Genomic DNA, 142814 nt, shown 5'->3' on the forward strand with positions numbered 1-142814 from the left:
ATCCCCTCTTGTTTGCGTGCACGCCAACATGAACGCCGACACAAACACGCTCCATTGACGCTCGCCTGGGACGAGCTGCGGTCCGTGTACAAACTGCTAAAGTATCCCAAAAAAAAGAGGTTCCCGCGTGTCCCGAGTTGTTTCGGTGCCAACGCTGACGACGTTAGGGGGCCGCTTGTTTCTCTGCTCGGTCTTCCATCCAGCTCGCTGCTAAAGCCAACCTATATAAACAGGGCTGGAGAGCAAATGGCAGAGCAGGAGGAGCAGCAGCAGATAACCGCGCTGGACACACCGGTGCCTGGCCCGTCGCAGACGGAGAGAGCGGTGGCTCTCGCCCGGCTACTGCATCACGAGTGTGCTCGTCTGCTCCAGTTATACGTGAGTTCTCTGTTTTAACACACTCGTTCTGCTTGCCTCACACCCACACACACACACACACACACACACACACACACACACACACACACACACACACACACACACACACACACACACACACACACACACACACACACGCCAGGCGGTGTGACCCAATCCCGCTAACGGTCCGTGTGGCTTCTTCTAATGCGAGCATGTTGTTGTACTGAGACAGCTGCCAGCTAAGCTACCTGTCGCATTTGAGTGATGTTTTACTTTTCCTGCGTGTATACAACAACATTCACCAGTACACTTTTGTGTATTCTTGAAAAGGGATGCAGTGTAATCATACTAAAAGCCCCCCCCTCCTCCATTTCCCCTGGGGTACCTAATGGATAGAGTGTATTGGATTTTTTTTGGTTTCCCATCTGTCATGCTTCTGTGCCTCATCCTCCCTTTCAGAACACCTTTTAATTGATCAATATGGCTGTCATTCAGTGCTAGATGTGTAATCGAGCTAAAATAAAATGTGAGGCACAAGTGCAAGGCCAAGAAGCACCTTGCATCCGTCTGCTTTGTACTCCGCATCAAGTTGAAGCAAACATATTGTTCCCGTCCTTTCAGAAAGAGAAGGAGACCTTCTTGTCGGACCACACCCCTGACGCAGGACGCATTGTGTCCCTTTCCCCAGACACCGAGGAGCCTAGCACGGAGCGGCAGGTGCAGTTGCTGCATTCAGCTCTGCGGCAGTGCCTGGGGCTGATCCACTGTGTCATCCTGAAGGAAGAGGAGGAATGGGGTGAGCTGGAGGGCGACTATGAGACCATGAGGAAGAACGTCCGACTGCGGCTGGAGCACTTGCTCAGCAGCACCAAAGTTCTGGTGGAGACTGAGAACGTGACCCTGGAAGTCACCCCAGACCACCAGTGTAATGAGGTACAGTATTTGCTAGCATTAAGTTTGGATTTCTATAGACGCGCACACACAAAACCACCATGTATGTTGATATATTTTGAAGTACCATATTTTCAAATAAGGTCTACAACGAATAGCAGAAGAAAGAAAAAAACAAATAAACTTTCTCCTGACGAAGAGCATTTTTCGTCATCTCCCAAGCTTTCTCAAAATAACTGGGTAATTTAATTTGTGAATAACCAACTCCGACGTGCATTACACACGTTTTAAAAGATTCATATTTTTAAATATTTTTAAAAATATTACTAAACTATTGCATAGTTTTCACAGTTTTTTACTGGAACAACAGGAGCAAAAATGCCCCAATTATGTCATACAGGTGTCTGAGGAACCCTGCACTGTGAAATTCAGCATTGTCTCCCACATGAGTTGCATATATGCTTTTATTATGATATAATGACAATAATTTTCTCATCTACATCAAATCTGTTTGGCAATATTCAACTCTAAAGGGCCCCCACAGTAGGGTATTTCCAAGCTACCAGCCCTAAGCCCTGTCCTAGTAACACAACAGTTAAATGTAAAACCTAAATCTACAGCAAGGGTGTGACTAAACCCTGTATTATATATTGTGTTGGGAGCAAAAACTTAAATCCTGGACTTAATCGCTTAGATATCCATGATAATCTTTAGATTGAGTTTAAAGCTGCAACAATCAATATTTTTATATTAACGATGGATTAAATGTTTAATTTGAAAGGTATCCCTCAAAGTGACAAATCCGAAAAGAATGATCACCCAACCCTGCAGGTCTCTGCTGATCATTGTAGCATCTTTCAGCTCATTGTTTTTGATTTGCAACCTTTGCAACCTTTGCAACTATTCTCAGCACCAAACAGCAGGCAGACAAAGGTAGCAACTGGCTGGCGAACAAAGTGGAGAATTTAGCAGCTAAAAGTTAATATAAGACTTGCATTTGTCAGGTAAACATAAACAGAACTGCAAATGAATGATGATGTTGCTCAAAAATCAGTTGGAACAGAGTTAGATTTATTCAGTTTTGTAAAACTTTGACTTTTTTGGAAGCAAATAGGAACATATTCATGAATGTCTTCGATATTCTCTTAATTTGTTGTTATCCTGCATATTTTCTTCCTCCATCCCTCAGACTTTCAACGTAGTACATTGAAACTGGACATTTACTCTGAAAGTTGAAGCGTGAAAAAAACGTAAACAGTGTTTTACTTCAGCCTACCAATCCACTAAACACCTTTTCTTATCTGTTTTTACGGTATCTTTGTTATGATAAAAGGCAGTGGATGTGAACTTGCTTTCTTCTGTGTAGGAAACCGATGGTGCTGGGGGAGTTTTCGGGCTCAAAATGTGGACCTATCGAGTGCTGCTGGAGCTGGTCCACTGGGCTGACCATGCTGCGCAGACCCTCCATGTCTTGCACACAGAGAGGGCAGGATCAGAAGACGTCTGATTGTCTTGGTTTCAATCCAACAACATCTATGAATGAATTAACTCAACACTAACAGCCAGCTTCCCCTTTTATCTATTCCAAATTGAATATTAAGCTCTGTTGAATATACTCTGTGCAAACTAGAGGTTAAAAAATTGTGCTGCTTAACTAAAATCACAACTAAGCTCCTTTTAACAAAGCCCTGTAGACAGCTTTTCCCAGACGTTGGTATTTCCACAGCAAGTGCTAAAATTACCTCTAGTTTGCCACAGTTGCTATTTTCCGTTGACAAAGAAGTGAGTGCAGACTTTTACTGGTATAAAGTTTGGTTTGGTTTGTGAAGTGGCCGAGTTAGACTCTCCAAAAATTAATTTTTTTGTATACAGTGTGTTATTTATTTTATTTAAGTGGATTTACTATCTGCTGTTCCTAACACTAGAAAATCTACTAACTGCTAGAATGTAGCCAAAAGTACATGACTGATGAACTGTGACTGATGTGCAACTGAATCTGTAGCCATTTGCTATTTTAATAGGTCACTTAGCTTTATTAACATATCTAGTCTAGATAATTCCATATCACATTTTAAATGCGTGTATTGATTTTGGTTTGGAACAATCTGTGATGATCATCAAGTGTCATGTTTGCTGCTCTGGTCACCAAGTTCTCCTGATGTTGTACTTGAATATGCTGCTACACTGTTCACAAGTTTTAACTATAAGACCAGTGCTTCTCAAATCTTTTCTGTCATGTCCTTCTTTGGAAGGTAAAAAAAAATACCTACTTTAAGACATACTGTATTAGACTAATAGTTAATGGTAGGATTGTACTTTCTGTAGCCAAATGTATCAAACACTCCGTAACACAACAACTTTACTGTAGTGTTTAATGCCTGACGCGGCATAATCTCGCTGAGTGAATGATCTGGGACTTCCAGACTTGATATTATGGTGGATTTCTTATTGCCATGCTTTTCTTTTATCTCTGTGATGATTAACTGGATGTGCATTGACGATTAAAACCCACTCTTAACACTTCTTCTTTGTTGCCTTAACTCTACTTTCGACATATTTTTTATAACCTTCTGCTGTGTGTGTGTGTAATGATATCAAAATTAATAATAGTTGCAAAATCCACCAATTTGTTTTCTTTTAAAGTATTTGGTAACACTGAATTTTAGATGTCCCTAATTTCCTGATAATTTTGCTATATAATTCAACATATTTATATAATATAGGACAATTAGAGACGGAGTTGAGCTGATAAGCTCCTAATTAGTTAATTATACATAATGGCTAGCATAGCCTAGAGAGTCTTCTAGTGGAAGCATGCAAATATTAGAAAATATATGAAGGATAGTTTCCTATAATATATTCAATTCATATTTTCTTGGGTTTAAATTGAACGGCTATTTCAAAGAAATGTCTATGTTCCCTACAATTAGAGGTAAATGTGTATTTCCAAGAAAATTCTTTGGACATTTTTAGAAAATTATGGACATAAATAAAGCTTTACGAAATATGTATTTCTTTACTTCTCTTATTGAAACCCTAAAAATATTGAAGTTGCGCAAAAGCTACTGTCAACACCAATCACAGATATGAGTATAGGGATATCCATTGTATTTAGTCCTGTTTTACACAGTGTTGAAAAGTAACTGTGTTGGAATTTACTTATAACACTTTTGAGGCACTATTACTGTAGTCGCGTATTTACATTTCATGCTATTCTATGTTTGTACTCTACCAAATATCAGAGGGAATTTGTTTTCTTCGTTTTAACTCTCCCATATTTATTTCACAGCTTCAATAACTAGTTGCTTTTCAGATGAAGACTTTGCAAAAACATAAGGTTGTAGACACCGACACCCGGACCCATATAGATTGGGGAGGCACTGGCCTAAAACTACCTAGCTGTTTATAGGGTAGGTAAAAATAGCTCCACCCAAACCAGCTACAAAAGTTAAATGCTATAGCACACATTGATGAATTAGTATTAAGTTGCAGGGTTTTTTTTCTGCAGAATATGTATTGGTAGTAAATTCAAGTACATCTTGTTGATAATTCTTATGTACTTTTACTCAAGTAGGATTTAGAATACAGGACTTTTATTTATGATGAAGACATTATTTTTGTGGTGCACTTCTGAAATATGCCATCATTTTAAAATCACGTTTATAAGCAATTATCGTGAAATTAAGAAAAGTAATTTAGTGACAAGCTGGTTAAACAGTGTTAAGTGTACAGATCACAACCAATGTGCCAATGTAGGCTTCACTTCAGTCTGTAACAGGTCTAATTAATTACAAGGCATTGATTTGACTGCACTTCCATGTGAATGCATGGAAGTTAAGTTAACACACCGTATTGAATAGCCGCAATACTGTATCTTCAATCAATTTGAATCTTGAGGTTGAAGGTCTTTATCTTCCTCAAGAGGTAGGTGCACCCCATTTTACCATTAGAACCCCAAAGGATGTTGTGCACATGCGCGTTGGGCAATCTACCGGAGCGCGAGAGGTAGGGGAAGGGAGTCCTAATGGCGGAGAATGTACGGTCGCCTTTTGACTACCGGGAGCCACCGACCCTCGACAGCGACGGGGATGGAAGCAAACCGCCGCCGCCAAGGGGGTGAGTGAGCACAGAAAGCCCCCGGTTTGTTCCCGCGCGCGGTGTTTTTCACCGGGGTTTTGTGAGCAAAATGCAAGAGCCTGAGACGCACGCGCTGCGACCGTGCACGTCTGTTTAGTTAACATTAGAAGCCCTTTTTTCGCGTGCATGAGTCCAGCGTTATAATGGAGAAAACGCAGCGGGGGAAGTGATTTTTCTTTGTTTTCTCGTTGCAGCTGTTGTGTCATGCGAGGATGCGTCTTCCCCTGGCCGCCTCGGCTCGCATGTAATCCCCAGCCTTTTATTTTTGATGTTTTGACGGGACCTAAGTCTCAACGTTAGCTGCTGGAAGCTAACAGGCTAGCTGTGGTTTAGCACTAATGTTAGCATGCACCCAGCAGGAATCGTCCGCTGTGTATGTTGCTGGCCGATGGTGTGCTGTCTTGTCGATAACCCCTGTCATGTCAGATTGTGTAGACTGCAGATCCCAGAACATAATATCCATCAAATCACCTCGTCCATTCAGTGTTATTGTGCTCTGAACACTGCTTGACTGCTCAGCTGGTGCAGATCATGACTCGTGGCTTGCTTGGCTTTGAGTAAACAAAGTTGCTGACCATGGCTAAAATGCACCTGAAAACAGTTGACTCTCACCCGGCTCAGTGCATTTGGGACGCTATGTTGTGCTAATCGGGTCTCTGTTAATGCATGTATACAGTCTGACGTGATTTGGTAAAGGGGTGGGGCCATTTCAATATACAGATACAAATAAATCTGTGATAACCAAGATAGCTGAAATCAGTTTACACACTAGCTGCCTGTTTATAGTAGATCTGTGTCCTCACATCAAAATCAACACCTGTGTTTACAGGTAAACCTAATGGAAACTAGCATTGATGTGGTACTAAAACATATTCTTCAATTATGGCGATTAAACCTAAGTATGATGGACAGGCTGTGATGAACTGTGTGGATTCTTTACTTGAACAAAAGACATATCTGATTAGTGCTGAAATATAAATAATTGATGAGGTTAGATAACAGGAAAATTATTGTCAACATTTTTTTATTTCGGTAACCTAAAGTCAGTTATTAAGGAAAATATATGTGCCGTTTCCAGCTATCAAATATGAGTATTTTCAGCTTTTCTTCTCTTTTTTTTTTTTGCATTATTGTAAATGGCATATTTTTGGATTCTAATGTGTTGATTGGGCAGTACAGGCAATTTAAAAATGTCTCTTTCAGCCCTTGGAAATTATGATGGGTATTTTCCACACTATCCTCTGACATTATGTGATATATGATGAATAGATTAATGGTAAAATTAATCAACATACTGATCAGGAATGTATGAAATTGATAAACTCTTAATAAAACCCTAAAAGGATAATGTAGTTGATGTGTCTCCTTATTTGTCTTTTATATATTTTTCAGGGACTTTTCCTCTACTGTACTTAATATACTAAAACCTGCAATATCTGTAGGATGTGCAGACATCTACATTGTTCAAATGTCTTTGTTTCGATTGCTTGCCCAATCAAAGACATCAACACTTTTCTAAAGTGGAAGAACAAAAATTACACTGTTTACACCACTGCTGCCACCATCACTAGTTAAGTAGTTTGTAGCCTTATTGTTGTTGTGGATGAGTCACCCGCCTAAGAGAAATGTTACGTGAGCAGATTCAATTACTGCTTTGCCACAGGTATCACATGCTCTGCTCATTTCAGCTGCCCGTCGTTCGAATATTTACCAGAGGAAAGTCTCGAGCACTGCTATGCCTGAACGTATCATCATGTTAAAGGAAGCACTGTTATTTCTTTTTTTTTACAGGCGAGTGTGTGGCAGAAAAAGGAAGGGGACACCTGTGAAGGTGTGTGATCGAGCGTATGTAACAGAAGATGAGGAGGAGGAAAGCATGTCAGAACACAGCTACAGCCCCGGTATATATATAAACACACACACACACACACACACACACACACACACACACACACACACACATTTAACCACCTGCTGTTTGCGTTTTTATCCACTCTGGTGCTTATGATAAACAAGTGTACCATGTTGTAATTAGCAGTGTATTGTAGTACAGAGAGCCACCTTTCAAATTTCAAACATAAGGCTGGTGGTTTGTGATAAAGCAGTTAAGATGTGCTAGATTTAAAGAGTCCACTCTGTCCCAGGTGACGGCCAGTACCCAGAGGGGGCAGAAGACCGCCTCCCTCCACCTGGCAGTCCCTACTACTTGCCCGATCCCACTCAGCTCTGGTATGGAGGACCCTCGCTATAGTAACTGTGCTTAGACATTTTTCTAGGTTGGGCATCCATATTGCTAATGTCACTTGTATGTTTTCCAGTGTGCCAGAGCTGGGGGACGAGGGAGCGAGTGGTGTTCGGGGACCTGTCCTCTTTCATCCACCACCCAACTGCCGGATCAGAGAAGTCCACTGTGGGACCCAGGTGCGGTTGGTTGTCATAGCAATCCGAGACATTGCCAAAGGGGAGGAGATCACAGTGGACTACAGCCTGACGGACTGGGGAGAGAATGCAATGGTGAGATACTAACTGGGGATGTTCAATATTTTTCAGATTGCTAAAAATCCCATGAAAAGACCAAATTGCCAAAGCCTGATGTAGCTCATCCCCTCTGTACCATAAAGCATATTTTTGGGACATATTATGCCTTTAACGATGCAAGATTGATCAAAGAATGTAAATCTTGTGGATAATAGCTACATGTTGAGCTAATTTGGTTTGTTTTCATTTGAAATGTGTCTAACCAGGAGGAAGAGGCTGGCCCCCACCCACTGTCCCTCTCTGTTTCTGATTACCTTACCCCTTCCTGGTCATTATCACCCTCATCCTCCCCACTCACCCACTCGGAGCCCAGTGACTCAGACCGTGAGGAGGACGAAGAGGAGGAAGATGATGATGATGACGACGATGACGAAGAAGAGGAAATTGAGGAAATAAGGGGGCGAATGCTTCGTCGACGCAAGAAGCGCAAGCTGCCCGCAACGGTCGATTCGGAGAAGAAAAGCGCGCCCACCTCCTCCAGAGGCCCTGGGCACCCCTGCTCATCCTTTTCCCACCCAGCACCTGTCGCAACCCCTGCCAGATCCCAGTCCCAGCCCCCAGTCAGCGCCCTGGCACCCCCGACCACCAACATCAACAACAATATTAACATAAACATTGGAAGCTCCAGCGGTGCCACAGTGAGCCGGCGGCAGCACTGCCCATACTGCGGCCGCCACTATCGCTCTCTGGCACGCCACCTGGAGAAGCACCACGCCAACCAGCCAGACGTTAGAACAGCCATGGAGCTGGCACACCTGCACACGCACAGCGCTTCAAATGGCAGCGCCTCACACCCTCACCCCTCATCGTCCTCCGCCTCCGCCACTCACAGTCATTCCTTTGCTGTCCCTCAGCCCTCGGTCCCCAGCCCCGCTCCCCCTCCCCTCTTCTCCAGGGAGAGGGAATCGCCAGCTACACGCTCGAGCACGGGCGGTGTCTCCTTCTCTCTGTCGCTTTCGCCGCCTTCCTCTACTCAGCCTGCGGCCACCAAGAAGGGGCCTAGCGTACCACTGCCCACCTCAAAACGCCACGCGCCCCCGCTGGTGTCACGAGTGAAGAGTCCATCACCACCTCCCCCGTCTGCACCCAGAAGGGGTCGGAGGATGAAGAGAGAAAAGCATGAAGAGCAGCAAAAGGTGGAGGTGGAGAGCTCGAGAAGTCAAGAGGAGCTGGTTCCACCTCCTACTCCAGAACCAGACATAGATCCAAACGAAGATCTGGAGCTGAGTGGAGAAGGAGAAGAAGACGCACCAGAGGAGAAGAATGGAGAGATTGTAAGGTATTGTTGGATTATTATTACCAATTAGATATTTATTGTTCAGGGTTTTGGGGTAGTGTTTTGTGGTTTCAACTGCTTTTTAAAAAGACATTTTTCCCCTCTGTCTTTTCCAGCACACAGAGACATCACATGTCTCCACTGCTCTCTTCCCTCTCCTGTTTGGTCCTCTACCTCCGCCACCAGCAGCACTCCTCTTTCCTTTCTCTAACCCGTTCTCCTCACTCTGCGGAGTCCTGGCGCCTGCTCTGCCATTCCAGCCTGTCCCTGCTCATCCTCTACAACCGCCACAGGGAATGTGAGGTGGCCAAGCTCACTGTCCAGGACTACCACAACCGTATCACTCCTCCGGCCAGCTCCGGCAACATCTCCAGCAACAGCTCCTCCTCTGGCATGGAAGCCCTCCTGTCCCCCTTCGAACGCCATGTCCTCTGTAACCTTCCGCGGGCTAGTGTTTTGGGCAAGCGTGGTCGCATCCAGCCGCTTATTCTCCCGCCACACTGTGAGTCCTGCCTGGACCTACTCCTTCAAACCAGCCCCAATGTGGGCGTGGACCCAGAGAGCCCATATGTCTTCTCCCGGCCCTACCACTCGCCTGCCACACCGCTCCGGGGCACGGACCTTCTGAGAAACCTGGCACGATCCAGCGGGGCCAAAAACCCCGGAGCACTGACAGCGACGCGTGTACGGCGGCAGGTAGCGATACTTACTCAACTGCTACTATTAGATGAGGGCGAGGGCCAGCATGGAGCCACCAAACAGCTGGAGGACTTCCTTGAACGAGAGTACCATGTGACCCAGAACTGCTCCACTATCATACGGGATCCAGCACTGATGGGTCGTGTGGGTCGTGTTGTCCTTTATGGAGAGAAGGAGGGCGTGCTTTTCCGAGGGATGAGCCTGCAGCACATCTGCCTCGAGTTGGATGGTAAAGAGATACATCATGTATTATCTGTCTTCAGGTAAAATGTTGAACTGACTTGGGCCCATCAGCAGGTATTTCAGGCATGCGATGTTTAATTTAATGCAGGTTCTGCTGCCAAGAAAGGATGAACTCCCACCGTGAATAATGGTGTAATAATAATGCAAAGTGTCAACATAACACTCTGTGTTCATTTTAACAGATTATTTTGAATGTGGAATTATTGATGGACTATGGATTGGACTCTGCGAGGAATGTCAGCTTTTTAAAATATAAATATATAAAAGTAGAATAGATATGATATACATCACACTAACACTTCCACACAAGTAATAGGTCCAATGCATCTTTTTTATATCCACTTCTGACGCTACAAAGTATGACGGCTAGTTTAGTGTTCACGGCGTGCAGAAGCACCACTTCAGATCTATTGACGTTTTTTTAATTATTATTTTTTTTAAATCCGGTGCTCAACCTTCGTCAAACTTTCGTAGTGCACACGGCCCTTCAGTCTCATGCCCTTTTATGGGTGCAGACTCCACGTACTTAGTCCAGGAAATAGTCTAACGGTAAGCTAACCGGTGGTTAGCTGTAGCTTCATATTTGGCATACAGGCAGGAGAGCACTACCAGTCTTCTCTCTCATCTAACCATCAGCAAGAACGCAAAAAGCCGTATTTCCCAAAATACAGAACCACGCCTTTTTGTTTCCCTAAGTTGAAAAAAAGAAATCTACACTGTAACATTCTGTATCATGCACCTACACCATTTAATGTCTGGACTATTACATTGTGGAAACATTGTAGATAGGGTTTGAGTTGTAGAAACTTTATCTCCACAAATGTGTTTACAAAGAATCTGCCAGAGGTTCTGTTGGGTTAAGAGGTAGATCTTGCTAGTATCCACCACTTCATTAACAAACATTTTTAACAAGTTACAGCACCGCAGTTGATCCCCTTTCTTCAAATATTAAACTGTATGTCAGTCATTTGATTTGAGTTAACTACCCACCATTTCATCTCTGTCCCACAGTCTTGTCTGGCAACTCAGCTGACTCCTTCTCAGAAGAGTCCGAGGCAGAGGAAGAAAAAGAGGAAGTTAAGGAGAAAGCTGAGGTGATGGTGAAGAAGAAAGGACCAGGGCGACCGCCACGGAAGAAGAGGGCACCCATTCCCGCTCCAGCCAGCCCATCAATAGCCAATGTTCACAAGAGAAGATGCATTCCACCCAAATCAGGTAACCAACCATCTGCCAATATCGGTCTATAACCTCCCGAACTTCAGTCACTTCCTTATAAACCTGATCCAATGCATTCTCCTCTATCTCACAGGGAAGCGTGGTGTACTTAAGCGCCCGTGGTCAGAGGCTGAGCGTGTAGCAGTGGAGACTCACCTAAAGAGGAACCTCATGGAGCTGCGAGTCCCTGCGAAGGCGGACTGTGAGCGCTGCCTCGAACTCTGCCCTCTGCTGGTGAGCAACCAGCGAGACTGGAGGTCGATCAAGTTTTACGTTCACAACCGCATCCAGCTGCTGAAGAAGCAGGGGAGGAGGGAAAGCGCCGCCTCGGTCTGCTAGGTCAAAACAAAGACACGGCACAGGACACATACCATAATGTATAAACCACCAGCAATCATAATGGAGACACAAGGTGGAGTGCAGCTTCTCTTTTTGGGTGGCGTACCTGAAGTTAGGTGCATGCAATGTCTCATCACCCCGGTCATAAGTGAGTTGTGTAGTAATGAGTTGCTCCAGTCAAGGATCATTCACACTCCGTGTGGGGGATGCCCAGTGTCTGTTCAAGATGTACTTTTAAGCTGTTGGACAAGATGTACGCAAAAATGTGAATATGAGTTAAAACACAGTGACTGCTTTTCTTTTTTCTTTTTCTTTTTTTTGTTAAACTTTTTTTTTTTCTGTCATCCTTACTTCATGAAATAGTTGATAGTTGAGTGGAGAACAGCAGGAAACATAGGAGAGAGAGAAGGTGACATGCAACAAATGTCCCTGCAGTGAAGTCAATCCACAGGGTTGCGGTAGGTGCCTTAGACCACCAGGACACTCTACAGCATGTAATCCTTGGTCTAGCGTTTGCTTCCACTGAAGGCTGATGACCAAACATGAATGTGTAAAGCTTTGGAAGAAGAAAACCAATGGTTGTGATCTTTTAAGATCACCACAGATAGACTAAGTATGTACGTATGAACTTGTATAGTTTGTGTTTGATATTGACTGACGTTGTGCCCCCAACCCATGGCGCCCAATTGACGAGCGTATTAAAAAGTATTCTTCATAGTCTCGGACCATTATGCACCTGTGAAGCGGTTCTTGCATACCTCTTCTACCATGGTCGTAGTCGGACTACTGTCTCAAGGCACACCTACTTGAATTTATTGTGTATCAGAATAATTTCAGAATCAATTTATGGTCTTATCCATAATGTAAATACTTCCTAATCTATGAAAAATATACAGTAGTGATGGCATAGTATTGTGTTATGGTGTATATACTGTAAATACTACCTGTACTTATTAAAGTGTATGACATTTTGCTGTGTTTTCTTAAACTGGATTGTAAAGTGAGTTTTACATGGTGGATGGTAGAGTGAAACACAGAAAATAGAAATAACAGATAAATACAAGAGCACACATTGATTGAATTTTATTCAAAAAGCTGAGAGTCACAAAGAGTACACGCACACATCATAAAATAATTTTACATTTTAACATCAATTATTACAGAATAAAAAGTATGTTCTCTATTTAGTAATAGTGCCAGAGTTGGGTTATTGTTAGCTTTTGTATGTCAGTTTGCGGCCAGGCTCACCACTGTGTTAACGCTACCTTCTTAGATCCTTCCCAGTTTCTCTGTCCACCTCTCTCTTTGCCCCCTCTCCCCTTTTTTATTTGAAGGAACCTATGGGGACAAAGAGGAGCAGCCAACATACAACGCCCCTTTCCAGTCTTACTCAAATCCAGGTTTTGAGGTCCAGTAGGATCGCTCCGTCCTGGTTCAACCAATCAACCTGACGTGCCACTGTGTCATCCCACAGGTAATTTAAATCAGTTAACCCATCGGACACTGTTGAGTTTTAATGAAGTCAAAAGACCAGCACCAGCTCGAAATCATCGAGTGTGTAAATATCTTGAAGTACCAGTCCACTAGGAACTTTCTACTGTGTACTGCACCAGGAGATGGATCTTGAGAATACATTTCTAAATTTCACATGGAGCTCTCAAAACAATTTAAGAAGAGAGGGTTTATGTAATTTCTTAGTCCTACTCGGAATGTAACCTGCTGTGTTCGAGAATATACAATATAGTTGTGAATCACGTAAATAACTCAGTCATAAAATGTACTTAAATTCAAAAAAGGAGTCACAGCACAAGCAATAATAACTTCATAAATGATTGTAATTAGTGGGTAAATGAAGTTAGATTAAATGTCAATGTATATTTACTAATAGGGTATAAATGCACAGTAGCATACGTTTTTTTAAATCACTTAAAAGAACCAAAACTTAACAGACAGTGAACATAAAAAATGTAAAAAAAATAAATCTGTATGGGACTACAGATGGAAAATAGCCTCTTGGCTAACTCTGGCGCATTTACAGAAATGTTTTTATTAATGTGCACTGTCCCTTATCAAATAAACCTATAGATAAAATAAATGCTGCTCAATCAGTTTGGATTTGTTGCGGAGCGTTAGATGAGGAGATTGACACCACCGTCATATCTGGAGAGTGGTATCAATCCTTTACTGACGGATCTTTCTGTTATTATTCTGTCTGCAATTGGTCCCGAGTTTGAGCTAATATGATTGTATACAATAAGAAATTTCAACTTTAACATGACTTGTTTAGAAATGTTGGATGGTCGCCCATTTCAGTCACTCAACAGTTTTCCCTGAACTAAAGTAAGTACATAAGGTAAAACAACACTTAAACTTGGTTCCATTATTTGTTTTGTATCTTCTTTTCCCCCTTAACACATGATCCAAATACAGTGCTAACACACAAACACAGATCCTATCAGATTTCATCTGCTTCCTTACAACAGTTGATATCTGATATTAAGATTCAATCTCTTGTGCCGTTGGTTCTACAGAGTTCCCCATGTCACTAGACTGACCCGGTTTTTCCCTCTGTAATATCTCCATAGCCCCTTTGTCATCTTTACCAGGATTGAAAAATGGAAAAATTAACCCTGTGAAGGTAGCTGTTAAACTGCAAATGAGACTCTTATCGTCCACATTATAAAAGGAAAGCTCTCCGCTGTCGTAATTCAGAAACACACCAACCGTCTGGGGTCTGGAGTAGATGGGCAGTAAAACGTTTGGCTCTTTGCTAAACTGAAAGCTATCGGTTTTGTCAGGGGAAGAGGACAGGAACCAGAAACCATTAGATGTACTGGGCGAAAAATCTACTTCCCTAGGGATGAAAGTTGCACTTGTAACTCCTACCCACCAGGACTTTTTGAGACCTACTTTTGGATCTGTTGTCCCCAAAGAAACCTCCCAGTAGTGTTGTCCAGAAGAGAAGCCAGATGTTCCTTTGATAGCTGTGATACAGGTAACCTTACATCCATTGGGAAAGTCACACTGGGCGTCTCTCAGTTTATTATCCTTGACTGTGAGATATCGATTTTCCACTGTATCAAGTTTGACATTCACTGAAAATGTAAAACATTAAACAAACCCAATGAGAAAAGGTCAGATTAGAGATACACTTAGCACACTACGCACATAATTGTTAATTAAAATAAATTCTTAAGTGGTTACCATAGCACTTGCTAGCTGCTGATAGACTTGTTGGCTGGATCACTTCTGATTCTGTAAAGGTACAATAAACATTACAGGATGCAATTTTTGTGTCACTGTTTTACTTTGACTTGAATAGTGACCATGTTACTTCTTACCTTTTGGTAAAAGGGTAAGATTCTCTAGGGAAGAAAATACAAAACAACAGTTCACCCAAAGGTTCTGTTATTTTATAGCCCTCCATGGATTTTTCACATGAAGTTACATTTTGTTGTCATGTGATGTACTACTCAGCATTTTGGGAAATGTATCCAATGTTTTTGGAGCTTGACTCATAGTAGAGTGACTCTGGTTGTTCTTACCTTCAGCTCGGTCGTTATTTGATTTGGCTTTTTTCTCTGAAACATAGAACATTTTCAGGATTTCTTATAAAATATGTATATTTATTACATCACAAACACGTCTCCAAAAAGTCAAAGAATTACCTCTCCGTTTGAAGTACAGCACTCCAAGTAACACTAACATGGCTATGAGGAGCAAAGCAAAAAGCACCCATCCAGCTGTTGAGGATCTCGATTCTAAATGAAAAGCAAGTTTTTATGTATTGTATCTGAGCGAAGAAAAAAAAATTCAATCATTGAACACATTTAAATAATAGTTACCCTGTTTAACAGTTTGAGGCGAGTTTTCCAGGCGCACTCTTGCCTCTTTTGGCTGCTCATCAGAGATGCCTACTGAGCAAGAAACCTCAGTGGGGCTGGAGACAAGAAGCCAACTCTGGACTGACTGAAGACCAGACGAGCTTTTGCAGTAGTTCAGACTTTTTGGTTTAAGAACCTGCTTTTGATCCGACCAGCGCAGATTAGGCTCTGGATACCAGCCTTCAGACTCACAGCTCATATTCACCATGTTATCTTCTTTCCACACTGCTGACAGGAGTGGGGGGGTTCCTATTTCTAGGAAGGAGGAGGACAATAGAAAAACATTTATTGTGAAGCTGAAGGGAAGATTTTAAGATTAAAATCATCCCTTGGTTTTGTGTGTTTTCTCCACTTTCAATATACTCACCTGTCACGATGAGACGGACACTTGCCCTGTCATAACCTTGTTCACTGCTGACGTAACAATTGTAATCTCCTGCATCCTCAATTGTGGCTTTTTCCAGCTTTAGACTCACATCACCTGCCGTCAGCCCAACAGACGCTGCATCCTTTAAGCCAAACGAGACTCGGCCCACATACGAAGCTTCCTGGGATGCATTCTCAAACTTCTTTGCCCGGTAGAACATGACCGGGGAGTCGTAGTGAACACGATACCAAGATACCTCCAAACCCTCTGCACTTTGTGGTGGATTGAGCCAGCATGGTAATGTGGTTGTTTGGCCGCGTTGCACTCTGACAGGGGTCCTGATTAAAACCTCAAGGCTACCTGAAACTTAAATGTTAGTTACTGTAAGTCACTCTGGGTTTTGTTAATATTTAAGATAAGTGCCATTTAAGATGCCCATCAATGTATTACTTGTAATCGTGTTATGAGTACATATAGCTCCTAATTGCTAAAAAAAAAAAAAAAAGACTTAATGGGGTTTAAAGGAAAGGTAACAATGGAGAGTCATGCATTGTAAAATACAAGGATAAGGAATATAACATGAATAAAAACAGATAGTAGAGAAGGGACTTACCGGGGGCTGCGCCACACAATGGTGCACCAAGAGCAGCCACAAAGCACATATGCATCATCAGTGCGCCTATAAAATGGAATGAATACAAATTATGACCGAAGGCTATTTGCATGAAAACAACAGCAACATCAGGAAGTCGAAAGGTATCCGCACCTCTCCGCAGTTCACAACATGGCTTAAATCAATACAGATTTAATAACGGCAATTTAACAAAAGCAGAGGAATATTTCGCGATTAATAAACCGCCCAACTCGCAGCTTACCCATTGTTGTAACGCCAGGGTGAAATATCCTTCACGCTACTCTTGGTAGAATATAGTCCTTAAATAGAAAATTAGGAAGGAATACAATTAGAGAGGATTTGAAGTCAGTTTCGTCTTTTTAAGAGTAATTTCTTCGTGAAGGTAGGTTAATGAGGGGGGAGAGAAACGTGCCCCAACACGATGTGTCCTTAGCCAGAGATTTACTTTCACTTACTACCGGAAACAGGCGAGAGGACTTTCATTTACAGTAAATGCTCTCCCGTGAAATCTAGAGGAACGTTTGTAGGGACTTAAATGCATGTGCAGTCTTCCACTTGTTCGTCAGAGGCTTAATTTACCTAAGTTTAACTTCTCCTGACAAAATCATTAATCGCATGAATGAGTATGGAACATAATCGAACAAATACGAAGAAAAACATTACAAAAAAAAAAAAAAAATTGTGAAGTAATTGAAACAAAAAGCGTAAAATTATAATAAAGGGTGTTTTTTTAGTTTAAAAAAAGAAAGATAAATTCGTTTCAAAATCGTATTTGAAATGGCATGTTCCCTTCAGGGTGCATTGTAACTTTGATGATCCTCTGACTTTTCCTCTAACGCCATGATCAGGTCAAATTTATAACATATCCAAATTGGTGTATGACTATAAAACCATGGAACTATGGATGTATAAAGATAACTATTGAAATTCCTATCAGCTAAAGCTTTACTCCCTGTTTGGTGCTGATAAGCAAATGTCAAATATATGGTGCAAAAGAATCAGCTGTTTTGTAGTCTACTGACGGAACGATACACTTTTATTAACTGCAATATCTTACCCATTTCCGCTGTTTTTCACGAGTTTCAAAGTCTGCAGTGTGAGGGAGTGGATCATCTGCCTGGTGTAGTCTATTGTCCAAACTGCAACAGGCTAAGGTTACTTAACGTTTCAGAATACATTCATACCTAAGACATAAGAACACTCAAATAAAGGAGCTTCACCAACAAAACAAATATGTGAATTGTAGGGCATTTTGTCCTTCATACGCAGTAAAATGTGTTATGCAGTTAATTTCTTTGTATTTGTTTTAATGGTTTACTTTTTTGCAAATCGTTTGACAAGCATGGACTAAATTTTGTTCGTCATGCTGCGCTATGACATACATTTTTATTATGGATGCAAAAGCCTAACCCAATCTAAGAACACACCGCGTGGGTTAAAAATAGCACAATAATATAAAATAATCTGTGCTATATATTTGTGCTGGCATAGAAGGTAGGCATTGTCAATCCCAGATGTGCAAACACAGGACAGGGGTTTGTGATTTGTGAATTATCACGTGAGAGCGCTGCCTCGAGATCAGCATTAGGTAAACAGAAGACACCGGATGTTTTGTGATGTTGGCTTCAAAATAAAGGCGTGTAGTTGGTCTCTGTCGAAAAATAGACGGGTAGGTCTTGAGACTGTTCTTTATTCACTTTGACAAACGTATTCGAATTATTTGGCTGAACAGCTCGTTATAAAAAGACAAAAAAAAAGTTAGATGTAATTGCAATTCACATTATTTTTCTACGTTTAACCGGAAGAAGTAGTTTTAATTCAGTTTGACTGTTTGTGTGGTCAAGATTAACGTTAGTTCCGGTTAAAAGGGCTTTGTTTACATTGTTGAATTGAACGGGTTTAGAACGGCTTTTTTATTTATTATTTCTAATAATAACAATATCATTGTGTTTAAATGACAAATGTCATAAAGTCATGCTCTTACACACTCCGGTACAGTAGGTGGCGGCATTCACCTCAAAAGTTAGTTTGTAGTCCGCCAATAAACTAGTTAATAAGAAGAAGCGTCTGTGTGGCGTACTGTCGTTTACACACTTCACCGGCGGTTGGAAACTACTCCACTTAATACTATGTTGTGGTAATAGTAGGTTAACGTAACGTTGTATGTAAGAATGTACAATTTTAGTTCGGAAGAGTTGTAGTTAGCGTTAGCAGTGTAGCTAGTTCACTGCTCCTCGGCTACATGTAGACTTAGCACAAGTTCTGCGTTGTTTACATTTTTAGCAAACATGGCTCAACTTGCTGACTCTGACGAGACAACTCCGTTGCTCAGGGATGATTCAAACAGGTGAGTGCAGAGTTCAATGGCTATTGACTAGACCCCTTAGCCAGTAACCACTGTTACCTGATCTTTAGTGCATTGTTTACAAAACAGACTGCGGAAGCACTAGTATTATCAACCCTACTCTAGATAGATGCATTATGTAAACCATTTCAGGAAAATTGTTTTGGTTTCTGTGTTGACACTAAATCACGTGTGCTGTCTTTTCCTCTTGTGTACAGTGATGACTCTCTGCCTCAGGATGAAGAGTACAAGAGTCGGTGGAGGTCTATCCGAGTTATGTACTTCACCATGTTTCTCAGCAGTGTAGGTGAGCATGCCCACGACTTTAAAAGTAGAAAGCCCATTGCAGAGACACTACACTCGGGGTTCAGCGTGATGTGATTCATAACACAACGTTTAGGATCTTTGACGGGGGGGAATCATCTAAGTTCCATGTGTTCTTTCAGGTTTCACTCTTGTCATCACATCACTGTGGCCCTATCTACAAAAGGTATGTACTGTATGGTTTGCCATGTTCTTTGTAAAAGACTGTTGACTGGTTCTGCTTATGTCATTAATACAAACAAAGACATTTTGTTTTTGTAAGTCTTGGCAGGGTAAAGAGGAAGTGAAAGAAGCTACAAAGAACATTTTGGGGACTTAGTTTTAGATTAGGCTGCACTTGACCTGTGCAGTAGTCAAACTTTGTAGAAAGCAAAGCTAAATACTAGGTCACATTCTAGTTATGAGTCAAATGTAACTGCATGCATCGATAATGGGACTCCCACTTTTAACTGTCTCATATATTTGCATTGTAGCACTGTCCTCAAACCGTCACGCTGCAGGGTATTGTGTAGAACGTGCTCATGATTCCACATGTTTTGTTTTGGGTTATGTTTCTTACAGATCGATGATAGTGCCAATGCCACCTTCTTGGGATGGGTCGTGGCAGCCTACAGTCTCGGTCAGATGATAGCCTCACCCATTTTTGGCCTTTGGTCCAACTACCGGCCCCACAGGGAGCCACTGGTGTGTTCCATCATCATCAACCTGTCAGCCAATATCTACTACGCCTACGCATACCTGCCCAGAACCAATAACAAGTTCCATGTGCTCATTTCCAGAGCCTTTGTGGGCTTTGGAGCAGGTAATTTGTGAAGGCCTGTTTGACATTATTTTGAAATGTCCACACACCTGCCTGTAAATAACTATCCCTCTCATTTAATGCCATGGATTTGCTCATAAACTGTACATATGGCTCCGCTCTACCACATGATAGTGTCACATAAGTAACTTGCTAACATTCGCTTTGGTCTTTTTTTATGTCAGGTAATGTTGCTGTGGTGAGGTCCTATGTTGCTGGAGCTACTTCACTGACGGAGAGGACCAGTGCCATGGCAAACATGAGTGCCTGTCAGGCTCTGGGTTTCATCCTGGGACCAGGTAAAGAAGGCTATATTTTGTTCATATTATGTAAACCATGCCAGGGTCGAGAGCAAATGATGCTGGCCTAGTGAATGATGTGGGGGGGACAACAACAAGCAAATCTTTGGTTTGTATGTTTTAACACTTGCATATCTTTGCATATGTCAGCTCTGCAGGCCTGCCTATCATTCATCGGTGAGCATGGTGTCACGGTAAAGGCTATAGACCTGCAGCTCAACATGTACACTGCTCCTGCTTTACTAGCCACCGTTTTCTGCTTCATCAACATCCTGCTGGTTGTTTTTGTGCTGAGGTGAGGCTTTCAATGCATATATATATATTTTGTTTCCTTGTTTTTCTGTAGACTTTGGAATTTGAGCACATCAAAGATCCACATACTCTTTAATCCATATAGCTATGCTTTTGTCAGTTTATTGTATAGTATTGAGTTTGTCAATGTTATTTTAGAGTGGCTAAGATGTCTGTTGGATATTTGTCAACAGAGCTCACCGTGTTGATGAGCGTGGACGTATTCAAGCCATCAACTACACATCGGAAGGTATTTATTGTCCTACTCCCTTTTTTTTTAATCCCAGATTTTGATTAATGTGGTGATATAGAGTACAGAAAAATAAGTTTGCAGCAGAGGCTTAAGAGATCTATAGAAGTGATAATAAGTTTAGTGTTTGACATCACCAGAAGAGAAAGCACGTCACAAGGCAGTCCTAGTCCAGCCTGTTCTATTAGTACTGCTGAGAAATATATATATATATATATATATATATATATATATATATATATATATATATATATATATATATATATACAGTTGTGGTCAAAAGTTTACATACACTTGTAAAGAACATAATGTCATGGCTCTCTTGAGTTTCCAGTTATTTCTACAACTCTGATTTTTCTCTGATAGAGTGATTGGAACAGATACTTCTTTGTCACAAAAAAAATTCATGAAGTTTGGTTCTTTCATGACTTTATTATGGGTTAACAGAAAAAGTGACAAAATCTGCTGGGTCAAAAATATACATACAGCAACATGAATTAGCAATTTTGGTGACTTAGAAAGTTGTGTCAATGAAATGAGCTTCATAGCATGGCCTCTTAACTTCTTGTGAGTGATTATGAGTGACTACAGCTGGTGTCTTCTCTGAGGCCATTTAAATAGGGCTCATTGGATACAAACGCTACAATGGGAAAGTCAAAGGAGCTCAGCATGGATCTGAAAAAGCGAATCATTGACTTCAACAAGTCAGGAAAGTCACTTGGAGCCATTTCAAAGCAGCTGCAGGTCCCAAGAGCAACAGTGCAAACAATTGTTTGTAAGTATAAAGTGCATGGCACTGTTTTGTCACTGCCACGATCAGGAAGAAAACGCAAGCTATCACCTGCTGCTGAGAGAAAATTGGTCAGGAGGGTGAAGAGTCAACCGAGAACCACCAAAAAGCAGATCTGCCAAGAATTAGAAGCTGCTGGAACACAGGTGTCAGTGTCCACAGTCAAGCGTGTTTTGCATCTCCATGGACTGAGAGGCTGCCGTGCAAGAAGGAAGCCCTTGCTCCAAAAGCGGCACCTTAAGGCTCGACTGAAGTTTGCTGCTGATCACGTGGACAAAGATAAGACCTTCTGGAGGAAAGTTCTGTGATCAGACGAAACAAAAATCGAGCTGTTTGGCCACAATGCCCAGCAATATGTTTGGAGGAGAAAAGGTGAGGCCTTTAACCCCAAGAACACCATGCCTACCGTCAAGCACGGTGGTGGTAGTATTATGCTGTGGGGCTGTTTTGCTGCCAATGGAACTGGTGCTTTACAGAGAGTAAATGGGATAATGAAGAAGGAGGATTACCTTCAAATTCTTCAAGATAACCTAAAATCATCAGCCCGAAGGTTGGGTCTTGGGCGCAGTTGGGTGTTCCAACAGGACAATGACCCCAAACACACATCAAAAGTGGTAATGGAATGGCTAAATCAGGCTAGAATTAGGGTTTTAGAATGGCCTTCCCAAAGTCCTGACTTAAAATCCCATTGAGAACATGTGGACAATGCTGAAGAAACAAGTCCATGTCAGAAAGCCATCAAATTTAACTGAACTGCACCAATTCTGTCAAGAGGAGTGGTCAAAGATTCAACGAGAAGCTTGCCAGAAGCTTGTGGATGGCTACCAAAAGCGCCTAATTGAAGTGAAAATGACCAAGGGACATGTAACCAAATATTAGCACTGCTGTATGTATGTATGTATATTTTTGACCCAGCAGATTTGATCACTTTTTCTGTTAACCCATAATAAAGTCATGAAAGAACCAAACTTCATGAATGTTTTTTGTGACAAAGAAGTATCTGTTCCAATCACTCTATCAGAGAAAAATCAGAGTTGTAGAAATAACTGGAAACTCAAGAGAGCCATGACATTATGTTCTTTACAAGTGTATGTAAACTTTTGACCACAACTGTATATATTATAAGATAATACATGTACTACTAAATGTGTAGTCATTGCTCTTTGGTTCATGCTTTTATTATCTTCTCCCTTTTCCTGTAGATGGAGATGACATTAGTGAAGAGACGGAGGAGACCATTGATAAGATAGCAGTCCTGACTTCCAACATTCTCTTCTTCATCGTCATGTTCATCTTTGCAGTCTATGAGACGTATGTATTTCATTGCTAGAATAATAGAATATAACAAAGACACTTATTGCTGCTTCACTGCCTCTTTATACTCTGTTGTATATAGTTTTCAAAATCTGACTGTAGATTCTAAATCATTTTTCAGAATTGCCACCCCTTTGTCCATGGACATGTTCGCTTGGACAAGGACAGAAGCTGTGTTGTACAATGGCATCATCATCTGCTGCATTGGATTACAATCCATATTGGTGTTTCTAGCTGTAAAAGTGGCATCTCAAAGGTACCCTTCTTCATACATGTATGGATTAAATCAAAAATATATTTCAGTGTCAAACATTCTCCTCGATTAACCAAATTCATTATTTTCTTTCAGGGTCGGGGATCGTCCTGTGTTTCTAGCTGGCTTGGCCATTATATTCTGTGGTTTCTTTATTCTGCTTCCATGGGGAAATCATTACCCTAAAATCCAGTGGGCAGGTATGCACTGTTCAGTTTCCTCTGTTGAGTAATTAATAGCTGCAGAATGATTTGCCTTTTGGCTCGGTTTGCTGTTTGTTTGTTTTTTTTATTAAAATGATGCTGTTTGGCCTCTGCGTTGAGCGTGGGGACATTAGTATATTGGTGTTTAGTGTTGCCAATTCTTGGGGCTGCAAGAATACAGCTGAGAGTTAAACTGGATGACTTGGAAATGCCCACCGGGCTGCACGGTGCTGTGTTGGCTTGCACTGTCGCCTCACAGCATGTGAGGGTTCGATTCCCGGGCTAGACGGGCCTTCTGTGTGGAGTTTGCACGTTCTCCCCGTGGGTTCTCAGGCTTCCTCCCACAGTCCAAAGACATGCAGCTTAGAACAGGATAAGCGGTTAAAGAAAGATAATGGACTCAGTCTGGCTGAGAATTCATGTTCTGTTTTTTTCTTTTCAAAATACAGACCTCAAAAACAACTCTTTGGTCAGTCGCATGTCTAAAGCCTCCAACAACTCTATAGAGCCAACAGGCTGCCCATATGAACAGACCTGGTGCCAGTACACTCCTGCCATCCATCTGGCCCAGTACATCTCATCTAACATCCTCATCGGGGTGGGATACCCAGCCTGCAACGTGATGTCATACACACTGTATTCCAAAATCCTAGGACCCAAACCTCAGGTAAGAGGACTGTGTTGCTTTAACAAGTTAAAATGATTAGGGTGCTTTTAAACCACTTTGAATGTGCCCATACTTTTCTCTATAGAGAACCCAGAGTGTGGATGTTTTCTATTGTCTGTTTGCAGGGTGTGTACATGGGCTGGTTGACAGCCTCGGGGAGTGGGGCGCGGACAGTGGCCCCAGTCTTTGTCTCCCAGGCCTATACCATCCTGGGACCCCGCTGGGCCTTCAGCTTCATCTGTGGCATGGTGGTAGGGGCCATCGTCCTCCTCAGCTCTGTTTACCACCGACTCGTCACCTTTTCTGTACGCCATGGAAGGACTATACCATAAAGTGAAGATTCACACTGGACAGCCTGATTCGCCTGATATCAGACAGAATTGTCGACTTGTTACGGTCTGTTTCCATCTCCAGACTGACATTGCCTCTAATCGATTTCCATGGGGGTTCGATTTTCTCCAACCAGTGACCAGAGACCAACTATTCAGAGATGTTGGGGGTATTTGTCTCATATAGACCGGCCATCTATTCTGGAAGGATTTGTGTTCAAGTTTTTAGATGACATGTAATAGCTAAAGATTCTATGTAAAGAGTTGGCAGTCGGAGCTTAACGTTGCAGTTGTGGACACAAATGAGGAAGGCTCAAGAAGAGTAGAGGATCGGGGCCGTCATACGCCAACAAAGACGCCACGGAAAATGAAGCTGTGCCAGAGTCTCAACCTCGTAGCAGTACATTGTACATCAGCGCAGAGTGCTGTTCAATACTTTTAACTGATTTAGAACAGCCTTGATAGACGCATCAATGTTGTCTGTAGCGCTCTCCATTGTTGCTTGTATTACTACCCGGTTGCGGTGCACAACGGACAATGCTTAACAATAACGTTCGGCCAATCAGTGCCAGGTGCAAGCCTATCGTTATTCTCCCCGCTGCACTTATTGGTCGATTACGTTTCAAATTGAGAAACCGCTTTCTGATGCCAGACGAATCAGTCGACTGGAACTTGGAGTCGGCGGATTCAAAGGTTTAGATCCAGGCAAGTCACTGATGGAGGTTTCCTTCTGTTATTCTCAACTTAAAACCAAAATTCAGGTTATAATGAAGGCTCTTTGTTGCTGTTACTTACATTAACATGTGGCAACTGAGAAGCCTTTGAGAGTTTGTGACTCAGGGTTGACCTTTAAACACTAAATAAACAAGATAAGGCCAGGTTACTTCTCACCACTCGACCAAAGATGGTTGCTTTGCAAGTTACAGTAAACGGGAGCTTGAACTGCAGCTGCCCTTTCACTGGTTGTGAGAGAAGAAGCCATGTGATGCCTTTTCATAATCTTTTATGGCATTGCCTTGTATGAGGTGGGTCCTTGATGTCAAAGCAATAGTAGTTATGCAATTGCATCGTTGGTCTCAAACATAAATTGGTTAACATTTTTAATACCAGGGCTACTTTAGCAAAAGGTTCTCAGAATGTCTTTGAATTCATTTTTAATATTAAAGTGGAAAATGTAAAGGCATGTGGGGCGTGCATAGGAGCAGCCACCATGATCTAATCAAGGGTACTTTAAAATTTATGCTATCGAATTGTTTGATATTTAGTTTTCATCAAAAGAAAATGTGCTCACTACTGAATTATTTTTGACTAATTGGATGTGACATTCCGTGTACTGTATGTAAAATTGTAATTTTGCTGTTTTGAGTGGAGAAAATGGGAGATGTCAGTTTTGAAGAAGAAATGTAGCGAGAAACAGATTATATGGGGGAATAAATGGAAAAACAGTTCTTCTAATCAAAAGAGATATTAACATGCTCTTATTTCTGTTAACGGTGTCACTGGTGGTTGTGGTTTTGCTAAAATTATTCCGCAAAGCGGCTTCGCTGGTCTGTGCTGTCACAGCGCGCATGCGTACAATATAAAACAAGTTCCGTCCGCCCACGTGATGAAGGCAGAAGCTGGTCGAGAGCGCGCAAACAACATGCACGCCGCAAAAGTTACAGGCTGCTCACATTAATGCAACTTTGTGTGCAATTAACTTGGATTTACGAGTATATGAGGCTTTGGGAAAAGCAGGTGTGACTAAACATGGATATATTTAGAGACGAGAGTGGTAAGAACATGCCTATTAGCCGCTATAAAAAGTGTGTGGCTAGTTTAGCTAACAAGCTAGCTTGATGTCACAGTAGGAAGTTAGCTACCGCTATATACTGATACATCACCGAATAACCCTGTTGGTTTTATTATACACTGCTTCTACATGGAATTACATTGTTTGCTTTGTCTTTTTCTTTTTCAGAGTTTACAGATGTCCGAATGGTAAGTATGTTTTAAACTTTCTTTAGCTTTTGGGCACACACATCAAAGACAACACGACGTTAGCTCCCGTATGTTGGCTCTGTATGTGTGGGTATGATATTACTTAAAGCCTGGGCAACGGTCCGAAACGTTGCAGTAACCGTCGTCCATCTTGTAATTTGAACCTAGTAATGAATTCCCCAGACCAAACTTTGACCAGTTTTACTGCACTCTACACTGCGCATATTCACTTCCTGTTTATTTAGTCTTCATCAAAAGTGCATAGCCAACGTTAACGTTAGTTCCCATACAAAACAATAAGCCAAACAAGATGTGAGTTAGCATTGATAAGTAACTAATATACCCGACACTCTTATTCGTTTGAATTGGTCTGATATATTTAAAACCTGACGTTATAATGCTCATAGCGTCCAGTTGTTTACAGTGAATTACGAAACTGGCGTTGATATTTTTTCCAGGCATTTTGTGAACTAGCAACTGTCATTGTTAAATTTAAGTAGCGTGTATATATATATATATATATATATATATATATATATATTATATATATATATATATATTATATATATATATATATGTGTGTGTACAATTAGCCAGTTCACAAGCTGATTTTAAACCTATACAAATCTTAATTAGTGGTGGTCCACACGTACTGTTTACATGCATTCAACCAAAGCTTGCTACAACGTGATTAGTGAATTCAACTCTGACTACAAATTAAAACCAGAAGGTCTTGTCATGTTGCCAAAATCTTGTCCTCATTACCTACAGATGCAGAATCTGTTTATAGAGATTTGTGATAAAGCATAACACATGTGCAGAACCTCCTTTCCTGTGTTGAATGCTACATTGTTTACATTAGTGTCATAATCTCTTTAATTGGAATATCACTACCTTTTACTGCTTACCTGTACAGTTTGCTTATGGCCTGCTGCACGTCTTTTAAGTGGATTGCATCGCCTCACGTATGATTAGATAAAGAAGTTCAAACATTTGTCTTTGTTTACATGCTTTTGTTTTACTTCCTTGAGGCTTTGTCTCATGCTGTAGCTGTGTTTTCCCCACACGTGCCCAATGCTACTGTTGGTGACGTGCACTGCTCAGTTAGCGGCTCTTCTACAGAATATTTCACCAAATTTAGATGCAGTCTCCAGAGTTGTTAGCTATACATGTGTTGACTGTACTTAGCTTGTTGGTGTTGATTCAGTGAGTCATCTTCCCATGGGTAAATGAAAGTGAAACTTTAGGAAGCAGTGCTTTTGCATTAACTCACTGTAACTCCAGTTCACATTCAGTACTGGCATTGGCACACAGCATTGGGCAGCCTTGAGAACACACCTACCTTTCTTTTGTTTGGAGTACAATGGGGCCTAAATTATGGACAATGTTTCAAGGCTGAAGGTACTGAGCTAATTGTATGTATCGCATTTCTCTTTCTCCTCTCTAGCAACGGGTCATGGATTTGTTTGAGTGTCGTCCTGGTTTTCAAAAGATAGTAAGACTTGGCCTTGTTGGTAAGAATATGTCCCATTACACATCTGCCGCACACACAAGTCTGTTTTCAGTGTTTTATTTGTGAAATTATCTTTTCTAGCGAGTATGAAATGCGATGATGAGGATGGAACTGACAGGAGTAGTGATAGAGGATTAAGTGGGTGCCACACTCGGTCATCCGGCTCTATTTACCCGCTTCCACTGCATTACTACGCTTCATCACGTGAAGTTCCTTGCCCGCACTCTGTAAAAGTTGAAGCAAAGGAGAGTGTAAGTTCACTTGTACTTTGCCTGTCTTGTCAAATAGATGGCCTTCTTATGATGTGAAGTGGTTGAAATCTATACAATGTTTTTTTGCATCTATTGTAGGACTCTGAAAGAAGAGCCAGATTATTAGAAGAAGTAAAAAAAGTGAAGGAAAAGGCTGAGAAGAAGCGACTTAAGAAACTGGTAAATTCCGCAATCTCTAATATGAGTTTCATAGTGATGAGTTAATGCCAGATTGTGTAGATTAAACTTTTTTTCATTATGCATATTCTTGTCCTACAGAAACGAAAGGAGCGAAAACGGCTTGAGAAGTTGAGGGAAAAACAGAACCCTATAACAAGTGAAGAGGTAACGATCAACAGTGTCTTTTATTACAAATGGGATCCTCCAACACATTTTCATCAAGCTGCAAGCTTTAACTTTTTTTTTTCTTCTTCTGATTCACAGCAATCTAAAGCAGAGGGGAGCGAACCAGTTAATGATGAACCCAAAATCAATAACATTTCTAGTGATAAACAGTGTTCCTCAGCAAAAGATACAGACAGCAGTGACAGCAGTGAAGGCGAATCCAGTGATGAAGATAGCGACACCAGGAATGACTCGGGCGGCTCTGAGGTACCAATTGCTAATCTTATTCTAATTCATAGTCCTGTCATTTAAGAAGTGAGTCAAAAAAATAATCTGGAATTGATGTGTTATTTACCCCAAACGTTTTGTGTGTGTGGTGTGTCTAGTTTTGTTTGGATTTAAATGATTTGCATATCCTTAGAAGTTTCCCCCATAGTCAAGAGGAAGCATTCGGCTGAATTTTTCTAGATACACAGAGCTACAATACTTTACTACTTACTTTACCGGCCGAAATCTTCTTTCACAATATATGTAATTTCAAATCTCTAATGATATACCTGGTAATTCAATAAATAAATAAATAGTCACTTTGCGTTTCCCACCCCTAAAACGCGCTCGGTCTGATCGTGTCTCTGTTTGTTTTTTCTTTTTAAGGAACTGGACATGACCAGCACTTTTGTGAGAAAAGCTGCTCTTATAGCCAGGCGTAAATTGGAGCAGAAGCCCAAGCCTGAGACGAGGGAGAAAAAAAGGTCCCCCGTCAAAGAAGAACCTAAAATCGTCTCTGACGAACCTAATGAAGACCCGGATGTTGAAAAGGTGAGGGTTAAGTCAGATTCATGATACATGACACATGATAAATAATATTCCTACGACAACCGATTTGACCGTATTATTTGGATTTTGCCCTTTGTTTAGTTTGATCATCTCATTTCTGTCTTTCTGTCCAAACAGGATTCTGCCACCTGCAGCAGCCCTACTTTTGAAGATAATGTAAAAATAAGTACTGATCTGGCAGGTAAGTTTTACCTCATTTACAAACTCTCAGCTATAATTTGTAGATAAATATTTTGTCAATGAGACTTTTTTTTTTTTTTTTTAACTGAAGTTTTTCTTTCTTTTTCTATAGTTATTGGAAATAGGTTTGCAAGTGCTGGAGACTTTAATATGGCTGTGAAATACTTCACAGATGCAATTAAGTACAACCCTACAGAGTTTAAGTAAGAGCATGTCCCTTTACTTCATTTAAAGTAAATTTACACCACCACTGGCTGTTATTAAAGGTCCTAACTGTTATTTCTGCCGCAGGTTGTTTGGCAATCGCTCCTTCTGTTTTGAAAAGATGCAAGAATATGAGAAGGCGCTGACTGATGCCGAGTTGTCTCTCAGCATGTGGCCGGGCTGGGTTAAAGGCCTGTTTAGGAGGGGCAGAGCTTTGGCAGGTCTAAAGGTAAATGGTTTCCCACATGTGCCCTGTTATAAATGTCATGTTGAGTCACTATGGAAAGATAAACTAAATGTGTCCAGCACACAGACTAGCTTATTTATAGAAAACGTGGGCTATAGGTGTTAGCTACCGTGTTTCTTCACATTTAAATAGTTTTGTAATCAAGGCAGGGTAATGTTGATATACTGCCTTTTTTGATTTTACACATTAACTATATACCACAGTATACTTTTGTGTTAATTATAGCCCACGAGCCACTGTTTAGTGTTGATTTCTCCCTTCTATATATAAATCATGGTGTATATATCCATGGGTTATATATCAAAATGTTGGGAGTCCCTTAATGTGATTCACTTCTTAGCAATTTGGCCTTGCTGCACCACCACTGATTTCATTCAAAATGTCATTGAGCTGTGCAGGGTCACATCATTATTTACTCAGACTTGTCTTGACTCGCTGTTGCCTAAACATTAACTGATGACTAATAACTGGGTGGATTTCTCCAGCAGGATGACATTCAATGAGTTTGAGCTTTGATTTAGTCCTGATCTTCTTCTTCTTCTTCTTCTTCTTCTTCTTCTTCTTCTTCTTCTTCTTCTTCTTCTTCCAGAGGTACGAGGAGGCTGGCCAGGCCTTCAGGGAGGTTCTCAAACTGGACAGTTCATATGCAGAAGCTGCCCAGGAACTGATGCGGGTGCAGATAACGCAACTAATGGTGTGTAGTCCCACATTATGTTTCCAGATATGATGTTTATTAATGTGTATTCAAGAAGTCACCACACTAAAAAGCAATGAGAGAGTTTAACTGGTTCTGGTCCTGTCTTAAATAGTATTGAAGGGAAATGGATAGATAATACTTCACTGAAGGGGTTTAAACTGGAATTCTGTGTTCTGTTTCAGGAGTATGGTTTCACTCGGGAGCAGAGCTCAAACGCTTTAATTATTCATGGGACGGTAAAAAAGGCACTAGAGGTGCTGTCCAAACTAAACCACCGGCCTGGTGAGTGTGATTTCACAATCAAGGATTTGATGTGTGTACTGCCATGCATCAGAGGAAATGAAAACATAGCTGTAGCTCACCTGTTTAGAGTTCATTTCCTAAACTCATATTGTAGCTTGAGAGTACACAAGCTACAGTATGAGTAGCTTACTTGCAAGTATGTTTGTACACTACCATTTTTTTATTGTGTCTTTGTCGGTAGGAGCTACTCATTCAAATGGCACTGTCCAACCGGCTCAAGTAGCAAATGTCACCGGAGTCTCTCCAGTCCTTTTGGCCAACACAATCCCTGCTCCTCAGTCCCATGATGCACCAAAACCAGCATTTCAGAACAAACCTTTAGGCCCAGTTCAGAACATGTCGAATGTCCGTAGTCAATCCATGAAGACCAACAATGAAGCCATACACCCACCGCAGTGAGTACAGATTCAGCCACACTGCAACGTTTTTATTATGAATTATTAAAATCAAAGGTTTACTAAATTGATTAACATCATCACTACAACTGCTATAATGTGGATATTCAGTGGCATTCTGTTTAATTCGTTGTTTTTTTAAAATATGGTCACATACACTTTGTGGGTTAGGGTCAACCCCTGTTTTAGTTAAGTTGCATGTTGTAAAATAAATTGGCACCGAGTCTGAATTTTTTTGCCCGGCCCAAGTGGCATCTTAACTGCCTTAATATTCACTATATAACTGAAGGTACTTGCTGGCAAATGAGCTTCATCAAGGCTTCTTCTATGTGACTGGAGGATGATTACTAATGATGTGGAGCTGTGTCCTCTGGCAACTCGTCTCCACTTCGAACAGCCAGAATTCTCCCTTAAATATTTGAACTTTGCCACGCAGATCAATTACATGTAAATTAAAACATAATGGATGCCAATATTGGCCAGTGTGAATGACTGTTAATTGGATGATCAGTTGTTGTATTAGACAAGCTTGTTACGTCCTCTACAGACTGTATACCTATCAGTATTGCTTCTCCTATAATTAGAAAATCATTGAATGCTTTCATGTGGTTTAGACTTTATGAAGATGGTGTTTTCCCTACAAAATGACTGTTGGGATCTCTGCATCCTGGGTTGTTTCACATGTTCTTATAGACTTACTTTTCTTTCAACAGGGAGTTGTTTCCAGTTTGGGTGGGAAACTTGGTTTACCCAGTAACCGAGTCTGTGATAGCCAACATGTTTAGCAGGTAAGAGCATTGGGTTCATTTCTGTGATGATTTTTTTTTTTTTTTTTTTTTTCCCCCCCCCAGTTATTTCTTCAGCTTAACCTTTGTAGTCGGATACATGAGTTGCATATTAAGTGTTTGTCTTCTCTTGCAGGGCTGGGGCTGTTAGTAGTGTGAAGGTTCTGACTTACAAACGATGTGCCTTCGTAAACTTTACAAAACAAGAGCATTGTGATGAAGCAATCAGACGCTTCCATGTAAGTACACTTGGAACTCTTAAATTACAATGAGACTATAGACTGCCTAATTTATTTGCACTTCATGGATATTGTTATTGGGTGACAGACACATTTTCATTGTAAATTGCTCATAGCTCTTCCTGCATACATTCTAATGAGGTCAATTATATGCACAAATGTGCGAGTATGTATTGTAATGAGTTTGTAATTACCCCTTGAAGCCCGTGTAAAACTGTAGATGAATTTCAATTAAACAGTTATTTTCTATCTTAATGATGAACCCCTAATAGATTGCCTTAGATTTTCCCCCGTCTCAAAAAAATGTAAATTATTAGGAAATAAACGATTGTACTTCAATGTGAAAAATGCTCTGGAGTTAAAATGCTGCAATCTATTCAGCTCTTTTGAATTTGGTTCCCGAGAAAAATGATTGCTCCCTGTCCTACATGTGCACAGAGAGGAGTAGGTTTCCACCAGGACATTCACTCTAAAACTGTTTTTCACTTCTTCAGGGGTTTGAGCTGAACGGCATGAAGATTGCAGTGAGGTATCCAGATAGGATTCCTCAAGGTTTGGGGATTTCCAGATCTGCCATCAAAGCTGAGGACCTGCAAGATGAGAATATGAGGTCAGTGCTTTTTTTTTTTTCTTCTTTTTTTTTTTAATCCCACATTTTAGGAAATGTGTGAATTTACTTTCTTCTCTGGTGTTAGATAAGAAAGTTGACACCGCTCTCTCATCTCTGCAAGAAGTAGAAGTAGAGAGCTGGAGTTCAGACACAGTTAGCTTCGGGGGAATAATGGAAACTGCCGGCCTTGCAGTCTCGAAGAATAACATGTTATCTGTTCAGTGTCCTTCTGCTGGTTGCCTTGCTACTGCTAATCAGAAATGTTTGTAATTGTTTCTACATGGATTAAACAAAAGGCTGTACAAGGGTTAGTAGTAAGCTTTAGGGGTGTAACGGTTCACAAAATTCTCGGTTCAGTTCAATACGATACAGTGGTGCCACGTTTCAGTACAGCAAAAAAGCAGAAATGCCAAATCCTCGCTGGGGAGACTCTCAATTAGTCTTTAATAATGAAAGGTCTCGTTTGATACTTAAGATCTTCTCTAAAATATTCCTCTATAAACTCAAACGGACACATTTCCACTCATAGCTCTGCTGGTGTCTAAAGTTTCTGTCCTGCTGGAGAGCAATCCATGTTTTGTTCCTTTATAGTTTGTGTGTTAACTTGTTGTACAGAACAAAATAAACAATAATAAGAACAGGAAAGTCCTCCGCTTTGTGTCCGTCCTCCCTGAAGCCGCTAACCGTTCCTTCAGACGGCCGCTCCGTAGGTCTGATTCCTCCGCTGGTCACGCCGCTCACTAATCGCTCCATTAACAGCTGCTTCCTCCGTAATAAAGCAGACTTTAACTGAACAACAGCTGCTAGTAAAGACAACACGGTCAACAACACCTGTCATCAGTTCTCATGTTGAATTAACCTGGTAGTCGATCGGTAATCAAGACTGTTGTTGTTGTTTGCAGTCTCGTGGCGAGTCAGGGAAGGACAGCGCGGTACGTCGGGTGGGTTGCCGTGTTTGAGTGCAGTGGCTCCACCAATTTCAGCTATATTTTTAATTTTTTTTCAAAAGCAATTTAATATTATTCAAAGGTATTGTTCGGTTCGTAATGCGTACCGAACACGTGTACCGTTACACCCCTAGCAAGCTTATATTTCTCTAAATGAACCTGTGCTAGTTTCCATCATAACAACGGTGTAATTAACTTTCTAGTTTCTGTGCTGCTGTTTTGTCCTACTGAACCCAGTTGATTAGATATAACCTAACTTTCATGAAGGTTAGTGTTCAATTGTTGTTGTACTGCTTTATACCGACATGCATTTCTATTATTGTATCCACCCCATTTATAGCAATGAGATTAGGCTCAATATGTATAAACAGCACCACACTACAGCCTGCAAAATTAAAAAGTGAACATATAACTCAAGAAGGTGGGATAGGACTAGCTTGGAGCAAATAACCGCTCCAAAAAGAGGATCTCGGTCCGCTTCTAAGTGGCTTGTTTATTAAACCGACCGATCACAGAATTAGAAATCATGAGCTCTTTGTTCACATCTAGGCAAAGCGAGTACGCTGAAGCGTGGAACGCAGTTGGAAGCAGAAGACCGTTTCGCTCTTACAGACCAGTCCCAGACTACAGAGGCAACTACTGAAAAGAAAGACGCCTATAAACAGGTCCGACCGGCCCGCTCAATAAAAGCATAACCACTTATACTGTCAAATACAGCATTATCACTAGTATCTACAGGGTTGTAAGGCTTTGCAAATAATTGAAGTATTATCAGTAGACAAGAGAAATTAATGTTTAATTGGTAGAAATTAGTTGTTTTTTAAAGAATAAATGTATTAGTCACTGAAAATGACCAACTTTAAAGAAATTATAGTTTTATATGTTCCGACTTAAAAAATATACTATTATGTGAGCTGATGATTCTAGGTTAATAAATGCTTCTTTATGCCAAAATTGTTGAAGCTTGACAGATATATTTTAAGTCTGTGTACAGTATATCACAGCTGGTGGTGAAGTGTTCAAAGTATTTGTCTGAGACTCTTAAATGATGGTATTAGGCTTTTAAAATGATTTAAAACTAAGCAAGACATTTGTTTTTTACAGTTGATGTACACATATGCAGGAATTATAGAAAAGCCTCACATTACGTTATCTAAGTGATCAATAATCAGAATCACTTGAATACATTTACTTTCATCTTACGTTGACTTACACGTTGGTTCTTCATTCAACAATTAAAGATTCTTTTATAATCGGTTGTCCTGTCTCTTTACTTCAATATGGTCTTTAACCCAGAGTATGAATTGTTATGCTGATATTATAGCCGATAGCTGCAAGTAAATTCTGGCAAACTAATTGACCTGGGGACATTTGCCCTCTGTCCAGCTGGTAATGGAGCTGATTGAACGTTCAAGCCATAGGTGGCAGTACAAGCTAAGTATTTGAGTGAAGATTGAACTTGGAGAGCTCTCCAAATCTGTATTACTTCCTAGATGAGGGAAACTTCCTGATGGAGTATTTAAACGAACCATTATCGCACATGGAGACTAAGTCCTGTGCTGCATGCCTTCTGTAGTACCTGAAACTATAGTTTGATGTACTGCCTTTCTTAAGCTTCAAGTGAAACTCAGCTAGTGAATAGTAATGATTAATACTGTACCCTATAGATTTCTGTGCTAATTACATTTCCTTGCAGCAAGGATAAACTGCATTCAAGTAAATGTCTGCAGATCTGTGGATTGAGTATCAAAGTTTTATAGAGTCACGCAAGACTGGCATCCCGACAACATGGCTACACCGTGAAAAGATAAGTCCTGTTTATAAACCAAATAAACATACAGAAATGTTAGACACAATGCATTTTAAGCAGAAAAGTGAATTTCTGACCCTATATACTGAACCTGTCACAAATTACTCATTTTAACCAGATGAGCCAAAACTGATGGCGTAACTCCTTCGGGTAAAATACAAATTTGAGTCATTCTGCAGCATTAATGTTCATTCAGGTAGCATCATATTCATAACTCTTGGTCAGAGGTTATTTAAGTCTTCACGAGTGTCTATTTGAGACTTTTTTCGGCACACTTCTAACTTTGACATACTATACTTTCACTTTTTTCAACAAGCTATACTATGTCTCTTCATTGCATCCCCGTTTTCCCTCACTTGCGTCTTTGTCCCTCATGGAGAGAAGCAAGGAAAGCATGCAAGAAGCGTCTCGTTAAGCTATGTGGGTTTCTGATGAAGGCGGATCAGCTGATCACAGCTGGAGTTTTTTGATAGTGTGTCGGTACACATGATCACTAACAATACAAATAAAACCAGTCATTGTCACTATACTTATAAAGACAGTAATCATCACTGTCAGAGTAGAGATGTGTTCTCTGTTACCGGTTTAAAAACTGCATTGAATGGTTTTTACTGTGTTCTGTGTACTGCTTAGCACAGGATCTGTATGTTTTGAAATTATGATTGTGATGTCATTGTTAAATAACCCAGAATATGATTGATTTTTTTTTCCAGCACTGGAATTCATTTATTAGCCATACGTGACTGAATGGAAATGACAAATGTAAAACGTGTTTGGTCTCTCCAGCTCTTTGACTTTAATTGTATCCATAATAAAAATGATTGAGAAATAACAGATCATGAAAAGACAAATCTTTCTAATAAATGAAGTTGTTTGTATGACCTTTTCCATACACTATGACTTCTCTCTGACTTTTTTGAAACTTTTAAGACATACAATTTGTATTGCATACCATGCTATGACATTTTACCGACATACTACATCAACTGTCTTTAAAATCAGCTGCTTATAATGTAGAGACTTGACAGTCACAGTAGTTCTAGCACATTGATTTAGTGTTTCGATGGCAGCTTTGACATAGAATCAGAAGACTTGTGATGTGTGCTTGTTTGTGACTGCGCAGCAGCAGCAGGCTACAATAATATACGTTCCTTAAACACTCGCCTTGTGCCACTTCTGTCAGAATTGCCTATGTCTAGGAAAACTCCTGCGATGATCCAGCCTTCACCAGGTTCCTGTATAAGATGTCTCCAGTCATTTTCTCTCCTTATTCAATGTTCTACTGAGTGCAGTACAGGCCGGTGCTGTCTCTTCAAAAGGCAACAATAAGGATATGCAAGACTTTAAAATGTTCATAAGACACAGTGAAATTCTAACACTTGAATTCAAAAGTTTCCCTTCTTTGTAAGTTCTCAAAACTAAATGAAGAAATATGTGTTGGATTAGTTTTGTGTAGTAATCTTGTTTACCTCTCACACTGACAATGAAGGTATGAGAGCTTGAAAAAAAGATAACTCCACATCAGTTCTTTAACCATATAACCAATTATTAACCTATAGAAGGTATGCTCATGACATCGCCATATGCAGAAGTCACCAAGTGCATTCATTTTTGAGTGGCAAACACTCTGCAGGAAAGCATGGCCAGAATGTAAAATGCTGTGGTACAAAAAAATGACATGTATTCAGAAGGACTTCAGAGCTGCATTCATGTTTTACTGTTGATAAAAGCAGAGAAGAAAAGCTAAGAAGTAGAATACCTTGACTGTCTTTGGTCTAGTCAGTGAGTCCATCATCATTTATTTTCCTTTGTGCTTCTCTGGTGTCAAAACAATGTCCAAGGAGCCATTTCAATGATAACAGGCCCTTGCCTTTAGTGCAATTGTCCTTTTAGTTTTTAAGGTATTTATTTGCTTTCTTCCTGGTACATGTATCACAGTCCTTCCCATTCACGGTAACCATAGCAGCTGTGTCGAGCCACTCAGTGACGGTCAGGCGATGTATCATATGAATGCATGATCTAAAGACATTGGAATACATTATTTAGAAGTTTAAATCAAATACAATTTGTCACTTAATCTGGCAGGAAGACACCAGTATAATGTGTGTCACTATGCAATTTGGGCAAATGAGGTGAATCTTGCAGCATCTTAACTCACGCTTTTCTGTTGTGGAGTGACATTACAGGTGCATTCTCACAAACAAAATCTTTCATAGTGCATCTTTGAAGCATAAAAAACATCTGGACAAGGCAGCTGAGCTATTGTTAGAATGCCATCATGGCTCTTACCAAACGAGCCCGTCTCTGCCGCAGGGCGATGATGGAGGATGAGGAAGTGGAGTGGAGCGAGGCTTTGCACCCCAGCAGGCCTGCTGACACATGCCTGCCTCCCTCGCTCTCAGCTGCAGTGCCAAGGTCAGCCAGCCTCTCGAGTCAAACGCCACACTGGAGCGCTGTCTCAGAGGGAAGCGAGAGTTACTAGCAGGTAATGAAATGAGCGCATTTTCTTTTAATTTCACAAGTGGACTTCAAAACGTAAAATTAAGAGAATTTACTGAATACATGTTAAAAAAAAACACTCACCATAAGGTCTATTGAGTAGCTGTTCCAGAAATGTATGTCATAACAAATGATCCTCATCAGCATTTTAATGGAAACACCTGTGTGGGTGTGCAGATCAATAACATCTCCAAAAAAAGTGATATTAAAGAGATGCACGCGTATGCTCGGTTTCATGATCTTTATTTTTGAAAGTACCGGAAGTACCACTGCTAACTCTGTCTGACTTGATGGTTGTTGAGTTCCGAAGGAGAGCGAATCGTCTCAGCTCCCTAAACGCAAAGAGAGCAGCGGACAGAAGCAACGTCCGTACCTGCGCGTGTTAATTAGTGGCTTCTTCGGTCAATAGTTACGGTCCATCAGAAATACCTACAAAGTACTGTTGGTGTGCAGATAAAAAACAATTCCGACTTGTTTAAACCTTTTGATTTTTTTAACTGAATGGGAGTGAGGAATTGCAGAAATCCCCCCCAAAAATTGGATTTCACGTCTAAGTGGAGCGACTATTGACAAGCAGCACCGGGGGCTGAATTTCTTGCGGTTAGCTTTGTTTCAACTTTGTGGAAATATGTAAGTGGGACAAATGAGACTGAAACATGGAGCAGTCGGCTACTCTCGACATAGAGACGCTTAAGGTAAGCGAACAATGGTTTAAAAAAAAAAAAAAAAAAGGTGCACGTTTGATATCATTCTGACAGTTTATCGGCGGAATGTCGACTAGTTCACGTGCAGCAGGGAAGTTAACGTTGTTTTATTCAGCGGTCCAAACTCAAGTTTCGACACGAGTCCTCTCTGCAACAGGTGCACCCACTCATGTAATTATTCCGTTGAAACCCCTGCTAATTAAAGAGGAGCGTAAACTGTCTTTCAGTGGTCTCTTCGCATATGTCTTGCTCCGTACAGCTGATATTCTGTGCATTATGAGCCTATGAATATTCTGCCTGCATGCTTTCCTCATTATCATTCCACTCTTAGCAGAGGAGGCAGTATAACATCTGGGTACAGTATGTGTGCGTCTCGTCTCCGTGCTGCAGTGCATGGAAGCTCGGCGTCGGAACCCCACACAGCAGAGCTACTGTTCGGCTGTGCACTCGAGTCCAGTCTATTGGCCCGCCACATGCACGCACGCGCGCGCACAGCGTCTGTGTCATACTTATCGGTTAAAAAATCGCACCACTGACTCTGAGCTGATCCAGCACTTCCCACTTTGTTGACAAGTATGCAAGTTTTGTCTCTCAGCTAATTTGTCATGTTTGTGCTTTTTTCTTCTTCTTCGAATCACTGGGAGGTGGTTATTAAAGGATCCACTATCTTCTGTAATTAGAATAGAGGGGGGCTTTTGTAAAGATGGCTTTGTGGTATTATTATTATTATTATTATTATTATTATTATTTTTGTTGAGGATGCGCTGCTCAGTTTGGCACTTCGACTGATGAATGCAAATGAAGCCAGTGGGGTTGATGTCCAAACTCGGCCCTGTTGCTCTCCCCAGGGATTTGCTAGGGATTAGCAAGGAAATCTAGTGCACTCTGGGAGAAGTGTCTGTCTGTTGACATCAGCAGTTTGCCGTCTTCTTCCTCTGCCATAGCCATCATCAACACTGAGGAAGGAGCTGCAAACATTTAGAGACTTAGCAAAACCAGCTGTCGTCGTTAATCAATGAGGCAAAGGCCGGAGGTGCCAGGGATGCTTTGTTGCACACTTCTGTGTTGCCAAACACTATATATATATATATATATATATATATATATATATATATATATATATATATATTTATTTATTTATTTATTTATTTTTTTTAATTTTTTTTTTTTGCGAAAGTGTCATCAAAAGCATGCAACGGCAAAAAGAAATTCTCTCTGAAAAGCCCTCTGCCAACCGTCTGTGATGTTCAGTCTTGTTGGCTGCATGTTCTGATTGAACAGCTGTGACCTTTCTTTGCGCGCCGGATTCATCGGAGATCTTTGATCCCCACCGGTCTGGTGCTTGCTTGTGGGCTTACCTTTTAGTTGCTTGCTGCCGAAGGAAGTGTTCCCGCCACCCATCCATAAAGGGCAGCCACACTGCAGAAGAAGAAGAAGAACCCATTGAAGGCTGCTATTGTAACTCCACCAGAGATGATGGAGCTGCAAAATTGGATTTCACATCTAAGCGACTATTGACAAGCAGCACCTTCACTCGCATGCTTGATTGTCTCATCAACAAAATGATGAAATGGTTACATCAGTGCTTTGAGCAGCACATTTAAGAAGTGTAATTGGTTTTCCAAGTTACAGTCGTGCATACGGGCCTTCTCCGCCTCTTTGATTGGGCTTTCTATCAAACTAAAAAAAGCCAGCAGAACCAGAATGAATAGGTGCTTTGATACTGTATGACAGACTTGTAGCGTTATTGCGTCCATCCCTTTTCTCTGCTGCAGCCTCAGCGTTCGGACAGTGATCATACGCAGGATGGATGAGCACGAGCTTTGCAGTCATTAGTGCATCTCAAATGTTTTCTTACCTCCAGCTGAGGCGGCCCTGTGGCACCGCTGAGTGAGAGCGCCAGCCGATTTGCTGATTAACACCATCGCGCATTAATAATGTCTCATTTTCTTTCATTAGGGGATTCTCAGCTGCGTTTTGCTGCCTCCGCAGCACGTCACTGTTTGATCAAAACAGCATGTAGAATATCACCCTCTACGCTAATTGGTGAAGATGAGGCTCGCTGGCAGTGGGTAGGGGACTGTTGGGTAATTGCCGGCTTTGGCTGGATCCAGCTGTAACGTCTGCAGTCAAAGCTCTGAGGACCCCCCCCCAGGTGGTAAACCATCCGTAGCTTTGAGAAGATTTCAGACACATCTGTATGTGATAATCTGTTGACATTTGTCTTGAGCATACTATACCACTACATAACTGTCTAGACTTTGCCTTTTTGGATGAGGACTGTGGACTCGGTAATTGTTGGACTGGAAACATTTTTCTCATCTTGGTTGCCTGAGTGCAGAGAAAAGACCTTTTTGTGATTGGACGTTTCAGCGTTGAACCATTCTTAGTTCCAGACTTCTAATTGTGCGCACATTCATGTGGTTGTTGGCAACAGTACAGCTTAATTTGTTGTTTTCAGCCACTGGGGCACAAAACACTATCATTTTGAATCACATTTCTTGGACAAAATTAACCAAGTACATAAACATGGTTTACTTAATAAGGAGCAGAATGCCCTTTTGCTTTCAAGCAGCTCCATGAAAAGTCCTAAATGATACAGTATGTAGCAAGATTCAGGACCGTGTTTTAAGAAGAAAGGCAATGTAAGATAAATCGGATTCATTATTTAGTTTGTGAAGACGTATCAAATTGTGTTAAACTCCACCTGATCTCACGAAACCACTTCTGAATTGTATTAGCAACATGTATGAGGACACACAATGGGGCATGTGCAGTTGGCAGCAGGCATCACGGATGCAGGAAACGGGGCGATGGACTCAACGGCCCCAGTGTTCACGAGTGCAGTTCCTTTTTTTTGCTCCATGAGTTGTGAGCAGTTCGGTCTCATTAGATGTAACGATCCTCAGTTTAACTACTTGGGATTCTGGTAGTTTGTTGATAATTGTTTCAAGAGTAAATGAAGGTGGGTAAGAGATTTATGCTTATTTATGCCAGACAGTTGCGTCATAGCTGCAAACTGAAAGTGTCCATCTGTCCCTGCATTGACCTTTAACTGACCACTGCTCCAATTTCCTAATTATTATTATTATTAGGACTGTTTCTGTAGTTACTACAGTAAAAGGGCAAAAATATGAATTATACAGTTTTGGAGTGGTCATACCCAGTAAACATTCTTCAGTTGCGTAACCATGCTTTTCATAAGTGTTGATTGTCAGACCTACTAAAGCTTACATGAACTGATGAATGGGAGTCATTTCAACATGGTGTGACGTGCCTGCACCGCTCACTTTGTAATCAATATTTTGTTTCTGAAAAGTCAAAGTTGTTTCTCACACCCGCTGCCGTTGGACATCTTGATAAGTCCAGTCCAGCTTGTTTGTGAGAGTCCGCTGTGACCGGCATGCCGAGATGACGGATTGACAAAATGCCAGCCGCTATGCACTCCTCCATTTGCTCTGTGAATAGCCAAGCTTTAGGAGGCATGACTCCACCGGGGTAATGTATGCATTAAAAGTCTCGCAAAGAAATCACAGGATCCACTAGTGTTGGGAACAGTGGGTTGCCATAGAAATTACAAGTGCTGATGTTTCCCCTAGCAACAGTGGATTGAAAATAGACTGAATCTGTCCAGCAGGGGCCATGGCTGTAGGCTAAACGATTTATTTTTTTAATTGTCCGTGTTATTTAAATGTGTCTTTACATTCTGGGTGTCTGTGAGGAGTTTAGAAGTGTGTCGATGATATTTAGTGTATGGTTTCACTGGAGATAAAGTTGTGGTTGTAAAACAAGAAGAAGTAATCTGACACACTGCATTGAGAGTTTGTATTCAGCCTTTGTGTAAGAGCTTCCCATCATGCTCTTGTCCCTCAGCTGTATCACTGGTTAGATTGGAATCATTGACATTTCTAGGCCGGCGACATGGGTCATTTGTATTTGCTGCAAAGTCACAACATCCATTTGTGAGACATCTGCCACCGCTGGCAGAAATGACCATGATTGGTCATCCAAGGAAATGTTCACTTAAAGAGTGCATTAAGTTGTAAGGGAGTGGAGGCTGCCATGTTTGAAGGCCTTTATCCTGTGTTGTTATTGTTCTGGTTTAGAGTTTGTCCAATCGTTCATGTCCTTCCAAGGAACAATTATGGGAAAGATCTGTAAATATAGGCTTCTGTCACAAGGAATGTAGTAATCATTATCAATTAATCTGCCAGTTATTTTCTTGACAAAATTAATAATAGTTTGTATATGCCAGAAAATTGTAGGACATGGCCAGTACAATTTCCCCAAATCCAAGGCCATATATTCAAATAGCGTGATTTGTCCAACCAACAATCCAAACCCAAATATATTCAGTTTCAGCTTCACATATGGCAGCAAATCATTGCATTGGACAAGCTGGATATGAATTTAAAAAAAAAATGTAATCAACTTGTTGTTTCAACTCTAGATAGATCCTGTAAAGTAGAGCTGCAACGATTGGTTGTGTGGTCAATAGTTAATAAACAGAATGTTAATTGGCATCTATTGTGATAATTGACTGATCGTTTAAGTCATTTTCAAGCAAAAATGGAAAAATACCATAATTTGCTACTCTTAACATTAAAGTAATTAATATTGTTTTAAGTTTTGTACTGTTGGTTGGACTAAACGATGAAGTCATCTGGACAGCCGGAGGGACATATGCCTATTTCTGGCCCCTGCTGTTTACCAGCTGATACACCACATGCAGCTTGATGCTCACTGTTTTTACAAAACCAAATCCAATGTCTGGGGATCTGTAATCACCAAAATGCATTACCTGCTCACCCTTGTAAGGGATATTGCTTTATTGCAACAATAATCTGTCCCGTCACAGGCTGAGATTCGTTGTGTCCTGGTCGTTCAAACACACTTTCTGCAGCGTTGCTCTTTCTGTAAGCAAGGGAAGTGCAGTTCAATCTGAACTGGTGGAGTGAACAGGAGCACAGGGTACAGTTTCTGCCTCCATTTAAACCTGGGTCAAGTCATTTAGTTCCTCTTGGAAAAGAGCATTTAGCTTGCCGAGCTAAATACTCTTAGCTTGTTCTGCCACAGTTAATGAGAGCTGTCGGAGACGCACTATCTGATGATACCTGCCATCAGAGCCCGATGCTAATGACATGCTGCGTGTGAATAAAGCACGCGGGGCCTGGATTCTGACTTGAGTAATGCATATATTACACTGCTGGGGTCTCACTGGGGATAACTGTGCGCAGGTGTGTCAAAATTGCAATGTGTTTCATGCAATTAACTTGTTTTATACTGACAAGTTGAATATATATAGTTGCTCTTTGGAAGTATGAGGAACTTTCCAAAAAAAATCTTTGACATAATTGGACATAATAAAACTGCTGCTGCGGGACATTTGAACTTGGTTTGTACCAGCAAGTGCTTTGCTCTTTTAATTATCTGTAAAGGGGGAGGTGTGTGATGGCAGGCAGTATGAATTCATCCCAACAGCCGCTGAACAGAACAGTTGAGAGCTCAACCAGCCTCGCAGCCTCTGATGGGGAGTTTCACACTGTCAGCCCGCGGTCACGATCGGCTGGAGAACAGCTCCCGCTCGCCCTCGCCTGGATGACCGCACTTGACAGACATCATCCTCTCTGATCTCAGATCAGAGCTCTCATGTAGCAGCTTCCCAGTGGCTGGCAGGCACTTAGTTACTCAGCCGGAGTGGAGAACATTTCTCTGGCACCAAATTGACCCTCTTTTCTCGTAATCCACCTCCTGTTTTCATTCCTACTGAGTGGCAGAGCAGCAGCCTGTGATTTGCTCGTAATGTCAAATTTCCTACATGAAGACTTGGACTTTAGAGATGTGTTTTTCTTAAGTCATGGAAATGTCAAGGGCTTTGCTTTTCAGGACTGTAAACTATATGAATTGCTACAATTAGTTCATTAGTTTCTAGGTTTGCCTGCATATTTATTTTATTGACTTAACAAAGAATTGCAAACAGATTCTCCACTTCTGGGCCAGTTATTCCCTAGCTAACCTGTAATCGATGAATCTTGACTGATGATTCCCCCTCTCCGGCAGAAATAAACACACCACCATGTTTTTTTTCCAGAGTAAGCACTCTCTGATTTGCTCTGTCTTTTAATAAAATAAAGTCACCCAAATGACACTTTCTTTTAGGCACAGAGTTTGATGAATTACCCTGCTCCTGGTTCAATTTCTAAAAGTGTGTATGGCCGGTGTTCGAGGGCATGTCATTACAGAAGTTGCAAACAAAATTAAGCTGCAACTCTCATTAGAAAATGTCATAAATCAGTTCCCAGTGCGTAACAGATCGAAATATCCTCTTATCACTCCATTTAATTGCCAAGCTTGGATGTTTCACCTTAGCTTGCGTATATGCGTTGCTCTCACTATTAATTCTTTATGCAGTAGCACCACTTTTCTAAAATAATTGTAGGATTACCCATCCATGCCTCAGCCCAGAGTCATTTTTAGTGGTGCTTGCAAGGTAATAATCACTAACAATAGTGAATATATTCCTGAAAGCCGCTAACGGGAAAGCTGCTCTCTGTTTGTTTTCCAGATTACCCAGGAGCAGTTCATCCTCGCGTCCCAATCCCTGCATCTCCAGCGACCGGGCTGTGACGCCGTGTACCCAGTGGGTCTGTACGGCTGGAGGAAAAGATGCCTCTACTTCTTTCTGCTGCTGCTCTTGGTCACCATGATAGTTAACGTGGCCCTCACCGTCTGGATCATAAAGGTCATGAACTTCTCAGTGGTGAGTACAGCGCGGCAAAATAGTCTGTTAGTTAGTTAACTTCCTAGAGCTGTCAATTATTTGCTCATTTAGTTTCATCAGTATTCTAAAATCCAAAGAAATAATATTTGCAATTTGATAAAACAAAGAAAAGCAGCAAATTCTTACATTTGACAAGCTGGAGGTTGTAACTGGCATTTTTGCTTGATAAATAAAAATGAAAAAGTAACTAGTCCCCTGGAACAAAAGAGATGTTTTGTTTCAGTGTAATTTTTGGGGAATTAATACAAGAGTTATTGGGTTGTAAGCATGAGTAGCAGTAGCTTGCGTAGCTAGACAAAGAAAAGGACACACACTGCAGAAGCCCAAACAGAAAACCCAGAGGAAATGTATCCTCTAATGTATTGATGTGAATTTAACGCATTTAAACACCAATGACGTTTCCATCATTGTAAAAAGATAGCAGTTCAAAGAAACTATATTTGTGAAATGTAAATATCAGTTTAGTAATTCCTTCAAAGTCTTAGACTTACAACAAAGAATGCTGAATAGCTAGACTTCTTCACTTTTATTACAATACAACCATATGCCTAGCAATTTGGAAATGTGTCTTGAGGCCCGAAAATTTAACAAAGTACTTTCTATATATATATAAAAAGCATTTAGTCTCAATACTGTGTGAAAATAATGACAATGTCAATCAACTACTTTGCATGGCTTATAGTCTCGAGGTTAATGAAAAGTCCATTCATTCATAATTTTACTGTATGTAGATCCGGTATAATTTTTTAAAATTTTTAATTTCTCTATTTTGACCTTATTCCAAAGCCTAATTTATTCATGTCGACCCATTTGAAAGTGTTACAGGCACCATATCTCACGATGTGTGCTTTGTCTCATGTTGATTTGATAAAGAATTAGAAAAGACTTGGCAGCAAAGACCGGCTCAAACGAAAACCAAACAGACAGATGCTGCGAGCTCCTGTGACATTTCCAGAGACAATGCAAAAACAATTTACCATTTTTTTCAAGATACTAGCGGTGGCAGCATCCTCCCTTTGTGACTGATGCGTCCCCTGACTATTGCCATCACTCCTCTACTCCTTCGCCTCCCATCAATCTGTGTCATGAGTAAAAGACCTTATCAGTGCTGTTGGTGTCGTTCCAGAAAATGTACTTCGCTGCTCCCCATCTCTCAGGACCCAGGCAGCTCAGTAAGAAAACAGGTGCCACTACAGCCCGTCCTGTTGGGATTATAGGTCATGCTTGTATGACCTGGAATCGGAGCATCGTTTCCTAGTAGAATGGCTACTAATGCACCACCGCTGGCATTTACCTCAAAATGAAATTCAATGTTAACACTAATGCCCAGTAGTCTCCAGGGTTGTTTTCTTCGACTTTAGAGAACCCACAAAAGACATTACACAACTGTTTTTGCAGACTCAGTAGTACCCCTCATATCTTGTGAACTGATCTTTTATGTTTAGAAGTGTTGTAAATCACTCTGTTACTTTCATGTTCTTTGGCTAAGAAATTTAAGATGGAGATCACAATAGAGTGGTGCAGGAATGAGTCCTAAAACCTGGAAATGATATTACATTTTTGCACTTCCGGTTAATGGGTCTTTGGAATGTTTTTTTTTTTTTTTTTTTTGTGAGATGCCTGAAATATGGTCTGTGGTTTCCATAAGCTTAAGAGACCTAAACATTTTTCTACAACATAAAACACGTCAGTAGATACCCCTCTTATGAATGAATGAAGTGACTTAAAACACTAACAAATGGCTAAATGAGACTATAAAACGTCATCATGCTGACTATTCCGCCTTTACAGCCTTGCTGTGTATACTCACGCGACCTTGGTGTAGTTCATTTATTGCCTAATATTATTTTATTACTTAAAAATCATAAAAAGGGGTTCACGTTATTTTCTGCAGTATTTCAAATTCAATGACAAAATCCCTTTGGCTTTTTGTTGAGGAAACTAATGTGGTGCAAACCTCCGGGGTTGGCCTACATAAATACGTCATCCCTGCACCACGCTGTACAAATTCCAAAATTTCTTATGTCCTCCAAAAGGTTCCGAGGACTTTGAGATGTCATGCAAAAGACAAAACAATTAACAGCAAGCACATTAATAAACATGGAATGCCTTTTTATGTGCTCAAAATGTTGACTTCGCTCGTAATTCCTGCTCAAAAACCAAACCTGTTCCATCCATTACCAGTTGTTGTTGTTGTTTGTGTGGACAGAAAACATTTCACAAGCGCCCCTGGATGTGTGACTCATTCGCTCTTGACTTCTCTCAGTCAAGTCACAAGGCCTGTTAAGTTTTTTTCTGGGTTAAGTGTAAAGTATTTGCACCGTCTTTGACATCTCACCTCCTCTGCACTGGATGAGAACGTAGCATACAGAAGCCTTGTAAAGCTCAGATGTGAAAAAGCAGATCCACGTCATTCACAAAACATCCTCTGTCTGCTTGTTGAGGACAGCAGGGTGTCCTTGCATGTCTTTTGACCTACACTTTCATTTGTTCATTTTCTTTCACTGATGCTGAGGAACTCATCCTCAGGCCTTTGGCACTTCCCGACCGGAGTGTTGTAACGTTTTCCTGTTTGTCCCGCCTCCCTCCTACTCGTCTGGCTGAACCCAGCACATCGCCTCCACTTCAGCACAGGAGGGACTTTAACGTCTGGCTGCTGAGTACAAATAAGTCCACTCTCCCCAGCCACCTCCTCTGCTCTTCTGACTTTGTCCTCCCGTCTGTTCCCAATCCTGGCTCTCTATCATGTATGATGGAGTTTCTCTTCACTCTACTCCGCCTCTATAATTTACGATCTCAATCCATTTGTGCAGCTAGCACTATGGACTCTTTCAACGCATCCCACAGGGCCCATCTGTTCACTCGGTCCTAACAAAGCTGCTGTCGAACTTTACTTTGCTCATTGTGGTGTGGCAGGGTACAACTTTGTTTACTACTATCTATCTACAATAGGGGAGGGGGGGGGGATGATTCCTGTAAGAATGAAGATTTTTATCTTCTAAGATTCTAAATCAATTCACAGCTTTCAGAAATGTATTTAAAAAAAAAAAAAAAGTTCTACAAAAGAACTTAGATATTGCTACTGAACTACTCTGGCTGATACTCAGTCAGCTTGATAAGCATCAGCCCTGTTATCTACCCATACATACATACATACATATTTATTCATTATTTTATTTCCTGAGCACTCTAAAAGCAGTGAGCGTACATACAAAGTGGCTAAATGAAAAATGCTACGATTTGGTCCAGCAGGTAGCTAATAGGGCCGATGCTAACCTTATCAAGCTGACTGGAGATCAGCCAGACATGATCAATCCATGTTAAATACAGTCTTCTCGCCAATGTCATTATAAAACTCTGTTTCCACAATAAAGTAAATCTGCATGAGCATGAATCGGATTCTTTTGTCATTACCATGAATATTCTCAACATTCCCTGCCACATTAGCCGGGTTCTTCTCACTCCGCCTCCCACTGCATGCAGCCTGTCACCCCGACACCACCGAGTGTCTGTGGCGGTGTCACCTCGATGTCATGTCCTACTTCTTGCCTGTCACTCAACGCTGCTGCCTGTCCACAAACCCGTTTGGCACGCTGCCGCTACTGCTCTTCCTAATGCAGTTCAGCAACGGCGGGATTCAATGCGTTTTGCATTTGAGAAGCTGTAACCCTTTAAATAAATTGAGAAAATCATCACAACACTGACGATCATGATCATGTTGCAGGATGGAATGGGAAACCTTCAGTTGAAGCAGGATGGGATCCGCCTGGAGGGAATCTCTGAGTTTCTCCTGCCTCTCTACGTGAACGAGATCCAGTCCAGAAGGGTAAGTTGCCTCCTTTGCGCCTCTCAACAGCTTAAACTTGCCTGTTGGTTAATGCTTTGCTGCACTGATAAACAAAGAATAACTACCATCGACTGAACGATCTCTCCAAAGCTGCAGACAAATGGGTATTGATCTCACAATGTTGAAGTTATGATCAATTAATTTGCAACAAAGGGAAGCTTCCCTCGGAGCTCTGACTTGACGATACTTTGATGTTGCCTTATATTTGTGCTTGGATAGGAGAGATTACACTCTTTCTCTCTCTGTCCTGTGCTCCTCTCCTCCTCCTCCTCATTTCCTGTCATCCTCCAACAGTGCACTATCAGGGCCTCCCATCAGCAGGAGATGGGTAATAGGCTGCCTCTCAGCTCCTCTCAGGCCACATACAAACCTACAGGAGATTACAGACGATTACAGAGGGACCAGAGTCCCCCCGCTGGATTTCCAATCAAACCCACACGATAAATTCCCCTCTTCCACTTCCCTTCCTCCCTCTCCTCCTCTTTGATGTTCAGTAGATTAACCAACACGGCTCCAGTGCAAAGTTGATCCAAATTTTCTTCTCCCACACGAATCACAGACGCTCAGTTGGATCATCCTCTTTTTCAGTGATTAGGCATGCTGCAGAAAGCAATTTCAAGCACTGGAAGCTGGTGTTCCGTGTAAATTAGATTTTTGAGGGACGTCAATGGTGGAAGTGACTCGATAGTTGGTACAATTTGCCACAGCAGATTGAGAAACAACTTGAAATTGCCCCCTCGTGCTCTTTGATCTTGTCGTTGGAGCTAAATGTTGATTTAAATATAACAGTCATGTGCTTAGCAATAGCAAACACCTCAAGGCCATAGCAGACGCCCAAGCCGAACATTGGACAAAGCTAATATTTCATTCTCCGGTGCAATACCACCCACAGACATTTTTACAGTCTTGTTTTACAGATGGGCTGTGCAGTGGCCCCCTTATCTACTGGCAGCAGAGATATTTGCGGGACAAAAATCTCTGTGGGTCACTCGATATTTCTTACCTGAGAAAATATGTCAAGCACTGCGAGAGCGGGGATTATGGTTATCCAATGAGTTTACACCGCAGTGCTGTTGTCCAGTCAGATAACCTCCTCTGATCAATAAGTCATTACCACAAACGGCAGTGAACTCCGTAGTACGCCCCAGAAGTTAAATATAGTACGATTATTATTTTTTTTATATATTCACGGAGTCCAAGCTGCTGTCAAGGCCGAACTCAAAGTAGCTTTAGTTTAACTTCTCCTGGATCAATCAGTGCTTTGAATCTTCAGCAGTCACTGAAGCCATAATCTGTGAATACCAAGTGGAAATAACTCCCTCAGTGTTTTTGGCAGGATCTTTGATAGCTGGCAGCAAATAACAGGCTAAGCAGCTCCTTGAATCAGCGCTCTCGGTAGCATTTTGTGAAATGAGTGCTGGTAACTTTGCACAAGCGCTTTACGTCGCTTGCAATCCCTGCCAAGTAAAAACAAAACAAAGAAATGCATTCAGTACAGCAAATGGGTTTTCGGGAGTTGTGCAAACACTTTTATAGGCCATTTGCAGTCACATTGTGTATTACAGATCATTTTTGCATTGATATTTTGCAAAAATAACTTTATATACGACTGCAATTATGCAGCAGTTCGCCACCCACGTTTACAAATACACACACACAGTGAGAATCCCAAAACAGTTTTGCTAAACCTTTTTCTACACCAGTGGCAATGAAATAGCCAAGTTTTGTTACTGGTAACAAAATGAGACTTGATGTTGATACTTCAATCTACCCTATAGAAAAAGTAATTATTTAATTAAATGACTACTGTAATGTGAAAGGGGTCGCTCGTTGTGACAAACCCACAGAGAATTAGCTCCTCAACTCTACTTTAGCATCATGCAGCTAATCGTTTTACAGCGCATTACTTGACTGCTTTGATTCACGGTCACCCCCTGTATGCTACACACCCAGCACTGAACAGCCGACAGACTAAGTCCGACTAGCCGGTGAACATAATTGAGCATTAAGCAGCTAAAGAGCCGTATCATTCCCCTGGGAGTCGGAGGAAACTGAAACAAACTTAAAATGAAAGTAAATATTAGTCTGCACCAAGTGGTTAAAAAGTCAGTTGGTACAGTTTTAACATTAATAATTAGTGTTTAATGTCATAACATAAGTTTACTGTACAAGAACTAAACTGAATGAAATACAATCTATAATGAGCTAAATTATGAATTAATTATCCTCATCAAACAAAGACTAAATAACACGACTACAAATCTGATCGAGAAAATCTGATCAACGGCAACAGTTTTTGCTACTCTATGCTATGGACCTAATTCAGTTGGCGTTCAGGAGTATTATGGATGAATTCTCAGACCTAATAATGATACACTGTATAATGATATTGTAAAATCACAACTTGATATCATAATAGCTTTTTTTTTTAGATAATGTCACCCAGCCACACTATTGTACAGACTGTATTCTGGGTTATATAATGTATCTCACTCTGTACCGTTCGCACTCCAGAACCGTATATTAGTGTTGATGCTTCACATTGTCTGCCTGCTGTGCTCTGCAGTGTATGAACCCAGGCGGTCACGACCGCCTCTCCAGACTTCTGACTTGGTATCAATGCGACTCTGGTAGGTGAAATTTCAAGTGCGGAGTTGATTTCAAAGACTTGAAAATTAGAGCGCCATTGTCGCTTTCACATCTGACATTGTGGACTTTGCGTGGCACTCCTGCTTGAAGGTTCAAGTGTAACATGGACTTCAGACACTCAAACATATGATTGTTTTAATGTGTGAATATGGCTAGGGTAGAACAGTCTGACCCGGGAGTAGGAAGTGGCAGCCATGATAAGATCTGTTTGAATTCTGTGAATGCTAAAGAAATGTGCTTCAATGGTTTCTTTCTTATCGTTTTTACCATAGGGAACACTGGATCATCCTTTACCAAAGGAAAAGAGATAATGACATCCCACAATTCCTTGCGGCAGCAACATTTAAATCGACTCACTATTCTGCCGTCAAACATCTGCCGTCGCTCTGTAATTGTACTCTGGATGCGTTGAAAACATCTTTCTTTGGAGATGTGATTCTGTTTTGGACAGGAATCCTTACTTTTTTCCTTTAGCCTTACACATTTTCTTTCACATTTTTCTTGACCTCGTGAAGTTTTCCTTTGAGGTCAAGGAAAAGAGGTTGGAAAAAGATACGGGTCGTAATTTTTTTGACTATTCGATCACAACCTATGTTGGCCTCTTTTTGCAGCCGCTTTCAGTCCGCTGAGTTGCCTGTCGAGTCTGACAGGCAGATGGATGAATGGAATATTTCGTAGATTATTTTTTTTCCTCCCCCTGGGGGCTTCCCCTATGCATGTCTGCTTATCTATCCATCCATCCATCCGTCAGCGTTTACAGACAGCACACAACACGCACACCTGAAAGGCTTTGGCAAGAAGAGGTCAATACGAGAACCATGAAAAAAGACAGGACGACCTTAATGTCAAATTTCAAGCATTTTATTGTACAATATTATTATTATTATTATTATTCATTGGCTCCGAATATGCGTGTGAAAGCCACAATACAACTATAATTCCAAGCAGATGAAATCAGTTAGACGCTTGAAATTTCACAACAAAGTGGCTGTAATTTCATACTTTTTCAAATCTGTCACACTCGACTCTTGTTTGTGTCCAACAGGATATGTTGCAACAAACTGGCTGCTGATACATTTACTGTTTCTCTTACTTTTGGAAGCTTTCCATTTTTTAAAGTTTAATGGAGGATAAATTATTCAGTATACAATATTTCTTTTTTTTTTTGCAAAATTCCCATTTTATCTTGTTGAGCTAATGCATTTTTGATTTCAGGTAGATTTTCCGCAAACACCTGAAGGGAATACACAAAGGAAAGAAGTCCTGGGATTTGACTTAGAATAGCTCCTGTTTTGCACACGCATCAGAATAATAATGTCTGCTGCTACTTGAGGACAACAGAGGTCACATTAGATTTGATGAGCAGATGCATTTTTTACCAAAGAGGCCAGTCCACTTAGATATGTTGTTTTGTAAATGAATGTATTCCAGTGAATTTCAATCGTGGTTGAAAGAACTGCAGGAGTGGATTTCAGTGAATAGTTCCTCCTCTCTCCTTGAATGTGTTTAGTTTAGAGAAACAAAACCGGCTGCCTGTTTGGCCTTTGATTTGATTGCACACGGTTAAAGGTCACTGATGCAGACAGCAGGTGGACACGAATGGAGGCAGAAGGCCAGCAAAGTACAGTAGATGTAACTTCTCCACATATGGGTCTCCAGAATTCTCCCAGAATTTCTGACCCTCTCCAGCTAGGGCTTCTTGTTGCGTTGCTGATTTTCACCTCATTAGTGATGGTTCTGTCGAGGTCAAATTTGACAACTGTCTAACATATGAGCAGTAACAATTTGTTGTTTTATTTAAAAAAAGGAGATGTATAAAGCCTTTAGAATTGCCTTGAATTAGACACTCAGCCTCAGTCTGAGAAACAATGTTGTTTGAGGCAACACAGTGCCCAGATAGAGTTAATCAAATCTCTGCTGTTCAGCCTGTTGGCTCTCCTTATTGTCTCCGGAGACCCTGACTGATCTATAAATAGCATCAGATGCAGGTATATCTTTCATTGGAGTGAAACTTCTCCCTCACCGAGTCTCCCCTGCTTGCATTGGCGATGCATGATTGTAAGCAGCAGTCTGCAGATGAGGGCTAAAGCCATCCACGTGTTTAACGGTCTCTGTATGAAATCAAAGCTTTTTTGCAGCAGTGCCCCAGAGACCTGCACATCCAAGCTTGCTACAGTATTACATTGAAATACAAGGGCCTTTTTAATATATAACAAAATTAAGTATCCCAGAAAACATGTTCCAAAACAGCCTGTGCCCTGCATATAAAAGAGCCTGCCTGCAATATTTGATATTTGGATGGGGAAAATGAAGACGTAATAAGCGTGCCTTTCAACTCGACAATTTTTAAAATTCATTATATGTATTGGTTCAGCTCAGTATGCAAATTAGCTTCTAGCACAATCAAAAATAATTAAAATTCAAATATATTTATGTAAATATTTGGTTAGGATTACATTTAAATTCTGAGCAGAGCTCTTTATCTGTGTTTTTAAAGTCTGCATTTTATTTTGCACTCGCTCGCTCCCAGGAAGGTAGTACCATCATATGAGGTTGCTTTTTAGACCAGTCCATCGAAGCAGTGTGCCATGCTGCTGCTATTCATTGTATGCAGGGAAGCATCCTTTGCCTTACAGCAGCCACGATAATCTTTCAGGCAGACGGGGCCCACTGCACCTACAACAACGGGCTCCATTTATGTGCATTCATTCTGATCTGCACTTGACCTTCCTCAACGGGCGCAGAGACTAAAAAGCCTTTTTTATGGGTTCTCAAAGACGTGTTCAGAGCACCAGCGTCCCAGTCACGGCCCTCAGGAAACCGTTTTTAAGACCGAAATCTTTAAAGGGATGCTTCGAATCAAGAACTCAAATTTCTTCATGAGGCTGTGCTTCCCGGAGAACTCCTTTTCATGATGCACATTTGTATTGGGAAGGAGCAAGGAGGGAATGAAAATACCCCGAATGACCTCTGCGAAGTTGCACACCACACAAGCTTGAGATAATGTGCTACAATTTATTAATTTGCTTATTTTGGGAGCGCATGAAGTTAATTAAACCTGGTAGACTGCATTGCGGCATAACTATTATCTCAATGCTAACATTTCACAGTTGCTTCTGTTCTTTTGGGAGACAGAAGTAATGTACACAAACACTGCTGTATACCTCCAGTGTGTGCATACACATGTGGACCCGTAGAGTATGGTATGTACAGTGAAGTTGCTAAGTGTGGAGATTTAATAAAGACGAGCAGAATTATTTTAACGCAACTGGAGTAGATAATCTGGTTGAACTATTGGCTTGTCTACAACCTGTTTGACTGCTTGTCCTTCTTGCTCTCTTGGACTTTGTTGTAGTGATTAGTAGATCTTAATTATTACTTGAATACAGTGTTATCCAAACCAAATAAAAATATCGAAAAGTACAAAAATAAGACCCAAGTTTAAGATAGTGGCATAATGAGAGGAAAACAAGTAAGAGGAGAATTCATTCAGCTAATATTTCCCCAACTGCTAAAGGTAGTTAAGATCCTATTATAACATATTTCTTCTCTCTTCTCTCTCTCCCCCTCTTTCGGTCTCTCTCTCCTTCCACATCCATGCTTCCCCTAGGATAGCTTGTTGGTCTTGGGGTCAGAAAAGAATGTAACGCTGAACGCCAGAAACGACCAAGGCCAGCTGACCGGTCAGCTCACAGTGGGTGAGTCTCCACTTATGACCACCGTACACTTGGTCCAGTTGGAAGCTGTTTTATTTGAGATCATAAGTGCCTAAGACAGCTGATGGGAAACACCTGCTGTGACATCACTGTCTGAGGTGTGGCCTGAAGGTAGTTTCTTTATTTCTTTATTTTGCCTTTGTTTCATTTAATGTAATTGTCTGGGTATTATTTTACACTTTGGTTCAGCCGTTATCTCTCTCTCTTTCTCTCTCTCTCTCTATGTACAACTTATTAAAAAGTGATCTTGGATTAATCCAGCCCTGACTGTAAATTGCCTGATCAGTCCTATTTTGTTAATGACTTTAATCAAGATCAGCGGAACAATTAATCTTTAAATGCTCTTTAATCGTCTCTGTGCCTTCAGAAAAGACTGTAGTGTCTTCCAGATGCTAACCTTTGAGGCTCTTATTAAAAGGGCAATGGATTCTTCTTATTATTATCTATTTCAACCATCAGTCAGTCCAAATTACCAAAGTCATTTACGTGATTAATGACCACTGGAAAGCATACGACCTGCTTATTAGCATTAATAGCTATTGATCTCAGCCAACGTAAGTTGAGACTGATTTGACAAGACTGGTGATATGACACTTTTTAGACACACTTGACCTTCCTCAGAAAATCAGTGCCTGCTTTTGTAGAAAGTGCATTTTGTCTGAAATTAGACGAAACTTGGCGAGAGTAATTAAATTCCCCAGCCGCCGCCGCCGCCGCAGCCCGTGGATTAATGGAAGAGAGAGGAGGAGAGCGCGACAAAGGCAGACGTTAAAAGATTCTGCATTCACATCTGGAAAAACACCAAAGTCTGGAGAACAAGAATTATTATTCCTCACCAGATTACTCATTTGTCTCCATCCATTGTACGTAAAGGCATGGCTGATCCAGCTTTGTTAGGCGCCTTTCATTTGCAGAGCAAGCACTCTACACAGTATTTCGGATTGCTAATAGTCTTACATGCCCAAACATAGTTTCCCAAAGCTGATTTGCAAAGCCATAAGGCAACCTTTATTTGACAGCCCCAGTTACAAAAAGAACATTATTGTTGACATTGCAGACTCTAAAACTTTTTAGGTGGAAGTCTGTTCTTTTAATGCTTTTTCATTACCTCACTTGGGTGTAATCAGTGTTTATAGTATTCTAGTAACCTGGATGTCTCCCGCTCTGCAGGACCCGAGGCCGTGGAGGCCCAGTGCCAGAGGCTGGAGGTACGAAGTAAAGACGGAAGCCAACTGCTGTTCACTGCAAATGAGGAGGAGGTCATCATGACAACACAGAAGTTCACTGTCACAGGTAAATGTGCTTATAATCGTCTGATGTCTGAGAAATCTGTCCGAAATGACCGAACAAAGACATTTCAAAGGAAACCAGAGCCGGCTTGAAAGAGGGAAAGGGTCTCAGTCTTGGTTAGTTGGTCCATACCAAGGTTTGATTGACAGCTTTTACACCAGATTAAACAAACCAGCACCCTTGGATAGTTTCTTATACGGCACTATAGATGCCGTTTTTAGAGGCTGCCAAGCATTGAGGTTGAATACCAAGCTGTAGTAAACACTAGCTTGGCTCTCATTTTATGAATTATAAAAGTATACATTCTTTTTAGGCTTGGAAGGTGCCGTGTTTGGGCATTCAGTTGAAACTCCCCTGATCCAGGCGAGGGCTTCTGAAGACCTGAAGTAAGTTCATATTCATTGACTTAACAGAACTTCATTAAAGCTTAATGTCACATGTTCATATCCTGTTCAATTAAAATGAAGATCTTTAAATAATGAAGATAAATGTTCCATGGCATTTCAAAGTCAATGCCTGTACTGAAAAAGGAAAAAAACGTGGCAGTAACCATTATTCATGAGTGTAATTATTTTCAAGCACCTTCTTGTAAACTCAAGCGTCTACTGGTCGGCTCGTTATCGCACAAATTTTAAAACTTGACCATCGTTTAATCCGAGGGGTGAGCTAATTTGTTAGTTATTCTCTATTGCAGTCAGGAATTGATTAAAGCATTGAGAGCGTGGATAAAGTTAGTAAGGTTGAGATGCGTATTAAACTTGCACATAACACTCCAAGCATGTGATACCCAGTGCACTCTGCCCGAGGCTCTGAGTCGGTCCATTAACGAGCTATAACGAGTGTGGTTTGTTGTCCACCTTACTGGTCCTGAAGGGAGGGCTGGGATCAAAGTTGGCAGAAAAAGCAGTGTTCTTGCATCTAATTCCTCCTGAGTGAGAGGAATACTGATGTGGTTCACTTTAAAGCAGGCACACACACACACACACACACACACACACACACACACACACACACACACACACACACACACACACACACACACACACACACACAGGATTCACACACACAGGCTCAGCTGAGGGGTGACCATCTGCAATGTGGCAAAAATCTTAACGAGAGGAAACCGAACAGGAGACAGTTGGGACTCAAAAGCTCCAACATGTTGTTTGCTTCATTGTCATTCCCATTTTCTTCGATTTAAATCCATATTCTGTCAAAGGTATTAAACGTATGCATTATTAAAGTTATATTCTGTTTGTGTGTTTGTTAATTTAGTACGTATTGCATTTTCATTTCTTCAGACTATTTCAAAATGGTTCCTTCACTAACAAATTACTGAAATATTTTCAAACAAGCAGATGTACAAACTGTACTGCCAGGGCTTTAAATGAATGTCCCTTTTATCTAAACCCAATTTATTTTCCAAAACCCATGTAAAAGAATTACAGCCATTAAAAAAGCCAAATGTAACAAACAGAATTGTGTGGGCTATTAATGACATGAATTCAAGCCAAACAATGTTTTTATGATGTTGGTTTTTCCTTTTTCTTAGCGTCTGTTTAGAGGAAGTGGGTTGTGAGCAAAGTCAACAAGCTGCCATTACTGCATATCAGTAAACCTGTTCAATGTTTTTCAATAATATTCAATAACTTGTGCCACATGTAGGCTATCCTGTAGAGCCTGCCACATGTTACAATCTAATCATCAAATGTTGTTAAAACAAAGCTTATAAGTAATAAAGATTGCCAATTCCATTCTAAGAATTTACTGATTTGATGTCATTAAAGCTAACTATATCTCTCTACGAGATGAAATATTCTTGACTAAATAAGCAATAATCAAAGTTAAATTTCAGAGACGAAAACAAAATGATTGTGACGACCCCGTCGTCGCTTGTTGTGAGAAGCTAACTGAGAAAACAATTGAACAATCTTGCTTTGACTGCAGTCAGTTAGGCCATTTGCAAAATGTATACTTGAGAGCACACAACAGTAGCTCTGCCTGCAGATTAATCTGTATCCCTATTTAATTTGGTTTGACATAAAGATTCAGTCGCCATCATGGAGCAGAAAATCATCACCATCTGTGACGACTCCCTCTCCCCGCCCTTGTTCCTTTTAATGTCACCAAAGCACTTTTTCATCATCAAGCCGGACAGTAAATTATGAACCGCAGTACCCTGGTGATTGATCACACACGTGTAAATCTAATTTATCTTCCAATATCATTACATTATACTGTAGAATTATAAGACTTACTAAAATAAAAATTATCAATTTAAAATATGTCTTTATGTCATTATTTTTCTCTTTTCCACTTTGCTATATTGCACACAGCACAGCTAATTTAAGACTTTGATTATGCTTTTTATAACGCAAACCTGGAGATTTCTTCTAAAACTTCAACATCTGTGTTCAAAGTGGAATGTGCATCTTTTTTTGCATCCTGGGCCATATTTTACCCATCTCACCACCAACCTGAAAGTGAGACAAGTGAAACTCTCTTTTCAAACCACTCGCCACCTGTTAGTGAACCTCTCTAGCTGATGGAGATACGGCTTGGCTCGCGTCCATCTTGCCCTTCTTTCCCTCTTTAGAGAAATGGCATTCTCTTTGTGCTGTGTTTTATTTCTCTGCAAGCCAACAGTAATCTGGGAGAAAAACAGAGCAGAGACTTAATCAAAGAAATCCACTTGAGATCTCACTTTGCTTTGAAGCACCTGTTCTTCTCCCTGAGCGCTTTTATCTGTGTACGCTAGCGCTCAGGTTTGTCATCATCATGCTGCTTCTGAATAATTGAATATACTGACTATAAGGATTCCATTGGCATTCATTTAAACTATCCTTGTGCAATTCATCGTCAATGAGTTTACAGGATTCTATCTATATTTGCTTCAATCGTTTCTTGTAATTGCAGCCTATTAGGGTGAGTTGAAGGAGATGTACAGGTTTGTATTGCCACTGGATTGGTGTGCACAAGAACTTAATGATGGTTAAGAACCACAGATAACTCACAGATGCAATGGGGAAAACCAACATTATAATTCAGTCAAATTCAGTCAGGTGCTGCCAAACAGGCATTATTTAAAAGATTTCAAAAAACGAGAGGGGGGTTTCTGTATGCCAAAACTGCTGAAATACGTGGGGAAAATATGAAAACGGTCTGAAATAAATAATTTGAGTTACATTTGCTTCTTGTATTTGTGTTCACATTTATTTCAGAATGGAGCAAGAGCACATTACATGGATTAAATGAGTCAACAAATACAAGTCATTTAGGAAATGTATGTAGATGTGAAAACACAAGGGCAAATGCATAGTATAGATTAATTAAACTAGAATAGGATATACAACATGACATTAATTATACACAAAATGATGCATGAATACAATTTAAAAAAGGTTCTATAATAAACACTACATACACTTAGAATGTACTATTAAATTAATATTTGTGTTTTGGTGTATATAGTATTTTATTAACTGCATTGAGGGGAAAAAAGCTCACAAATAACGTGGGGGAGAAAAAGTTGATGCCTTCCAAAATGGTTGTTTTTATGACGATCAAATAATCGACTAAACTTAAAAGATTCAGTGCGCGTCTTGTAGTACAGAGGCAGTAGTGCTGAAGCTTAACAGTTGAGTGGTTTGACTTATAGTTGTTTTGGTTCCCCTGCGTCTCATTTAGTTTTTTCTTTTACTCCTCAGTTCATCCACTTTGTCAACCGTACGCCCCAAAAAAGACATGTTTGTGTGTGGTGACTTATGAATAATTGCGCTTGTGCTGAGGAGCTATCAAGAATAGAGGCCTTGGTGTTGAGGTCTCTAAAACAAGGGCAGTGCCGTTATAAAGTGGATATAGTCCTGCAGGAGAGATGTCCGTTTGTCATGTCCTGCTCTCACCTGACAGTGATCTCTGTAATTTGGTTTCACTCTCAAAATACCCTCTGGTGCTGAGTTCAAGGACAGAAATCAAGACGGTCAATCGCAGGAAATTTGGCTCTGAGGATTCACATTTTGACTCCCGAGCTAACTGCTCACTCAGTCTGATAATGGTAGCGCCCCTCCAACCAGAAATTGTAGCCCTAAATATGAAAATAGTTCTGTCAATTACATAATCGGATCATTTTGTGTCTCATTCTGGAGGATGGTGCTCTGATTCCTGATGTCCCAAATGCATCTGAATAGGCAGGGAAACTGTGAGATAAATGCTGTGATATTTCTCTTGGTAAAGCTGTTTTTCTAGTATCACTGAACATTTCGCTGTGATACTTCTGTCGTCTATTTTGTTCACATTCAGATAGAGTTCGTCTATTCCCTTGACATGTATGGAAGACAGATGGTAGATGGACGTCTGATCAATGTGACAGAAACTCTCCAGGTCTCAGCCGTGTCGAGACAAAACTTTTTTTTTTGCAGTTTCTTTTTTTGATAGCTGCTGCTTAAAAAGCACATAGAATCTGTAGTGAGACAAGTCTGACACTAAGAAGCAAAGGCAGACCAGACAGGATTTGAAGGCTCCCTGCTTTCTCACAGTGCAGACATCACCTGGTACATGTCTAGGCCCAGCATCAGAGAGCAGGAAAACAGCTTTTCATTTGGTTTTCTCCACATCTCTCGGCTACTAGAGAACTCCTCTTCAGATTTAAAAGTCTGTTTGCAGTGCGGCCAGCCGCGTACCCCTCTATGGTTGATCCAAGCAGCTTTCAGGACAGTTTCTGCTTGTAGCTGTGTCCACACAAGAGTGACAGGTTCATTAAGAAGATAAAGGCAGAACAGAACAACTCTTCTTGGTCCCACTTACCTCTGGTCAGACTTTTCTACTGCCAATTTGTTGGGATTGAGATGCAGTGCAGCAGGAGTGTGTTCTTTTTTTTTTTTTTTTTTTTTTCTAGTTTCGACTGTCGCAAAGAAAAATGGTTGTTCTCTGTTGTTGTGATGGTCTTATTTGGCCATGAGAGAAATGTTTTGACTGCAGAGGAAAGAACATTACATACAGATACATTGGAAATAATAGGTTTACGGAGGGACTTTGGGAGGGACTCGTTTACTGTCATACTCACTCCTCCATTTGTCAGTATAAATAAACTACATGTATCATTGCCATACACGGTCCGGGGTCTGTCAAAACTCTACATATGTTTTTTGCATCACATAGCTAAAGTGGACCGTAAGATGATTGGTGGTAAACTCCTGATCTGTATCACAATTTCAAACGTTAGTCATTTCAGAGTGTCCTCTCCATTAGGGCTGCAACTGACAATTATATCGTAATCAGATTTGTTTTTACTCTCTAGTGTCAGCAGCCGTATCTACAATACCAATCTATTATTGGTTGGGCTACAGTATGGTTTTCACTGATAGCACCAAATGCCAAGCTAAGTCGAAAACAGGAGAACAGTGGAGCAAAACAGGCTGTTATTTTCAAATCTTATCAACAAACTACACTTAGTTGTAAAGTTAAACATATTGTATATTTTTGTCACTTATCCACAATAAATGATCAAAAGCATTCACAAAAACATTATTGTGAATTGAGTTAAAACTGAAACAAGAAAATAACAAAAGACATAATCAACATGTCGTAATTGTGTAAGTTGATCCACAGCATATCTGGGAGAGAAAAAAGAGCAGTAGAAGAAAACAGCAGAGCAGACGTCTACATTTCTACAGGTCTATGGCACTAATAGTCCCAGGTCAAAGACATTTCACAAATCCTCTCCAAACTGTGTCTACTGAAAGCTGATTTAAAGTCAAAGAAGCTTTTCAAATGCAGATGAAATTCATTTGCCTTGCTTTTTTCCTTCCTTATTCCAATAGCGCATAATCCGAAATGTGTGTCACTTTCAGAGGGTATGGAGATTTAAGCGATTTCAAGACGGCACCTTAAAGTCTTCCATTTAAAATTCATTGAAAACAGATTTGGGGAAGATGGGGGGGGGGGGGGAGAAAATCAATTTGAAACGGTTATGAGTTATGAAAACAAATTCCACATTGATTGGCTCTTGCACTTATCTTTCCCTGTGTACACAAATAGTCCACGGAAGGAAAATGAAAATTGCGTTAGCCTCTGTGTTGTTGAAAGGTCAAATCAGCTGATACAATGATGGGCTGTTTAGGAGCCATACTGGATTAGAATAATGAGAAGAGCTACTTAAACAGGAACAGCAGCTTTAATGCCACAGGTGGAGAAGTAGTTGGTATTACTAACACCCAAAATGTACTAATGTAGCAAGAGTCAAACAGAAACACATGTAGTAAATTGGCTGTACAGGTCTCTATACAGCCAATTTCCAAACTGACCTTTGTATCAAACATCCTACTATAAGCACTTAACATCTTTGAGAAGTTTCATTCTGGGTTCTGCAAGCTGCAAAGCACAGACACCGCCGTCCTTATACTGAAAACACACCAGGCAGCAGCAATAAGTACACGTTTGTGAGGCATGTTCATGTGTTTCAGGCCGGAAGAAAATCTTTATTAGGAATATAGGAATCACAGGACTGTGTTTATTGATTGACTACCGGTAGTCTCTGGCCGCACTTCGCTGCTAAAAGTTAAACTAGCAATCGTCTCTAATAAATTGATTATTTAAATTTAACCATATTGTTACGTAATAAATAATCAAATCGTGCCAATAAAATCTAAAGTCTAGGAAAACAAATATTACCAAGTGACACCCCTACAAACTAATTAAATATTTAGGATTATTATTATTATAGTTAACTTTCACCAAACTTCACTTTTTAGGAAATAGATAAAATATATATCCCTGAAGAAAAAAATGCTTTTTGTGAACTAGATTAAACGCATGTTATTGTGCATGCCCTGTATGTAGAATGGTACAATGGAACTTTTATTAGCACATGCTGTCATGTTGATATTTTGCCTGTTCCTGAGGAGATGCTGCACATATACTACGAACAACAGGAGCTCAGGGAAGCTGTGGCACTTCCATAATTACCCAATTTAAAGTGAAAATCTATTTTCATTGTAAACACCGTCCTTAAAACCATGACTTCCATTAATTGATTAAATCGGTTTATCGCCCAGCTTTTATATGCATGTATACATGCATGCATAGGTTTCATTATGTACATCCAGCAATTGTCCCTAATATTTCATATGTTTTGAATTTCCTTACCTTGGAAAGCGTTTTGTGCATATGGCTTGAAAAGTACTCTATATTTTAAAATGATCATTACTATTATGAAACAAATAATATGATTGAATTCCATTATCCTGCCCCAAACAAGTAATGACAGATTCCTAAACTATGAGCTGAATAACAATCAATATAACCATGAACTGATCTCGTAACCTCGGCTATTAAGTTGAGTTTTCAGTAATGCAAACATCTTGAAAGTATACACACAAATGGTTGATTTTATGCACTAAATCTCTTAGCTTGTGCTTTTTAATTTTTTTTTTAGGCTGGAGTCTCCAACACGGACCTTGACCATGGAGGCTCCCAGAGGGGTGGAAGTGAGTGCTGCCAAGGGGCCGCTGAAGGTCAGCGGTCGAAAGGATCTACAGCTGGAGTCCACGGAGGGAGAGGTGAGGAGGATTAGAGGTGACGCTCGAGGTGAAGACTTCGTGCCCTTATTTATTCGTATCCTGTTTAGTTTTTTAATTATAAATGTCAATTAATTTTGTATTTTATTTCCATAGCGTTGGTGTGTGTAATGGGACATAATGTTCTCTTCTGTGTGGAATAATTGTGGAATAATAGACAATTTACAAATTCTATGTTTAAAAAAAAATAATACTTAAAGACAAGATTTAGACTTTACAGCGCTAAACATGGTACAATTGAGGCTTATGAGTGAAGTATTTTACAAATTATACATTTTAACCTTATGATTAAAAAGCACCTTGAGCGATGTTATTTGAATGACTTCTAGCATGTCTCTGATGTTTTATCTCCCAGATACTTTTAGACGCCAAAACCATTCAGCTGGGTAGTCTCCCGCTTGGCGTCTACACAGAGTCGCCCAGTCAGGCCTCCCAGGAGCAGGCCGTATTCGAGGTGTGTGTCTGCCCCAGCGGCAAGATCTACCTGTCTCCTGCAGAGACCAGCTCCACCTGCCAGGCCATGAGCAACATCTGCCTCTGGAGCTGACCTGGGAGCAGTGTTGTCGATGGGGGACATCTCTAACATCTGCTCTGGAGCTGCTGAGATTGAGAATCCTCCGTTGGTACATTTTACAGAGAGTCGAACTCCCCGCAGCGGAGATGGAGCTTGAACTGTAAGCTGAGTTCAGATCCGTACAGAAGTATCCGAGTCGGCTGCCTGTGATGGTCTTTTGGATGTCAAGACAACTGACGGGGTTTGAGGACTGGCTCTCTGAAATCCAGGAATATCACATAAGAACAGGAACATTTCCCACTACCTTATATAGGAGTCAGACGACACACCCTTTATTTTTCTACTTCATTGTAGACATGCAGTGACTATTTTCAAGATTTAGAAAGAGAAAAAGTAAAACACAGGTGCCTTCAGCTTTGAAGGAACTATTGTGACTATTGTGTAATATTGAACCTGTCTTTGTAATCCGAGAGAGATGGTTAAAGTTTTTTAACGTTTTATGTGAGAAAGACAAGTAAGCACAATTCTGTCATGTTTTCTTCCCAAACAATCCAGATTTTTTTTTTTTTTTTTTTTCAAATAAGCTCAATAGATATTTTAGTTTTTCTCCTGTTTGCAGCTATTTAATTTGAAATTAAACATGTTTTTATGTGGCACACATTGTACTCTAAAATGAACCAGTTATAAACAAATGCACATGCTGTTTTGAATGCCCAGGTAAAGGTTCACAGGACTTCTTCACTTTAAGGTAAATATTCTACCTTTTCTTCATGATGTTGATGCTACAACAAGAGAGGATTAGGTGAAAAACAGTCTCACAAGAAGGTCCATTTAGAAGCTGTTCTTGGGCTTTCGAGCATATCAAATGATCTTCATCAGCAGATGGAGTTTGCCTAGTTGTCATGGAATTATCTGTTAAAATAACCATTTTATTTATTGTTTTCTAAAAAATGGACCACAAGGTCTATTTAGAAGCCATTCTGAAGCTGTTAATCTTATCATATGATCTTCAACATGGACAAGAAGAAAAACAAAGAACTACAACTCCATGACATCTGGGATAACTTAACCTCTCTAGCTCTTGAATGCTTCACTTTATCAAAGAACAAATTGTGCAGAGAGACTCTCAACCTATTGGGCTATGATCTGGGAGAGGTTTAAAGCTTTCAACTACAACATTAAAAAAAAGATCTTATCAAAATTGGATTATTTTATAATCGGAGATAAAAGATTTCAGTTTGTGCTGTGTTCCATCTTAATGTTTTCTTAACCAGTAACATATATACTGATATTTACAAATCTGAACAAATCTCACAAGTGTCAGCTTTCTAAAATACCAAAACTATTAAAATACACCTTATATTTAGACGAAATACACTCTCTTTACTATGGGTATGCAATTTTCGAGGAGAGGGCTACAAATAGGCTTAGGCCTTAAAAGGTTGATAGATTCATATTAGAGGTATTTTAATTTTGTGGTTTATTTTGAACTATTTTTGTATTGCTTCAAATCACTTCAAGTTAACCCTGATCAGTTAAAATGATATGGTTTTACACACAAAAAAGTACCTCAGGAATATGTTTCAGTTGTGAAGGAGTCCTGTGGGACTTGTTTTGTAATATACTGCGGTGTAGTTTAATCTGTGACAATGTATCATCATTTACAAACTGGGTTTTTTTGGTAGATAAAACCTTAATGTGAAAAGTATCTACAGCTGTCAGATAAATTCTTGAAACTGTTCTTAAGTGCAGCACTTGTTTAGATGTACTTGTTAACTTTCCACCACTGGTAATAAACCTTTTTCACATTCAGTTAAACAGAATGAATAAATACATTTAATACAAGACTATAACCAAAAATGTCAACTTGAAAAAGAACACATAGTTATGGTTGTATAATTGCTGGTAGGCTTTGTTGTGGTCATACATAGCAAAGTATGCATTTCATTCTGAAAACTGGGTATTGCTCAAGTTCCTGTTTCGTCATAGTGAACTCTCGCTGACTTGACACAATTTGAATCCCTTTCAGGTGAGAGTGCATTGGTTAAAGATTTAAAACGATATTATGCGGCCAGAATTCAGCTGCAACAGAGGTTTATCAGAGGGAAACTTTATCTGACTGATAATCGTTTACTTGGCTTTTGGAAGCCATGAACAGGTTATTTCAACCATCATTAGACGAAAATAAACTTCTTCCTTTTTGACTTAAGCTACCACCAAGTTACAATTCTAATGATTTTCTTCCAAAAGCTCATACAGTGAAATCGATGGTAAAAAAAGAAGCTTTTTTTCTGCGGCTCCATCTGTTCCCATTCATTGGCATTTAATGCACCCTGCAGGAGACATGGTGACACTGCAATAAGAGTAAATGATGTACTATATCAAAAACATCAACTGATGTAACAGCATGTCCAAGGCTTCATTGATTTATCTGTTGAGATAATAAGGTTGGTGTATGGCATGTAAATATTTATATTTTCTTACAGTGAAAACAATTATATAAATGGTAGAATAGAAAGTGGGGAAAAAAGACGGGGAAATTATTGTGATCATTTTAGTAGTTTATGAATAGGCTATAAATGATAATATATATAGGCCCTATAGCTAGATAAAATGTAATCTTTTCGCTTATGAATATCAAGGATATGTATATAAACCAGACAGTGTGGACAGGTTGGTTATCTTTTCAACGTTGTCCACACATGTTCATTGCAGTGTCGTTAAATATACAGTAGAGGGCAGCAGAGTTACAGGCTAGCTTTTTTTCAGACAAACGTAATCAACCCTGAGTGCCAACTCTGAACTAGGATTAATAATCAACTATCGACACATTTATTCATCATCGCAAGGATGTCAGACGCAAAGCAAATCATGGCACAGAAAAGGTAGAAAACTACATTTAATCGGAATTAAGCTTTTTTTTTATTATGCCTTAATTTGAGTTTTTAGTAAATAAAAATGCCCATTTATTTTTATAATAATCCGGCATAATCACCGATGGCGACACCCATATTTATATGTCGAGTAGGACAGTAACTAAATATCGAGATATTAATTGTTGATACAACAGCCTGATGATGATCAATAATATTTGTGATCGCAGATTGACAGGATTTGCATGATCCGCTATCTAGCTGTTTGTTCTGCCTGTGATGATGCAGATGTTATGATTGCATCATTGATTTTGATATTTCACATTTCATCTCTTGTGTGTGTGTTCTCGCAGTGCTAAAATTGCAGCCGGGGCTGTTGTGTGTGTTGAAAGCGAAATAAGAGGAGATGTAACCATAGGTGAGAGTTTGATTTTAACCTCACAATAAGCGCCATTTTTCTCATTTATGCTCCAATAAGACGAGACCTTTTTTATTTATTTTATTTTTATTTTACAGGTGCCAGAACAGTTGTCCACCCCAAAGCACGGATCATAGCAGAGGCGGGGCCTATTATCATTGGAGAGGGTAATCTGATAGAGGAGCAGGCACTTATTATTAACAGGTACATTGTGTATTACAACACACATCAACTATTTTAGTCCTCACAGTTTTAACTTATCTTATTTGATCTCATCTGTGCTTTGTCTATAGTTATCCGGAGAATATCATGCCAGACACAGAGGGAGTGGAGCCAAAAACCATGACAATTGGGACCAATAATGTGTTTGAAGTTGGATGTGGTATCCTTATGCATTGCAGGAAACAATGTAATTTGACTGCAGTAGAGTCAGATGACAAATTGGCAGATATTAGCGAATTGCATATGTAGACCCATTTGAGTTTATGTCGGTTGGGAAGTAAGAATAATTTATCTGAGAAAAACAGATTTACGGTCATTTAGAAGCAGTTTTGCCAAGTTTGTCCACCAGAGAGCACTGTCAAGTATAGTTTACTAGTAACTGTTTTAAAATACTAATTCATAGGTTTAAATCCTAAATGATTCTTCCACAGTCTCACAAGCTTTGAAAATTGGGGACAACAATGTGATCGAGTCTAAATGTAAGTACTGTAATCAATAACTATATTACTATGAGGAGTGTGCACCCTGAATACAATCTACTATCATGGTATATGTCATTTTTATATCTCTGTATTAATATAATTGTTATGATAAAGTAGGTTTTCTGGATACCATAACCAATAATGGTGAAATCACATCAAATATACAATATTGTCATAATGCAGATTTGTAACATTGCACACAATGAGCTAAATGACCCCAGAGATATTAATATCTCTGCTAATATTACATCCCAGCTGATCTTGGGAGGAACGTGATCCTGACCAGTGGCTGTATCATTGGTGCGTGCTGCCAGGTCAACACGTGTGAGGTCGTGCCGGAGAACACGGTTGTGTACGGTTCAAACTGCATCCGCCGTGTGCAGAGTGAAAAGCCACAGGTCAGTCTCCGTCAGTGCTCGCTTATGCCTGCGAGGCACAAAGTTTCTTTGGCTTGTGTGCAGATTCATACAACCAGGGATGTTTTATATATATATTTTTGTATATATCTTACAGTCTCAGACTCTGCAGCTCGACTTCCTCATGAAGATTCTGCCAAACTATCACCACCTGAAGAAGACGGTGAAAGGAAACAGCACACCTGTGAGAAACTAAGATGAAGCTGGATCCTGAGGGACTGTAGCCTATTTCCTCCAACCCAATCTGGCATCTGATGCCACACGCTGACTCAATTCCCTCAACTTACACGTGTCTTTCACTTTCCTGTTGTTTTTTAATGTCTAGCACAATACCTCTGCCACCGAAAAATGACCATCACACTTTCTACATTTCTTCCTGCATATGAGGAATGACATCATTCTCAACACGTAACTGTCTGGTTTTGCACTTGGTTTTAAGATCACTATTAAGACTATTTATGATATATTTAAAATTGCAAATCTCCTGTGCCATTTTTATGTTAATCAATTCTACTCGTATATATATTTATAATTGTTCGAATGACGATACAACAATATTGCAATAAAAACTAATAAAGATTGCAGTTATGCTTGTATTCCTCTGAGTGTTGGTTTTATTTTTCCTATATTTGTTTACCACAAGGAGGGACTATTGAGCAACTGTTTGTTTTCCCTCTGTACTGGCTGCTCTGAAGGCTTTGTTTCAGCAGCTGATACAAAATATCCAATTAAAATAGCATTTATTAGTCGTAAAACAAAACGAATATCTTTATTTATTACGTATTCCATGCTGAAAACAGTAATACATTGTAGTTCATGGGCTACATATAGTCATTAAAAACAATGTGCATTGGTGACTAAGATGATTCACCATATAAAAATTGCAATCAGCAAAAATGATGCGATAAAAGATGACTTTGGGCGTGGTAGTCACCATCTTGGATTCGGTGGTAGCCAGTCCTGTGCTCTCCCACCAGGGGTTGCCAAATTGGTGCCGTGGCTACAGTGGGAATTCCACACAGAGACTGGTTTACTATTGTGATTGACATGGGTGCGGTTGCAACTTGCATTTTCTCTTTGCAGCGTGGTGCTGAATAATGCCTGGTGCCCCCCTCCCCATCTCTGAGCCCCTCGGGTTGGTGCTCCCATCTGTGCCACAGCCTCACAGATTTGGGTGCAGATAGGTGTGTGTGTGTGTGTGTGGGGGATAGCCAGTAGCACATCACTACCTGAAACACCTGCCATAAAAAAAAAGTTCTGATCTCATATTTTACAGTTGTTTCTTTTAAACTCTTGCTGCTGTAAAACAAGTGTGAGGCTGCTGTGCTTGGTCTTCAGAGTTTAAGGGCTTTGTGTCGTGCTCAGTGGGCACAGTGCAGCAGCTCCCTGTAGGAGGCACACAGCTGGTGTCGCACACTGCCAATACTCATTTGAACATGTCACGGTGGAGTCCCACGAGGAGTCCACATCAACCAGGGGCTAATTATTTCAGCAGTGGAGTGCAGCCGGGGCCACGTCTAGGCTCCTTTCCGTTCTCACTGCTTCTGTTTTTTTTTTCCCCCTTACTACTATCGTTTTTTTTTTTTATTTTGGGGTGTTGCCAATGCGTCAGTTTACTTTAACATGACAAGGAAGACAGTTGCTGGGCACAGTTGCACGGATGTGCAGAGTGACAAGGGCCTCCTGGGTGGCAAGTGTGGCCTTTTAATCTGCCGTGGGTTTCTAAAGAGGCAAAATGGCTATGATGATAGCAACTCATGGCAGGAATTTGAGAGGAAGTTCATATGTTGTTCTATTTTTGGATGCGGTTATTTATACCGCTCCCTTACTGTACTGTTGTGAAACTGAATTATCCAGCTTCCACCCGTGTACTTTTGTACATCCCAGTGGTATTTGCTTTTCTTTTCATAGGATTATCTCAACTCAATATTTGGCCTTTGCTACAATATGCAGCATTCTCCGCTGAGTCAATAATATCTTATCGCGAACAAAGAGAGAAGCATGAGATTTCCCGTTTTTAACATAGCACTGGACACTGGGGAAGTGGCTGTAAAAATGTGAGTGAAACACAAGTAAACATTTCTCCAGCATGTAGAAACATATCAAACTATGACTATATATTAAAAAAAGGGGGAAAATAGAGCATCAGCTCTTACAGTACTCTTTGTTACACTGTTACGGCCTGTGTTTCAAGCAGCACATGCAGTTCCAGTCTGGGGGTAGTCCACCGCAGTCAGTCATGGTCAAACAGGCCACCGCTTGGTTTGAGAGGATAAAGGCTTTCTGACAGCTGACCTTTGCTTCCAGGTCCACTCCACCTTTAAAAAGTGATATGTGACCTATAGACCGCAGTGATTTCCATTGCAATCCTACAGAAATAATTAATTTCATCACAACAGGGACCCTGGATGCCATGCCTTTTAAGCCACGGTAGCGGCATGACTCCCTGGATGACAATGTTGGTCAGTTGGTGCACCACTTTGGTCCAGACTGAAATATCTCAGCAACTGTTGGATGAGTTGCTGTGGAAATTGATATAGATATCCACATTTTCCCAGAGTATGAATCCTAATGACTTTGGTGATGCCCTGACTTTTCCTCCAATACACCATTGAGTTCACATTTCTGTTTTTGAGGAGGGGCGGAAGTATTCAGATACTCTACTTAGGTAAAAGCAAAATCTGTAACTGTGTAGCAAAAAGAGAAAAGATACGATTTAGAATTGACACTAGAAGATTTCAATTCACTGTAAGTAAAGAGTTCTGCAGCTCAAAGCAAACTGCAGAAAGCAAATAAACTTAGTTTTTTTACATACACATGCCGTTCAATAAAGATTAAAGGTGGTGGGAAAGACAAAGACTTCAAGGTTTTAGTTTAACCTTTTATTGGTTGGTTCCACTGCACAACAAAAGAAGACGATAAAACTTTATGTACTTCCCTTAGACCTGCTTTAAGACGTTAAGACAGGACCACTCAACAGCATTCAAAGGGAGCATTACAGCCCATTACATAGACCTGTGTCAACATTTGGGAATTCAAGCCTAGGAGACATACTTAGCATGGTCTGCTCTCTACTCAACCCCTCCTCTGCCCGCTGAACCATGAAAGCTTATAGGACATTCTAATGACACAAACTTGGGCCTATTTCTTGTGTCTCTGCACTTTATCACAACCGCTGGTGTTTTCATATAGGAAGGAAGAAAGACGGTTGTCCTCAGACTCGAGCTCTTGTCAGGTTTCCTTCTCGCGGTTTGTCAGATTTAACACTCGGCTGCACCTGACGACTCCGGCCGCGCTCATGAGGATAAGCGCAGGTTCTACCTCACTGCTCAGTAATGCAACCTAGTTCATCACAAGAGCTCTTGCATTCTCTTTCTCTGAGCCAGTGCGGACAGAAGCTCACGATGAAGATGGTTTTGCTCAAACTAACATTTTTGTTTATTATTTAAATGCCTCGACAACTATTGGATGAATTGATATGAAATTTTGTAAAGACATTCATGTTACCCAGAGGATGAGTCCTTAAAGCTTTAATGATCCCCTGACCTTTCCTCTAGTGCCGCCAGCAGGTCAATGCTTTCAGTAAAATATATCAACATCTACTTGATAGATTTGCACAAAACTTGGTGATCCCCTGGCTACTCCTCACGCGCCACCGTGAGGTTGACATTTGGGGCGACTGTACGGACATCACTTGAAAGGATGGAAAGAAAAGAGAGGAACAACCCAGACAATTCAAAAAAACTTCAAAAAGCGCTTTTTATGCTACACAGAGGTTAAGTAAACAGAGCTTTAGTTGTGAAGAGGCTACTGAAAAAGACTGATTAAAGTAAAACAAAGCAGCAGGCCTCTCATGGCCAATTAGAGTGGGTCAATCTGACCACAAATTGCTCATTGGTGATCTTAGAGGAGGATCAAGGGGCCACTAAGCACAAGGGAGGAACGCTGTGTATCAGTAAGTCACAGGAATGGAATGGCCTGGCTCTAAGCCCAATGAGAGCCACTTACCCCACATCAGGGTGAAGTGTGTTGCTCTGCCTAAACCAGAGCTGCTGTCAGGTCTACAGGCAGGATAGATTGTAACATTGTTCTCCATCTCTCTTTTTTCTTTTGGAGGAAGTTGGTAACTGTGAAGAGCAGGGGTGAGGACTTTGCTTTGATACTGAGTTGCAGGAATGCAAAGAAACAGTGAGAGGGGGGATGAGGCGAGACATCTTCGAGTCATCTGACTGCGACGGAGCGGATTGCAAGGACCGCATGGGGTCCTCCCTCGGGGATTCACCGCTGGTCAATACATCGGCATTGTGTCATGATAGATTCTTGCTTTGGTGCTCATATCAAGCTGGCCTTTTAGCTATGAGTCAGTGATCCAGAAGACCATATTGGATAATCTGATTTGTGTCTCAATCTTCAATTCTGCCTTTGTGTCAGCAGAGGCTCTTGCAATATAGTGTAATGTTTGTCATCTGGGCAGCAAAAGATCTCTTGAAGCAACAGTTTGACATTTTTGGGAGATTTGCTTATTATCTTTCTTGCCGGGGGTTTGATGAGAAGATAGATTTTCCCCTTTCATATCTGTAGCATTATGCTAAATATGGAGCTTAGCTTAGCATAAAGACAGTGGGGAACAGCAAGCCTGTCTATGCAAGTAAAAAAACAACAACAAAATCCACCTACCAGTATCTGAACAATAATGTAGGTTTTTGTACAGATTAAACAAACAAGATACCATATTGACCCAAATATAAACTAATATTGGTTTGTTCTTATTATATTTGAGGACGAGACATTAATGAGAGAGAAAAGGCCTTAGGGATGGGGACTGTCTTTGGTATGAACTGATCAAATCTTCCCAGCAGGACCAGTCTTAAAGTGTTTACTAGACTACATGACTTCCCAAAAACAGCTGTTGGAAAAGGGTGAGGTCATCTAATAACCAGGGTCATCTTTTTGTTTCAATACGGTTACTTTTACTTCTGATGAGAGGCTAGCTTATCTTATGCTAAGCTAACCCTAACTGGCTGCTGGCTGTAGCTTCATATGTAGCCGCACAGACATGTGATACATATAGATCTTCTCATCGAACACTAATAAATCAAAGAGGATATTTACCAAAAAGCCTAATTATTCCTTTCTATTATGTGAAATGAACATGAACTTTGAAATTAAAATAACTTCCTCACCCAGTGTAGCCAACATTGTTGCATCTTCTTATAGCTGTGTCTTGATAACACAAAGCTATCTTCTTGTAAGGCTGGACCGTGTCAAAGCTTGCTGACATGTTACCCAGGACATTGTGACCAGACTGTCTCCTAGCTGCTGCCCCCCCCCCCTCTCTGTGTGTGTTTTTGTGGGAGGGGGGGCCACCCTCCCTCTCCGAGCATCAGACCACACAGCTCAGCCCTGAGACCTGTCAAACACAGCTGGGACATCTCCCCCCCTCTCTCTCCCCCCTCAACTCCTATCCTCTCCTCCTCCTTCCTACCTCTCCTCCCCCTCCTTGCTCCCCAGACTCCGGCAGGAAGCTTTGATACAGGGGTGTTGAGCAGCAAGGGGAGCATTTCCATTTTTATCTGCTTCGAAGACTCCAAGACCCTCCTCCCTCTCTCCGCATCCTGAACTGCTTCTCATCAGCATAAAAAGAATCTGCCATGTCCCTCCTTCATTGTGTATGCTTCAGATGCAGTGTAATTGATATAGACATGATCTGGGAGGGGAAAGAGCAGAAATCTCTACGACCGATCCGCGATGACTGTTTTTTTTCCCTTCTTTTTGTTGCTTTTTGAGGTGCGAGTTCAGCAAAAATGACTCTCTCTGTTTTCTGCACTGGCTGTCACAAAATGCGAGAGTCTGTCCTGTGCAATAAACGTCATGCAACATATAGTCAAAGTCCCCACTACCGGAGCTACTGTCAGCTCTTGAACTTTTCATCGCGAAACACAAAGCGAGGCAGTTGCTCAAAATAAATGTTTTGAAATGGAGGAGCGATCAAGGCGGCCTTGTCACCTGATCGTTGCTTTTAAGGCTGTTTTGCACCCGGCACCGTAGACAATAATAGGTGTGCCAGTAAAGTTTTGAGTGTTTGCTCATCTCCACTGTTGTTGAGACACCACTTCATGGCTCCAGGGTCTGGCTGTTTCCCCACTCACAGGTCATAAATCAAATAGTCTTGGGGTGAGCCCACAATGGAGTAGTGCAACTTGTTATCATATACAAAATCTTGAGCAATGTACATGTGTCGTCTCCAGTACCTCTTAAGTGCACAGCCATCTAGACAGAAATAAGACGTGTGAGTGATGTGTGGGGAGAAAATATTTGCCTGAAACCACAAAACTATTCAGGGGCCTTGAAATGATAAACCGAGAGTCACGTGGAATTTATTAAACAGTCAGGTTGATAATTGTCTACCGCTCTGGAAGTCTATAAAGATGATGTATTATGCTGAGGGCTACATTTGATGGGATTGAGACAGGGAACGAGAGAGAAAATAGTCCTGAGTGTGCAGGGTAACAGCGCATCTCGTGATGCCAGATTTATGAGCTAAACTGATAGCATGTCATGCAGCTTGAAGGTTAAAGTTTAACAGTCAACAAGTTATGATACGGAACAAATTGGGACTCTTCAAAAACATATGTAAGTAAAATTGAGTGGCAGATTACTTTCCGAAACAAAGACATGTCTGGATTGTTCCCTGGTAGAAGAACGCACTCAAAAAAATGACTCTTAATTACAATATGAGTCATGTGTGGTCTGTTTCTAATCAGGGCAAACTGTTTATCTAACATATGACAGGCAGTGCATTAACCTCATAATGTATTTTACGTACTGTATTTTTCTCCTCCGCTCACCATGTATAAAAACAAGAATCCTGGGCAAAGACAACGCATATTGTACCAAGTCAAGCTACTAGCTGCCTTCCATGTGCAGTCCCTGGGCAACCATACACAGACAGTATTAAATAAAATAAATTAAGAGATGAAACAATATTAGGCAAAACAACAACAAAAAAAACAACAAAAACTATGAACTAACAGCTGCCTCAGGACCACAGACTTGGCCTCTGCATAGGGAAGTTGTGGAGTAATGGCACCATTGGGGGAAATTGCAAGTTCAACAATTAAAAAAATAAAAAAACATGTGTCTTTAATTTTCAATATTTGTAAACGTTTATGTTTAACTACAAACTAAATGTTGTCACATACTTAGTTTATTAGAAATAAAATGTTTTGGCCATGGACCACATCAAGTGCCTATCGACGGTTCGGTCATGACCAGAAGTAATAAAGTTGGAGTTAACAGTGGAATTCAGTATTCAATATATTTCAGATTTACAACCTTAATGTGAACACAATTAAAAATGACATTAAGGTTTAACTATACCCTCATGATCTGTGCATTTATAACATCCGGGCTACATCCCTTTACACAGACACAAGTAGCCTATAGGACTATTAAAGCAGTCAAAGAATAACACAGGAGGTAAAGAACATGAGCATATAAGCCACGGCAGACAACACGCTGTAATAAAATCGCAGGAATTGTTTCAGTGATTAAAATATCAATCAGCTGGTGTAAAAAAAAAACACGATTGGTGATTGGCACCGGTTGTCCACCGTAGCTCTGTACCAGCATTTGATAAAACTCGGCGAAGCCCAGCAGACGGTGCATCCCGCCCTCCACCCCACCCTAAACCCCTCCCTCCATCCCTCCCTCACGCGGAGAGAAGTTTGCCTGCGGCGCAGTCCACTGAACATTTACCGTGTTTCATTTGGGGAACAGCAACAAGAGCCTCCGGAGAAGCCTTCCAGGGAATGTTGAGGAATATCTGACTGCACAGAAACAGCACGCACAGCTGACTTTTTCCTCTCTTTTACAACAGCAACAAACAACAACAAAAATCCGCACCTATATCATTGATGTCGCCTAACTAGTGGGGAAAGCTCGGGTCAGTTGGACAGCGGCCGCACGCGGACTGTTGTCTTGTCGGAGGGTGCTTTATACATTTGGGTCCCAGAGAAGAAGAAGAAAAGGAAGAAGAGAAGCGAAACGGAAGGGGAAAGAAGAAGAAAAAGACAGTCCAAGTGAAAGTGAGAAGAGAGTCCGGCTCAGAATGAATAATAACAAAAGCGAGAAGGAAAACGAGCAGAGTGAATTCACCAACCACGAAGAGGAGGTAGGTATCCGCACGCGAGCACCTACCTGCTGTCTTGATTTTAATAGGTCGGTCCGTGACCCAGAACGATGTCTTAATAAAGCGACTCGTGTTAATGCTCAGCGTGTTTTTTTTTTTTAACCCCCATCGCCTGTTGTGTGACCGATAGTATCACCATATCATCCCTATGATGTTTCCTCCAGATGTGTAAAAAGACGGTCTCGTGTAGATATTTTTTTTTTTTACCTTGGAAAAGTTGCTGGTATATCATTAGAGCCACTGCATGGTGCACTCATAATTATTGTTTATTTTTATTTCATAAAAGGAGTACATCATTCTTTAACATCGTTTTGCACCATTGTGTCCTATGTTAATCCCTCTTTTTTATTTGATATATAGCATATTTTATTTCTCTTTTAATTGCCACCTACCTCATACTGTATTGTGTCTTTTCCTTTTTAAGCAGTTCACACTCTTACTTAAAAGTAAGGAACGAGGCAGGACTTGATACTAGATGAATCAGTAATAAGTAGTTCCTGATTAAGCCTCTGGACTACATTGATTCTGATACGTTACCTGACAACAGACCTAAGTGTTGGCGGTACTGGCTTACTGTAGCGTGAAGCCAGACACTGAAAAGCAGCAGTGAAGGGAATGCAGTGCCAGGGAGCGAATTAGTTTTTCACTGAAGCTGAGGGAGCAATTGAAGTTCAAACAACTGCTGCTGCAACATGTACGCAATAAGTCTTTGTAACCCAGACCCCACTGCATAGCAGTCAAGTGAGAGCGGCCTCTCTATCAATAAGACTTCATTACATTTTAACACACCAGAATGATATTGTTTATGCAAAAAAATAGATACATAAACATGTGAGGTAATCCACTTAGTGCCTGGTGGAAATGTATTTTTCCCCCAGTTTCTTCCTCCTTTCCTTTGCAAACATTGCACAATCTGTATCCGTGAAATCTACTTCTCGGTAAATAATTTGTACTGGTGCTCTTTGCATGGGGTGATTTTTCTTCGGGGCGGAAGAATCTCTAATCAGACGACAGACTTGTTGTTTCAGAGCTCCGTGTGCCAAGTGATGCAAGAAAGGTATATCGGATTATATCGGATATTTCTCTTGGAGAAATTTGATTAAGGCTCAGCGGACTGCTCGTCACTTTGTAACTGAATAGCCAAACATACGCGGCCTGATGCAATACCATATTTGGTCCACTGTTGAGGTTACTATGGATGCAGGGAGTTACTGGAGCAGCACACAGATGAGGTACAGACTAGAGACCGACTTCTTGGAAACCTGATGGAGAGTTTCAGTTTATTCACCTTGTGACCTTATGTACTCGGTACGGTACTGCAGTCGAGGTATTTCAGAGGCTGTACACTGTGTGTACCAGCACTTCACTGTAGGGCTGCAACTAATGGTTACTGTCAACAAAGATCAAGAAATAAACTTGTACATTGTCAGTGAATTGAATAGCATTTTACTTGACAAATATGATGGTCGCAAGTTCTCAGGAAAACGCTACAAAATGCGAGACGTTCAGTTAAAAGTCATATAAAACAGAGAACGGCAAATCTTCACATTTTAGAAGCTTGGAGCTGCATTTTGCCTAATAAATGACTTAAACGATTAATAGATTTCCGGTTGATCGATTAATCGACAAATCGTGTCAGCACCAACATCTTTGCATCAAGCAGATCATCATTTTAACTAAAGAGGACAAAACAGCTTTGATTTAGAGCCAAAGCAATTGGTCAATTAATCGAATGGTCGATAGATTATTGATAACAGTTTGATAATCCGTCTCGCATTTGATTCATGTTTTCTGACATGTGATAGACCAAACAGTTGATCGAGCAATTTTGAAAAGCAGAGTAATCGGCCACAATCCGTCGAGAATAGTCGTGAAATAACCGTCGGCTGCTCCAGCTCTACTTTACTTGATGAATCTCAGGACTACAATCGTTGCGATGTCCAACGTGCAGGAGGACCAGACGGGGGTCGTCCCCTTGCATTGTGCAGAAAGGCAGACAGAGAAGACAGAGAGAGCGATGGCCTGAGGAGTCTAATGCTTGTGGAAATGTTTGGAAGCCGTCCAGGCAGGCGGGGACTTAAATTTACTCGGGTGAATTAACGTAAGGTTAGACAGCGCCGCTTCATCATCTGTGTAATGATGTGTGTTGCATGCAGAGAAGCAGCAGTAAGGTTTTTTTTTTTTGGGGGGGGGGGGGGGGGGGGGGGGGGGGTATTGTAACACACACATTCACACTCACACAAGCGAGCAGGTGTGAAAGGATGTTTTACACAAAAAAAAGAAACACATAAGGCTAAGAATAATGTGACTAATTTATGAGTATGACTTGCAGTTTTCCCGCGTGATTCATGGACATTCGAGTTTAGTCATTCTGTTCACAGAAGCAGAGCTGAGTATACGGACAATAAAACTGCTTTATGGATGATTGATTGACTAATGTGACATTTTCAACCCTGTTTTAAGTCTTTTAGAGCTCCTCCCATCACAATCCTCTGCTCACAAACGCGCTGAATTCAGGCTTTGCGCGTAACAACACTAAAGTAACCATAAACTCTGATCTTATGGGAGCCAAAGTTTAACAGCCTCGCCGGTATGACTCTCACATGCTGAACAACAGCGGCATTCCCCCCCGCTCCTTTTTGCTCCGTGTAGTACGCGACTCAATAGATCACTGATTCGCACCAGTTAAAAACGCCGTGGCGGGCTCGGCTCCTCGCGCCCGCCTCATTGCTCAAACCTCACACGGCATCATCACTGCACGCCAACACTTGACGATGCTTAATGTTTATCTTCCTGCGGAGCAGTGCTCACCAAACATGGTCTTGTTGCGGACAAGGTATGCAGGTTTCAGCCCCCAGTGGCATCTAATCTCCCAAGCTGGTTTGATAAAGCTTTGTTATCAGGCCTTCTGGATGCTCTCACGTACTGTGGCACTCAACGGCCACTGATGTCGTCGAGGTGACACACCGTCTCTTCACATGGCGAACATCAAAGATATGGTTCCAGCAGCTGTGGGTTTCCAGGCCTTGTATGGACAAGAGAAACGGAGGACTCTTCAGGGCACATTTGAATCATTCATTTTTAGTGCCAAAATGTTTAGCTGGTTGAGCAACTATATAGATAAAGAATGAATAATCGGTAATCTTTCAAGCAAAAATGCCAAACATTCCCCATTTCCAACTACTAAAATGTCAGGATTTGCTGTTTTTTTTCCCCCTGGTTTGTGTGAACTGAAAATCTTTGGCTTATGAACTCCTGCACATAATTGGCATCATAATTGAATCATTTTCATTACTTGCAGCCCAAATTTGAATTATCCATTTCCTAATTTAAGTCATTTATCAAGCACAGCTTTACTCTTTACGGGTTCAACAACAGTTTGGTCAGTGCTGAAAACAATCATTTATTCATTTGTGATTATAGTTCGGCCTGTTTTGTGTTAATGAATAGAAGTACAAAGTGAAGTGCAGGTAGTGAGTACATGGAATGCATCAAAGTTAACCAAGTCACCCGACTAAGCTTGACCTTTGACTTCCTTTTCTATCAATTTCCCCTGAAGCTAACTGGTGTTTATTTAAGACTTGCCCAGCCTCCTCAGCCCTGGAGGTCCACTGTCAAACCGCACCTGATTTCTTTTTCTTTTTTGGACAAATGAGTGAACACAGAGTGTCTTCTCCTGGACGCAACAGTCGAAACGCAGCAGGAGTTTGAACCCCGAAAAGTATCTGTTGATTCTAGTCCTAGCCGACCATAAACATGTAAGTGGATCTTTACAAGCGTCCAAAGAGAAACAGAATATCACTCAAGCGGAGTTCAGCAAATGCGCTGAAGCTCCCTGGGGTGTAATTGGATTGTGCTTGGCCTGCTCCGGGTATCCACCGGGTCCTCTTCAAATAGCAGGTCATGTGGCCAGCGTGACCTTTTCCATGAGGAGACGTAGGTGGGGAGAGTTGTGCTGGTGGAGAAGCACGGCGAGGCGGAGGGAGGCCGCGGCGGTCCGTCGCACAGCGGTGTGTGTGTGTGTGTGTGTGTGTGTGTGTGTGTGTGTGTGTGTGTGTGTGTGTGTGTGTGTGTGTGTGTGTGTGTGTGTGTGTGTGTGTGTGTGTGTGTGTGGGGTCCGTACTCGGTGCATGTACCTACGAAAAGGGCACGCAGATATGTTAACGCTCCGTGACATGAAAACGTTATCGGAGGGGAGCTCAGAGGGTAAAGTGGCCATGATAGGGCGACAGGGAAAACAGACAATGAATGTCACGTATCGTTGAAGACGACGCAAGCAGAGGCTCAGTGTAGATTTAAGAGTATGAAGTGAAATTACAAAAATAGATATACCGTATAAGTTAACATACCCAGTAACAACAGGCTCACACAAACCGTTAAAACCCTGCTCCGTCTGCCCGTCTGATAGGTAGGAGTTTATTTATAAAAGCGCGAGGGGAATTGTCATCTTATCTTAGCCATTTGTCAGCTGTGCGACAAGAGGTATTTGAAAAGACAACAACAAGGCTTAGCGTCAGGAACGGCTGGCAAAGGATCCTGCTTCGCTGATGTGAGACAAAAAGAAAAAAAAAGATAAAGAATTGTACTGGATATTTAAATATATATATATATATATATATATATATATCTATATATATATATATATATATATATAGATATATATACAGCTATATATAAACCATCAAAACTGGCCGAGAGTGAGGACTGACGCCCTTTTATACGGTGCTGCTTTCATTTAAAGGCCTGAGATGACGACGTCTGAATTTGCTTTGTAATTAATGATACACTGTGAGAAGTGTGAGTCTGTGCCTAGACAGCGTCAGCCATCTTGCCTTGCTTTGTCATACTGTATTCGGGTGCTTGCTCCGTCACCTCCACTTTAATATTGCTTACTCACAAGCTATAATTATCCACCGTACAGTATACAGTGTCTCTTCTCTCATCCCTCCTTCTGCACTCGTTTTCAGTCAATACTTCTCTACTTCATCTAATTTCTTTTCTCTATGACCCCCCCCTCCCCCATGCGTCCTCCCCCTTCTCTCCTTCTCTCCTTCTCCCTTTCTACACTTTTATCTCCCTTCCCCTCCATTTCCTTGACCCACCCTTTTTCTTCCCTCTCTTTATCTTGTTCTGTAGCCGTTTCCTCCCTCCTTCCCTCCACCCTGGTACTGTTTATAATTTGCCACTCTTCTTCTCCCCTTTCATACCACTCCCTTCTTTTTCATCCTGCTCTCTCTCTCTCTCTCTCTCTCTCTCTCTCTCTCTCTCTCTCTCTCTCTCTCTCTCTCTCTCTCTCTCCCTTCCTCCCTCCCTTTCTCCATCGCCTAGCTTAGTCCCAGTAGACAAACTCCTTATCCCTTATCGCGCCATACGTTGAAAGCATGACCCTGAGATCTCTGAACAGAAGGACCGTTTATGGTCATGGGAAGAGCCCTAAAGACAAGAGTGAGCCAGGCAGAACGGTAACAAGGAGAAACTTGTCTCACCGACTATCCAACTGTGAGCAAGGTCAAGATTAGCTTGAAAAGATGGGAAAAGTTGAAACAAGTAAAAGTTGGTGGATTAGTCCATTAAATGCTCTAACTAGGTCTGATGCTGTCCGGTTTAGTGATATACTTTTCCAGGAAAAGAAGACTGACTTTCTCGTCAGTCAATCCACTTTACAGAAAAGTAAAAACACCTATTGTAGGAGTTCATTGTGATGCAATATGACGATGATTGTGTAACTTCTCTGACATTTTTTTTTTAGTTGCTGCCCTAGATTCGCTACCCTCACTATGCAAAACCATCGAGCAATACAGCTGGTTTCCCTCAGATGCATTCAAGTAGAGCTGCACAGATTAATTGTCAACAACATAATCTACAGATTGATCGACAATGAAAATAAATGAGTTGCAGCCCTACGTTCAAGTAACCTTTGAAGCAGGACTGTGTAACTTCTGCAGAACGGCGGCCAATAGTGGCAATTATGGGTCGAATGCTAAAACATAATGTAACAACTGTGCAAGTAGATAAAAGGTCAGCAAACATTGGCTCGATTGTTTTGTGTCAACTTTTTTATTTGTAAGAGGCAGATTGTCTTCTAAAAAGTGAAATAGTCATGCTTTAAAACAACAGACAGACTCTGAACACATCCTGAAAATGAACTATATTTAGTGCTAAAAGTCAACCGGTTGACAGATAATACTTTGTCTATATTATTTATCCATTATTTATATTTGTCTATATATAATATAGGTTATATATTATTGTAGATTATTGATATTTTGGATTTGGAGTACTGGTTGGACAACAAAGCACGGTCATATTGTTTTTTTTGTTTAACTTGTGATATACATTTGTTTGGACAATTCATACAAATCCATAAAAAAACCATAAACGGACTGAAAACATAATACATTTTTTTTTTTGGATCTTTAAGTGCTGTCGCTGATAAACAAAGGAACAGCTGCACCAGCGCATAAAGAGAACACATTGGCAGCAGGCTTACATTTCTTCACGGAGACACAGAGGATGACTGAGTATCTACTGTTGTTTTTGTCTCCACTTGCACGGGACACTTAAACCCTCTGCCCACCCAGCCTTTAAAACCAAACAGTTTAAGGTGTCCACTTGGGCAGGCGGCAACAAAGGGGGTCCAGGAAAGGCAGAGTCGGACTTGGCCGATTAGTTTGCGTTAATGAGTGCTTCGGAATGTGAAGTCCGTTCCGGGAGACGCATCAGATAAGAGAGATGAAGAAGAGAGCAAACCAGTAGGAAATATTTTGATGAAGTCTTAAGCTGTCAAACTGAGGCGTAGCAGACGGTCGATGAATGGGTCGCTCCTCTCTTCCACCCGCCGTTCAAATGACACCTTAAGACCTTTTTTCCGTGAGGTCAAAAAAAATGGTTGATACGAAAGAAAGCGCACATATGTCATTAAGACACAGGGGTGTTCTTTTCCAGGTTAGATTTAAAACAAGGGAAACTGTAATGGAGAGGGGAAGAAAAGAGCAAGAGCAGGAAAATTGCAGTAAAGTGGGCGCTTGCTTGCTTTTCCTAGGTCATTTGTTTTAAATGTCCTTTAAAGGTTAACCTGTTGGAACATTTACAGGCCCTTACCGAGCTGTAATTGTTGGTCGAAAGCACTTGTGGGAGTACGAGAGAGAGAGAGAGAGAGAGAGAGAGAGAGAGAGAGAGAGAGAGAGAGAGAGAGAGAGAGAGAGAGAGAGAGAGAGAGAGAGAGAGAGAGAGAGAGAGAGAGAGAGAGAGAGAGAGAGAGAGACAAAGAAACTCTCCTCTCAGGGTTCACTGGTGACGTTGGGAGTGTGCTCAACCTCACAGTTGACCCCTGACCCACGCAATAACCCGAGCCTAACCTGTGCCCTCTGACCCCTCGAATGCGAAACTTGACCCGTTGAACCCCGGCGATTAACCGACAAACAGAGTCATCCATTTATGGTCGCCTGACACCTCTCGGGCCTGCAGTCTGTCACTCTTCGCATTCTCCGACACAGAGGATGAAGTGGAAGAAAAAAAAAAAAAAAACTTGCGAGGATGACGGATGTCAACGCAGAGCAGTGACAACTGGGTTAGCAGAAGAGTGTGGGAGTCTGTCAGTTTTTAATAAGGCGCCACTCAACTGATGCAAGAGCTCAACCTGCCCTGTCCTCACTCAGGCTTATGGGTAGACTTCGATTTTAGCTTGATCACAGCGAGGGTAGACTTGTGCGTGGATTTGAAAAGCAACTAGTGTGGGTTTGCAATTCAATATTTTATCTGGGCTTTGATATTGGTACGCAGGTAATCTCAGCGTCGTTGCATGCGCACACTCACCCTACAATAGGCTACTGTACCCTCCCTTTCAAGGCTTCGAGGTCAGAGCCGTGTCCTGCCACATCTGGCTCGAAGGACCTGTATCTATTAACTTGGCTGTCAAATGCGCACACACACACACACACACACACACACACACACACACACACACACACACACACACACACACACACACACACACACACAAAGGGAGGGAGAAAGAAACACATAGTAATCATCTCACATCGCACCAAGGTCGTGTCCCTCATTTCAGCCAGAATGGACGGTCAAAAAAGCACTCAATTAAAGTCGGAGCAAATATCTGGGAAAGTCACACCGTGCGGCAGAGTGTAATGAGGCAATAGGTGTAACGCGTTTTCTAAGTCCACAACGCAAGCTGAATAGAGATGACACATGAATAAGTTGCGAGGCCATTTAATTAGACGTATCAAGCAGCTTTCTTAATGGCTGACAAATTGCATCCTGCCCTGGAGAAAATCAGAGATAATGCTAAGTTTTGAACGGTGTTCCAGTCAGCTATGGAGTCAATTCTGGCTTTGTTAATTAAAGCTTCATGACATTTGATAGTGGAAAGACGGTTTGGTGGAAGGACCGGGCCTGAGTGAGCTTTGCATTTTTATTAGTTGAGCCAGGAAAAACCCCCATCATTGAGCTAAAGTTATCCTCCTTTTGTAATTCTATTACTTAGTCTCATTTAAAGGATGATTTTGGTTTTATAACAACTTGGATCTAATTATGTTTAGGTTTAGCCACCGTTTCTATTGGTGGCAGTAGTATTCTCACAAAATAAATTGCTGACATTTCAAACACAAGCAGTTAGAAGATCAGACAGGTTTCCTCTAGAAAACCCTTAAAGGTAAGCCAGATGTATTTGGAGGTGAATACAAAGGGGAATTGTAAAATTATTATGCAAATTGTTCGTTCTTACCATCCAGACCGACTTCCTGCTACACATTTGACCTACTGTACTATTCGTCGAGGAGTTATTGCACTTTCGTTTGACTTCCAAATGAAGTGGTTTGGAAAAGCTGGCTACGCCATTGTTATTTTACAGCCTTTATGATGGTCTGAATGATTGGGTTTCTTGCCAAGCTGGACTAGCAATGTCATTGTGTCCCCAGTCGTGCAAAATTGATAGGTTGATTCTTCGATTAGTTGATTGACAGAGAATATTCAACAGTAATAACACAAACCATGCGACTATCTGTGGCTTTTCTCAGTCATATACGGTAATAAACTAAATATTTTAGGCTTTTGGACTGTTTGATAACGTAATTTTGGGCTCTGGGATAATGATGGCATTTTTCAAAATGTTCTGACATTTTATTGGCAAAAGGATTAATTGAGAAAATAATTAAGATGAATAATTGATGATAAAAATAATCGTTAACACTTCCCAGATCTCAGAAATTACTTTTGTGCGTACAATGTTATCGCAACGTGCAGAAACCAAAAAAAAAAAAAAAAAAAAGCAATCTTCAAGTAGTTTTGATGAACCAGTTATCCTTTAAGATAATGCCAAACAGAGCCCTCACCCCTCCTCCGCCAGCCTTTAGGGTGGCACCAGCAAACCTTTCAAGGTGCAATGATAGAGTATCAATAAGGTGATGACCTCATCCGGGGCTTGTGGAGTCAAGAATCACTGATTAGAGGTGCATTGATCCCGTGGGACTTGCTGCAGAAGTGGCCTTAATAGGATGTGATGTTTTTGGCCTGGGGCTCCAAACTCTGCTGTAGTCTGCTAAGGCGTTGCCAGGGAACTGCACCGGTACGCCGGCTGTGAGGTCCTCAGCTGGCTTGTGGTAGGTAGGAACTGCTGTTTTTGATCGAGGCCTGCCTCTCGTGTTGGTGGGTGAGCATGCCATAAATGGTCAATGATTCAAAAGCCCACACCAGGCCACTCAGCACTATGGAAATGTAGGTATGTGACTCACGAGGAGCCAATAAAACAATGCTTCTAAAACCCAACAAAACGGTGGCAGAGGGCGTATCTTTGATTTTTTTTTTTTACGAATCTGCAGAATCTGCTCAACCCCTGGCTTGACCTTTTTAGTTTACTACATCGTGAAACTTTGATGTTTCATTTTACCTGGTGGCAAGGCAGCGTTTACAGCGCCTCTTCGAGCGATTGTCAACGCGGCGTAAATAACGAACTAATGTCGTAATCAGCAGCAGATGTGTGCGGGAGAGAGCCACATATGTCTGTGAATCATTCAGCTGCACACCGGACACACGTCGAACCGATCATGTATCACAACAGCTGATGTCAGGAAGTCTCAGGAAAGAGGTCCGACACAGCCAAGAATGTCCCATTGTTCTGTGTGCGGAGAGGACTCATTGTTGTGTTTGTTAGTCTGAACTCATGCAGAACATCCAGCTCTCGAGTTGGCCTCATGACCGAAGATAGGAGTTAAAATCCAAAATGGAATCTCAGATAACTTGGCGAGGGCGAGTTAGATGACGATGATTTTCTTAAGATGTGTGCCAACCTTCTGTTGAAGGTACAATTTGAGGAAATGCTGCAGTCTGCATGATTATCATGTCAAAATACCTCGTTGTATTGCTGTAATATTATTTTAAAAAGTCAGGGCCAATATATTTACTTAACAGTGTTGCGGAGGTTTTCACTCATGCGTCATTTTGTAGCTTCAAGTCCTTAATAGACATTTCAAATCTACAGTTTTGATGAATTGGTTGTCTACGCCGAAAAACAACTTTTTTTTTTGATTTTTTTTGTTTCATCACGTCTTCTGTTTCTACTGCATTTTTTTTACTGCCATACTATTAGATTTATTTATCAGCCCTAACTGCTGTCAGCGACTGCCTGATTGATACCATCCTGTTCTGACTCTTTGTTCCTATGTAACTCCATATAAGGAGTCCCTCTGAAAGACTTTATTTAAACAGACCTGCCAGAGACAGAGCCCAGTGACAGCCCTGCAGGGTTCAGCTTGACTCAGATAAGATAAGATAAGATAAGAGCGAAGGTGAGAAAGTCGCCGAGGTGAGATATTTTGGCAGGATGGCCAGTTTGGCACTCGCCAGCTATTGCTCCCCCAGTTGCTAAGCTCCTTTGTTTGTGTGTTGCTCTGCCTTTGGCATCAGCGGTGCGTATCAGGTTACATGAGGGAATGAGGTGTAGTGTTAGTTCAGCAGTTTCTTTGTCCCCGGAGTTGTGAATCTACTATCTAATGAATGTGGGAGCTATGACTCTACTCCGTGTAATTGCATACCTACGGCTTTATCCTAAATTCAGCCTTAAATAGAATCAGAATATTGAATAAATAATTAAATTACACATTGAAATCCACTATCACATTATTGATGTGGGTGTGTGTAGGGTGGAGCTGCTGGAAGTCTGTTTGAGGCTCACAGTCTATTGTTTCATTTTGATGTCTCATGTGCACGAAAGCAATTATTTTCTTGTACCAAGCCAACTTAAATTAGGTGATAATTCCAGGTATGAGGTGTGATTAGTGCCTGGTAATTCAATAAAAGTGTCTGAAATGATGTCATGTCTGCCTCAGTTATCTTGGTACCACTTAACTGGAGATGTATAGGATTTACATTGTTGTCATTTGTTTTTTAAAGCTTGAGAGAAACGTAGCTTATTGTTAGAAACACCTGCGTTAACAACTCTTTACCATACTGACCCATTATTAAGGACAAACAATTGACATGTAACATGTAAATTACAAGTTGAACTGTCCTGTTTATTTGCCTCCAAAAAGGAACCAGATCTGCATTTGTCAGCAGTGGCTGGACGTCTCAACACCTGTGTCTTGTAGTGCTGTAGTCTGTGTTTACTCCATGTGTGCATATATGTTGAAAGATCTACTGCTGTTCACACAATAGACATGGCAGCCTGATAGTGTTATTTAACATATCGTTGTTACATTTCTGTTGGCATTAAGCACACAAGATATAATAATAATAATAATAAGTGACCTTTTTACCTTCGGAGGGAGTTCTGTTGGACATTTGAGTGGCAGGCCTTCAGATGCACGTTGCTCTACTGCACTCTTTACATTTTACTGCACGGTAATTCAGTTGTTCTCCTGTACAGTGTCCCCCATAGTTTCCAAGGCAATATTTCTAGTGCGTCCCTTTTTCTTAGCACATGAAGTGCGACAGATGAGTTCGTCCCCAAGTTTTTCGTCTCTCAGGGTTGACGTTTGAGGTTGTTGCGGTTTAAAATGTTGGTTTCAGGTATAGCTGTTTTGAAAATAGTGTTAAATTGAGATTTTCTCACTGAAAATGTTAGTGCTGTCATGTTTCCCACCTTCTCTGACTCAATAGGCTACGGACCGCAACAATTACATTTCCCTTTAGTCTCTCTTTGCGAGCATATACATTGTAATTCCCCAGCAATGCCAGCTCAAGTTGAAAAGTTGAAAAGTTCAAATGTAAAACAGAGGCTAGAGTTGCGAGGGAGGATTGCGTAAAACTCAGCAGGCCGTAGATAACACAGGAGAATACAATAAACTTACTGTAAAAAAAAAAAGGTGTGTTTGCAGAGCTGAAAGACACCCCTATCGGTGTTTGAAGAGTCTATCTTTTAGTGAGAGAACTGTTTAACTCATGTTCAGTGTCCTTTTCCTCATTACCTCATCTGTTACTGTCAGGTACTGTATTCAAGGTAGCTATTTATAACTAGTGGAGGTTAATGAAAAATACATGATCTCTTTTCTTGTCTTCCTCAGGTCCGAACGCTATTTGTCAGTGGGCTACCGCTGGATATTAAGCCGCGGGAGCTCTATCTGCTGTTCAGACCATTTAAGGTATGTTTGTATGTTTTAAATGGATGGGCTGCTGCTATTCTTAGCAGCTTTTTTCTTTTCCAGCCGTCAATGGGACCTCCATTAATGGTGATGAAATAAACGGCAATGGAAAACTCTCCCGCGAGGTTCAAGTGTCTGTGTTCCAAAAGCCGAGGTTCAATCACATCTTGATCCGCGGGAAGCTTACGTGTGTGTGAGTCTCATGGAAAAATGGCTCGCTGCCTGCGAAACAAAAACAAAGCTATTTGCTGCACCTCAGAAACTTTGCGTTGTCAGAGGCACAAAGAGTCCCAGAGTTTAGCTCTAGTGGCTGCATGTAGAGATTTTTTTTTTTGTACCGTGGACATGAGGCAGTTAAAGTGAATAATGGCACGATTGCCATGCATCTAATCTCTCGTAGATAATGCCCATGGTATGTACTCCGAGTGAGCGCTTTAGATCGTGAGCAGTAAATCTTGATTTATCAGCTAAGGCGCAACATTTGGTCCATATGGTCTTCATAAGGGCTCTTTTGATTCGTAAAACAATGTATCTAGTCAGTTATGCAGCTGTGCTTTAAGTTGGCACAAACAGAATTATACATTTACATCACATTAAAGCTGTTTTGTTCACCTTTTTGACATTTTCTTTGTTTGTTTCAGGGCTATGAAGGCTCCTTGATCAAACTCACTTCTAAGCAGGTATGCTACAAGACTCACTGAGGGCTGTGTTTCCACACAAAGAAACAAAATGAAAACATCAGTCACTCTCTCATCATGCTGATACTGTTTGCATTACTTTTTCTTGGTCATCAACACCTTCAATTTTTTTTTTTTTGTCTTTCCATTGTCGTGTTTTGCTTTTTTTCTTCTCTGTGTTTTCGTCTTGGGGACTGTGACAGATTAGCACCCTTTGTCAGCTGGTACCTGGAATTGGAAAAAATAAAAGTTTATTGGGGGGGAGGTAAGGGAAAAAGCGTTGCAGCAACTTGCCTTTGGCAGTCGGATAGTATATGCTTGTAGTTACAGACAGTCAACTCCGGTGGGATGTGCGGGGATGGGGAGGGAGACGGGGAAAGAATTTTGAGGTGCCAAAGCGAGTGTTTTGACAAGAGCAGTACTGACGGTTACGTTTTGCCTCTAGGGGCGAAAGGACTGAAAATGAGCTCAGCTGACAGGTGTCCACATCAAGAGTTAAGCAATTTAGCTTCATGTCAGTGTACTTATTACCAAATTACACCGTTTCCCTGACGTGACATGCTCATTAGGAGGGGTTTAGGGCGATTTTGACCGAATGTACTGACTATAATACCGCTAAACTAAGAACAAAGGAAAGACGTTTTTTTTCTCCCAGTGGTGAAATTTCCTCAGAACAAGTAAGATCCCATTGCATGGTTTGGGATTTCCCCCCTTTTTTTTTTGTTTCATTGTGGTTTCGTGCTGTAAAAATCTTTCAAAAGGCAATAAGCAACTACGTTTTGTGTCTAGTATAAAGAGTATTTTTACATAAAAAACACGTAAAGAGTAACCGAACACTCCCTGAAATCTTGCTTTTGCTGACCTCTGTTGGTTTAATCTCTCACCTCGCTGCAGTGAAGTGTTCTCCAGGACCCTGTGACATCGAATGCGGTTACAGGTGCAACAGAGCCCACTTCCACACCCAGATTAATGGGTTTCGAAGTTTTCTTTCAGAGAAGGCAGTAAAATACTGCTTTTCAATCTGGTGTTGAGTAAATCTTTAAATGATCAGAGACTCAAAGGCTACTGCTTTCCAAGTTCCATAATGTAGAAAATGTGGCCTGTGCAGGTTTTGTTCGTTTAGTTTTGCCTGTTTAATGAGTAAGTGAGACGCTCTTTGTGCACTTTGGCCACCCGTTGCAGCTCCCCACCTTGCCTCGCACTTTCATAATGGCCATCTTCCCCATGACAGACGTCAAGTTGCTTAAGTTCAGGTATCGCAAAGCAGTGTTCATCATTCCTCGGGCCCCTATTTGTTTTCGTGACTCATCCAGACTCATGGCGATGACAATGACGGCGTAAATCAATCGATCCCCCTCCCTTCAAGTCCGAGAACACACAGCCATCTCCATATATAGCAAGAGCCAGATCTCAGACCCTTTCTATTTATATTCCTGTTACGCTTCCTCCTCCTGACGTCTTCACTTAGTCCGTCTTTCTTTCTTTTTTTTTTTCCATCTTTCTTCTTTTCTTTTTTCCCTCCTCCTCTTTCTCTCTACTTGTTCAAAATTCCCATAACCCAAGACTGCTTTTCCAGATCACACAGTGTAGCCCCATGGGAGCAACATGTTTAGAGATTTTATTCTCTCCTCACCCCCACCTCCACTCAGCATCCCCATCCACACACACGGATACACCGCAGCAAATGTGCATTCTTTGTTCATATCTGCAACAGCAGTTTGAAATCTGACACCCAAACCTGCATCACTGTGTTTTTTTGTTGTTGTCTTTTTTTTGGTGTTTTTTTGCCTCTCCCTCTTGCTTACTCACCTTTACTATTGCGGGCACAGGCTCTAGAGTGATGTCACCAGAATACAAAACAAGCACTGGTGAAATAGATGTATTACATGTTTTTCAACTGACAGGCCTGTTTGAGGAGGTCTTAAAAACTGTTCCTAGCTCTCGCTTTCTTTCGTTTTCCTTCTCACCTTCAACCTCTGAATTCTCATTCCCAAGACCCCCCCCCCCCCCCTCTCCGCCATTAATCTTATTTTCTATCTCTTCTCCTTTTTCAGCTTTTACCCCCCCCCCCCCCCTCTCTGCGTCTCTTACACTCACTCACGCACTTTCTTGCTCTCACATTGCCCGTATTTGGGCATATGGGAGGTGAACGATGAACTCTCCTTGTACAATGTTAGCGGCCAGCCTCCATTTCTCTCCTCTCTCTCGCTCTCTCTTTCTCTTTCTCTTTCTCTCTCTCTCTCTCTCTCTCGCCACGGTTTTATAAACGGGAAGAGAGAGAGGGAGAGACAGAGAAATGGGGGGGGGGGTATGATATAAAAATGAAATAATGAAAACAAAAAAAGAAAAGAAAAACATGTCCATGTCACTCAGACAGAAATGCCGACTCAGTTTTCCTGCCTTAAACCATGTTTCTTTCTTTTGTTCTGTCTTCTTGTCTCCCCAGCCAGTGGGGTTTGTCAGCTTTGACAGTCGATCAGAGGCGGAGGCTGCTAAGAATGCCTTGAACGTAAGTGTCATGCCCTCCTCGTGCTCCTCTCAAGCACCGGCTCGGCGCTAGCATATCTTGTGATGACTCGAAATTGCATCTCTCTCTGCCTCCTGTGCAAATGCATCTGATATCAGGGAAATCCAGACATTCCTACATTTTTTATCGTGCGCAAAAAAAAAAAAAAAAGACGGAGAAGGCGGTGAAGACAAACATATCGTGGCTGTTCTAAATACGTATGTTTCTGGTTGGGTAAATAAAGCCTTTTTTTCTGAAAAGCTTTGCCATGGATCCTGCAAGGTCAGGAGGACCATTAGCTCTTCTTCTACATATACATAGCATATATTGATCTAGGGTTTAATTTTAATCTCACTTATTTCAGAATGTAGCTCAGTAGAGAGCCTTGATGAGGCAGAATATGAAAGAGAGCCCATCCTCACAGGGTTTTATTCAGCTCTCTTGAAACAAAGCACAGATAGACCGTAATGAACACCAGCTCTCGCCCTGCTTTATTTTCCCACTTGTTTTATTTTTAAGGCGTCTAGATATACACCACATCTTTTACTGTAATGCTTCTTAAGTTTTTGTTCATCCCTTTGTCACAAAAAAAGATCAGTTTTTATCATCCTCCTAAAGTGGGACTGTGACAACGTGAGTGGAGTCTTGTCAACTTTCATTGAGTTTTTTGGAGCGCATCAAAGGCAGAGCAGAGAGTTGAAGAAAGTATAAAAATTATCATCTTATTATGAGCCAACAATAGTCAGACTGTTCCCAAAGAATCGCTCAGTGGGGCTGAGAATTGAACAGTGCTCTTGTTTTTCGGGGAAAGCAGCGTCCCGGGGGTCATATGGAGATAAGCCAGATTTTGCAAACATCTATCTGCATATTGAAATATGAGAAAGACAGAGGGAAGGAAGGGGGATTTGTTTTCCCGTCAAAGCGGAACAGATATCTTTTTAAAAACACTTGATTCTCCCAACAACACCATTGCAACAGCTACGATCATCACCGAAACAAAGCATGCGGAAGGGCTAAGGAGCCGTAAGACACATTTTAAGGTAGAGATCGGAGATGTGCTCGGGCCTCATTATATCCATGTACCTTATTATACCTCTGTAGCCTCGACCGGCTGAAGCTGCGAGCGCACTGAGCCAAGGCAATCCTAGTTAATTCCCTCCCCTTCATGAGAAGAGTCATCCCTCGCTTGTTTCAGCTCAGCGTTGCTCGAGCCTGCAGGGACAAGCAGAGAAAACCATCTCTCGCTCTTTAGCTGCAGAGAACTTTACTCTTTACTACTTTTCTCCTCTATTGATCGGACCGTCGGTGTTTTCCTGTATGTGTCTCTTGAAAGACAACCAAACAAGGTTAATTTGAGGGTGCTTACAGTTGCTGGTGAAATTCTTCCAGGCCTTGTCGCCTCCACAGCGGGCAAACAAATAGCTGATTTATTTTTTGGGGTGAAAAAGACCTCTGTTTATGTCACTTTTGTTGTTTTCCCTCAGAAAAAAATATTTGGACTACTGCACATGCGGAGATCAAACTGTAAGAGAGAAAGCAACCTTTACTTGGCTTGTCGTGAGCACTGGTGTATCTGAAGGCTTTTAGCAGTGGCATCTCAAGAATTTGGCAGAGTTTTTTTGGCTTTCTTGAAGCGGTGATGCTGGCAATATGTCATGACGAATGGCGTATTTGATGTCATGATATTAGGTTACAGTTACAGAGTTCAGTAGGGAGAGAAAAGCCTCGTGGCTTGTCTGACCGTGGTGTGAATGACATCCTACGCCAGCCAGCTTTGTGTCATCAGGTTCTGATTTTCAGCAGTGGGTGTTACCGGTCATCACGTACGTCTAACCAGGATAACACTATAATCCACAGTGAGCCTTTCATAACGGCGGGCTTCATAGTCTGAGCAACTGAAAATGTTTTTTTAAGAATAGAAATGATAATAAACAATATAAGTTATATTATAAAAAACAGAATATGTAAAAAAAAAAAAGTGAGTCCTTGTGATATTTGCACTTTTTGATCAACTCTGTTTCAAGAGCATGCATGAACGCTTGCTAAGAAACAATATTTTTGCTAACGCATCTTTCCGTTTTGATCTCAGGGGGTCCGGTTTGATCCAGAGATCCCCCAGACCCTTCGGCTGGAGTTCGCCAAAGCCAACACCAAGATGGCCAAGAACAAGCTGGTTGGCACCCCCAACCCCCTTCCCTCCCAGCAGAGCCCCGGGCCACAGTTCATTAGCAGAGACCCGTGTGAGTACGCCGAACATTTGTCGTGTCTGTGTTGCTGCTTCCTTTGGCCATTAGTTTGATATGGTTTGAGGCCACTGGACAGCTGTTAGCCATTATTTGTCATTAGTAGAGAAGTTGTGCTGTGACTATACATGAAAAATGAAGATTGACTCGGATGCTGAAAAGTGAAAAGCGGATTCTTCTTCTATTGGTGTAGTGTTTTTTCCCCCCATTGAAACCTTGTCATTGTGTGGAAACAGGTTAATAGCATTTCTCTTAGTAACCTGTAACCAAAATTGGATCATCCCCAACTCCTGATGATATGATAATTGTTTGAAATCAGATTCTGTGCCGTAGTGAGTTAACTTGATTAGCATTCTACCCCTAAACAACACATTCCCTCCTGCTAGATTAATGACTCATAAACAGCTCATGTTCATTATTAGCCATTGCTCTATTTATTTAGAATCAAAGCCTTTCTTTCGTTTCGGGTGTGTATTGAATATGCCAATGCAGCTCTGTACTTTTTTTTTTTTTTTTTTTTTTTTTTTTTTTTTTTCCAATTCTCCATTTAGTTAAATATTTTTCTGAGGGGTTAAAGGATTCTGCAAGAATCAGGCATTGATAGTTGAACATAGGCCAGCTGTGGTTGTACATTCCTCCTAAATGACCAAACCGCTCTTATCTTGGATCTTTTTTTTTTCGCCAGAGAGAGGGTGTGTACGTGGGGCCTCAGTGGAAAATGGAAGGAAACGATTAATGAAACCATGACGTAATCACCAGGAGAGAAATTGCTGTCATTTCCTGATAAGAGATGTTTAAATCAGCCAGTTGTTCTGATCATGCTGTGATTAACACTGAGCAGGAGACACAGAGCTCAGGGAAAATGCTCCTTAAGATTGTGCGGCTATCTGATGGTTGGCCAATGTTTCTTATGATTCTGCATTTTAAATGTACACTTACCCTGTACCACTCTGCACTGTCACCTATCTCTTCACTCATGCACTATGCTCTTTTTTTTTCCCTTTACCCTCGACTCGAGTAATTCATCATATCTGGGATGGTTTCCTCTCATTTTATCCTGAATTAAGTGGGTAATTGACTGTTTGGTAATCCCCGCCCTCTTAACGAGTGTTGCTACGCCTGTTAAGCTTTCCGTTCTCACACGGGACATATGCAGTTTTAGAATAATAATAGAGACAGACTTACCACTCGAAATATTTTTGAAGTAATGTGCCTATGATTTCAAGCAGAAGAACGGCAACTGTCAGAGCTGTAGCTAAATAGATAATCAGGCCAATGTAAGTTTCGTGAGTTGGTTCAGAACCTCATCTCCGGCTGATTTAGTAATGTTTCCAGCTGACTCATTTCAAAACAAGAATTGGGGTAAAAAGGGGTCTTGGATATGCACTTGATGCTACATACTAGCTTTTGGCACTGATCACCAGTTCATGCACCCTTAGAAGACACGTAGTGTAATGCTAAATTAATAAAATCTGTTGTTCTTGTATTGCAGTGTAGACCTAGACAATCCTAGTATTTTTAGTATGATAAGAAAACAATTTAAGATCATGTTCTTTCAAACTGTATGTTTGAAAAGCAGTACAGAGCTGCCAAAAATGCCCCAAATCTAATTGCATGGTTGCTTCTGTAGGTAGTAAGCTTGTGGATGAACATGCTATCGATTGTAGCTCAGACTTGAGCAGATAAACACATATTTTAATTCATTCCATACACTTTTGCTTTTTTGTTTTCAGAAAAAATAAACACTCCATCCTCCAAATAATCTGCCAAGTATTATCGCTCTCACTACAGCCCAATGCACACCGCTTTGGCATGTCGAGAAACCCCAGGCTTGACAGGTCTGCCATGCCTAGTTATGGTTGCTAAGCAATGATTGGACGTCGCTGTTTGACGGTTTAGCAAACGGTCAGGAAATGAAATGAAACGAGAGGAAGCTACTTCGGATAACTCATAACCCCCCCTGTAGTCCACCTCCACGACCACGTACACCGCCTCCGCCTCCACCCTGTCTCTCTAGCCACCCACCCATCCGCTGGCCACTCTCCTCACTCCACTCCTCCTTTTTCTTCTTTCCACAGATGAGCTCACAGTGCCTGCTCTATATCCCAGCAGCCCAGATGTGTGGGCCTCATACCCGCTGTACCCGGCGGAGCTGTCGCAGGCCCTCCCACCTGCTTTCACCTACCCCTCCTCGCTCCACGCTCAGGTAACCTGCAAACCCGTCCCCTCCTCCTCCACCATTACCACCAACACCACCATCACCGCCTCCACCACCGCCCCTCACCTTTTTCTGAGCCCACCGCACAAACAGCTGCTGCCGCCAGCCCTGAAATCACTCTCTTCTCCATACCACAGATGCACCCCAGAGCACACGCCACCCAGTCTCTGTATTTTGCAGATTTACCGATCTACCGACTAGTTGTCCAGATCTACTTCTGCTGGTTATTGTTTTGAAGTCAAAGGGGTAGTTAAAAACTGCCATTTCTGAAATACTGATAGTTCATCTGCTGTCAAGTTGCTCCATAAAAGCAGGAAGCGGAGCAGGAATTTGATGTATCGGATTTGTTTATTGATAGTGAAATAATTGACTTCATGAATATTTGATTTACAGGGTGTAGTCCATTTTTGCAGACACGTTAATGCTGTTTTACCCGTCTCTAGAGATGCTATCTGATCTCATTAACTTCCAGGAATCTAACCAAATTGAACTAATCTCAATCTTCACCAAGACAGGCATCCATGGGTTTGTCTTATAAGTGCTCTAAGTAGGACAAATAGAACTGAAAATAGCTCATGGTTATACAGTGGAAGTTGAATTAATGCTGATTGCAACCAGTCACTATAGTTCTGACTCATACCATGTCACTTTATTAATCCCAATTAGTGGCACCATCAGAACAACTAAAAGCTTCAGTGGTTTGAAAGGTTTGCATCATCGTTTGACCATCACCTACTTCACTAATCAAATCCCCCTTTTTCAACCAACCATGATCCAGTTTATTGAGGCCTTCTAATCTGCACTGCTCCACTGTGAGTTCACATGAGAGTTCCTTATTGATCTCTTGAAATTCCTCTCATGGAGCGTGTTTGGTGCCGGCTGACCCTGATAAGATCTCAGCATTAGATGTTCTGTTTCTGAATTCTTGTTTGCTGATTGTTTTTTTTGAAGCTTGCAATGATTTCTCAGTAGTTAACTCGTTACAGTATCAGTGTTGATTAACGTCTTTTATCTCTGCTAGAGGGTCTATAGATGTCATATATAATGCAGATGCTAAAGTTATTTAGGTATAAAGGCCCCTAGCAAAGGCTTTATAGCTCAGATGATGTCAGAATTTGAAATGAGTGCGAGGTGAATCTGCCTAGCTGGCATTTTTCTATATGCGAGCACACACTGACACACACAAAGGGAATCTGGCTTTGTGGTTTCAAGAGGGGGTTGTGAGTAATGTTTGCATCTTATAACCTCTTCTGACCTTGTGAAGATGCAGATGTGAGACGTAAATATATGTATATTAACAGGTCTTACGGCAGGCAGACACACACACACACACACACACACACACACACACACACACACACACACACACACACACACACAAGACCAAATGATCAAATCTAATTTAACAGGCTCAGCTTTCTAGCTCCCTGGTCAATCAGCTGCTGTCATCTTTTTCAGCAGGCGTACAGTAATGATATTGGATTGCTCATAAATGTTAGCAAGGCAATAGTTCTCAGGAAAAGAACAATTGAAATTGTCACCCTGTAAAACCCGCTATTGTTTTTATACTTTGGACTAAACATATGAAATAAAACGTTTTAATTAATGATCTTAAGAGGTGCTTGTAGCTGGATGTTGTTAGCTTTGGACTGAGCCAGGTGAGCTGTTAACCCTTCTTTCTAGTCTTTATGCTAAGCTAAGCTAAGCTAACCAGCCGCTGGCATTCCTTTTCAAATGTTTTAAAAATGTTACAGGAATAAAAAAAATTCACTTTTACTATGGAAAAGTATTCTGAATTGAATTGAATATTACTTTTAGTATGTATAAATATATACCGTATAGACTAATATTTGTATATGTGTGTGCGTGTGTATTAATGTATGTGTGTTTAGATTCGCTGGCTCCCACCTGCAGATGGAACTCCTCAGGGATGGAAGTCCAGGCAGTTCTGCTGAAGTATGTGTGAGTAACACACACACACACACACACACACACACACACACACACACACACACACACACACACACACACACACACTTACACACACGGCCCTACAATGACCAAGAAGTGCACGTTGCGCCGTGCCGTGAAAAACCTTTAGTAAATGTTATGACACTTTGTTTAAACAGGCACAGAGGTATTCCTAAACATATGGCGAGGAATATCTCCGTGCACATGACGTGTGCGTCAAGTGAGCACCCTCTGCTCGCCCTCAAACCTCCGACCAGCTTACCGCCAAACTAACCAAGTAATTAGTCACATTTACTGCTAGTTGATTTCAAGTACGAGCACAAAACAAACTAGCCTTTGAGAAGTAAATGTGAGACTTTTAAAGCCCAGCGGGCCAATGTAACCACAGCCGCTCCTCGCACATCATCGTAAGACATGAAAGATGCGATATGAAGGGGAACGCTGTTTTCCCCACTCAGGTCACTGGGTACAGAGGGTCGACTTTTCCCATTGATGTGATGCTTGATCTGAGGCATCAAAGGCAGTGCGTCAAACAGAATGTACAACGAGCTCCTATGCCAACGTTTTATTAAAACAGACAAGCTAAAATGCTAATATCAGCTGCTTTGATAGGTAATGTTGTAACCTGTGGTCAAAGTCACTCATCACATGTACTCAAGCACTGGGCTCGAGTACAGTTTTGAGATACTTCCTCTACTTGAGTATTTCTATTTCATGCTGCCTTTTTACTTCGCTAAGTTGTTATTCAGAAGTACTTTTTACTTCACTACATTGACATACTATCACCTAATGATGCTGTGATAAACGTGTTCATTTGGAGTCGTGCTTCAGGTGAGCTGACCATTCTAAGTCTCAGTTTTACTCTCAGTTTAGCTCTGTTTTAGTCTTAACTCTAAATATGTCTTAATCTTGATATCTTGCTCTTTTAGCTGCTAATAATTATCTAGTCACTAACTCTATCTACCATTTGATGCTGGGTTTATTGGAACGTTTTTCGCTGCAAACAGACATGAAAGTGGTAAGAGTGAACCCAAACAGTAAATTTGCAGGTGGAAAAAATAAAACGATGAGCTGGAAAATGATGAAATGCTCTGTAGAGCTGAGGGATGATGATTATCTGTGGGTTCGTCGCTATAAGTGAGCCCTTTCACATTGTACGTCATTTCATCCGCCATTAATGTAAATATATTGATTAGTGCAGCTTTAAATAGAGGATCAGAATATTTCTTCCACCACTTATCATGAACTGATTTCTGAACAAAATCACCTTTTCTACACTGAATTGGTTCTTCGTTAGGATCATACATGCTGAGTAGTTTTTGCGGAGGATCAGAGGGAACATAGTGGTTCCACAGATCCTGATATTCATTGCACTTGTATGTGAGGGAAAGTTTATTATTGCGTACGCGTAATAAAAAAAAAAACACTGAATATTGTCCTGTAATAATGTTGGTAATGTACAGCAGATATTAGGAAATGTTTGTCATTTTGTCAAACCCTGGCAGGATGAAATACATTTTTTAATTCATAAAACCTTTTTGGCCATTTCCGCATTCTGACAAAGTGCACAGTGGAGAATTATAAAGGCAGAAAGAGACGGAGGATGTGATGCTCCAAGAGGTCGTAAATGTGGAACATGCACCATGATCTGCTGAGGTACCTGGTTATTGCCGGAAGGGCCATTCTTATGAATCTTTATTAAAAAATGATTACCATGGGGCTGTATTTAAAATAAATTGCAGATGAATTCATTTTTACTGGAGCTGCAGACAGGAAATAGAGCAGTTGGATTCTAATAAGTGCTAAGATAAGTACATGAGGCAACTATAACCATGCGTGAGCTACACTGCGCATGAGCCTCGCTCATCTGGCTCAGACAAACTCAAACGCTCTTGTGCTCGTAGAAAAACAAACCCACAACAAATCCCCTGCTAGTCTGTGTATCTCTGTTGGCTGACTGGGTGTGTGTGTGTGTGTGTGTGTGTGTGTGTGTGTGTGTGTGTGTGTGTGTTTGTGTTTGTTTGCACTCGGCGCCAGTCACACTGTCACCAGTAACCTCCCTCCAACTCTCGGGACAGGAAGAAACATGTTCTCCCGAGCCCTTAGGGAGTGAATGGGGAGTGGGTGGCTAGCGTGGAGGCTCACATTCATCAAGCTGTTGATTGCTGCTAGTCCTGTAGTCCCCTTGTAACCCTTCATCTTTGCTGACTTATCTATTTTTAAACACTAAACAAACATAAATAAAAAACTGTTTGAGTAATTTGATGTTTTGGGGGATTTCATCTCTGTCAGGGGGGTAAAAGGAGGAAGGGAGTGGAGGAGGGACGGGCTTTGAGGAAATAATTACTCCTCTATCAAACCAGGAGGAAGTCATTTGGCCGGTCAGGCTGCCCCAGTGGATATTAGCCCCTCAATGAAACAACAACATCCCCACATCCGGCTCTCAGTGGAGGGTGAAGTGAAGCTGAGACATCCAGCCAGAATATTGTGATAATTACAGGCCACTACAGCAGGTATACACATAAGCAACACACTCAAATTATGTAGTGTGCAGCGTACAGGCCCAGGCGAAACACACAACGACGCGCACACAATCAAAAAGGTTCTGGTCATCCAAACGTTAAAAGAAAGATTTTAGTAATCTTAATCTGTTTTAGTTAGTCCAGGTTTTAATATATCTGTCTTTCAAATCTCTGCTGCCATCCCAGTACCATCGAGGTGAGAGGTGGGAGAGATTTTGTTGGTGTTAGTCATAGCATTGAAAAATGACTTATCGATAAGTCAGCAGCTTCGTGTTACTCCAGAAAACCACAGACCTCACTGTGAACTGTTTTTTTGGAACTACTTTTTTCTAGTAAGAACGGGACCATTGGAGAATTGGTCACAGTCATTTTATTCATCTTTATTGTGTTGTGGTGGAGGAATCTCAGACTGATAGAGAGATGTGTTAAAACTACATCCAAAACTACACAACAACATGTAAAAAAAACTACATATCACTTTAGGTAAGTAACAACATATAGATATAATTTCCAAAACACAGACTTCTTGGCATTCGCTAACCATACGATACTGCGTGTCAATAAAGCTAACAACAACTTTTCCGTTGGTAGAAAATCTGAGATTGGTCCACAATATAAGTTATTTCCATTCCCCATTAGCACGGCCATTATATCTCCAAAGTAAATCTACATATAAAGTCAAATCTAATGGTCCTCATGATTCACTGTATCTGTGTGGTAACCATGATTAAAGAAAGAAGCGCTGGTCACTTCCGACAGTCACCTGTCAGTGTTCAGTTAGCCTTGCTGCTCCGTTTGTCCCTGATGTTTTGCAGCTTTGCAAACAAACCGCTTGTGTTTTTTTTTGGCCCTTCTTGTCTGTCAAGTTAGAAACAGAGTTACTTGATGTCTTGATGTGGGCTGTGACGAGGGTGTTACTTTTTTGTGCAGTGCAATCCGCTAAGCACAACGCTTGCAAAACACTTTGAAACAATTTTTAGCTGCAAGAGAACAAGAATGCACTTGAGCTGAGGTTACAGAGAGAAGCTGTCTGTGTTGCGCCCGCTATTGTACAATCTGTCCGCTGTGAATGGGTCGTGCGCATTGAAAAAGAGGCAGCGCTTGTGAATTGTTACTCGTGCCGAAAAGGCGTCCGGGGTGACAGCAGACCTTCACAATGGGAAATCAAAGACGCTTCCAGCTCCACAGTCCTGAGAGGCTTGTGGTCGGTCAGTGTTTGTCTCGGCATCTGACGAACGGGGACCGCTCACGGTCAGAGTATGTGGCTCGCCTTAGGAAGTCGAACCGTGGGAGACGTGTGTGTGTGTGTGTGTGTGTGTGTGTGTGTGTGTGTGTGTGTGTGTGTGTGTGTGTGTGTGTGTGTGTGTGTGTGTGTGTGTGTGTGTGTGTGTGTGTGTGTGTGTGTGTGTGTGTGTGTGTGTGTGTGTGTGTGAACAGCTGAAAGTGAGGAAGTGTTCAGGGGTCTTTTAGTCATCGCTGGTAATGACTTGTCCTAATCACCTGGCATCCTGCCTGTCAAAGGGTTTGCCATTTTGAAAAGTTTATTTGCAGCAGTTCCCCTTCATGCAATTTTGGAGCTGGTCGCTACGCACTATTGACTCTTTAAAAATACATTACACTGTACTTTTTTTGTTATTGTAATACCCCGGGAGGCTTAGGCTAGTCATTCATCTGAATGTTTGTGAAGCAGAATTATATTTGACATTCATGCTCCGGCACAGAGCTAGATCCAAAGACAACCTAATAGTGGACATTAATGCCTAGTGAACTGCAGGCAAAGGTAATCCGGATTTTCCATCTGACAAGACATGGTGGGGGAGTGTAGTGTGTATGTGTATCATGCATGCATGCCTGTGTGTGAGCCTGAGAGAGACGTGTGTGTGTGTGTGTGTGTGTGTGTGTGTGTGTGTGTGTGTGTGTGTCTGGCTGTCTGCCCTGAGGAGCTTTTTGGCCAATAGCCCGACAAAACCAATGGTTCCTGTACAAAGTTGGACTAACTCCCACTGGAGAGTTGAGGGCCAGCTGGGGCCCCTTCTAATAAGGAAGTGGGACTTTATTCCTTCACCCCCCTACTGACACATAACACACACACACACACACACACACACACACACACACACACACACACACACACACACACACACATAGAGTATAGCAACACTGTGGCCTTGTCCCTGCACTGGGTCTCAGGAGCTAGATACATGTCAGCAGCTGCATTCATCACCACCCAGCTCCAGCAGCTATTGCTGGTATGTGAGAAACACAGCCAGGGCCTAAAGGCTTTTCTCCAGATTAAAGGGGCTTCAGATGTGGCTCTTTTTCATGGCCGCGCTGCACAGGTAGAGATCTTAAAGGGGCCATACCAGTGTTAGTAGGAAGTTTTAGCTAATGAATTACAAATTGAGTGCGCTTTGCATTTTCACGGCCCATTCTTGAATATGGGCTCTTCAGTTTTACACTTCTAGGCAGTTGTTGGTTTGACTTGTTTTCCTCATGACATGAAAATTGGTGAGAAGACTCTTAAAACACACTTGTGTTGTGTAGTCCATCACCATGTACGCAATTGATACCAATATGATAGTGTGTCTATATAATGTCAATAGTATGACTACAGGACTGTATTAAAAAAAAAGCTTTAGAATTTTCTGAAGGGAGATTTTACTGATATTTTATAGAAATGGCAAATATGCATTTTCACAAATCCTCTTCTTTCTGAAAATAACACAAGTGCTGTATCTGTTAATGTATTAAATTTAAACTATAGTTCAATAATTGAAGCATTTGTTAACGGAATACCGACATCCGTAGCAGGATTATTTCCAAATAGAAAAGATTCCATCCAATGGGGTTTTTCACAACCTGGCAACCATATATTTCATAAGTGTGCTATAAGGGATTTGTCGTAAATGGGTTGAACTAGTTTGTGGTCCTTTAACAACGACTACAGACTGTGGAGCAAAGCGCTCTCAAATGATGGATATACAACATCTCTCTTCATTTGCAGCATGAGATCAATGATCACTGATAGCACACACTGGAACACTTGCTAGCTGAAAACCAAAAAAAAAAAAGGAAACAGTGCACACATTCATGAGAAACCGAGTCACCTCCCACATTGTCAAACACTACTTGTTTACCTATCTCACATTATTCGCCTGGGCCGAGTTATTGGATGTAACACATTAAGCTCGCGAATCACTAAACCGTTCCCTAATCCGCACAGACATGTTCAATGATCAACCCAATCTTTAACCTTGGCGTCTCAGCCAGAACAAATATGGTGGTCTGGAAGTATGCGCCGCGTTAGCTTAGCCGAGCGGCTGTATAACGCATCGATTCCCTCATCCTTGATTGAACGCGCAACAGGGCATTAGCTAGGCCAGCCGTGCCCCTTCCAAAAACGCACTGTTCTCTGATCGGGGAACGGTTCCCAACCCGTCTCCCCGTCATTGCCTGCAACAGCCTCTCTGTTTCTTTCTCTTACGGTCATGTTTGGTTTACTAATTGTTTATTGTTCCAAAGAGTCCCCCTCTCCCCGAACCCAAGTTACCACGGGCCTCCAAGACATGTCTATTTTTGGTGATACATCTGGGGGTGGGTGCAGGGGGGTCGGAGGGTTGACCTTTCTCTTCGGTCTGCTGGTGTTGCGGATAGTGGAGTTGTGGTGGAAAGGGATCATGGGAGATATGGTTGTTAGGCAGCAGTTCAACATAAGTATTTAAGACTATTGTCAGCCAACATCCTGTTTGTCACAGTTGGACTTTGAGCTTGAAAGAATTTGCAAAACAGTCTTTTTAAAAAGGGGGGTAGTCCCCGTAGTTAGAGTGTGTGCTACACATCCTGAGGAAAGAGTTTTATAATGTCTTCTGTGGCTGCGGAGGAGCTTTGATGAGTCTGAGAAAATGACTTTAGAGACATCGCTTGAGTAATCTTGGCGTGAGCATAAAGACTGCACCTTTACAGAAAGCCTGCATTACGAAACTGTGTGTGTGTGAAGTTTAAAAGGTGTGGCCGTTTACCAGACAGAGAGCATCAAATGAAAGCTCAAGTTGCTTTGTGGGAAGTGTAGCAATCCAGTGTTTGTGGAGCTCGTATTAGGGACTAAATATCATGATATAGGTTCTTCTTTGATTTTGGATTTTTTTTTGGATTTTCTTTTTTTTCCCTCTTTTGAATCCAACATCCCTTTTAAAGCTACACACAGCTGTACTTTGCCATAACAGCGCCGAAGAAGCTTTACATTGTGAGGCTGTGTCTCGTTTGAGTGCAGCTTTTGAGTTTGACGGATATGGCAAAAGCTGGCGAAGGTTGCATTGTATTACCCTGTCTTTATCCCTTATAAATCATGAATATATAGTGGTCAAATGCAATAACAGACATTTTAAACAATCCACGTTGAATCAACACAACAAGAACACGCCGCTAGAAGTCAAGGTTCTGTTGCAGCTTGTTCGATTCAGTAAAACTCCGCCTTCTTTTGGGTCCTCAGGTTCCTGATGTGTGATGGTGGCCGTGGCCGGCTGTGACGGGCGTTGCTGATTGCCTCTCGTATCCAATTAGAAAGCAGGACTGACCTGACTCCAGCTCACGGAGCAGCGTACCGTCGGTGAGTTTTACGGCTCGGACTTCATGACCGCTGATCCCAGCGAGCGCGGATTAAAGGTGTAAATCTCACCTCGCCTCTCACTTCTGGCACAGTGTCTGATATGAAATTGTAGATTTGTAGAAGAGGCTGTGAAAGCCCAGATTTATTATTTTATTTTTGTGGTGGGGGTGGGAGGGTGTGGGGGGGGGAGGGGGGGATTGTATTGTACTGCCAAAGACATGTGCTGGAATACACAGCAGCACCAAGCCGTATTGACAGCGTGTCGACTTTCATCTGTGTATGTTTCAGGTTTTTGCTCAACAGAAGATGTTTTGAAAACAAACCCACAATCACAGTGTTATAAATGTGTTGGGGATAAAAGTGTGTGTGGTCTTGGCTTCTGGAAGGCAAGCGCGAGAAAATTGAGGGGAAAACAAGCAACGCGTTCGGTGTGTGTGTGTGTGTGTGTGTGTGTGTGTGTGTGTGTGTGTGTGTGTGTGTGTGCTTCGGTGTTTGTGTGCCTACCTATGGTGCGCGTGATTTTATGGGCGTGCAGATGTGTTTGTGTCGTGCAACAGTTCCCGCACGATCCCCTGTGTTTTCATTAGTGTACAAGGTTCGTGTGCGGTGACCATGGAAACCTCACCCCGTTCCTTGTGTCTCTCTCCCTCTCTCTCTTAGGCAGCAGCAGCCTCTTGGGCCTCAGGACATTCTAGACCCCAGCCTCCATCACACATCGAGCCCCCCCCCCTCCCTCCCCCCAAGTCCTTCCAACTCTTTTTTTATACTGTTACATACTCAAGATTTACCGGCAGCGCTTCGGCTACACCTCCTCTGACACCTCCATGAAAGGTACCGGGGCGTGCACGGCAAAGGCGCACACACACCCTTTGTTAACCAGTCGACTGCATCGCCTGTCTAACGTTAGCAGGTCTCTTGCTGTGCATTCTGTATATGCAAGTGTAAAGGCAGCCCACCAGAGGAGTGCGAACACATTTGATGCAGTCACTGCGCACGGCCAGACGTACAGAAGTGTGTCTAAAGCGCTGCCGGGTAACGTTATTATACGACTATAATTATTACTATTCTGTATATCATTCATATTAATGTTATTATGATTATTAAATACATGTTGAAGCATGACTTTGCAACAAAAAAAAGTGAGAAAAAAAACAATGCTGTACATTTCTAGATATTTTAAAGAAATACAAAAAAGTATTTTTGTAATCAAGACTGTTTGAAATGGTTCTGTTTGATTGGTTCATGTTGTGATAAGTGTGTGAGAAATTTTCACACTTTCTTTTTTTTTTTTCGCCCTTCCTGTTTTGTGCCATTATAAAATGGTAAGTCGCCCTGCTATACCAAAGCAGTCCTGTGGGTTTGCTTTAGTCTTTTCTACATACTGTGTGGTTTTAGGGTTGCTCATGTGTGTGTGTGTCTTTGTGTGGCGTCTTTACCTGATGAAGCAAACATATTAGTCCTTTGTCTGATGTGCTTTGGTTGCAGCCAATGTGTGAAAAACGCACCTGATCCCGCCCGTCATTTTGCAGTTCGAGGTAATCAGATGTGTTAAAAAAAAAAGAGGCATTGACAAGAATGAGCCATCGCCGGTGAAGGTAGAGTTACACCAGAGACTGCAGCACATGGCAAACTGAGCCCTGCTATAATAAGGAATTTGCTCCTTCATTGTGTAGCAGGAGGACAGCAGCACAGTATCGAGAAACAAAAGACCAAAGGCATTTTATTTTACACTGGAGAGCTATCTAGGCTAGTGGAATTATTCCGTTTTTGACTGCTTTGTAGTCCTCAGTCTGATTTCTTATGAAGTGTGACTTTATTTTTGCTGCATGTCTCTTTTGGTGTCACTCCAAAGAGCCACTCTGCATCTGAAAGGATATTCACTTTAAGCAATTTGTCTCTTTTGTCTATTTTTAGGGAGCCAACGTGATTCAACTTGCTTTTGTAAATTTACATAGTGATGATTGGAGTGTGGAAAAAAAAACAAAAAATCTTTTGTAATCGTGTGTATTCTGGGCCCGCAATAACGTCTTATGCTGTTTGACATATCATCGAGTGATCATATTCCTGTGACATTTTGACGCCAAAATCCTCATTCATGTCGCATTCGTACGAAAACAAACAGTGACTCTTGTACTTTTCTGATGAGGCCAAGTCACATTTCAGTGACGTGACGATCAAAAACGGAAAAACGGCAAGAAAAACAATTTTCCCTGCAATGTTTAGCCCAGGTGTGTACAATGATATTGGAGTGGTTGAATCATATAGTCAGTGTTTGTAATGAATAATAATAATAATAATAATAATATGCACATCATGTCAACTGATTTTCTGGAGCAGTTCTTGCTTTTACAGACATTTTTTAAGCCAAGTGTGGCACCAAATTTATTAGAACAAGTATTTATAAGATGTGTGTGTGTGTGTGTGTGTGTGTGTGTGTGTGTGTGTGTGTGTGTGTGTGTGTGTGTGTGTGTGTGTGTGTGTGTGTGTGTGTGTGTGTGTGTGTGTTTTTATGGGTATTATGTTTTTAAAGTTAGAAGATGCCCATTATATAATTCAGTGTAAGTATTACTGTAAGTTTAATTGTATATTCATTTGGTAATTTTCTAGAGCTTCTTTTTGTGTTTGTATCTGATATATGAATACGGTTTTACCTGCATAATTCACTGTGAAATCCAGAGAGAATCTTTGAACGAATGGATCTTTTTGTGTTTTGCCAGCAGTACGGTACAGAAGTTCCTGGAAATTGATATGATGATCCCTCCCTTTGTCATTGGTTTCAGTATACCATGTGCGTACCTGTGTGTTCTGTGCATGTTCACGGCATGTGTGTGTGTTCTTCTTTTCTTTTTCTTAATGCATACAGTACTGTTGATATTTATGTACTTTAGCCGCTGTAAGGAGAAACTGTATTTCAGTGAATTGCAGAGCGTTTGTTTGTTTGAAACCAAAAAAAAAAAAAAAAGGTGATCAAAATGAGTTTTTATGAAAATGTTAAATGAAGACATTTCAGGCCGTCTGCCATTAAAGATTGACGTCATCCCTGCAGTCGTTATTTCATCTTTATGAATGTGATTGGGCTTGCTTTAAGTTTTTTTTTTGTGTGTTTTTTCAAACCAAACCAAACTGACAAACGGCTCTTAAAAAAAATCAAATCAGCCAAAAATATAAATGATTACATCATCAAATCTTTTATGAGTTACATGAATACTCAAAGAGTAAACAGAAATATCAGTATAATTCTTTAACCACCAATCCATAAAACGTGTGTGTGTGTGTGTGTGTGAGCTAAGTAGAAATCGTAGTTTAAAGATTTGATTTATGTTAACGTATTAAAGGTGAAAAAGCTTTCCTCTTTTTTTCCACCAACTGATCGGTTCCTGTTGGCAGTCTTGTCTCTCCATATTCTAAGAGAATTAATACTTCCATTTTTCACGTTTTGACTGCACTTACAACTTTTTTTTTTTTTTACCCACAAAGAAATCCACCTGCGTAAGGCTCCTCTTCCTTTCCCTCACACTTGTCATTGGATAACACCTCCCCCACATCAAAACATGATGTGGGATCCTATAAAGTGGTTTGTGTACCAGGGGAGCTGGAGCCCTCTCACTGCCCTCTATAAGAATAGCCCGCCTAACCCAGGAGCTGGCTACTCCTGAGACCGAGACCAAAGCCAATTTCAGTAACTGTCTTTGCGGCCTCAGCTCTCTTCTGTGTGCTCGGTCACACCGGGTGACACGCAGCGGCTTCTCACATGACGCGCGCTCCAGTCTTGTGCCCGGAGGGGCTACAGGCAGGGTGTCAAGAGTGGAGTAAAGTGGGGGATAAAAGCGCCTGTGTGAGCATGCGTGGGGGGCGAGGGGAGATATTCATCTGGGTGCATGCATGCATACGCCCGACTGGCAACACTTTGTAATGGTGTTACTCCCTTTGACGAGTCCATTAAAGAGGTGTTTCTGTCCCGTTTCAACCGTCCTCTTCCAGCCGCGGCGTGCCAGACTAAATGTCCTTGCTGAAATGTGTCTGTTTTTGCTTGGCACTGAACGATGGAGCCCCCCATTTTGTATTAATTTCCCTATCTGCTGTGTCGCTTTGCCCACTGCGGTGAAACATTGACCACCTCCAGTTCCAAAAGTTTTTGAAACAACGTCTTCTTGTGACCTTTTGTCGCAATTTTATCTTCTATATTGTAAGCAGTTCAACCAATGAGTGATTTCCCCTTTTTCAAATTGTTTTTAAAATCACACCGCTCAGCCTCCCTGGGGCAGTTTATTCTAAAGTGCTGCAAAGGAGGCTCCGACTGATTGTAGAAGCTCAGATCCAGGAGGAGCAATGCGGATTCCGTCCTGGCCGAGGACAGCGGACCAGCTCTTTACCCTGGCAGGGCTGGTGGGGTCATGGGGGCCGTCCAGTCTGCATGTGTTTTGTGAACTTGGAGAAGGCTCACAGCTGTGTGAGTCCTGTGGGGGGTGCTGCGATCCACCCGGCCCTTTTATAGCCAAAGTGAGAGCTGTGAACTGAAACTCGTCAAACAAGCACACTGCGTTTTTTGGCTCACTTACGACATGTTGAGAACCGTTGAGAAACAATCAAAATGCTCCCAACTTCGGATCTTGCACCTTGGTTGTTTTACCAATGATACATCTAGATTATCTAATATTATCAATAAGACCACAGTGAACAGTCTGATCATTTTTTTCTTAAACTTGATGTCTAACTGGGAATTCATCATCTTCATACATACCGTACTTTTCATAATAATAACACTTCCGTATTCCCACGTTTGGTAAAAGTCTCTTCTGAGCATGTGCAGCGGCTGATATCCTATATAATGCCCAAGTCTCGAGGCATTTGAAAAGGTTCAGATAGAGTATGCAGCGCTGACTAACTGGTGACTCATTTGTCTGCACAGTCATTGTCTAAACAGTGATTGGCCATTAGGGGGGTTCTGTCTTCCTGGAAAGCTTTCCCAACCAAAAGCCCCGACCCTCCCCACCGCGCTGTTGGTGTCTTTTGTGATCGTTACACTTTTCAGATGAGCTGAAGACTTCAGAGTGAGTCAGTGAATTTGATTTCACAGCAGGTGTGGGGGGTGATGGAGAGCGAGGAGTGTTTTCTCCCTCCACTGTCCTCTCTTCGCTCCCCTCATTCTCACTCTCTGTCTTTTCTCTGTCCACCTCTCACTGTTTTTCCTCCTCCTCCTCCTCCTCCTCCTCCTCTTCCTCGCTCATCCACGACTTCTATCTCCCTTGAGCGGGCCCCTGCTCCCTCAGTCTCACAGCAATCAAAACACTGAGGGCTAACGCTCCCACGACTTCCCTGTTTCTCACTGATTTCATGTTGCTTCAGTCTACTCCTTGGATAAGTACATAGAGATATTGTTTTAATAATCTGAGCAGAGATCCAATAATTATGTAGGTGTGTGTGTGTGTGTGTGTGTGTGTGTGTGTGTGTGTGTGTCTGTCTGTACAAATAGGGTGCGTGTCATATGATAACTTGACTGAGGATGACATCATAGAACAACCAAAGGCCCTTTCTCTCGGAAGATAAAGGGCTCGACAGCGCCACCCAATGGTAATGAAGACACATTACAGGATTCATCTACAGTACACAGGACACTGTTCCCATAATCAGGGCTGAGAGAAGTATTTAGATCCTTTATTTTGGTAAAAGTAGCAATACCGCAATGTACAATATACCATTACAGGTAGAGGTTCTGCATTCAAAACACTTTTAACTGCTGTTTACACTCGTGGTGTGTTCAAACTGTAGGAATTATGAACCTATTTCGTACATTTAATCCACTTTAAGTGCAAAATCTATGTGGAAGAAGAAGTGCTCACATAATTTACTTAAGTAAAAGTAAAAATTGAAGTAGCCTACTCATGCAGAATGGCCTTAGCGCTATGGATTATTAAGGTGGAGCTAAATTTAACTATTTCTTTCATATACAGTTAGGTACTTTAATCTATGATAGTGTCAAAATCCTAATCTGAAAACGATTTAGTAATTTAATATGTGAAATAAATGTACAACCCTATATAATGTCAAAAATTGTCCTTTAGTACAGTATTTGAGTAAATGTACATTGTTACTTTCCACCAATGCCAATTTAACAGTAACTACCAGTGTAAAAAAAACGTGTGCTGGAGTAAAAAGAACACTGTACATCCTGATGTCAGTAATCATCTGTATACACTAAATGTACTGTATGCATGTGGATTGTTCAAAGATGAATGGATGTATGCCAAAGCACATCTGCTATTAACTGTAAGACTGGACACAACTACAACCTTGTTAAAAACTATTGCTGAGATGGAAAGCATAAGAGTCATTTCGGACTGCAGATCCAAACGCAAAGCAAGGAGACCCACCAACCCATTTCTCCTTGCACTAAAATCTGCAGGCTCACAGCATCTGAGGGGTCTCAGAGGACTCCACTCCCTGTGGTGGATTCAGGGGTGAACCGGTGTTCAAAGCAGCCCCGCCTCTACCAGATTAGCCCTTAGCGCGGTGGGTTTATACCTCCATGAAAGACGGTGCCACTCAGGCCTCGGGGGGGGGGGGGGGACGTCATCTCAGGGTGTCCAGGTTTAGATGGGCCTCCGTAGGGGTGACACCTTTACTCTTTATTAGTTATCAAGTGTGCTTGGAAGATATCTTCTGGTCTATTTTAAATTTTGCAATGGCTTTTTTATAAATCCAGCAAAAAAAGACACACAGTAGGGCTCGATAGTGAAGACATTTGTCTGATGTGATGTATTACAATGAAACACCAGTTCTCTGTATATTGATCATGTAAAATATTGTCGTACATATTGTGATATAGATCTTAACCCTCTTGTATGGAAGCACATTTCTGCCAGAAAAAAATGTAAATAGATGAAAAGTTTCTCATGATCAAAAAATCTCATTGTTGAGCCAACATTTTGACATCTTAGTAAATAAAAATGTTGATGTACACTGAGCATTTATATGTTTTTACAACTACTTTTCATCTACTTTTTTTTCTCTTCCTGGCACAAATGGGCTTCAATAATATTTGGTTAAAAACTGCTGAGGAGCACTTAGTGAGGACTCATAATCCACAATCCAAAAGAGTTTTAAAAATACATTTACAACTTTCATTCTGTGCTGAAGTATCTAATGGTTCGACTCTAAAGTAAAAGTAGAAACATGTCGCCCTCTTGTGGTCAGAGATGCTCAGTGCATATACTTTTATTTTCCTCTCACCATTGCAAAGAAAAAAACATGTCCTTCATCATCATCATGTGAGGAATCCTCATTTCCCTAGCACCCAAAGGCCAGCACATGACAGCACGAGACCCTGCTGTCATCATGTGACCGGACTGCGCTCAGGCTATGTTGGAGGGACTTTAAAGCGGCGTCTGTAATGCTGAAGTAATGTTATCCTTCCCTTAATCAAAACAGCGTATGAACTTATCATGCTCATAAAATGTCATCACAAGACAGGATTATTTTTTTATCTTAATCACTCAATAAAAGTTGACTTATCTGGCCTAGAGGCAACATGAGTTTGTAGACCTTTGGAGCAACAGTTAAACTTTAATATTCATTCATTCAATAAAGGGCCAGTGTGAAGGGGTTTGAGGCAGCAATGGTATATAATATCTAAAACTATGATTGTATTAGTGTATAATCCCCTGAACCTAAGAATCGTGCTTTCATGAGCTCAGAATGAGCTCTTCTTATCTACAAAGGGAACGCGTCCTCTTCACGAAGCCCGCCATGTTGCAACATCAATGTTTCTACTGAAGATCAGAATGAGCAAATCAAACACTGGGTCTGGGGAAGGCCTTTTTGTTTTTTTAAGTTAACTGAAGATCATGACAGTTCTCCGATACGCTTGTGAAATTACGGTTAAATTACTGCCGAGTGCAAAACCCCTGAATTCCGTTGCTCCTGAAGTAGGCGTGCGAAGGTCCTGAACCGTTTTGCACACGAAACCTCGGCCTTGGAAAGTGGAGGAGTATTCAGTCGGTTGCAATCCGAAACTGCACCACTAGATGCCTCTAAATCCTACATGCTGCCTCTTTAAAATGACTTTAAAATAACGCCAAGGCACAAGTGATTCATGAAAATTGTTTAATTGTTACAGACAATACAATATATAAGAACCATTAGTGCAAATAGACACATGTCATGTTGTGTGGGGTCGTTATTGCACTGCTTCCCATCACAATGATGCAGTCCAGTGTGGGATGATATGTGGTTGTTTGATGCAGTTAAAAGCACACTGAAGTCAAGTTTAAGTAGCTGTGGTCCATCCTTACTCCAGCTGGAACTATTCATGCTGATATTTTTGGTATTTTTTTGGCCCAGATTTTGAGGTATTCATGTCTAGGATTTATGCGTCCACCCTAATACTGTGGAGGTGGAAGGATTTCCTTTGGCGTTGCTCACAGTGTTGAAAATGACATTTAAAAAAAAGGTACAGTAGCATGTATCTCCAGAAACAAAGCACCCGTTGCCTTGGATAATCCACAACACATGGACAGCTTTCACTGGAACTACATCGTACCAATGAAGTAGTTCCCTCTGAAAACTGTAGGCAACGTGCTCTGTGGATTATCATGAGCAACTGGGACATGGCTTCTGAAAAGACAAGCTGCGGTTGAATTTTTTTTAAATGACACCTTTCAATGCAGGAAGAAACACAAACAAAATGCCGTTCTCCTCTTTTGTAGTTGGGTGGCAATATAAATCTCAGAGACAATTATATAAAAATCTTGGCAGAGAAAAACCCAAACTATCTGCATGGCTAGATACCACAAGAGTCTTTGGAGACTGGTTGCTAAGATTCTCTAAGGCACATTACGCTGACATGGTGACGGATGTTTTTCTCTCTGTTATACTCTCCTTTAGTCGTCGTCATGCCTCACACTAAATACTTCAGTTGATTATCGGATTTTGTTCACCTGCCTGCCCAGCTGCATGTAGTTAAGTAAAGTTTAAGTAGGATATCTTTAAATTGAACAATCATTACCTGTTTATTCCACTTTTTCTCGGTTTGATTCAAGTTATTTAGGTTTCCAGACCTTTTTTTTCATTGCTACTTACAGTTGGACACTTCGGAAAGCTATTCGTCTCTCAGTACTCTGGAAAATGTCACCATATTTGTGAGTTGTATGACGTAGAACACACTTGACTTAGCCATGTCTCATTGTTAGAAAAAAAACAACAATACAGATCTATGTTGTGTCGTCTATATAAAAATAAAATATGAACTTTAGACACAAGGTTACTGCTTCTTGAAAGTCCTCTTGGCCTCCACTCCCTCATAGTTGTAACTCTGAAAAAAGAGAGGCGTGTTACTTTATGGAAACAAAACAAATGAGCATATTGCATATTATTGATGAAATACATCTTGATCTACTGACCTGTACGAGCTCTCCTCCCACCAGAGCCCTGGTGGTGGTCAGGACCTTGCTGTTGTCTTTCCTGGTAAATTTGCCTTTCAGCACGTCACCCTCCATCTCCCACGAACCCTGGTTAAAAATATACATAGAAGCTCTTTGATGCTCCTCTTATGTTGTGTTACATTTGTGTATATTTGCATCATCATTGGTAACATTTGTTTAGTTTTGATGGTATTTTCCATATTCAGTCAATCCCTCATTTCAGCTCTACATATCCACTGTAGAATAATTATTCACTGGAACTTTTCCATTGGCTTTAGTTGGCTTGTTTTGCACTTTCCCCATTTAAATCCATCAAACTTTTTTTTTTAAAAGCGATTCTTTCCTTAAGTAAACCATTCGTCGTTGCGTTGAAATGGACCTGCTGCTGTTGGTTTAATCGTGTCTGAAACCACTTTAGCTCACTCACTGAGACTTCAGTGCCGTCGGCCAGGCTGTAGTCGAACAGGACGCCCAGGGTGAAGTCGATGTCTTTAGTGCGGAAGGTGCTGGACTCTTTGATGTGGAAGTTGTCCCCGGTCTGCTCGATGGTGATCTTCAGGTTGTCGTGCTCTGCCAGCTTTCGCTTCACGATATTAATACCTTAAACAGAAAAGAAATACAGTCTTCACTATAGTCCGCTTTCCAAGTCTATTCGACTGTGTCCAAGTCCAAAGAAAGATCTTTATTTAGCTACTGCTATTATTATAGGTAGCACCATAAACACCTCCAGCTTATCAACACCTCGCTGCTCGGTGTAATACTCACACAGCAATGTCAAACTACATGGAAACACATGACACGGTGACATGCGTTGCTCTCATGAATTAGATCAGAAGGCCAGACTCAGCAGAAAAATGGAGCTGAAGTACAACATGACTTCTGTGACCCATTCAGGCTCTCTCTCTCTCTCACACACACACACACACACACACACACTCACCCATTTGCTCCATGAACTTGTCATAGTTGTCGCTGCGGTCGACCTTCCAGGTTCCGTTGAACGTCATGACTGCAGGCTTGCTGTGGGTTGAAGGCAGCTGGTGATGAGGCACAGGCAGACCGTGGGATTGCGAATGCCCGTTGGCCTCCCTTTATATACCCCCCTCCCTTCTCCCTACCAGATCCCCCCCCCCCGAACTGGCACGGAAGACTCTCTTCTTTATCTCACAGATTATCTGTCTGCTGATGTGGCCTTTTACAGACTGTGTCAAACGCAGGGCGACTGCCGCACGACCTCGAGGATACACAGATAAATAAGTTGAGGGCAACTTCTCTCAGTTAGTCTGGCGCAGTTAAACACTGTGGCACTGTTCTGCAGGTGAGGACGGGGGGGAAAAATGAGTGGGCTGCTTTAACGGCTGCCCTTGGCAGTGACCCAACTGAGCCCCTTTCTGTTCCTCCATCTTTTCTCGGTGGCCCTGTTTGTGCCTGGCATGAAAATGAGTCCTAAAGGACTTTCTATTTGACACTGACAGCTTGAGCTGGCTTCCTTACAATGAGTAGTGGCCCAGTATTTAAAAAGAAGACTGGAAACTTTACATTTGTCCAGAAGAGAAAGTTAGACCATATAAGTCCAAGTGTTTGCAAATTTATAACACCATAAACATTCGTAATCTGTATGTGTAAGAAAATCCATTAGCAGACACTTGTCTCTTTATTTTTTAAATGTTTGTGTGATTCATACATCTGTGAAGTCTGCATTCATTGCGTGGTGATGTAGTTTAAGCACAAATTGATTTTAAAAGTTTGTCATATATTGACAAACCCATCCCACAGCTTATGCTTTTCTGAGGCTTTCAGCTGTATCACATGGTCTTCATCAGTGGAAAGAGTTTGCTCAGTAGTGGATTTGTAGACATTTCAACTGCCTTATTGTTTCGATTTTTACATTGTACAGAAATTGATGGAAATCAATGGATGCCTGAAATGTTATAGAATACAGTCAAACCTGTTACTTGTCAATTTGAGAAATGAGAAAAGGCGTGTTATAAAACAACACTGGCACCGCTCTTTAAAGTGGAGTCTTGAGATGACTGTGAGGACTTGATGTGTGAACAATGTATTCAGTATTCTCTCAGTGTCCATGTCCAGCAGTCCAGCTCCGAGTACACAGCTTTTTCTCTCAAGAATGCAGCGATAGTGCCCCATTGTCCAAGGACACAAACTGAATGACAACTACTTTGGTGCTTTAATGTAACAGCATTAGCAGAGGGGCAGTTGAATTACACAGAGAAATCAAATATGTTATAGAAAGAAACATCCATACATATACGTACACACACACATACATACATACATACATACATACACACACATACATGCATACATACATACATACATACATACACACACATACATGCATACATCCATCCATCCATACATGCATCCATCCATCCATCCATACACACACACACCCATCCATCCATACACACACACACATACATACACATACATCCATACACACACACACACACACACACACACACCCATCCATCCATCCACCCATACATACATACATACATACATCCATATACATACATACATCCATATATCCATACACACACACACACACACACACACACACACACACACACACACACACACACACACACACACACACACACACACCCATCCATCCATCCACCCATACATACATACATACATACATGTTCTATTTCTCTCGCATGCTGCATGGTTAAAAAGCCTTTAGAAACAAAGATCCACAGATGAATGAGTGTAGTTTGTCTCACATAGCATGATGGATGTTGTTTATAAAATGGTTGGAGGATTAATCTATGGGGGGGGGGGGGGGGGGGGGCGACACAATTTCCGTGCTCAATTTGTCTGATTAATGAGCTTTCAATGTTCAGTAACACATAGGCATTGAAATAATAGCTGTAATGTTTGGGGTGTCACTACACGATGGGTAAACATTGAAATAGTCTAGTTAGGTTGTCCTTAAGAGTCTACTTCAAATATGACTGCAGGGGTGGGAATGCTAATGTCATACTATTACAATTACATAACATAAATGATGCGTTTTGCAATGTTTCTCAGACTGTAAATGTTGTTAAAAAGTAATGATAGAGTCTGATTACTGCCGAGTCTGCCAACCCATAATCCTTTCTTATTGCTGTCAATAAAGACAGTTTGTACTTTGACTCTTCATTAAGCTCATCTGATACAATTTGTACTCTAGACTGTCGCTGTGATGCCACTTCAACCTGCCACCATAATTAAAACAGATGCAATTACTGTTTAATATATCTTCTATATCAGCAGAAAAAAACACACCCAGTCTGCCCATCCCTAACCACCTTCACCACGTTGTTAATGATGTTGCAAGTGCAGCCTGTAGAGATTTCTCTCTGTGTCTCTGGGGGCTGATGTTAGACTTTGATGTCATGCACTGATGTGGCTCTATATAATCTCACTAATGACTCTATTGTTAATATAATTAGTTGAATGATAGTTTTACACAATGGTGTGCCCCAGTGGTCTCAATTAATCTTATTAGCGTTCTGGCACTTTTCCAGTGTACATTAGAGTTACATGTCTACATTCACACAAGTAAAACAACCCCGTGGAAAACATCAAAGACCTGTAATCTAATCAGAAATTGATAATAATCAGAATATTTTTTATTTATCCCTGGCAGATTCTTCTATTTAATTTTATTTTGTATTAACAATTTGATGCATGGGCCAAAGTATTAAAAGTAACAGTAATTTATATTTATAATAAATAAAAGCTCCGCTGCAGACAGTGGTGGAAAAAGTACAGGGATCATTTATTTAATAGTAGCAACACCACAGAGAAGAAATCCTCTCACAAGTAAAAGTCCTGGATTCCAAATTGTACTCAAATATATATATATATATATATATATATATATATATATATATATATATATATATATATAATAATCTTATTTGTTGATCATATTTTGTAATAATAACCTCATTATCACCCCCTTGTACATAAGTACAATACAATGCAATACGATATATTATATTGTTCCCACAGGGCAATTTGTCTCAGTACAAGTACAGCACTGTCGTAAATGCACTTAGTTACTTACCACCACTGCCTGCTTGTGGTGAGATTTGTACTGGTTCACTGATGACGGATGATTTAACTAGGGCTGAAACAATTGGTATACAATTTAATAAAATTGGTAAAATCTTTGTTTAGTTGATTAGTTGATCATTTGATAATGAATTAATAACTTAAAGCCTGTGAAAACTTTGTATTTGTTCAGAATGGAACATTCAGATTCTGTGCTTTCAATCCCACAGCTGTCATTGAATTGGGATTCAAATGCTGCAAAACTCTGACAGGTGAACTGAGCCTCGCCCGCGTTTAAACCAGTGAGAAAAGTAAGGCCATACCCACAAATACAGAAATCCATCGTGAGAAATAACCAAAATAGTTTGGTTGAATATTTAGTGTTCATGCAGGACTCGCTCATTGTAAGGAACTGATTAAGAAACCTTTAAGTCATTCTTCAAGCAACAACACAACACATCTGATGGTTTGAGCTTCATACCACTGAAAACTGAATCCCTTTTAGGTCTTTTGTAGACCAAACAATTAAACATACTGTAGTTTAAATTTAACATATTAACCATATTTCCCCATGATGTTCAGAATAAACAGGATTTCTGGAAATACATATTTGCCTCATTTAAATGCAAGATAAGGAAAGAGTATAAGGCCATGTGAGAAGTAAAAAAGAGAAATCCATCCACACTATACATAATAGAAATCTCTGAATATTGTCCAATCACTAGGGGCCGTATTTGTCTCCAGTCACAGCTAACTCTCTGAGTTGTCATTGCTAATCAAAGATTTTATGATATGATATCCTGAAGATGTGTGTGCTACTATGACAGAAACCCTTTTCAGTGATGTAGTACTCCATCTAGTGGACCACAGACGCAGCTGCAGTGTCTACTTCACTTTCTTGTTGGGGACACTTTAATGTCCATACGGTTAAAACCACTAGAAATAGTGAAATCTGGGTTCAATCTTTCAGGAGTTACAGTTTAGGGATTTAAGTTATGTTGAGCAAAGTGTAACACTGATATATATTTATAGGCTTTTTCGTCTCATAAGCAAAAATATTTATATATTTAAATATCCTGTCTTAAAGCTATAATATTTTACTTAATGTTAAATGTTGGTTAAAATTAGTTTTGGCTGGAATTTGATGTGAGTGTCCCGGGACAGAGGATGTCACATGCGTACAGATTGTAAAACCCTCTGAGGGCAAATTTGTGATTTATGATTTTGGGCAATACAAAATAAATTAATTGAATCTGATTGCTGCAGTCCAGAAAAAACCTAGATGCATACATTCTGTAAGACAAAACACAATCCTGTACCAAATATATCCCTGCTGCCTCTGGAGAGACGTGAAAGTCAATATTATTGAGACTCAGCAATGAGGCAATATTTAAATTTCAAATGAGCCTCAGACAGTAGAGAAAGCTTGCATTCAGTCACCCTGACACGAGTGTACACGAATAGCGAAGAGGCGAGCTCATTACGCATTGACTGACGAATAGCCGGTGCATTATGCTGAATGAGAAACACTGTGTCAGAGAGGGGAAATGGGATAATTGATCCAAATTAGGAAAGAGTGACCTAAAGCACTAAGCGTAAGGCAGAGTGTGAGTGGTGTTAATACGTCTTCTCAAATAAAGTAGGGACTCTCAGTCCTGCATGTATAAATGCAATCGTCTATGCTGTGAAGTGAAGGAATGTGTGCAGGTCCATTTGGTTGAGAGCTTCGGCTTTTGGAAGAACACCACAATGGTAGAAGTGGAGTGAATTAATTTCTGCAGGACATGCTTTTATTAAAAGGCCCAATAGTTTTCTGCATAGTTTAATGGCTTGAATGTTTTTACAGCATCCCATATGAAGATTACTGCCAGAAATCGTGGAATAAGATAAAGACAAATCTGCGTCTTAATTGTTGGCTCTCCACTTGGTAATAGCTTCTCCCCTATCCCCCTCATTCACCCTTCCATATTTATTTTCCTGCATCGATGATGCGTTCCAGCTTCCAGCGAGGGATTACACGTCTCTCTTGGTCTACATCCCAGAGCCTCTGCTGGGACTGGTGCCGCCACCCACCACAGGACCTCCGCTGCTCCGGGGCCTACCAGCATGGCTCGTATGTGGGTTTATAAATGATCCGGGACCAGGCGCCATGCAGTGCCATCCCTCAAACAACCCTGGTAGGCCCATGCACATGAACTCACAGAATTAAATGATAGTGCTACACCACTGCTAGTCCCTGTCTGAACATACAGTGAGGTCTATATGGGCCAGAGTTTCAGAGCAACAAAATGAGGGATAAGATGGATATTTTCCAACATGAGCTTTGTCGATAAATACAGCAAACAGCAGTGATTACTACGTCTTTTAGTTGGAGGAGACCAACTGACCTTATCGTATAAGATGCAGTGATGAATTTTGTAATTATCTCCAGTAATTAAGCTGATTTCAAGTATGGAGGCACAAGTGTGTCTATAAATGACGTCCTCGTGATCCGGGACTGCATCTGTTTCTGTACAAGATGTCTTTGTTGCAGGTTAACAACAAGGGTTGACTACAAGATATTAGAATGAATTAATGAATTCAGAAATGAAATGAATAAATAAATGAAATACATTGCTCATTGGGCCAGAATGTAGAATCCGCTCATATCTTCTCATATATTTTCATATTGCATTGTGTTTTTCGGTCTTCACAGAAAGGATTTTTGGTAAGAATTAACATGAATTAAAGATAATCTTGTCTTCCCCGCCAAGCGTGTTCTGATTAAAAAGTTTGCACAAAGTTGTCAAACTTTGTCCGAAAGGTCCACAAGTGCGTCTGTATTTCTGTGGATGAACGTCATGTTGTACTACCTAAGAAGGTCCTTGGAGTTCAGCAATAAATGTAAAACATGAATCTATAATTCCAACACTCCATCTTGATTGAAGAGCTGTTAATTACAATAATTTCACCTCCCTCGGCTGATTTTAATTTGCACTCAGTGCATTTGACCCAATTTGGTTTTGATGAAGTTGACATTTTCAGTAAAGTTCAGGTGAGAGAAATGTTTCAGCAGAGAGAACTTTCCGGTTGACATCACAAGGCTGACTCTTGCAGACATTTTACTGTAAACGGGTCATTTCGGTGCAGCTGACGGGCATCAGCGTTTTTTGTGCCGCTCATGACAAGTTAACACCTTCTTTTCCTCACCAGATGTCTAATCTTAATGACTCGATCCAACATATGGGCAAACAAACAGAGGCTTGTTCTTCATCTGTGTGACCGTGGAGCAAACCTCCAACCCAGGTTGTTAAAGTGCTTAATAGTCATCAATAGCCACTAGTTATCAAATCCTCCACAATTACTCTTCCGCAGGGTGTAAGGTGACTGTCCTCCAGCATCCTGTAAGTAATATTCTGTGACAAACGTCTCCTTTCTCACAAGTTCTTCTAATACCCACGCAGCACTTCCCACCTAATCTTGACGTTTCCTCTCCTCCACTCGGTCGCGGAGGGTTTTGTGCCGAGAGGACGAACTCTAAGCTCTTAATTGCAGGTGGTGTGCGTGTACGCTTTTCCCAATCCCAACCCCCTTTTGTTCGCAGTGCTGTGGGAGAAACAAAGGTTCCCTTTTTTTTTTCACTCCCTGCCTTGACTCTCAGAAGCAGTGTTGGGGACGAAGGAAGGATTAAGTCAAACATTTCTCATGACCTCTGAGGCCTGCGGTTGGAGGGAAGCTTGCATGGTGCTTACAATGCGCAACCTGGCAGAGGTGTGTGTGTGTGTGTGTGTGTGTGTGTGTGTGTGTGTGTGTGTGTGTGTGTGTGTGTGTGTGTGTGTGTGTGTGAGAATGATCACATGCCCAAAGTGGTGGAAAATTCAACAATACATTTTACTACAGCACAATGATACAATACATATCTAAAAATACTCCCCATTCAGTATCTTTTTCAAGACCTATTAATGTGTCGAATATTCAGACATTCCCTCAAAACAGTAATCATGTGCTAATATAATTCTGAACGGTGCCGCTGCAAAAAATCTCCCCCGCTGAGACTGAATGAGTCATAAAGCGTGGAGCGGGCTGCTACAGTTAACTGTTGTTGTTCATTTGTTTCCCATTACAGAAGCTCCATTTTGGCTAATTAGTCTTGACAGTAACTTTTCCCTGCGGTGTTGATTAGATCTAATTAATGACTGCAGGCAAGACGGAGGACTGGTGCCCTGAAGGAGCCATTTACATGCATCCCTGGGTAATTGAAGCTCTCCTTTTTCGTTGCCACAAAGACAAAACTATTCCCCAATATTTGCGTATTTTGTTCTCATTATTGTTTGTTTTTATCGATATTCTGTCAATCTACAGTTGTTGGCATTTGGAGCATTATATGATGTCAGTAGATGTCTATAGATTTTATGTGACGTTATGTTATGTGGCGTTGTGCCTTTTCTAAGTTTTCTAACTTCACTTAAATGCATGAATGTGAAGCAGGCTGTACTAGAAGAAAAAGCAAACACAAGCAAGTTTAAATGGAAATGGAAACTACGTGGTTGTAATGTTGTGATATGACTTTTTAAAACGTGACGTTTCTTTGAAAGTTTTGCCAGTAAGCTCCCTTGACCTTTTTTCAACATTGCATCATACAATCATAATCTTTCCGTAATAACTCATCCAAAGCTGCCCGCCAACTCCCATTAGTCCCACCGAGTGGAGGGCTTAAGGGGATTAGATCTGAGGTGAATGTCTCGCAGGAAAGCACCATGCCGAACTATGCATGTTGCAGGGGAGCAGATCGTCAGGACAATCTGATTAACAGCGTGAAAACGTAGCTTATCTGCGATGACTTGAAACCTCCATATAAAGGCCGCAACAGCCACAGGGAGAGAGAGAGAGAGAGAGAGAGAAGAGAGAAGAGATGAGATGATTATGGTGCGAGAGATTCGTCACGAATGTACTGTACATCTGCCAACATCTGCCAACATGTCACAGCAACTATATTTTTTATTGAAAGTGGATGGATTCATTTTGGGAAATACTCTACTTCAAAAGTTTGATGATTGGTGAAGATACCACTGTCCTTTCTGGTCGTTAAATATGAAGCTACTGCCAACGGTTAGCTTAGCTTAGCGTAAAGACTGGTGACAGGTGGAAACAGCTAGCATTGCTCTATATGAAGGTAACAATCCATCTCTAAAGCTCACTAACTTGTGTTTCATCTCATTAAATTAATCATTTGTACAGATGCACACAATCATCATTATCTTCCAAACAATAAAAACTGTGTTGTCACTCAAATACATGTGCTCAGTTCTGAAGCCAATGTTAAACATGCTCCATTATGGCCGTCTACAGAAACTAGTCTGCCTATTGCAGTTTAAATTTCCCCCTTTCCTTGTATCAATGCTGTTGGTCCCATTTGCCAGAAACCACTTTATTTAATGCGGGTACAAGCTATAACCCAGAGCAGAGTACAATAATTTCACCAGCCCTGTAGCCTTCATGGTTATCCACAACATGCAGAGGGTAATGACATGGTTGGGAGAGAGATATGGGGGCTCCCGGTGAGCGTCGCAGGTGTCAGAGTGTCGGTGTGTCTCGGAGCCCCTGATGTTTATCTGGAGATATTCTGGAGTCTGATCACGGACTCTCCCGCTTCCATCACCACCTGCTCGTAGAAATCCAAATAATTACCTTCGTTAATGTGGGTGGTGGTCCTTATCTGCGGCCAATCGCAATGAAGCATGATGGAATCGCTGCCGTTGCTAGTGGCGTTGCTCATTTCCTCCAAGATGAAGAGGGAAGGGGAGCTCATTAAGGAGACAAATTAATTTGGATGGTTTGCTAAAACTATCAGAAGCTGCTTTAGATATTCTTTATTTGCTCTGTAGATTAAACTTCTGAGCGCTGAATGGTAGGCCGCCTGCCACAGCAGCTCTCTTCCTTGTTGATTCCCTCCTGGTTGTTATTCCTTGTTTTGGGGACTTTTGTCCACTTTACTTTGCTTTTGTGCACCTGAGAGAGTACTTCACTGTTAGTTTAAATAAAACGCTGGTCATGGGCACTGTATGTTTACTGCTTACCTTGTAAAAAGCGTATCCTGTCTTAAAGCTAGGAACTTTCCTTTTGAGTTGATTTTGTTGGTAACTTAAATTTCATGAAAAATGTATTTCTCATTTATGAATGAGAACAAGAAAAAGCCAACAAGAAAATGAGATAGTCCGCTGTTAAGGCCTGACTTGACAAGTTAACCAGTCACTGATCTCAAAGATAGGGATTGACTGAGACAAAGTGGCTTGATTTGTTGGGAAAAGTGTCAAATTTATCATCACTATAAATTTTGTTGACAGAATACAAGTGGTGGTGGTTAATGGTCTGTACATTTCTCCAATTTCTCCGTCTGTTGCCTTTTTCCAACATTCAAAGCTTCTTTTCATGGCATAGCTGTAGATCAATGTAAACTACCTTAAACACAACACTAAATATCCTATAATTATTGAATATTTTGATTATGTGAGCAAAAGCGTGAACCCTCAGAAGGATCGATGCGTCCTTGGTTTCAAAGACGGACAAGACAGGACCGACAGCCTGGCTCAGCTCTGGCAGCTCTGGTCCACCCTGCTCCTGATGTATCCCTCCACCTGTTAAATTCCTTCTCCTCCCACCGCTCTTAATGCCCAGCATGACAGACACACAACCGAGCGGGACTCCCGGGGTTTTTAACAATGCGGACCCTCCCTCAGACACAGAGGAAACATTTGGGGATTACAACGCAAGTTTTTCAGAGTCAATCACCTAGAAAATAGAGCCCCTGAATGGATGCCCAGGCCAATATATGGTCACATAGGCACAGAGGGCTGCCGAAAGAGCACAGTCAGGTGGAAGGAATACAGGCATGCTGGGAGTTGAGAGTGTGAATTAAAACTCGCCCACAGACAATAAAAAAAATGTGGAACAAACGTTCTACCGTTTCCGGATCTGCTCACAATTGCTGTCAAACTTGGCACGAGTCAATTGTTGCTTGGATGTGCAGAGGTGAAAGAAAAGAAAAGAAAAAAAAGAGTTAGTGAGTGATTTGCCTGTTATTATTCTCATCGTCCAGGGGGCATAATAATTTACTGCAGAAAAGGACGAGATTTACACAGATCCACACACACTCCTAATGCTGATGAGTCTACTTGCGCAATTATTCACACAAAGTTCTCGCTGCCATCATTATTCTCCCGTCTGTGAATTATTCATGAGATTGGGATCTCTTGAGCATGTGTCGCCTGCAAATTCAAAATTGCATTTTCACATTTGTACCCTTACTGCCAAGCTTACTGACATTGCACATATTGAGATGGATGGCAATTACTGTTCATCGGTGTTCAGCAGAATTTATTCAGAAGATGATTGAGGGCGCCGTGGATGTGAAAGCTTAAAGCGCAATGCTTCTAAATGAAATTGAACTATGCAGAATATCTAAAATGTGGCTGCAGAACAGTCACAGTAACCTCTAATCATTGAATGTAATGCTTAAGTACATGTGGATTCTATTCTCATTCTATTAGATTAAAGATAAGCATTGCTTTATTCTTGTTGTCTCTCTACTGACACTCCTACACTACTTAAACTGGGGAATGTGCTGCGTTCTGACTCACACTTCACTGCAGCTCATTTAATAAACATTCATGTGCGTGGCAAAATCTGATTACGCGAGGCAGTTTACCCCTAAACCTTTGGAATTCCACAACAAGATCGTGAACATGACATCCTCACTTTCATATCCAACACATATCGGTGTTTCTGTGCCAATAATCCATATACCAAATTAACAAGATGCACCAAAAACAACTTTCATTTAAAGTTCTCAACATTCTGGCTCTCTGTCTAAACAGAGATTGATAAACTTGTCATCTTAGCATTAAAAATGGTCATGGATTACTTACTGTATTGTATGCTGTCTACATTTTGTTATACTGAAATGTAATTGCAATCTTTTTCCAACCATTTTAATATTCAGACACCACCCTAAGATGATTTACTTTATTGTTCTGTGCGCCTGTCTTTAAACACAGGACTCTACACTATAAAGGCACGTTTAATAGGATGTAATATATTTATATTCATGCACATATTGTTAGTTGATTGACTAGTTGAATGACTTTTTGAATTCTCTTGGGAGCGCCGTTCACTCAAAGTACCACAGAAAAGGTTCTTGTTTAAAGCATTTCACACCTTATTAACCTAAGCTTGTTCCTTGTAGTTTCACTTGGATCAAAGAGTGATCATATTGCACATAGTCAGGTAAATCCACCTGTGGACAGAGAACAAAAGCTCCACTGTTGTCCCCTTATTCTTAGCAACACATTTCACGCAGGAACACATTAGCCTGTTTTGCAGGTGTCAAAATCAAGCAGAATATATATATATATACTATATACTATGTATGTATATATATATATATATATATATATATATATATATATATATATATATATATATATATGTACACATGCACACACTCATTTTAATTCCTTGCAAACTGAAGGCTGCATATAAAGTCGCTCACATCGTATGAGGTGAAAGTTTGTTGAACACTCATGAAAGGTATCACTGTATGGAAAAGAAACAAAAAAAGAAACTGTAGCGCTTAACAGCAATGTGCTATTACCTGAAAATTCACCTGCGTTTTTCTCAGTAGGAACCCTCTACATAGAGGTTTTTTTCCCCCCCTGACAAAATCATGCTTTGATGTCTTTCCCTGTTGTGTTCGGCTTTTGTGGCGGGTGAACAGCCCATCTTTATTCCGTGCTAGCAGGGCAGCAGGTCTTCAGAAGCCTTTCGAACCACTATGTTCATGGTTTAAAGCTTTCATCTCATTTGCTGGTCGAGGAAGTATCATGCTGTTGTGGAGTGGCGTGTTGTTTTGTTGTAAGGGGCAGCCTCAGCTTGCCTCCCTCATCGGGGGGTCTAAGCACCCTGCTTGGTATAGGAAACCAGACCGGCCTTAATAAGACAAAGTCCAGCCATTGATTTGACAAAATAGTATTTGGAATTAGATGTTGCAGCACAAGCAAATCACAGCTGGGGTAAAAACAATTCTCCCATCGGGGGGGCGGTCATCCCTTAGGGGACCCTTGTAGCCCCCTGCCTCCCCTGAGAGGATCAAAGCCATGTCTTAAAAGAAAGGGACACACATTTGTCAAATTTCAGGATGAAAACTAAAACGTCCTATTCACAGGGAATAGAGCAAACATGCATCAGCTTATTAGCTTAACGGGCTAAAGGCTAATTACAATAATTCTACCCAGTGGTATTAGATAAATTGATATTTTATAATTCAAACTACACAACAGATGACAAAAGTGCGAGAATATGTAGTAAGACCAAAAAGAAACCTAATTCAAGGTCCCCTTACAGATTTTTTTTCAGAGCATTCAACCATTTCTCACAATCTTCCTCGGCAGATCTTAGACAGAATTTTTGTTTTTCTTTTATCTTTCATCTTTTTTAAAATCAAATCAGAGTAAACTCCATCCACTGATGAAGACAATGAAGCTCTGCATTAAGAGCTATAAGTAAAGCTTGTGTTCAGCTTTGTTCTTTTCCATTACCTCAGAGGATGTATGTTGACGTCCAGCTTTCTTTAATTTAATAAATTCCCATCTACGCTCACCCTCAGCTATTCATAGAAAAAGCTACCTAAAAGGTGATGAACCGAGGCCTGCCACTAAAAGAAAACACTTGTAAAGAAACAAAAAATAAAAAGCCACTACGAAGTTAATCAGCTGTCAAAGGGCTCATTATTATAGGAGAGGAACAGGCCTGACGACAATCAGACAAAAGCAACGCAGCAGAGGCACTTTAGTTTCAATGAGCCACTCTGCTGGTGCTGTGGTGACATCAGAGGTCCTCTAAGCTGTCCTTTGTATACCGTCCTCGTACGCCTCGTCTCTGGGGCCGTCCCCCTTGTTCTCACCAGCAGGTTGTTTTCTCGTCCTCTCATTAAGCCCTGATCCCAAAATTAGAAGCCCTCCAAACACCACATCTGACCGTGCTGTGACCCTGTGTCGGTCGTGTTGAGGAAAAGACATGGGCATGTTTTGGTGACAAGGTATATGCAACCTTGTTCTCCTAGAACATGGTTTATATAGCCTGCCAGTAAATCGCTCGTCAAATACAGGATACTTTGAGGAAACGTAATTGTTACATTGATTATTGTCTGTTATGTTCGTGAACTGCGTAGGTAGGAGGTTTGGTTCTGTGCCCCGCCTGTCGTTAGATTTAGGTTAATTAATCATTTAGGTTGAATCGAGGGATAGTTTGCACTTTTGGTTAAATATTGAAAAAGTAAACAACATTTTTACATATTCAAACCAGACTATGCTCTTTGCCTAAATTATACTTAATTAAGTGCTTTAAATTGCAACCATTACCATTAAAGCATTAGTCATGCCAAGCGGACAATTTAGTGAAAACAGTTTGAATATATTGTCAGTCAATGTTTTTGCAGTATAAACATTTTCTCACCATGCTGATACAAAAAAATGTCTTTGCAGTGTTACACTTCTCTCAAAACACATAATTATTTATGGAGTTGAACTAAGTCAAATAAATACACTAAATAAAAATGATAACGAGAAATACATGGTTTACTATCAAAACATTACAGTATTTGCAGATGACGCTTTCTTGTATGTCATTGCTAAGATTTGTGAGCAAAAGAGGCGGAACGCATTGGCCGAAAATGCAATCTGGGAACACATCAGCTATTGTCTGACGACAACTGCTGATTGTTACCTTGCTACTTGTGAAACAATCGGACTGTAAACAATGAATGACACATGGAGGAGGAAGTTGGCCCAGATACCCGCTAGCGTCACCGAAACCCGCCAAATGTTGGCCATTGCCTCCAGAGGCTAAATCGTCACTCAGCAACATACTGGCAAAAAGGGGAATCATGTGCCAGCATAAATATAGTTGTAACTTGCTTGTTTTTTTGTAAAACAAAACCCTGATATGTAGCACAGACTTGTTTGAAAGGAAACACTGGTGACTGTTAAATGCCTCGGGGCTTAATCCTTTCTGACACTGAAGATTCTTACCAACCTCGTGCCAACAGTGATTACTCATTTGAATTTTGAAAGCACTAATGCCTTGAAAGATTTACACCGACTAACACAGGTATCATATTAAATGTACTTAGTTTGACGAAGCAATCTTGGATCGACTTCATATACATTATGTCCCGATAAAAGTGCAAATGATCAAAGCTTTCTGAAGTTTGTAAACAGTTTTATAACTTCAAATGAGGGGGACTAACTTTCTCACACTCTCTAAAGCTTCATGAAGACGATAAGCCGTGTTTTGCGATTCAAGGCGTCATGATCAGATAAATCTCCTGAAGTCTGTGAACTTAAGGTTGCAGTTCTTAGAATCTAAAGCCCGCATTGATGTTGGGACTCCAGTTGTACAATTATACAACATCCAAACTGATAAAAGATAACATTTATCTCGGGTTTTGTAGATGTGAGTACGATCTTCAAAAAGTTCCCCAAAGATCCACAGCGTCCCCCATTTGTAAATGTTTTTGAAAATGGTGCTTTGTTCACACCTGTGGTCAGCACTTTATTTTGTATTTTTCCTCTATCTGAGTATAATCTGCATGCAGCCAGCATTCTCCAGTCTATAGTTCTGAATAGACTGTAGTGTGTATTGTTATCTGTTTCTCTGTCTCTGTACCTGACTGACTGTGGTTCCGCAGTAGCTTTGAACCTTAACCAGGTGTCGGTCCATGTAGATGCATGTTGCTGTGGTTTGTTTCCAACATTGCTAAATGTGAAGGTGAGCAATCTTACTTGAAATCCAGAGTTCCACCTTTACTGAACGCCATGCCATGAACAGTAATGCAAAGTTAGATCCAGTTTGAAAAACACAAATGATAATGAACAGTTTGAAGAGTTTTAAAGGTATGTGTATGAATCAGTTGCAAGTTTGGCCATCATTTTTCACATTTATCAATAAATTAATGAAAGTGTTCCTTTCCCCGACAGACAATGTCTGCCACTTTCTTTTGACAAATCAGTCAAGAAATGTCAAGAACCAAAATTATTTAGAAGGTCTAAATCCTGCTTTAGAGCCTTCCATACTGCCAGGAATATCATTTATATAAGGAAATAGTGAATCACCCATTTTGTTTTGTGGCTTTTAAAGCTCAAAAGTATTGAGTCTTGATTTCTACCTGTTCAATCTCCGAGGAGTGAAATGTTGTAAGTAAAGTGACTATGAGCAATTTCTTTGCTCTTTTAAAACAAATAAACGAATAAAAAGCCACGGTGTAGGGAAATGTTTGCAGTTAAACCCCTTATTGGAGCAACTTGGAAGTGCTGATCGAGCTGACAGCGTTTACCTGAGGGGGAATGGGAGGGTACGCTGTCGCTCAGGACGACAGTATCAGCTGTAACCGCTGAGCAGTGCAGAGCGGCGGCCGTGAGCCAGCCAGTGGGTCAAGCTCCTGTGCTGCTACATTAATGCTCTGAATTTAGATTATTGCTCTTTGAAAATGTTTCATTTAAAGGGTAGAATATGAAAATAAAGTCAACTGTTGGTCGCTGTTGTGAAAAATCCAATCTAGAGTTGCTCCATTGACAGTGTAGTGAGGAATCAATTGGTGGACTATACTACATTTTTATTTCCTTTTTTATTCAGTGTCATATTCTACCTCTTGCTGAAATCTCTAGGCTCACATTATGCTTTTAGATAAATGTCATGTTAATTTTCAAAAAGAAAACTGTCCAAAAAAACAGCAATTAAAAGTCTTTTTTAGGTGATGTTAACAATAAAGAGGATATATTTGAAGTTAAGATATTTCTTTTCAAGTTGGCATATTATAAATTCAATATCTTGTTTGTTTAATCAAATAAAAAAGTGTTACATTTTGCCAGCATATATTCTTTTCCACGCCTCCATTTGACTGACTGACGAGTAATCTGTGCTGTGGGAATAATGGTACAGTATTGCACAACAAATAAATAATATGAGATAAAAAATATTTAAGTTATTGTGATCCTTCAGTTGAACTGTAACAGATTTATCTCGTCTCAGTGGTTTCCTTTTCCAGGTATGCTGGGGGCAAGGACCGCAGGACAGGCTTAGTCGGTATTTCAAGATCTGCGCTAAAACAAATAAAGCGAATAAAGTTTAGTTCTGCTGCCTCCTGGAAAGTTATTCCACAAATGATTAACGTTGTGTACATGAATGTTAAATGTTTGCCATTGGATTCAAACCAGTACAACATATTTTTAATAAAGCACATACACAGGAACAGTTACACATATTCTAACCAAAGCACCATGCAACACAAACTTCTTTAAGCTTCCACTTCTCTGATGGTTTCATGTTTCCTCTAATCTCTGTAGCAACTCACATCTGATCTGTTTGCAGATGCCAGTTGCTACCAGAGACACTGTTTAACAATTTCCAAGCTGTTATTGTCTGTAACTGAAAGCCTAGAATATTTTCCCATAACACTCTGGCAGAGATGTACAGCACTGATGTCTCTTCCTGTGCTCTTCGTTCATCTGATAGCACGCTACTCACCTCCTTCTTAATGCTTCACCTGCACCTTTCCTTGTTTGCCGTTTTCTTCTCAGCGGTCTCCTGCCCTTTTAATACGCTTGTTGCAATCTGGACATGTTAAAGATTGTTTCGCTGTGACCTGGTGTTGCAAAAGTGAATCGCTATAACAACACATTTTTACATTTTAAGGTTGCAGGTAAAGTATTCCTTCTAAAAGCTGCTATAATCATTATAATTCTATTAACAATTAATCAAATTACCTGAAATGTGAAAGGGGTTGCTCACAGTGATGAACCCGCAGAGAACAATCACCCAATTATGCAGACACAGACAGAGTTAGCAGCTAGCTGGTAAACATAGTGGAGTATTTAACAGCTAAAGAGACAGATATTCGTTTCAGGAGTTGGTGGAGACCAAAACAGAGGAACCAGAGTGAATAATGATCTTAAAATTCATTATAATGTTACTCTGCTTCAGCTGGATGTGTGATAAACTAACACGTTTGCCATAACAACTGCATGAGGTGTAGATAAATATTGTTTGAATTTATTTATTGCTGCCAATCTCTAATTTTTTAAGGAGCTAACATTAGTATTAGTGAGCTCAGAGGGTTTTGACAGCCTCTTCATCTGCTCTTTAAGACACCTGAAGAACCTCAGAGCAGGAGGAAATCTTTTCACCAAACAGAAATTAACCAGAATCCTTCGCCAATAAGATGTCGACAGGCCCCTTCACACGAGACCCTGTAAACAACGCTTTGGAGGTCCAATTGTTTGCTTATTTGTATATGAGAATGAGGAGAGCCAGATCCTCCCGTATTCATTGGTGGCTTCAAGCCAAAATCTGAAATAATTAATGTCTATTTTTTAAACCTACGTCAATGTACAAAATAATCATACAATAACTCCCGGTGTAAAGTGCATATATTCATATTTGCAAAGTACCAACAGAGAGTTCTTTCCCACGTTGTGTCCATCATTAACACATTCATTTCCTTGTCAACGTCTGTCAAGTGGCACAAGAAACTTGATTCTTTCAATCCTTCACACAAGGTTGTGCTCATCTGCCACTCAGTTATGCATTGTTAAGCTGCGAAGATGTCCTTGCAAGTGTATCGTTAAATAAAGACGCGTCTCTGACAGGAAACAAACAGAGAGCGTTGCCAGAGTAAGCGCAGTACGAGGAACTCTCGGGGTTAAATCTCAACCTGTTTAGACAGTGAAGGTTGCATTCATTGGCACCTGACCAGAACCTTTCAAGGAACTAATGTTCCCTACTGACACACCGCCAACCTCCCCAAGCACCCCCCCCCCCCCCCCCCCCCCCCCCCCCCCCCTTACACACACACACACACACACACACACACACACACACACACGTAATTAGCACTTAAAGCATGTAAAAGTGAACCTGCATCTCCTTATAGATGCACCATGTTGATGCAGATGTAATATGCATGATTAGAACCGGTACACATGGGTGCACTCACATCCCACCCACACCCACACATACACATCCATGCTCATGAGCAGTCTTTGGGCTCACCATTGTTCCCCGGCACTGAGGCATTGCCGGGCTAAGTGAGGGGCCCTGATGGATACCTACCAGACTCAGACCACCAATAAAGGTGGGAGGGGAGGAGAAAGAGAGTAAATGCAGGAATATTGAATATAGGAGAGAAGGAGATGGCAGGAGACAGATAGGCAAGGAATAGGAGGAAAATCTATTGTACCATGCATTCAAATGCACAGGTGTGTGTATGAGTGCAGTATGGATGCTTCTCTTCTTCTCTGCATGGGTTGTAATAACAATAATACGTCCGTTATCTTTAGAGAATATTTTTTTCTATCTAAAAGAACAACAGAGAAATGAAAAGTAAAATGTTAAGTAAAGTAAGCAATACCCCAATGAGAAGATACTCCATTCCAAGTAAAAGCCCTGTATTAAAAAGTTGAATTAAAGCTGCTTTAATAAAAAAAAAAAAACATCATGTGACCAAACGATGATTTGTGAGTGTCGTCACTGTGTGTCACTGTGAGATATTTATGGATTATTTCCCAGTGTTTGATTCTAAGGTTTCGGACATACTAAAAAATCTCACATTCTGTGTAAGCAAATTTCCCCGACATGACCATACTTTCACTCAGCTCTTCAAGGCATTTTAGCATCTTTTAAAACAAAAGGCAAGTTGCAGCTTCTGTGTTGTTTCGTTTTAATACAACAAAGTGTGAATGACAAAGACTTGCGCTCTATAAAGAGAAATTCAAGCGATTGAATCTGCTGATAACTGATCAAATCGATGGCTATCATTGGCGGCCATTCACCCAGTGGAGTGGAGGCTACTGTGTGGCACTTAAATGACAAGGGTGTGAAGTGACGGGTGAGAAAGTAAACACACAAGGGTCAAGACCCTTCACCTGCTGAAAGAGAGGGGGAATTTGTTGTAACTCGAGTGCCGTGTTGTCAGCAACAATGCCGCCGTCTTGAAACTTAAGGCGCTGAACTGTTTCCATGTCAAAGTCGGTTCACATGAAGAGTTGTTCTTTCTGTGATTCAGAGTTGGCAACAATAACACGATCTGATCTTCAGCCTTTGTGACTTTCAGATGCAGGGTGCTGACCTCGCACACAAATTTGGATTAAGAACGTGACAATTTGTGACTTGAAATCTGAATGTGCATGTCTTTAAAGTACACTGTAAAAGATGTAAGTCCAGATGCAATGATTTACTGTTTAATGATGGGCTTCTGCTCCTCTGCCCTCCCTCCTTACCTCTCCACCTCCCTCCCTCCCTCCTCCTTTCCATCTCTCTGACAGTGGGAGACATAATCAGGTTTTGTGAGATTCGTGAGTAGATTAGCAGCCACCTTGCTTCAGATAAGACGCTGTACTGATAAAGCCCTGTCCTAGGAGGCACGTTGCTGTGATGAAACACCGTATCTGACATGAGCAGATCTGTTAAGAACACAATTAGGACACTGTCTGGCCATTTCTACTCTAACTGCACCTATCCCTGCGAATCCCTTCGTTCTGTGCAGGGTGTGAGGTTGGAAAAATTGGGACGAGAACGTTGACCAAACCGTGGAACTGGACGTAAGGTTTTCTATACAGCAGAGATAACTGCAGTGTATAGTTGTTCTGTGTATTAGATTATGATCAAAGACACAGATTAATTGAGAAATGACCTTGTCTCGAGGTGAGACTGATCTGGTTTGACGGCACTTTAAACAACCATCCTGGCTCGGCCTTATAGTAATCCTATGATCCAGAGACAAACAGAAGAGGCGGTAAATGAGTAAATATAACACTACAGCTTTTATCCGTAATCCAATTTATAGAGGCTTTTCCGAAACCGCTGTTTTTGTCCCATTTTCCTCCTCGGGGTAATTATAAATAAGACGGAAACGGAGCCTTTCCAAAAGCTCAATATATATACACATTCAAACAGGCTTGTTAACGGCACGCTGCTTCCAGCCACCCTTCCTGCAAGAAAAAGCTGGAACCGGTCCATGTAAACCGCCTAAGTGGTGTGCATGAAAAGCCAGGTGAGAGCAGCTTAACGTACCTGGATAAACTTGCCAGCCACAAATCCAAACCTTAACTTCAACTTCACAGTGGATGAAATGATAAAAAAAAAGCTGCATGTGCGTCCACACACTGGCCTTTATTTATGTTTTTAAGCATTCTGTGTTGATGGATGCATTTCAAATCATCATGTCCTGCACAGCTGTAGTGAGTCTGCACCAACCCCTATCCATCCGGGCAGAACATCTTTCTGCAAATAGCAGACTCGCTTCTCAAAACCTCTTTATTATCTGGATGATTTTGTTACGACAAATTCCTGTACACACGTACGGTTTTTTGTGTGGTTTTTTTTTTTTTTTTTGCACAGTATGTGTTTGCTCTTTGCATATGCACACATGCATGGTTGTAATGGGGCAGCTGGGCAGGTATGCTGCTGATAAGATCCGTCACCTGAGGACAGATGGATGTGAGGAAGAGGAAGAATTTTTTTTTACTATATCTGTCATTGCTACGTTTTGCTCTCAAAAGCAGCAAATGTCTTTTATCAAGTCGAAACACTTACCAGCCTGTGTATTTGACAAGCAGTAATATTAATGGCTAATAATAGCTACGCCTGCATCAAATCATTGTGTAGTATACTGTAAGCAATTTTCCTGGCCTCTGCTGTAGCAGACCTTCCTCAGAGATGCCCTTCAGGGAATCATTATCTCGGTAAAACGCCACAAGGGGGTTGAGTGCTTCCATCCACTGCCTCTTTAACCCGCATCCATTATTCAGAGGGAGTCTAGTGGAGTCAGAACTACAGGGGAGACCAAGAGGAGCCACTGATGTCTCACTCTTACATCTACGGATGATAAGGAGACGTCTAATAGTTCCCATTTTGGTGTGACGTCTCAGTCGAGCTGCACACATTTGCAGGGAATAGGAAATAAGAAAAGAAAGAATAAAAGAATCGAGGAAGGCAGCGTGCAAATGCACGACTAACGGTGTTTCCCTTGGTGACTGCCACTGTGTTTGTGTCATTACGCTCAAGTTGTTTCCCGTGCACTAACGGTAAGGCAATCTGCTGCGTGCAACTGGATCCTCTTTGAATGGAGAGATATGAATGCAACATGTGACAAGGTGTGATTAGTGATCCACCGATCTTGCCGGGTGTTTGTTGACAGATGGGTCTTTTGTCAGGGTAATCTGGAGAACAGAATAACCAGGTAGATAATTACCTGTTGCCTTTGTGTCCATCAGGGCCATTGTTGTGTTAAAAACATCCTAACAGTGAATATTCATTGCTCAGCAGGGTGACCAAAGTGGCTAATTGTATCCAGCTGACCTGAGGCAACATATTTATATTTCTGTTTACCCACCCAAATTGACAAAGTAACACGTTTGTTTTTTTTTACTGCTGTGCTCATTAAACATAATTAACTCTTAAAGCAACGGAAACTTAAAAAAAAAAATCAATATAATGTCCCGCAGATCACATTTTCTAAAAGTGCAAATACAGATTGCACAAAGTTGGCCTGCATGTGGGCTCGGTTGCATCAGATTAGTCCACTTTTCATCCGGGATGCAAATACATATGATAGGGTGGGCTGTTAAGAGGCTGGAGCGGAAAGGGGTGTGACGAGGGTGTTGTGTTACATGTCAAACCACCTGGAGAGAGGACACTTAAGGCGTGTTGTTTCAGGGTGCCAGCGGCAGTAGAGAGACGCACCAGTCACTCAGAGAAGGCCGCATCGCTAGTGGTTGAGTACACTTGTATTGGACTTTTAATACGTTTGTGTTTGCAACCTCTCGGGCGATGGACAACAGAATCACGCCGCTCGGCCTGACCGGGCACACCGCCGGTCCTCTCGGGGGCTTGCACGTGCCCCCTTCCCTCCTGCGTCCTCCGCCTCTCTTCCTCCGCGCGTGCAATCCCGCTCTGGAGAGGGGATACCCGCGCACCCCGAAGTGCGCCCGGTGCAGGAACCACGGCGTGGTGTCCGCGCTGAAGGGCCACAAGCGCTTCTGCCGCTGGAGAGACTGCGTGTGCGCAAAGTGCACCCTGATTGCGGAGAGGCAGCGGGTGATGGCCGCGCAGGTTGCGCTGAGGAGGCAGCAGGCTCAGGAGGAGAGCGAGGCCCGCGAGCTTCGGCTCGTGTACCACGGCGCGGGGATGGTCGGGGAAACAGGGATCCCTCAGGCGTCACCCGGAGGCCCCGGGGTGCCAGCAGCCACCGGCAACACCCCGACAGCTTCCGGTTTTGATGTTTTTGGAGCAGAGAGCCAAAAAGATGGTACATTTGAAATAACAATGATTACTTTGGAGATTGTTTAACCCTTTTATGTATAAATAGAAAATAGTCCCATAATTAAATTCACAGTTAGATGTTAGTTTGTTTGTGTTTCATTCAAGTAACCCCAAAGTACGACAGCATACGAGGGAAAATTTACTTTTAAATACTGAATTGTTTCACGCATTTACTCATACTAAATCTTGCGCATCATGTTTCAAACCATGTGTTTTCTTTTGTCCACATTTCAGATGACAAACTGAGCAAGTACAGCTTTTATAACAGTTTCCTGGGCCAACCCCTCTTTGCACCCCACACCGCGCGGCTGCCCTCTCCAATAGACAAGAAAGATCTGTCTCCAAACCAGGACAACACCACTTCATTCAGTGAAGACAGGGCAAGTCCGTCCCCGGTGTTCGATCAGCGCTCGGACCACATAGAGAGCCCGGAAAGGTCGCTTTCCTCCTCGGATCCGGAGTCAGGCAGCGAGTCGGAGAAGCCCAAGGACTACCGGAGCCCGAACCGGGACCCCACTGACATAATGGCCAAGATCTTCCCACATCAGAAACGGGACACCCTGGAGTCTATGGTGAGAACGTGCAAAGGCGACATTGTCAGATCCATCGAGCTGGTGCTGAGCTCCAGAGAGAACAAAATTGACTCCGATAGCGTGTCTCTGTCTAATCACCCAAACGCACTCCTCAGGCATTCAGTCGGCCTGCCCGGAGCGCTCGGTGGCCTGGGGAGCAAGTCTGCCTTCTCTCCGCTCCACATGCCACCGCCGGCCGCCGGGGAAAACAGTCTGTACGGGCTTAACCCCCGCCTCGGGGTCAGCCCCTTACGGCTGGCCTATTCCTCTGCAAACGGTGGCGTGGCAGGTTTTATGTCACCATACGTGACATCTGGACTGATGCCAGTGTTTCCACTACGTCCACCCTTGGACTCCTATTCCTTCCCCGGCATGATCAGAGACCTCTCTTACCTTCAGAGCAAGGAGTCACTGTGTAGTGCAGGTCTTTACACACGACTTAACAGTGAAAAATGACAAATGAGAATTTAAAGAAAAGAAGTTGTTCGTTATGATAATTTCATTTTGGCTTTCAGATTTACCTCTAAATCCTCTTTTAAGTGCCTCAAACCTTAAAGTGCTGATTGAAATCACTGCATTACTTTCCAGACTTGTTTGTTACAGTGTAAATGTTGTAAATATTGTTTATTATTAATAAAACTACCAAACGGTTCTCTTGTTTTATATGTGTTTGTGATTTTGTGCCAGTTACATCAAGATGGCATCTATCTATCTATATGTATGTAATAGATGGAATACCCTGACTACCTGCTGTGCTTGTTGTGGTTAGAAGTGCATTTGGTCACAATATTTATCACGCTACCCAAAATGCACTTCTTACAAACCAGAAAACGTGAAAGGTGTTCATTACAAATAAATTCAACTAGCCTACAAAGTTCATAAAGTCTTTCCATTGAATACTTTGATAATGTATACAATGAATAAGATAAGAATAAGAATGTGAACAAATGCATTTTTGAGGAGGAAAGCTCATGATTGGTCAACGGAATCCCACGTTGCTAGAACAGAAAACCAATAGAACAGCTCAGAAGTCAAGAGATAGCTTCAACAAATACAACATGTTGTAAGTTTCTATGAGGTTATCATCGCCGTAGATGACTGGGACACTTAAATAGAGTAGAGCCATCTTTGGTGTTAGTTATAAACACCTGCTTGTCCTTCTAGTACCAGTCGAAATGTTTACTAAGAGTACAAGTTGCCTAGAAGTATTAAAAGGAGATCCTGACTATTGTGTTCGTTACATGTACAGTCAATTAACCAGTCAAGCTTGAACATTGCCCGTCTTTTCATTTAAAAAAATGTCGGTAGTCTAAATTATTAACGTCAACAAATGCATTTTTGAGGGAGAAAACCATTTTCATTCATGATTGGTCAATAGAATCGCACATGGCTAGGATACAAACCAATAGGAAGGCTCAGAACCGGCACGTGACCGCATGTTTCAGGAAGTCAGGACACGATCAGTTTAAATGTTGTATGTATGCGTTTGAAACACAGTTAGGCGGGTTATTGTAAGGCAGGAGTGAGGCTGTTTATAATTGTGCCACCTGACATGCGCTTCCACGTTATTATCGCCGCTGTTTTTTGGTGTGGTTTCGTAGACTCGCGGAAAATAAGAGGAATATCTTCGTCCTGTAAGTTCACTGTCCCCTTCAAGCTAGCTAAAGGCTAATTAGCTATCACATTGTTTGTCAGTTACACTGTATAGTGCAACTTGCTGTGACTTTGGCAACTCTTTAGCTTCAACACATACATGTTGCAAGTTGCTGTGATGTTGTCATCGCTGCAGACCGCTTGTAACGTATGTACACAGCGTTTAAAGTTTTGTTCTGGGTGGCATCCATAAAACCAGACCTATCTTTTTATTTAATAGTTCCAGCAGCATTTCTTTAAATACTCAAGAATCCAGCTTTTATCCTGAAATGAATGCTGTAGATGCAAAATGTTATTCGAAGTCTCCTCCTTTGTTTGATTACGTTTCTAGCTGCAGTTGAAGGTCATCTACATGCATCCTTCAGTAATGTTTTCATCCTCTAACAGACAAGCGGTTCTACAGGGAGAGGAAGTCCTTTCTGTGCATTGATGGGTCCAAGATCATTCC

General features: G+C 41.3%; 10 protein-coding genes across 14 annotated transcripts in view; 8 read left to right on the forward strand and 2 right to left on the reverse strand.

Annotated features, from left to right (window-relative positions):
• The first annotated feature begins 5256 nt into the window (after window positions 1-5256).
• Window positions 5257-12669, forward strand: LOC137874591 (synaptopodin 2-like protein). The gene is made up of 8 exons (XM_068713356.1): window positions 5257-5367; window positions 7180-7289; window positions 7533-7617; window positions 7707-7902; window positions 8133-9205; window positions 9319-10130; window positions 11156-11359; window positions 11454-12669. The coding sequence occupies exons 1-8, from the start codon at window positions 5276-5278 to the stop codon at window positions 11696-11698; spliced, it is 2817 nt and encodes a 938-aa protein (XP_068569457.1). The 5' UTR covers window positions 5257-5275; the 3' UTR covers window positions 11699-12669.
• Window positions 12670-12765: 96 nt separating this feature from the next.
• On the reverse strand, window positions 12766-17809 carry LOC137874592 (butyrophilin subfamily 2 member A2-like). 2 transcript variants are annotated; one of them, XM_068713358.1, is made up of 10 exons: window positions 17641-17809; window positions 16825-16882; window positions 16563-16628; window positions 15950-16315; window positions 15544-15837; window positions 15367-15459; window positions 15244-15279; window positions 15040-15063; window positions 14903-14953; window positions 12766-14793 (listed from the first exon to the last, which is right to left on the reverse strand). In XM_068713358.1, exons 2-10 carry the CDS (start codon window positions 16826-16828, stop codon window positions 14195-14197), a joined length of 1533 nt encoding a protein of 510 aa, XP_068569459.1. In that variant the 5' UTR covers window positions 16829-16882; window positions 17641-17809; the 3' UTR covers window positions 12766-14194. The 2 variants fall into 2 exon arrangements, with proteins under 2 accessions (XP_068569459.1, XP_068569458.1); XM_068713357.1 differs by lacking the exon at window positions 17641-17809 and having other exon boundaries at window positions 16825-17235.
• Window positions 17810-18486: 677 nt separating this feature from the next.
• On the forward strand, window positions 18487-25911 carry LOC137874593 (major facilitator superfamily domain-containing protein 8-like). Its single transcript, XM_068713359.1, has 12 exons — window positions 18487-18930; window positions 19146-19234; window positions 19374-19417; window positions 19813-20053; window positions 20236-20349; window positions 20500-20644; window positions 20835-20890; window positions 22883-22991; window positions 23116-23250; window positions 23344-23447; window positions 23900-24117; window positions 24243-25911. The coding sequence occupies exons 1-12, from the start codon at window positions 18872-18874 to the stop codon at window positions 24447-24449; spliced, it is 1521 nt and encodes a 506-aa protein (XP_068569460.1). The 5' UTR covers window positions 18487-18871; the 3' UTR covers window positions 24450-25911.
• Window positions 25912-26055: 144 nt separating this feature from the next.
• LOC137874594 (uncharacterized) lies at window positions 26056-35237 on the forward strand. The gene is made up of 18 exons (XM_068713360.1): window positions 26056-26220; window positions 26407-26426; window positions 27874-27940; window positions 28021-28190; window positions 28290-28370; window positions 28470-28535; window positions 28635-28802; window positions 29190-29354; window positions 29490-29553; window positions 29665-29755; window positions 29844-29985; window positions 30593-30697; window positions 30883-30982; window positions 31185-31398; window positions 32112-32186; window positions 32320-32422; window positions 32917-33032; window positions 34529-35237. The coding sequence occupies exons 1-18, from the start codon at window positions 26196-26198 to the stop codon at window positions 34620-34622; spliced, it is 1866 nt and encodes a 621-aa protein (XP_068569461.1). The 5' UTR covers window positions 26056-26195; the 3' UTR covers window positions 34623-35237.
• Window positions 35238-38645: 3408 nt separating this feature from the next.
• On the forward strand, window positions 38646-67392 carry LOC137874595 (zeta-sarcoglycan-like). The gene is made up of 8 exons (XM_068713361.1): window positions 38646-38983; window positions 45558-45752; window positions 49498-49599; window positions 55880-55967; window positions 57156-57278; window positions 57589-57661; window positions 64708-64831; window positions 65205-67392. Exons 1-8 carry the CDS (start codon window positions 38945-38947, stop codon window positions 65394-65396), a joined length of 936 nt encoding a protein of 311 aa, XP_068569462.1. The 5' UTR covers window positions 38646-38944; the 3' UTR covers window positions 65397-67392.
• Window positions 67393-68160: 768 nt separating this feature from the next.
• Window positions 68161-70328, forward strand: LOC137874597 (dynactin subunit 6-like). The gene is made up of 7 exons (XM_068713362.1): window positions 68161-68248; window positions 68590-68654; window positions 68753-68858; window positions 68948-69036; window positions 69308-69355; window positions 69614-69756; window positions 69872-70328. The coding sequence occupies exons 1-7, from the start codon at window positions 68214-68216 to the stop codon at window positions 69968-69970; spliced, it is 585 nt and encodes a 194-aa protein (XP_068569463.1). The 5' UTR covers window positions 68161-68213; the 3' UTR covers window positions 69971-70328.
• A 7182-nt stretch (window positions 70329-77510) lies between these two features.
• LOC137874598 (RNA-binding protein with multiple splicing-like) lies at window positions 77511-110341 on the forward strand. Of its 4 annotated transcripts, none has more exons than XM_068713363.1 (9): window positions 77511-77947; window positions 90484-90561; window positions 91203-91241; window positions 93685-93747; window positions 95834-95984; window positions 98066-98193; window positions 100098-100167; window positions 107188-107304; window positions 107965-110341. In XM_068713363.1, the coding sequence occupies exons 1-7, from the start codon at window positions 77885-77887 to the stop codon at window positions 100158-100160; spliced, it is 585 nt and encodes a 194-aa protein (XP_068569464.1). In that variant the 5' UTR covers window positions 77511-77884; the 3' UTR covers window positions 100161-100167; window positions 107188-107304; window positions 107965-110341. The 4 variants fall into 4 exon arrangements, with proteins under 4 accessions (XP_068569464.1, XP_068569465.1, XP_068569467.1 ...); XM_068713364.1 differs by having other exon boundaries at window positions 100098-100161; XM_068713366.1 differs by lacking the exon at window positions 98066-98193.
• A 5052-nt stretch (window positions 110342-115393) lies between these two features.
• LOC137874599 (fatty acid-binding protein, intestinal-like) lies at window positions 115394-117796 on the reverse strand. Its single transcript, XM_068713368.1, has 4 exons — window positions 117664-117796; window positions 117151-117323; window positions 116703-116810; window positions 115394-116614 (listed from the first exon to the last, which is right to left on the reverse strand). Exons 1-4 carry the CDS (start codon window positions 117728-117730, stop codon window positions 116564-116566), a joined length of 399 nt encoding a protein of 132 aa, XP_068569469.1. The 5' UTR covers window positions 117731-117796; the 3' UTR covers window positions 115394-116563.
• Window positions 117797-139571: 21775 nt separating this feature from the next.
• On the forward strand, window positions 139572-141308 carry LOC137874904 (doublesex- and mab-3-related transcription factor A1-like). Its single transcript, XM_068713877.1, has 2 exons — window positions 139572-140127; window positions 140376-141308. The coding sequence occupies exons 1-2, from the start codon at window positions 139650-139652 to the stop codon at window positions 141167-141169; spliced, it is 1272 nt and encodes a 423-aa protein (XP_068569978.1). The 5' UTR covers window positions 139572-139649; the 3' UTR covers window positions 141170-141308.
• An 896-nt stretch (window positions 141309-142204) lies between these two features.
• The window catches only part of LOC137874600 (glucosidase 2 subunit beta-like), a 95254-nt gene continuing 94644 nt past the window's right edge, over window positions 142205-142814 (forward strand). The window contains 2 exon segments of the mRNA XM_068713369.1: window positions 142205-142347; window positions 142754-142814. The exon segment at window positions 142754-142814 is cut by the window's right edge and continues 56 nt beyond it. Coding sequence (XP_068569470.1) covers window positions 142266-142347; window positions 142754-142814 — 143 coding nt within the window. The 5' untranslated portion in view covers window positions 142205-142265.

This window comes from Cebidichthys violaceus, unplaced genomic scaffold (genome assembly GCF_023349555.1).
Source record: "Cebidichthys violaceus isolate CVI_PGR_0920_01 unplaced genomic scaffold, fCebVio1.0.p SCAF_19, whole genome shotgun sequence".
NCBI classification, from domain to species: domain Eukaryota; kingdom Metazoa; phylum Chordata; class Actinopteri; order Perciformes; family Stichaeidae; genus Cebidichthys; species Cebidichthys violaceus.

Coding starts and splice junctions, on each gene's coding strand:
- LOC137874904 (XM_068713877.1), top strand. CDS start 139,650: ATGGACAACAGAATCACGCCGCTCGGCCTGACCGGGCACACCGCCGGT. Junction 140,128..140,375: donor AGCAGAGAGCCAAAAAGATG/GTACATTTGAAA, acceptor TCCACATTTCAG/ATGACAAACTGAGCAAGTAC.
- LOC137874599 (XM_068713368.1), bottom strand. CDS start 117,730: ATGACGTTCAACGGAACCTGGAAGGTCGACCGCAGCGACAACTATGAC. Junction 117,324..117,663: donor CAAGTTCATGGAGCAAATGG/GTGAGTGTGTGT, acceptor TTTCTGTTTAAG/GTATTAATATCGTGAAGCGA. Junction 116,811..117,150: donor CCGACGGCACTGAAGTCTCA/GTGAGTGAGCTA, acceptor ATTTTTAACCAG/GGTTCGTGGGAGATGGAGGG.
- LOC137874595 (XM_068713361.1), top strand. CDS start 38,945: ATGGAGCAGTCGGCTACTCTCGACATAGAGACGCTTAAG. Junction 38,984..45,557: donor TCGACATAGAGACGCTTAAG/GTAAGCGAACAA, acceptor TTTGTTTTCCAG/ATTACCCAGGAGCAGTTCAT. Junction 57,279..57,588: donor ACAGAAGTTCACTGTCACAG/GTAAATGTGCTT, acceptor CATTCTTTTTAG/GCTTGGAAGGTGCCGTGTTT.
- LOC137874597 (XM_068713362.1), top strand. CDS start 68,214: ATGTCAGACGCAAAGCAAATCATGGCACAGAAAAG. Junction 69,356..69,613: donor CAATGTGATCGAGTCTAAAT/GTAAGTACTGTA, acceptor ATTACATCCCAG/CTGATCTTGGGAGGAACGTG. Junction 69,757..69,871: donor TGCAGAGTGAAAAGCCACAG/GTCAGTCTCCGT, acceptor TATATCTTACAG/TCTCAGACTCTGCAGCTCGA.
- LOC137874593 (XM_068713359.1), top strand. CDS start 18,872: ATGGCTCAACTTGCTGACTCTGACGAGACAACTCCGTTGCTCAGGGAT. Junction 23,251..23,343: donor GTAAAAGTGGCATCTCAAAG/GTACCCTTCTTC, acceptor ATTTTCTTTCAG/GGTCGGGGATCGTCCTGTGT. Junction 23,448..23,899: donor CCCTAAAATCCAGTGGGCAG/GTATGCACTGTT, acceptor TTCAAAATACAG/ACCTCAAAAACAACTCTTTG.
- LOC137874598 (XM_068713363.1), top strand. CDS start 77,885: ATGAATAATAACAAAAGCGAGAAGGAAAACGAGCAGAGTGAATTCACC. Junction 90,562..91,202: donor TGCTGTTCAGACCATTTAAG/GTATGTTTGTAT, acceptor TGTTTGTTTCAG/GGCTATGAAGGCTCCTTGAT. Junction 91,242..93,684: donor TCAAACTCACTTCTAAGCAG/GTATGCTACAAG, acceptor TTGTCTCCCCAG/CCAGTGGGGTTTGTCAGCTT.
- LOC137874591 (XM_068713356.1), top strand. CDS start 5,276: ATGGCGGAGAATGTACGGTCGCCTTTTGACTACCGGGAGCCACCGACC. Junction 5,368..7,179: donor AAACCGCCGCCGCCAAGGGG/GTGAGTGAGCAC, acceptor TTTTTTTTACAG/GCGAGTGTGTGGCAGAAAAA. Junction 10,131..11,155: donor CATCTGCCTCGAGTTGGATG/GTAAAGAGATAC, acceptor TCTGTCCCACAG/TCTTGTCTGGCAACTCAGCT.
- LOC137874594 (XM_068713360.1), top strand. CDS start 26,196: ATGGATATATTTAGAGACGAGAGTG. Junction 31,399..32,111: donor GAAGCCATACACCCACCGCA/GTGAGTACAGAT, acceptor TTCTTTCAACAG/GGAGTTGTTTCCAGTTTGGG. Junction 32,423..32,916: donor AAGCAATCAGACGCTTCCAT/GTAAGTACACTT, acceptor TCACTTCTTCAG/GGGTTTGAGCTGAACGGCAT.
- LOC137874592 (XM_068713358.1), bottom strand. Junction 15,460..15,543: donor GCCTCAAACTGTTAAACAGG/GTAACTATTATT, acceptor CTTTTCATTTAG/AATCGAGATCCTCAACAGCT. Junction 14,954..15,039: donor TCTTACCCTTTTACCAAAAG/GTAAGAAGTAAC, acceptor GTACCTTTACAG/AATCAGAAGTGATCCAGCCA.